General features: G+C 42.8%; 2 protein-coding genes and 2 long non-coding RNA genes across 6 annotated transcripts in view; 2 read left to right on the top strand and 2 right to left on the bottom strand.

The window, feature by feature from the left end:
• Nucleotides 1-9,386, bottom strand: part of LOC121029517 (uncharacterized) — a 34,793-nt gene extending 25,407 nt beyond the window's left edge. Inside the window, exon 1 of the long non-coding RNA XR_005789759.1 lies at nucleotides 7,994-9,386. This is a non-coding gene — a long non-coding RNA (uncharacterized LOC121029517). The remainder of the gene's footprint in view (nucleotides 1-7,993) is intronic.
• A 43-nt stretch (nucleotides 9,387-9,429) lies between these two features.
• RAB33B (RAB33B, member RAS oncogene family) lies at nucleotides 9,430-25,641 on the top strand. Of its 2 annotated transcripts, none has more exons than XM_040473642.1 (3): nucleotides 9,430-9,548; nucleotides 9,792-10,059; nucleotides 22,814-25,641. In XM_040473642.1, exons 2-3 carry the CDS (start codon nucleotides 9,811-9,813, stop codon nucleotides 23,252-23,254), a joined length of 690 nt encoding a protein of 229 aa, XP_040329576.1. In that variant the 5' UTR covers nucleotides 9,430-9,548; nucleotides 9,792-9,810; the 3' UTR covers nucleotides 23,255-25,641. The 2 variants fall into 2 exon arrangements, with proteins under 2 accessions (XP_040329576.1, XP_040329586.1); XM_040473652.1 differs by having other exon boundaries at nucleotides 9,432-9,596.
• A 31,111-nt stretch (nucleotides 25,642-56,752) lies between these two features.
• SETD7 (SET domain containing 7, histone lysine methyltransferase) lies at nucleotides 56,753-107,933 on the bottom strand. 2 transcript variants are annotated; one of them, XM_040473632.1, is made up of 9 exons: nucleotides 107,915-107,933; nucleotides 107,101-107,232; nucleotides 99,421-99,550; nucleotides 85,279-85,480; nucleotides 80,444-80,633; nucleotides 74,664-74,745; nucleotides 71,012-71,129; nucleotides 67,808-67,965; nucleotides 56,753-56,930 (listed from the first exon to the last, which is right to left on the bottom strand). In XM_040473632.1, the coding sequence occupies exons 2-9, from the start codon at nucleotides 107,138-107,140 to the stop codon at nucleotides 56,756-56,758; spliced, it is 1,095 nt and encodes a 364-aa protein (XP_040329566.1). In that variant the 5' UTR covers nucleotides 107,141-107,232; nucleotides 107,915-107,933; the 3' UTR covers nucleotides 56,753-56,755. The 2 variants fall into 2 exon arrangements, with proteins under 2 accessions (XP_040329566.1, XP_040329556.1); XM_040473622.1 differs by lacking the exon at nucleotides 56,753-56,930 and adding an exon at nucleotides 57,628-63,394 and having other exon boundaries at nucleotides 107,915-107,931.
• A 1,916-nt stretch (nucleotides 107,934-109,849) lies between these two features.
• Nucleotides 109,850-128,670, top strand: LOC121029494 (uncharacterized). The gene is made up of 2 exons (XR_005789751.1): nucleotides 109,850-110,785; nucleotides 127,188-128,670. It is a non-coding gene; the product is annotated as an uncharacterized LOC121029494 (long non-coding RNA).
• The last annotated feature ends 15,509 nt before the right edge of the window (nucleotides 128,671-144,179 follow it).

The following is a 144,179-nucleotide window of genomic DNA, read 5'->3' as shown; positions in this document are numbered from 1 at the left end:
TTGCATTCCTCGAACTTTGTTTTTGCCTCAGGGTCTTTGTGGTTCCCTTTGCCTGCAAAACCATTACCCCATATATACACATCACTTGCTACCTCACTTCATTTGTGTCTCTGCTTAGATACCAGTTTCTCAAAGTCTTCCCTTACCACCCATATAAGATAACTACCTCTCCCAGGCATTTTGTCACTTTTTATCTTGCTTTATTTTTCTTCTTTCATTTATCATTAACCAAAATTGCAATATATTCTTGTTAAAATGTTTCTCTCTTCCTCTAGCATACAGGTTTTCCATGAAGGCAATGGTTTGCCTCACTGTCTTCAGTATACTCAGTGCCTAGGCCAGTGTACTGGTTTTTCATTTGCTTAACCTATCAAAACTGAGAAGGTTGCATGGAAATTCGCCACCCTCTGTAGGTTTTTTTTTTTTTTCCTGTACGTATTCCAAGCCCATTTTTATTAGTTACAAACAGGTTTAGAATTATTTTATCTTAGGGTGCATGGGTGACTCAGTCGGTTAAGTGTCTGACTCTTGATTTCAGCTTGGGTCATGATCCTGGGGTCATGGGATCAAGCCTTGCATCGGGCTCCATGCTGAGTGTGGAGCCTGCTTGAGTTGGTTGAGATTCTCTCTCTCTCTCTCTCTCTCTCTCTCTGCCCCTCTCCCAGTTTCAGCGTACTCTCTCTCTCTCTAAAATAAAAAAATAGGGGTGCCTAGGTGGCTCAGTCAGTTGAGTGTTTGATTTCAGCTCAGGTCATGAGCTCATGTTCATGGGTTCGAGCCCTATGTTGGGCTCTGTGTTTACAGTTCAGAGCCTGGAGCCTGCTTTGGATTTTGTGACTCCCTCTCTCTCTGCCCTCCCTTGCTTGTGCTCTCTCTCAAAAAACGTTAAAAAAAATTTTTTTAACAAAATGAAAAAATAAAAAAATAAGGAATTATTTTATCTTCCCGGTGAATGAAACCTTTTTTTTTTTAAATTAATGATCCTTTCCATTTCTTTTTAAAAAAAATATTTTTCTTTTTTCTTTTTTTAAAGTTTATGTATTATTTTGAGAGAGAAGGGTAGGGAGTGAGGAGGGACAGAGAGGGAGAGAGAGAATCCCAAGCAGGCTCTGCACTGTCAGTGTGGAGGAGCCTCATGCAGGGCTTGAACCCAAGAACCGTGAGATCATGACCTGAGCAAAGTCAGTCACTTAACCAACTGAGCCACCCAGGCGCCCCTCATTGTTCTTTTTTCTTTTTTTTTTTTTTAGTTTATTTATTTTGAGAGAGACAGAGAGACAGTAAGAGAGACAGCATGCAAGAGCAGGAGAGGCAGAGAGAGAGAGACAAAGAGAGAGACTCTGCAATGTCAGTGTAGAGCCTGATGTGGGCCTTGAACTCACGAACCATGAGATCATAACCTGAGTTGAAAACCAAGAGTCAGATGCTTAACTGACTAAGCCATCCAGGCGCCCCTGTGATTTTAATTGCTGGGTTTTTTTGGCAAGTGGCTTTCTCTCTGGCTGCTTTTATTTTTGTGTGTGTGAGTTTTTCAATTTCTTTACAGTGTGTTATGTATTTCTTTTTATTTATCCTGTTTTGGTTATGTTGTGATTCTTGAACCCCTAGGTACATGTTTTTCATCATTATGGCAAAAGTCATGGTACTATTTCTTTAAATATTGCCTCATATAACAGTGGTTACCAGTGGGAGGTAGGGGACAGGGCTTGACTGACAAGGAACATGAGAGAACTTTCTGGGGTGATGGATATATTGTATTTTTTGATAGGAGTTTGTGTTACACCAGTATATGCACTTGTAAAAACTCAGTGAATGGTGCATTTAAGATTTGTACATTTTATTGTACATAAATTGTACCTGGGGAGGGGCGTCTGGGTGGCTCACTTGGCTGAGCATCTGAACCTTGATTTTGGCTCAGGTCATGATCCTAAGGTTGTGAGATCAAGCCCTGCATCCAGCTCTGCACTGAGTGCAGAGCCTGTTTGAGATTCTTTCTCTCTCTCCCTCTGCCCCTCTTCCCCTCTCTCTCAAATTAAAAACAAACAAACAAATAAATAAATTTTACCTAGGGGAAAAAACCTATAAAGCAATTTGAACACTAGTTGATGGTAAACATAGTGAAATCTTTAAGTATGACATCTGCCAACTTACCTAAAATGGATAAAAAAACATAATGCTTGGGGGGGCCTGGGTGGCTCAGTCAGTTTAGCCCCGGACTTTAGCTCAGGTCATGATCTCACGGTTCCTGGGTTCAAGTCCTGCATCAGGAGCTCAGAGCCTGGACCGTGCTTCAGATTCTGTGTCTCCCTCTCACTCTGCCTCTCCCCTGCTTGCACTCTCTTTCTCTCAAAAATAAACATATATATATATATATAATGCATTGATGGATGGGTAGGAGAATGGGTAAATGATGTCGTTTATGAGACAAAATGTTAATTGTAGAATGTAGATGCTGGATATAAATATTTGCTGTACAATTTCTCCACTTTTCTGTATGTTTGAAGTTTTACAGAATTTGGGGGGAAAATATTGTTTGTCTTTTATTCTATCCTCTTTAGATTCCAATTAGTTATGTGATAGACTCTCTCATCCAAGTTTCCGTTGTTTTAAATATCTCTTCCGTATTTTTAGTTCCTTGTCTCTCTATAGTATATTCTAGATTATTTCTTCAGGTATATCTTCTCATTTATTAATTCTCTCTTTATCTGTATCTAATTTGCTCTCTAATCTTTCTATTGAGTTTTGTCATTTTGACAACTGTATTTTTAATGTCTAGAAAGTCTCTCCTCTCCTACCTGCCTCCCAGCATACCTGTTCATTCTTAGTAGTCTCTTGCTCATCTTTGTGATTACATCTTCTACTTTTTGAAACATTTGGAACATAGATATTCTGTACTCTGTCAATTCCACCATCTATGGCCTTGGAGTTACATATCTACTGAATGTTATTCCTGCAGATACTCATAATAGTTTGGCTTCTTGGTGCTTGGAGTTCTTTGATTGTGAGCTTATTGCTTCACCTTAATTTTGAAAGTCTTCTTGACCTAAGTTGGGATGTTTTCTTCCAGAGAGGTTTTGTTTCTTTTTCTGCTCATAGCCAGAAAATTTGAAGCCAGACTTCAAATTAATTCAAAATGAGCACCTCCTATGTATGGCTTTTCCACTTGGTAGCTAGTTTAGGACTCTGTATCTGGATTCCAGTTGTTATAGACACATGTTCTCCTATCTGCTTGCTGATCAGCCTGGGCTAAGCGTTTGTGTGTATGTGATAGTAGTGGGAATTCCTTAGGATATCCTCAATCTCTTGGGGACCAGTAATGCCTCATAGAGCATTCTCATGCAGATTATAGCTGTTTGGCAGGAGGGTCCCTCAAAGAACCTTACTAGCCATACTTCTAGAAAATGTCTGATATTCTTTACTAGTATCCTTCAATTCTTAATTGACCAAAGATTTTTAAATTGGATATGGATGTTAAACTTTAGATCAGGTATCTTTTTGGCATCTGTAAAGACAATGACAGATTTTTCTTCTCTAAGCTGTTTATTAAGAATTGTTCTATCTCCTAGATTCATTGCTTGCTCTAAAACTGGAACTAAGCTCTTTAAACATTTTTCCTTTGCCAGCTGGCACGGTGTTAAGCTATGTCAGTAGAGGGTGCTGGTAAGAATTTTCCTTCCTTGTTCTTGCTTGCTTGCTTGGCTGGCACTTGCAATACACATAGCTTCTCTGGCACCCCCTATCCTTTGCCTGGCTCCTGCAGTATGGGCAATTTGTCCAGTACCCAGCAGCTTCCCCAGGCCCACCTTCAGACTGTTTTGTAGCAGAGTGGCTTCTGCAAGATACCTACCCATGAACAGCTTTCTCTGGCACCCTAGCAGGTGGACTTTCAGCAAGTTCCAAAGGGTGGATTACCAGCATGTTTCACTGGCACAGTACCATAGCAAATTCTCTAACAGTCATTAAGCCAGGGTCTTTTCCGCTATAACAAGGTCTAGATCTCAGCCTGGAGCTGGGATCAGCAGGTGTGTATGTGTTCTTTGGGGAGTCTATCTTAGCCCTAGGGGTAGTTAACTACTTCTTTATCTGATATCCCTACAATATTTAAGAGTTCTCTTTATCTTCTACTAGTTAAATCCCTTATCTCAAACCCACCACAGTTAATAATTATTGAACATTACATGGCCAAATTACTATGTAGTTTCTATTTTCTGACTGAACCCTAATACAATTTTCATCTATTTTTAAATTTATTGTGAATTAAAAGAAAAAAAATCTCCCAGTTTGTGGCCTACCTTGGTGAATGTTCCATGTGCATTTTGAAATAAATGTGTACTCTGCCATGGTTTGATGTAATTCTAAATATCAATTAGGTCAGATTGGTTGATAATATTGTTCAAGTCCTCTTTATCATTACTGATTTTCAAAATCTACCCATTTATCAAATACTGAGAAGGAAATGTTGAAATCCAGCTATAATTGTGGATTTGTCTATTTCTCTTTTCCGTCTTGTCAGTTTTTAGTTCATGTAATTTTAAGCTTTGTTGCTGTATCTTCTTGATGAATTAATTTATATTATGAAGTGTCCCTCTTTATCTCTTGTCCTGAAGATGGGCCAAATTCCTTTTCCTGAACTCAACTTTATCTGGTATTAGTGTAGATATTCCAGCTTTATTCTGTTTGTATATCTTTTTCCATCATTTTACTTTGAACTTATCTGTGTCTTTATGTTGATGATGCCTTTTTTCTTCTGTAGTCAGTAGTAAATAATTAGGCCTTGCTTTTGTATTTATTTTTAATCATAGTGTTTAGACCATTTACAATTAATTTAATTTTTGATATATTGTTTTCTATTTGTCCAATCTACATTTTGTTTATTTTTCTTTTTGTCTTCTTTTGGACTAATTTGTGGTATTCCATTTTTTAAAAAATTAAAAAAAAATTTTTTTTAACGTTTATTCATTTTTGAGAGACAAAGAAAGACAGAGCATGAGTGGGGAAGGGGCAGAGAGAGGGAGACACAGAACCTGAAGCAGGCTCCAGGCTCCTAGCTGTCAGCACAGAACCTGACATGGGGCTCAAACTCATGAACCATGAGATCATGATCTGAGCTGAAGTTGGACGCTCAACCAACTGAGCCACCCAGGCGCCCATGTGGTATTCCATTTTAATTTCTCTGCTGGCTACTTAGCTATGCTTATTTGTTTTATTATTTTAGCTTTTGTTCTAAGTTTTACCATATGAATCTTTAATTTATCACAATCTACCTCCAAGTACTATCATACTACAACACATATAATGTAAGATATACAGTGGAACCTTGAACAATGCAGGGTTAGAGGTGACAACCCCCTTCTTCTCTGGTACTCTGTTAAATAATTTCCACAAATTGGGTCTTTTTGTTAACCATAGTATCTTTTGCAACTCATATAGTACCTTTCTCTCATGTGGTAGGTGCTCAATAAAATATTTTTATGAGAACATGGAGTTATACATTTTATTCTTTTATATTTAAAATTCCCTTTGGGGACATCTGGCTGGCTCAGTCAGCAGAGCACGTGACTCTTGATCTCTGGGTTGTGAGTTCAAGCCCGATATTGGGAGTAGAGCTTACTTAAAATAAAATTCCCTTTGAATCTGAGTTTAATTCCTTTTTCCTCCCTAACATCTTCTCTCTGGTTTAAAAATCTTTGCTATTTTTATTTTGCCGTATTTATTTTATTGATCATTGCGAAGAACCAGCCCTTTCCTTTTTTGATCTGTTTTGTGTTTCTGGATTTAACTCTAAAACTCAGTAAGCTAACCTATAAAATTATAATGGCAATTTACTATTTAGGTACTAAAGTTAAATTCTGCTACTTATACTGTAATATCTTTTTTATGATATTACATAAATATCATGGTAATCTGGTGGAGGCCAATAAGACCAATGCTGTACTTCTCTGGGGAATTAGAGTTCTGTCTTTAAGAGAGTGATGACTCATACTATCAGTCAGGATGTACAGGTAATCAGAATTGTGAGAAGGGTCCTTATATAGGCCATGCTTTTCCATTAGTGGGAAGGGGGCACAATTTTGCCCCCCCAAGGGCTTTTGGTAATGTCTAGAGATTTAGGTTGTTACAACTAGGAATGGAATACTACTGGCATGTAGTTGGTACTAGCCAGAGATGCTGCTAAACATCCCACAATGCACAGGTCAGCTTCCCGTAACAAAGAATTACCTGGCTCAAAATGTCAACAGTGCCAAGACTGAATGCCCTTAACTAGGCAAGCAAGAAAACTATCCTTTGTCCTCTGTGCTCAGGCCTGAACTGAAGAGTGAACTGTCTAGGAGCTATTCCTTGGTTAAGATCAGTTTAAGAGTGGCCTCTGCCACAGGGAGGTGACATCTCTGTAGCAAAACAAAACAATGCTGAAGACTACCCTTATTTTATGTTTCTTCTTTTTCTTCGTCGTCCTTTTTTTTTTTTTTTTAATTAGGCCTTCACGCCCAGGATGGAGCCCAACATGGGACTTGAACTCACAATCTTGAGATCAAGACCTGAGCTCAGATCAAGAGTTGGACGCTTAACCCACTGAGCCACTCAGGTTCCCCTTATTTTATGTTTCTAATACTCATTCAGTTTTTTCTATTAGAAAAGTATTTTTAAATATATATCTAGGGGCGCCTGGGTGGCGCAGTCGGTTAAGCGTCCGACTTCAGCCAGGTCACGATCTTGCGGTCCGTGAGTTCGAGCCCCGCGTCGGGCTCTGGGCTGATGGCTCAGAGCCTGGGGCCTGTTTCCGATTCTGTGTCTCCCTCTCTCTCTGCCCCTCCCCCGTTCATGCTCTGTCTCTCTCTGTCCGAAAAATAAATAAACGTTGAAAAAAAAATTAAAAAAAATATATATATCTAAACAAATACCCTAAATAAGTTATAAATCTATAAATCAAAATAAATACCCTAAACCATTTATAATGTTCAAGATGAAGTTGGACTGCTAAAGATTCAAATTTAGTCTCTTCTCAGCTATGTAGCAAAGTATTAAGAAAAAGTTACATCCTTCTACTTTGAATTTTTTTTTTTTCAACGTTTATTTATTTTTGGGACAGAGAGAGACAGAGCATGAACGGGGGAGGGGCAGAGAGAGAGGGAGACACAGAATCGGAAACAGGCTCCAGACTCTGAGCCATCAGCCCAGAGCCCGACGCGGAGCTCGAACTCACGGACCGGACCGCGAGATCGTGACCTGGCTGAAGTCGGACGCTTAACCGACTGTGCCACCCAGGCGCCCCCATCCTTCTACTTTGAGGTCAGGTGGTCGTGATCAGCAAGGAGTGAAGAATTCCAAGGACAAAATGAATTCTCAGAAAATACGGCTGCAAATCCATCCACTCTTCCCAATAGTAGAATCTTCAAGTATCAAACCTGGAAGGTCTGGGATTATTCACTTAAGAGTGGTATATAATCAGTCACACAGAGTCTCTCAAACTGCAGGCTGAAAATGCAAAACTCCTGATAACAATGTCAAGTGTCTATAGTATTTTTTTCTGTTTAAGTAGTATTGAAGTGTGTATAATTGGTAAAGGGCTAAAATTGACAAACTTCACGCAAGAAATTTCTCACTTCACTAACTTATTCATCATTTGCTGAATAACAATGAGCTTTCCGTCAGTAGTCAAGAGCTGACAATCTGGCTGGTAGGACACAACACATAATTACAAAACTTAAACAGTGAAAATAAGTTTCAAAGACCAAATGAGCAATACCCCCCAAAGTGTACTAGTTTTAGAATAAAGCAAAGAACATTCTAAGCCAAAGGAATCAGGAAAACCTTCACAGAGAAAAAACTTTTGAAATATGAATAGGATTTGGAAAAACAAACAAGAAAAGGGATTTCTGATAGTTTAGTGAGAGCTAAACTGAAAAGGTCTGAATATAAAAGAGCAAGGGTCTTAGGGTGCAAAGATACGGCTTTTTTTTTTTTTTTTTTTTTACTCATCCTTTGAAATTACCTGATTATCCACAGCTTTGAATTCTTCAACTGCTTTTTGTTTTTGTCTTACATCTTCAGCTTCTCTCCTTTGAATGGGACAGGTAGAGTAAATGAGAGGAATATATTCCAAGGCCCTCTAATAGTTTGGGAAATGATTAATTTTCGTGATAACAACCTCACAAATAAACAATTCGAATCTGAAAATTTCTCTAGCAGGAAACTGAATAAATGTAATTGGCATACACATTCAAGCAGACGGGTAAACTTTTTTTCCTGGCTAACATAGCTTGGCATATTAGTGACTGGATAGTTTTTCTACTGCAACAGAAATTACTATATGTTAAGGCTTTTGCAAATTCCTGTTAATTCTGGGCACACTCAGGTTCTACCTCTAATTTCTTCTGAGTACATTTTCATGTAATCTAATAGAATAAGCAGTTTATCCCCTTTCCTAGAACTCTGGAGTGCTCTACCATTCCTCTCACTCTATTTAAATCCTGCCGTGTCCTCCTCTCCATAGCCCCTGACTTTACGAACGACATAACCATTTGCTCAAACAGAAAAAAATACAGTCTTGTTTTTGCAAAACACAACTTTTCACAAAAAGCAGAGTTCGTACATTTGGGCCTTTTGTGTTTGTTAATGTATGATAGGTTTCCTCTGAAGAATTCACAGTAATCCAGAGAAGATTCTTTAAGGTTGAGTGGTCCCGTCTAATAATGTTTTCCTTAAATAGTGTGCCGAAGACAACTACGTGCACTCAGTAATATTTACCGACATAACTAGGGCACAATGGGTTTTATTCTCGCTAGAGAGGGCGTCTGGTGAAGACTCCCCATTCAATACCCCTGAGTGGCCCGCATGGGATCTGCTCTACTTTCTGGACCTGGGGCATTAGCCAAACGAGCCCAGGGCACCAGAGTCCCGTGGATACCCTCACCTGGCCTAAGGGGTGTCCTCTGTGCCAAGGCGGCAGGCGGCCTCGAACTCCCACCTGCTCACTGCCAAACACGCGCCAGCCACGACGGAAGGCGGCAATACCCCAAGCGACCGGGAGCTCGTCCCCAAGCGCATCTCGCGACGGGCGGCCTCTCGGCGGCGCCTCACGCCCCACCCCCTCCAGTCCTTATCGCTGTCCCAACTCGCGGGGTCCAGAGAGTCCGGAGGAGGCAGGGGGTACAGCCGACACCACAACCTCCCAGCTGCAAGCCAAGAGAACTCGCTTCCACCTCCAAGTCCGGGGAATCCCCAACGACGTCGACTACAACGCCGAACTCGCCATCCCAGCCTTCCGAAGACTTCACAGCCCCTCACCAGGCACCCGTTGAAGGCGGCTCTTCGGCCCTCTCGCGAGAGAGTGCCTGGTGGTACCTCCTTCCTCAGCTGTCTTTCTCTCCCCGCCCCCAAAGTGTTGCGCGGCTTCCTCCGGAGGGCGGGAGCCTCGGACGTGGCGGGGCCGGGCCAGCCTGGCTGCCGGGCCTGGGGCGCTCTGCTTGGCCGCTCGGCTCACTTGGCCGCTTGGCTGGCCCTCCGCACCCGCCGTCCAGCCCCCGGCCGGTCCCCTGCCTTTCCAGGTAGACTGGCCCCGGCCCGAGTAACGGCGGGGTGGAGCCGCGGGCCAGGTGGGAGGAGCAGTGAGCCCGGGCTGGTGGGCGCCACACCTGCGCGGGGCCGGGGCGGGAAGGTGCGCACGCGCGTTGCCGGCCTGGAGGGCGGTGGCTCCTGCGACGCTGCGCAGCCGAGCCGGCAGGCTGGGCGCGCTCGCTCGCGGTGGCGTAATCTCTCAGCCTTTCTGCGTCTCCTTTCCTCCGCCTCAGTTTGGGGCGGGTCCGGAGAATGGCTTCGGAGATGGAGTCGTCTCTCGAGGCAAGCTTCACGTCCAGCGGTGCGGTGTCAGGGGCTTCAGTATTTCTGGCTCCGGCTCGCTCCCGTATCTTCAAGATAATCGTGATCGGTGACTCCAATGTGGGCAAGACGTGCCTGACCTACCGCTTCTGCGCCGGCCGCTTCCCGGACCGCACCGAGGCTACTATCGGGGTGGATTTCCGAGAACGAGCGGTGGAGATTGATGGGGAGCGCATCAAGGTGAGCGGATGGGGGGACTGTCATGAAGGAAGGACGCCCTGGGGTGACAGTTCCCAACCCCACTGTGGGTTAATCGCTGGCCGTGTGCGAGGTGTGCGCTCCGTTTTTTCTCAAGCCGATGTAGAGATTGGAGTTGGGGATTGGAAGGATTTATCTATAACAAACTTATAAGGCAGTGCTCCGCAAACTTTAGTGCCCCGCGATTTACCTGGGCAACTTGTGTTTTTTTAAAAATGCAGATTCTAATTCGGTACGGAATCAAGTGATGCAGATACAACTAGTCCATGAACCATACCTTGAGAAGCAAGAGTGTAGAAGGTATCCATTGGCAGTGTCTCCTGTGTTGGGAGTCAGTGAAGTAAGACCGAAGGAAAAAATGAAATTTCTCAAGCATGGAAAAGTCGTTTAATAAATATTACTTATTAAACAGGCATCTGAGCACTGCCCTAGACATTGTGGAAGTAAAACCTTGTTGCCCTTGAGGAAGTAGTTAGGTATTCTCTTGCATGCAGTTTTGCCACAGAAGTTTCTGTATGACATTGACTTGTTTAAAAGAATCTATTTTCCTGTAGAAACATTCTATACATGACAGTTCCTACTTGGTTTGCCAAAAACGCATTCTTGGTGCCACCCTCTCCCAGTTCTTAATTCAGACCCCAGGAAAAGCTCTGCCTTCCGTATACTGCATTTACTTATTTGCTTTAAATTAAGATGTTCATCTTTACCTCGGTCCCCCTGGGGGGGGGGGGGGGGATAGATTCATGTCTTCATTCTTTCCCTCACATCCTTGAGGCGAGAACAATTTATTTGTTCTCTAACCACTGCCCTTCCCCACCATCCTCAAAGGGGTTTAAATGCTAATGATGTAAAGGAGAAATTGGATTGAAAAGAAATCAGCCTTCTATAGGTCCTTTTGCCTTTTAGTTTTTACTTTAATTTTTTATCATCCCATTCAGGTTGCCAGTGGTGGTCCTTTGGGTATACTGTAATAGGGAGTTAAGAAAGACCTGTATGCATTACAGAGGAAAAGACCTGGTAAGAAGAGACTGAATATTTTTCATCAGAGTTAGGTTGGGCCCAGAAGCCTGGGGGTGTGGAAGATATTGGGGCTTCTGAAGTTTGAGAGAGAGGTTAGTTGGGGAAAAACAGAAGTCCTGGGAGAGAGTGCATGGGCTTTGGAGCCCAACTGGCTCGGCTCAGATCTGAACCTATGAAAGGGTAAGGATGGGCTATGTGTCCTCAGAAGGGTGACCATGTTTGCTCAAGACTGTCCCAGTTTTAAAATGAAGTCCCACATCCCAGGAACCCCCTCAGTCTCAGGCGAACTGGGGTGGTTGGTTACTGTAGTCCTTAGGTTGCTTAATCTTTCAGAGACCATTTTCTCTTCTGAAAAATTGGGATAATGCCATAAGAGATTAGATGAGAACACATAGGAAGCACCTGATTTACAACTGATAATCTTAAGATGATTCTTCTCTGGTGGCTTTACATCATTGTTCCTCTTTGGCACAGTCATTTTTGTGGCTGTGCATCCAGAGTGTGAAGCACAGATAAAGTAGGGCATATGCAAAAGGTGAGAGAAATTCCCCCAAAAGCATGATTTTAAAGAAATAAGTAGAGGGAATGGAGGCAGGAGAGGAGTTGGGAATTTCCTTCCTTACCTACTTTTGGGTTGCCATTTGTACTTTAACATCTCAGATGAATCAGGTGCAAATTTAAGCGTATTTATATTGAAAAAATACAAAACATGTCTAGTGTCTAAGTTGAATACTTAACTACTGGGGTAAGTGCTGGCAGTTATAAGTGAACCAGAACCATAAATGGATGAATCTGGGAGCAATAGTTTATTCTTCTGGTTAAGAGAAGTATGATAGGGTGCCTGGGTGGCTCAGTTGGTTGAGTGTCCAACTTCGGCTCACGGTTCTCATGGTTCTTGCTCATGGTTCGTGAGTTCACGCCCCACGTGGGGCTCACTGCTGTCAGCACAGAGCTGGTTTTGGATCCTCTGTCCCCCTCTGTCTCTGCCCCTTCCCTGCTCATGCTCTCTCTTTCAAGGGTAAATAAAATAAGCATATTAAAAAAAAAAAAGAGGGGCGCCTGGGTGGCGCAGTCGGTTAAGCGTCCGACTTCAGCCAGGTCACGATCTCACGGTCCGTGAGTTCGAGCCCCACGTCGGGCTCTGGGCTGATGGCTCAGAGCCTGGAGCCTGTTTCCGATTCTGTGTCTCCCTCTCTCTCTGCCCCTCCCTCGTTCATGCTCTGTCTCTCTCTGTCCCAAAAATAAATAAACGTTGAAAAAAAAAAAAGATATTAAAGGAAAAAAAAAGAGGAATAAGGAGAAAACATTTTTTTTTCTGGGATTATTCCTCCTGAGCTTCAGCTTAACCTGTTTGGTTGGTAGAGGCCTGGAAACTGAGTTCCTTTTTCTTCTTTCTAAAGCCTTAGCCATTGACCTGTACCTCCAACTTTTAAGACTTGAAAGATTTCTTTTGTGGTCGAAAAAGACACTTACAGAAATACTCTTTTTAAAAATGCTTTTGAAATGTTTATTTATTTTTGAGAGAGACAGAGACAGAACATGAGCAGGGGAAGTGCAGAGGGAGGAAGACACAGAATCTGAAGCAGGCTCCAGGCTCTGAGCTGTCAGCACAGAGCCCAATGTGGGGCTCGAACTCAACAGACCTTGAGATCATGATCTGAGCTGAAGTCGGACGCCCAACCAACTGAGCTACCCGGGTGCCCCCCTTACAGAAATATCCTGAGATTTCTGTAGTAGAAAAGGATAGGTCTATATTGGACATTTTTTTCCCAAAGCTTTAAGAAACACAGACATTGCAAAGCAGCCATATGTTATATATTGGACATTTTTTAAAAAACCGTTTTAGTGTCTTAAAAAAAACTGAAGTGAATGTAGAATTATGTCATGTGCTGCTCCTGCTTTTTCTTTGTTAATCTGCAATACATCTTAAGTGCTGCTGAAATCTTCATACGTATTTTCTCTTTGGAAAATTTTTAGCCTGATCTGAAATGACATGTCTTTTCATTTTTCATCTTCAATCGAAAGCTGGAAAGCTTTATGTTACTTTACTGATAAAATGATATTCTAGACATTTTTATTTGGTAAAAGTGAGATATTGTGTTGAATGTTCCTAATTCCAGACTAGAAATTTTTCAGAGAGTGTGTCTTATGGCAGTGCCCTTTCAGTTAAAATGTTTTGTGAAATGTAACAAAGTCTATATTTGTTAATCTGTTCCTAAGTACTATATATGTATGGTTGGAAGAGCAGAATCTTGTTTGCAGAATTTTTGAAGTTGAATAAAATTATAAACTGAATTCCTTAAATAAAAATACATTTGATTTTTAAATTAAGACTCAACCCTAATCCTATGCTCCATCCTTGTAATGTGTATCCCCATCATACCTAGCTGTATTCCTTTCATACAAGCATTTTACAGTGAGACACCAGCAGAATCATGAAAGCCTCATGTTGCATTTGGTCCATCTTCTCACTAGGGGGCAGCAGTTTCTATTTGAACATTGGGATGGCTTCCTTTACAGAGGTATGACATTTTGCCATGTTAAATACAAGATGTTAATATTAACTAAAGGAAAATCAGTACCTCTCCCCCATTGGTACAACAAACATTTAATGAGTGATTGCATGAAAGATGACATTTTTGTTAGTCACAAGAATTAAGATACACTGTAGGGGTTGGCAAATTATGCTTGAGGGCTAGATATGGTCTGCTGCCCATTTTTACGTGGCCTGCAAGCTAAGAATGATTTTTACTTTTTTATTTTATTATTTTTTAAGTTTTTAAATTTATGTTGAGAGCGGGGGAGGGGCAGAGAGGAGAGAGAGAATCCCAAGCAGACTCTGCATTGTTGGCACAGAACCCAGCAGCATGAATCCATGAACCATGAGATCATGACCTGAGCTGAAATCAAGAGTCGGACGCTAACCCCGATTTTTACTTTTTTAAATGGTTGGGGGGAAAAATCATAAGAATATGGTTTTATGACAGGTGAAAATTATGTGAAACTCTGATTTTAGAGTTTGTAAACAAAGTATTGCAACACAGCTATGCTCGTGTCTGCATTTTGGGCTTGCTTTTGTGCTCCAGTGGCAGAGAGGAGTAGTTGTGACAGGGATGTTAGCCCCACACAACCTAAGATACTCACTGTTTTGACCTTTTACAGAAAGAGTTTGCTGACCCTGATATAGTGCATAAATGAATTACTGTCCTAGATTAGGATAAGATTTATGTACCTAAAAAGGTGACCAGCAAAACCAGGTGAAGAATGAGTGCTGAGTTATTGTTTGGGTGTGGGTGGAGGAATTCTTTGTGCTTGGGGTGCTAGGTGTAGTCCCACTGGGGGGGGGTGGGTTTTCTGATAAGGACCATTAGCAGGATGCTCCCGTGGGATCAGAGGTTCTTGTGGAAAGGTGGCAAGTGAGAAGAATATGCAGGTATTGGTAGCAACGTTTGTGAAGAGTTTGAAAAAGAAAGCTGAAGAGTCAACTTCAGGTGCTCCTGGGTGGCTCAATCGGGTAAGCATCCAAGTTTGGCTCAGGTCATGATTTCAAAGTTTATGAGTTTGAGCCCCGCATCGGGCTCTGCTGTCAGCATGGAGCCTGCAGATAGATCCTCTGTCTCCCCACCGCCCCCCCCCCCCCACTGCCCCTAACCCAAACGCATGCGTGCACACAGACTCTCTCAAAAATTAATAAACATTAAAAAAATTATTTAAAAAAAGAGTCTAGACTTTATTTTGTATGCATGGCAAAAAGTCCAGGTGTTTTAGGAAGATAAATGTGGCAGCAATTGAGAGTGAATCTAGAATAAGATACAGTTTGCCCCCTGACCAGGTTTTCTTTTTTTTTTTTTTTTTTTAATTTTTTTTTCCAACGTTTATTTATTTTTGGGACAGAGAGAGACAGAGCATGAACGGGGGAGGGGCAGAGAGAGAGGGAGACACAGAATTGGAAACAGGCTCCAGGCTCTGAGCCATCAGCCCAGAGCCCGACGCGGGGCTCCAACTCACGGACCGCGAGATCGTGACCTGGCTGAAGTCGGACGCTTAACCGACTGCGCCACCCAGGCGCCCCAGTGACCTGGTTTTCTATCTACATTCTCTCTCTTGGTAGTCTCTCAGTGTCAGCTGTCACATCCGTGGAGATAACTTCCAAATCTTTGTCTATCCCACCTCTCTCCCTGTCTTACTGTGCATTTCCTACTGTCTTCTAGACATGGCTATTTGGATAATCTCTCCTTCGCCTAGAATGTCTGAAGTGAGTTCATCTTCCCTGGCAAATCTGTTTATCCTGTTTCTCCCCACATCACCTAGGTTGTCATGATGGCATCCCTCCTCATCTTCACAGCCTTGTCCCCTTTCTTTTGCTCCCTAAATCCAGCTGGGTCTCTACATGCATGATTCTGTAATCCATCCTTTCTTCAAAATCCTAGTTTTAAAAATCCCTCTGGTCTGTTGCAGCAGCTCAACTCATCTTCCATGGCCAGTCTTCAGTGAACCTGTTTTATACATTGTTGCCAAAATGCCAGATTAGTGTTGCACTCTAGGGAGATTAATGTTCTCTGCCTCAGATGCCCTGGGTAGTTCTCCACTATATTGTAAAATTCCAACTTTTAAAATTAACGTAGGACTTCCTTCCTTTTGCTTCAGACTGCCTTTCAAACTTTTTTTCCCATTAATTTCCTTCAAGTACCCTAAAGTCCAGCCTCTTGTTTGCTGATCCCTATGTTTTCCCCTTGCATGCCCCACTGCTTGCCTGGAACATTCCCTCTGCCCATATTTCACCACATGTAATTCTTCCCTATTCAACTCAGTGTGTCTGTCAAAAATATCACACCCCTCCTTCTCCATTCTATTTCTTCCTTCTATGAATTCCCTTTAGCAATTTACCTGAGACTTTAAATGATTTCTTTCCTCATTGTATTATGTAGGTGTTTCTTCCTCTTTTATTAAGTCTTACTCAGTCTTAGAGCAGGATCCATGTCTGGAAATGCCATAGACTTTTTCGAATGTCTAGCTCCGTTTCTAAACTATGGCGTACTCAGGGAATACATGTTGAATGTATGGAAACAAGGAGATCAGATGGTAAGCTACTCTGGAAATCTAGAATTGAGGTGATAAGGGAAACTAATGGAAATTTGGTAGCTGATCAAAGAAGGAAGATCATTTGGATTAATACTTTTATCATTTTCAGTCAGGCAAAAACAGTATTAAATCAGTTTAGACAGATCATCTTTCATTTTGGTGATAATACTACTAAAAAAACTTTCATCAACAATAAGAATCTACTGTTAGTTTTTTGCAAATAATAAGGTTGAAATTTTTGTTGGAACTTCTATTGGAATTTAAAGTAGAGATTTTTGAAATATTATTGAAATATGTTTCATGTTCATATAATGTTTAAAATGGGAGTAATATCTATGGGAGCATGCATTAGCCATTTTCCATAAAACATTAACTATTTTTTTAATGTTTATTTTTGAGAGAGAGAGACAGCATGAGTGGGGGAAGGGCTGAGAGAGAGAGAGAGAGAGAGAGTGAGTGAGTGAGTGAGTGAAGGAGACACAGAATCCAAAGTAGGCTCCAGGATCACAGCACAGAGCATGACATGGGGCTCGAACCCACAAACTTCAAGATCATGACCTGAGCCAAAACCGGATACTTAACCGACTGAGCCACCCACGTGCCCCTCAAATATTAACTATTAAATTGGGAAAAATTGCTCTGAAAATACTTCCTAATTAAACCAGACAAAAGCGTGTCACTTCTTTAGTTTCCTAAGTGTTATTCTCCTTTGTTAAACACTGTGAACCACTCTACTCAAAGCTTAACCTCAAGACTTTTCTAAGCTATCATGGGGTTTGTTCTCTACCAAGTCTCTCCCCGTTGGTTTCTCTCTCTTTAGGTCAAACTTTGTTTTGCCCTTCATGGCTGACAGTGTTTGTCATCTGTCCTGCCCTTTCTTTTCTGAGTCTCTGACTGCTCTTCCCGCAGACCCTTTGCCCTCGCCTCACGTTCCATGCAGGCTTGAAGGCTGCAGACCATGTGGCAGCGTGCCTTTGCCTGAGCTCTTGTGTCAGCAATTCTGTTAGGAAATTCCGAAGCTTCTTTTTAAATAATCCTTTGTAAGTGCCTCGTTAACTTAGTAATTACTTTTATGGCTTTCCAGTAAAGTGTGAAGAGTTATTATTTCAGACCCCTTGTTTCCTGGAAGTCTTGATATGGTAGAATGCACACTTTTGAACAAGATTGATGGGAAGCAGAGAACTGTTGAGGCAGGCCCATCCTAAAGCAAACAAATGGTTTTCTTAGGAATAAACATCCTCATCATCACGTTGAGGGCTTTTGCAGTTCTTTGAGGCAGGTCTAAATTCTGTGTAAGCACTACTTTTTTATGTTTAGTTTGTTTTTATAGAAGTGGTTGCTTGTTATGAAAAACAAAAGTAGAAATAAAGGGGGAAGTTGCCTTAAAGACAGCTATGTTTAATGTGTTGGTATATTTCCTTGTGTGCTTTTCATTTATTTACTTTAAACTTATAAATATTCTCTGCTTAAAACATTATAAGTCATTCTTCATTGATGAAATGGTTTTTGAATACCTGAGCTACAGGAAATGTTAAAAAAGAAAAGGTCAGCTGCAGTTTCTTTGGACAGCTTTTATATAGGTCATCAAATTATTCCCCAAATACCTTTCTAAATGTTAAAGATACAGTTTGGTGTGGGTTTTTTTTGGTGACTCTAAAAAACTGAAATATAATTCAGATACCATAAGATTTACCCTGTTAAAATAATACAGTTTATTGGCTTTTGATATATTCACGAGGTTGTGCAACCATTATCACTATCTGCTTCCAGAGCTCCAAAAAGAAACCCTGTACTCATTTTAACAGTCATTCCCCATTCTTACTCTACCCTCACCACCAGTCTACTTTCTGTCTCTGTGGATTTGCCTCTACTGGACATTTCATATAAAGAGAATCTTATAACATGTGGCCTGTGGTGTCTGGCTTCTTTCACTTAGGATAGTGTTTTCAAGGTTCATCCGTGTTGTAGCATGTATCAATACTTCATTCCTTTATTTTAATTTTTTAATGTGTATTTATTTTTGAGAGAGAGAGACAGAGCATGAGTAGGGGAGGAGCAGAGAGAAAGGGAGATGGAGAATCCAAAGCAGGCTGCAAGCTCTGAGCTGTCAGCACAGAGCCCAATGCGGGGCTCGAACCCAACGAGCCATGAGATCATGACCTGAGCCGAAGTTGGATGTTTACCTGCCTGAGCCACCCAGGTGTCTCAGTACTTTATTCCTTTTTATGGCTGAGTAATATTCCATCATATGGACATTTTGTTTATTCTTTCATCAGTTGATGGATATTTGGGTTGGTTCTACCTTTTAGCTATTACAAATACTGCTGCTATGAACATTTGTGTACAAGTTTTTATGTGAGCATATCTTTTCAGTTCTCTCATATACACCTGGGAGTGGAAGTGCTGGGTCATATGGCAACTCTCTCTTTTTTAAAATAATTTATTAAAGTGAAATTCAAGTAAAAAATTAACCATTTTAAAGTAAACAGTTCATTGACATTTAGTAGATTGGTAATGTTGCATAACCACACCTCTGTCTAGTTTCAAAATATTTCAATCACTCTGAAGTAAAACCCCTCACCCTGAACAGTTTCTCCCCATTTCCCAGCCCTGGCAACCACCAAGTCTGTGTTCCATCTCTATGGATTTTTCTATTTGGGAAATTTTGTATAAATGGAACCACAGAATATATGTCTGGCCTCTTTCACTTAGTGTATTCTGGAGGTTCACCTTTGTTGTAGCAAATATCAGTACTTTATTCCTTTTTATGGGTAAGTAATAGTCCAACTTTTTGAGGAATGGCCAAACTGTTTTCTAAAGTGGCTGTACTATTTTACATCCCCGCCAGCAATGTATGAAGGTTCCAGTTTTTCTACATCTCTGCCAACACTTGTTATTGGCCATTTTTTGTTGTTGTTGTTTTTTAATGGCCATCTTAATGTGAGTGTAAAATGGTGTTTCATTTGTTTTTGATTTGCATTTCCTTGATTGCTAATGATGTTGAACATCTTTTTATGTGCTTATTGGCCATTTGTATATTTTCTTTGGAGAAATGTCTGTGCAGATTCTTTGTCAATTTTTTAATTGGGTTACCTGTCCTTTTATTATTGAGTTGTAAAAGATTTTAAGTATTTTGAATAGTAGACCCCTATCACACATATTATTTGCAGGTATTTTCTCCCATTTTGTAAGTTGTCTTTTCACTTTCTTGATAATATTCTTTGAAACACAAACGTTTTTAATTTTGATGAAGTCCAATTTATTTTTTCTTTGATTGCTTGTGCTTTAAATATCATTGTCTAACCTGGTGGTCACAAATATTTATCCCTATGTTTTCTTCTAAGAATTTTACAGTTTCAGCTCTTACATTTAGGTTTTTTATCCATTTTGAATAAGTTTTTATATATGGTGTGAGGTTGGGGGTCCATCCTCATTTTTTGTATGTTGTCCCAGCACTATTTGTTAAAACAACTATTCTTTCCCCTGTTGAATTGTCTTGGCACTCTTGTTGAAAATCAATTGACCACAGATACATGGATTTATTTCTGGACTCTCAGTTTTGTTCTGTTGATCTGTATGTCTAGTCTTACTCTAGTAGCACAAAGTCTTTATTATTGTAGCTTTGTTTAATAAGTTTTGACAGCTATCGTTTGAAGCATTTTTAATTGTTTGTTGAGTGTTTTTATTCTTAACCTGTTAGTTGAGATAAAAAAGTTGTATGTCTTTTTTTAAAAGAAAAGTTGCGTTTTTAAAGAATTATACATTTACTTTATTAGCTCTTTGCATGCACAGTGTAGCTAGTCTATTAATACTTATTTTTTTAGGTCTGAAACTAAACTTTGCTTTCACCGTTGAAGAAGCCAAGGTCTAGGGGTAAAATAGTCACCTACTGGCACATAGTTGGCATTGAATAAATAATCGTTGATTTAAACAGTTTAGTTGTTAGTAGTTATTAATTTGCTTTGCTGACAATCGTTTGCTTCTATCTCTGACTTATATGATACTAAATCTTCATGGCCTATCTGCCAGTTATGTTGCTTACATCACGAAGGGGGTATTTTATAATAATTTATTTTGTGACATCTCTAGGAATGTATTGAGGCAAAACCTTGTGATTTGATGAGTAAATTACCCCTTGAGTGTAAGGGGTAAAGGTTTTAAAGAGTGTACATGGTAAGTAATTTTACGATGCCATTTAGCTACACATAAGAGAAGTTCAGCTATAATGATTTAACCGTGTAAGGTTTTATTTTTCTCATGGAATAAGGAGACCAGAGGCAGCAGTCTGTATGATGGTACTGTGTGATTCCAGGTCTGTGTAGACTTCCGCCATTCTTGTGTGTGGCTTTCTTCTCCACGGAGGCTCATACAATAGTTGCTGAACCTCCAGTCATTATATCCCATTCCAGGCAGAAAGGGTATGGTGAAAGAGGTGCAAAAGGCACGTGCCCAATGCTCCTATCTTTTTTTTTTTTTTAATTTTTTTTTTAACGTTTATTTATTTTTGAGACACAGAGAGACAGAGCATGAATAGGGGAGGGGCAGAGAGAGAGGGAGACACAGAATCAGAAGCAGGCTCCAGGCTCTGAGCCATCAGCCTAGAGCCCGACGCGGGGCTCGAACTCACGGACCGTGAAATCGTGACCTGAACTGAAGTCGGACACTCAACCGACTGAGCCACCCAGGTGCCCCAATCTTTTTTTTTTTTTAATCACACATCTGTAGTTTTCCTGGAAAATCCCAATGAAAGACTGTCTACAAATTATTGGCTAGAACTATGTGATTTGGCCTCCCTTAGTTCTAGAAGAGCCTGAGAAATCAAGTTTGTAGAGTACTTTATATTTCTGCCTGGAGCAAAATTTGGTTTATGTTAATTAGAAAGGGAGAATATTAAGGAAATGGAGAAATTTGGTCTCAAAAAGAACTGCTAGGGGCACCTGGGGAGCTCAGTCTGTTGAGTGTCTGACTTTGGCTCAGGTCATGATTTCTCAATTCGTGAGTTCGAGCCCCACATCAGACTGCTGCGGTCAGTCTGTCAGCACAGAGCCCGCTTTGTATCCTCTGTCCTCCTTTCTCTGCCTCTCCCCTGCTTGCACTCTCCCCAAAATAAACAAATACTTAAAAGAAAAATTAACTACCAAAAAAAAAAAAAAACCTGATAAAAATTAGGGTAGCATGGGAGTGCATGGCTGACTCAGAAGAGCACGCGACTCTTGATCTCAGGGTTGTGAGTTCAAGCCCCACATTGGGTGCAGAGATTACTTTAAAAAAAACAAAAACAACTTAAGAAAATTAAGATACCATGGAAGAGATTGGTGACCAATATTTTCATCCCTAATCACACTTTTAAGGTGTATTTATTCATTCATTACATCTTAATTGAGCACTTACTATATGTCACCATATCCTGAGCAATTTGTATCTTGTATTCTACTTACTTTTTGGGCCATCTGTAGAATCTCCTCATTTTCCTCTACTTTGGTGTTGCTTTGTGAGAAATCACCAGTTTAGGCTTCCAGTCCATACCGTGAACATTTATAAATAGTACAAGTCTGTCAATCAAAAGTCATCTAATAAGCAAGGGGTGCTTGGGTGGCTCAGTTGGTTAAGTGTCGATGTTGGCTCAGGTCATGATCTCTCGGTTCGTAAGTTTGGGCCCCGTGTCAGACTGTGCCTACAGCTCAGAGCCTGGAGCCTGCTTTGCATTCTGTGTCTCCCTCTTTCTCTGCCCCTTCCCCACTCATGCTCTGTCCCTCTCTCACTCTCAAAAATTAAAAAAAACATTAAAAAATTTAAAAAGAAAGTTATCTAAGCAAATTGACCTCTAGTCTTTTCCACTGAGATCAGTATCCTCATCATTTAACTTCTTTAGGCAGTAAACAAAGGTAAGGTAATTCAGTATTTTAAGATAATTATAACACATGACTTATATTTAGCTTTAGATATTATTTTCCTCAACTCCCCCATATTTGGACTGGGAGATATTGGAATAGTCTTGTTGGTTGATATGTTTAGGTTAAATAAGTGATTTTCTAGCCTTTTATAATTTTCAAGGAGGATTTTGTATTTATATTGCATATATATATACAATCTATATTATGTATAAATTGTATATATAATATATACATATATATGTGTGTGTGTGTGTGTGTGTATATATATATATATATATATATATATATATATATATATATATATATATATAGTGTGGGGACTAGACCTAATGACTCTTAGTATCTGTCCTAAGTCTATTTTAAAGTTAGTCTGGTGAAAGGTAGAGAAGGGCATATGGTAACCAAATTTACAGGGATTAGACAGTTAACGTGTTTGTTAAAACCTGATATATTTTTATTTAATATTTTAGAATCAGTTTTTGAGGTAAATTTCCTCCAGACAAATTTAACTTACTGAAATTTAAATGCTAAATTGAAATATTTGTTCTGATACTTGCATTAATTATGAGGTAATTAGTGTCATGAAATCTGGATCCCATAAATTACACTGAAAAGGCATTATGGAAGGGAACAAAGTAGTGTAAGTGAAGACGTACTAAAGACCATGCAGAGTTGATTAAAATTTTCAATATGTATGATTGGAATGAAATGTTCAGTTTTCTCTCCTTTTTCACTTTCAGATCCAGTTATGGGACACAGCAGGACAAGAACGATTTAGAAAGAGCATGGTACAGCACTACTACAGAAATGTACATGCTGTTGTCTTCGTGTATGATATGACCAACATGGCTAGTTTTCATAGCCTACCATCTTGGATAGAAGAATGCAAACAACATTTGCTAGCCAGTGACATACCACGGATTCTTGTTGGAAATAAATGTGACTTGAGAAGTGCCATTCAAGTACCTACAGACTTGGCACAGAAATTTGCTGACACACATAGTATGCCTTTGTTTGAAACCTCTGCGAAAAACCCCAATGATAATGACCATGTGGAGGCTATATTTATGACCTTGGCTCATAAACTTAAGAGCCACAAGCCATTAATGCTTAGTCAACCCCCCGATAACGGAATTACTCTGAAGCCTGAACCAAAGCCTGCAATGACATGCTGGTGCTAAGTAACAGTCTTTATTATACTATCTAATTTTGACAAAAGAAATACTTTTGAAGTATGACAGTGATAAGTCATAAGATTTAATCTCAAGTATAATGGATCATCCTGACACTTTACTATTTATCATTGTCATGCTGATTTTTTGTATTTTGTATCTACTTAATTAAGTTTGTCACTGTGACAACACAGGGAAAAAGTTGGTTTTCATGTGAGGTTGAAAATGAAGCAAAGGTAGAATGAATCAGAACATTTTTCCATTGAGAACCCAAAGAAGGAGGCTTCAGATGAGAGCATGATAGTATTTTAGGAGTAAGTGACTGTTCAATCCTGTATTCATGGGATTGAAAACAAAAAATTAAAGGTTTAGGACATACTTCCTAGGTATGTCCTTTGAATGGGAAGTGTTCTCAATAGGATAAACCTGGTATTTGCCTCTGCCTATAGTTCTTTCTTTGTATTATTGATGTATTTAATTGCATTATTATTGGTACATTTTAGAGCCAAGACTTTATGCCGTTCCAGTGGGAGGAGAAGGCATGGCATGTTTTCTGGTTCTCAGTGCATAAAGAGTGACTTTTCCAATGATTCCAGATGCTTGATATTTCTAATCAGTATCAATCATATCTACAGAAGTCATTGTTACTTTTAAAAGAATAATTTGTTTTCTTACTAATTTCTGTTAAAATACACAAAAATAAGTCTGACTTTAATGAAAATGAAGCAACATAATAAGGTGCTTTATATTTTATTTTGATATCTTTAGTGAAAAACCAATTGAAAACATTTGAGGAGTTGTAACTTGGGAGGAAAGTAGTTAAACGTGGTTCCTGGCTACCACAGGAGACCTATTCTTAGCTCTTCGTAATTTCAGGCTCTATATCCGGCATAGTATCTCTTGTTCTCTTCCACAGTCAGTTAATTTAATAACTAAAGGTTGAATTAACAACTCAGCTTCTATTTGGAGTGTAGCTCTGAGGGCATACCTCTAATTGCTATGAGCCTACATATATTTCTGTAATAGTATTGTGTTACAGTATATCAGTTTTTTAAATCTTTAAATTTTATGGTCACAACAAACTATTCCTCCTCAGTATGAAAAATAAATTAAATATTGAAAAATACCTTGTCTCTCTCCCTCAGTTGTGGAAAGAATAGTTCAATAAGTTTTTTTTTTTACCCTAAATACTTTTATTTTGAGTTTGAGACTTTGCACATTGAAAATAGTAAGCTTGCATATAAAGCTATTACATGAATGGAATGTAAGCCATGAACTTTGAAGGGTGCACATTCACTGATTCTGATAGATTGCCGTCCTTGATAATTCTAGAGGTAATTAAGCCAAAAGATGATTGTACTTAGAATATTTTCAGAACGTGGTAAATCAATGAACTATGTTATCTAGTGTAGTTTAGGATTTTTGTTTAATCATTACGGTGGTCCTAACTGGATAATCTAATTATAAAAACAAGATAATTCTATTAAATGAAATAACTGAAAGTAATAATTTTAGAAAATAATTACTCAATTTTAAATATTAGAGCTTAAGGAAAAACAGGTTGGCTTTATCTGTGTCTAGGGAGATTAATCCACTTTCTTATCTTGCTAGAATTAAAAATGGTTTGAATTTAAATTAATGTTGCTTTGTAACTATTTTTATAGTAAAACAATGACAACTGTGCTAATTGTGGTGGGTGTAGCAGTTTTTTAAAGAAGGGAATCTGTTTATTGCTTTTAAAACATTTTCTGAAGTGTGGGAAGAAAGTTTACAAACTTTCCACACACATTTCTGTTTTTAAGTGCTGTTAATAATGGTTAAAAAAAATTATTTAACTTTATTTCTTTTTTTAAGAACTTAGTAACAGGTATCCTTTACAGTTCTGTGAAAGGACTTAGTTTTTCACTTTAATATTTATTAATTTTGAAATATTTGTATCTCATTTGTAATGATTTACTGTTTTAATTTTTTCTACATATGTTTTTATTTTTTAAAAGAGCATACTTATCAGTTGGGGGATAAAGCTTTTAGATATTTTCCAAAATATTTATAAAACATTTCATTGTTGAGAAATCACTTCCAGAATGGTGGCTATCAAACAAATAATTACAAATTTTTAAAGCACAAGTCACACATTTTGTAACTCCTATGTGAATTTATTTTAACTGTGACCTTTAATTGAAAACATCAGATATGTTTTGGAAAAGTCTTAATTTGAGAACACTGAAGGAAGCTAATCCAGAATCTAATGTAGTTAGCTATTAATGATGATGCTTTATTGACAGTATATTGCTAATATGTTTCCTCACGAAATCTAAAGTTAAGTAATTTCATTGTGGAATAGTGTCACTGTAATGTTTCCCTTATGAAGTTCAATAAACCAGGTTTGCCATAAAGAAATTGTGTTTTATTCCCTTTGTTTGGTTGTTAGGATGATTGCAGAATAAAACAAAAAAATTTGTTTTGTTCCCCCTGGCCTCCAGGTAATTAGACATTAGTATAATACATTAGAAACAAAAACTAACCTATTGGAAATCTATTTGGAACTACATTTGGGGTTAAAGAACTTTTCAGAAAGGGGCACCAGGGTGGCTCATTCAGTTAAACATCCGACTTCGGCTCAGGTGATGATCTCATGACGCACGAGTTCAAGCCCCACGTCGGGCTCTGTGCTGATGGCTCAGAGCCTGGAGTCTGCTTTGGATTCTATGTCTCCCTCTCTCTCTGCCCCTCCCCCACTTGAGCTCTGTCTGACTCTCTCAAAAATAAATAAACGTTAATAAACAAATAAAAGACTTTTCAGTAAAAACCCTAAATATTAAAATTGGTTGATAGGGTAGGTTTCTACTTTGTATGGCTGAGTAATCAACTTATTTTAAGAACACTTCAGGGCAAACAGCAGATACTGTAAGAGTGATCAACATCTCTAGACCTTGAGGCAGAACAATTTAACAGAATGAATAATTATAAAATATATGAGAAAAAAGAGAAGGAAGTGCATTGTAGGTATAAGATTGCAATTTCTACATTCAAGTCACTGATTCAGGCCCTTTAGGAGAGTGTAGATGGGGACTTGGGATCTCTGAAGTTGATACTACTTTACCTGGTCAGTTTATTTCACACATAAGTTATTCTGTTGAAACAGAAAATTACGTTCTTCATGAAAGACTGCTTTCTTAATCAGATATTAAAACAGTAAGTTGGTCAAGTCTTTCGGGGGCAAATTTGCAGAGCCTATGTAGCAAGAACTAATTGATTTGAATAATCTGATTTATCAAACATTTGTTAAGTACTTGCCGTATGTTTTTCAGTTGTGTTGGGCATTGAGCTATGTAAACGAATAAGACTACGTCCTTGAACTTATAAAATAATATATAAATGAGCGGGAATTCTATATGATAATATGGTAAATGTAATCAAGGAGACAACTACTTAGGACAATGAGCACAGAGAATGGAGCCATGTTTTGACTTTGATGCAGGGGAGTGAGTGCTGTTAAATGAAGGGCTGGTGAGAACGGTGGGAAACAAGGCTGTCAAGACAGGTTGTGGTTGAGCCGCCATGTTGTCATGTACTGGGTAGGGGAGTAGATTAGGACTGACTTTGGTGCAGGTATCAGAAACTCTTTGAACTAGCCTCGTAGCGGAGATTTATTGAGAGGGGTTTGACTTGTCCCACTGGACTCCAGGACAGGGATGCAGCTGGACTCAAAGAAAAGCTGGGATTGAGCACTCAGTTTCCTAACTCTGGGCTCAAGCTTCTCTGCACATCCTCATTCTCTCTCTTTTATAACTGGATTTCTCCCCTTTCCTGGTTCAGTTGGCAGAAAATGTGGACACTGCTTCTGAACTTTTGTATGCTGCAGGCATTCAAAGAGAAATGAACTGATTGTCAGTCCTGAGTCGATATTTCTGGAATGGACTGTTTTTGGCCTGGCTAGTGTTAGATACCCAGTCCAGACCAATAGCCTAAAAGAAAAAAAAAAAAAAAATCAACTAGATTGTTTCCATATTTGGATATTTGGCGGGGGGGGGTGTGTGTGTGTGTGTGATTTTGGAGAAGGAAAGGAAAAAAGGATAGCCACATGAAAACATTTGAGCTTTACTATAAAGGCAATGGATAACTAAAGTGTTAAAGCAAAGTGGTGAGTGGGACCACCAGATTTATGCTAGAAATTCCAGTAGCAATGGGAAGGGTATGTAGGAATGGAGCCATGGTGGCCAGGTAATTTACCGTAAGAACCTAAAAAAGAGGTTTCACTGGGACATTGGCAAAAGAATATAGATTGGAGACGCTTCAGCGTTAAAATCCCCAGGAGTTGAAGACTAATTAAATATAAGTTGTTAAGGCTAAGGTAATAAATTTAATTTCACAAAGCTGTTAGTATGGTTCTTCTCTAGAGCTACACACTGCATTCATGTATGTAGCTAGATGTTTTTAAAATGAATGTTTTTAGCCTTATTTTTTGGATTATTGTATTGCTTTACTTTGCCTATATCAAAAGTTTGATTCCTGTGATCTGTCATTTCCGGATGTATTTTTCAAAATTTTGAGTCAGATGAAACTTCTCATTTAAAATTATTAACTTAATACCCTGATGCTATTAGTTGTTTATACTTTTTTAAAAAGTATTTATTTTTTTTAAGTTTATTTATTTGTTTTGAGAGAGAGAGAGGGAGCGGGAGGGAGAGAGAGAATCCCAAGCAGGCTTTGCACTGTCAATGTGGAGCCCTACTCCGGGCTCAAACTCATGAACGGCGAGATCATGACCTGAGCTGAAACCAAGAGTCGGACACTCAACTGACTGAGTCACCCCAACCACCCAGGCACTTTGAAATAATTTAACTTTAATTACAGCAGATTTTGTGTATTTTTCTTGGAGTCCTGGAGCATTCTTTAAGTACTAAAACAAACATTGAATTTTCATTTTGGTACTTATTCCATAGAATTAACAGAATGTACAAAAGCATTTCATTACTTCTCTTGGCTCCTCAATCCTTTGAGAGTTTTATTTATCTATAAAATATGGCAAGGGCTTCTTTTTGATTAGGTTTTCCACAGAAGGTACATTCACATGGTTCAGGATTCGGACCATGTACAAACGAGTAAACAGTGAAGTCTCCTTCCCAGTCCTCTCAGCCCCCTGGTTCATTCCATCACAAACAACCAGGATCATAAATTTGTTGTTGCTTTACATAACAACAAAATATCCTGAAGATGAGTTCATATTAAAATATATAGGCATCATTCTCACTTAGGCCTCATGGAATTCTTTTAGCCATAATTTATTTAGACAGCCCTCTCTATTGGTGGACATTTAGGTTGTGTCCAGTCTTTTGCTATTACAGACAACATTGAGATGAGTAATCTTTTACATAAATCACTTTGTATAAGTGTGAATATATCTGAAGGGCAAATTCCTAGAAGTGGCATTGCTAGATGAAAGGTCTATGCATTTGTGGGTGGGATTTCCTTTTTTTAAATTTTTTAATATTTATTCATTTTTGAGAGAGAGAGGGAGAGAGTGAGCCTGAGTGGGGGATGGGCAGAGAGAGGAGGACAGAGGATCCAAAGCAGGCTCTGTGCTGACAGCAGTGAGCTCGATGTGGGGCTCCAACTCACGAACCATGAGATCATGACCTGAGCTGAAGTCAGACGCTTGATCGACTGACCTACCCAGACACCCCACCGGTGGAATTTCTAATTGCCCTCCTCAGAGGTTGCACTGGCAATGGGAAGAGTCATTGTTTCCTTACACTCTCACCAATGCAGTCTGTTCTCAAAGTTTTTGGTCTTTGCAGATCGATAGTGAAAATTTGCATTTCTCTTACTGTGAATAGGGTTGAACATCTTTTTAATAGCCATTTATATTTCTTTTTCTGTTGAATTGTCTGTTCATATCCTTTGTCCTTTTTTTTTTTCTTTTTACTGATTTGTAGGAATACTTTATATATTGGGGAAATTAACTTTTTTGTGATAGGTGTTTTAAATCTTTTTTTCTCGTGTGCTCTTTGCCAATTGAATGTTTATAATGGTTTTGACATGAATATAATAATTTTAATTTGTCAAACCTAACAGTCTTTTTTATGATTTTAGTTTTGTGTCCCAATTGGAAAAACCTTCTGTGTTTCGGGATAAGAATTCTCACATGGTTTCTTGTAGTACTTTTATAGTTTTTTTTTTTTTCCACGTATAAATGTTTGATCCATTTGAAATTTATTTCAGTGAAACATAGGAGATGTGAATCCAACTTTTTCTTTTTAGATGACACCTACTTGGTCTAACACTGTGTTTTGAATAATCTATCCTCTCCCCTTGAACTTGAGGTGCCAACTTGGTTATTTCCTAAATTCTGTATGTATTTGGGCTTATTGCTGGATCTTCCCTGTTGTTCCATTCATCTACCTATTCATGTGCCATTTGTTTTAATAATTATAGGATATTATTTTAAAATCTGGTAGGATTAGTTCTGCTTTTATTATCTTTTTCCGAAGTTTTCATGGTTGTTGCTTATTTTTCCAACTCAGAATTAGTTTAAGATTGAAAGCCAAAACAACAAGAAAATCCTGCTAGTGTTTTTTATTAAATCTATGTTCAACTTTGAGGTTAAAGAGAATTGCTATCTTTATGCTTTGAGCCTTCCTGTTCAAGGTCATGTTGGGTCTTCCCATTTGTTCCACTGTTGTTTTGTATCCCTCTGGAGCAATTAGGGATTTTTTTTCATATTGCTATTCCTCATCTCTTGAGAGGTTTATTTTTTTTTAATCTTTAAAATTTATTTAGTTAGTTCGTTATTTTTTACTTTCTATAATTTATTTATTTTTTATAATTTACATCCAAGTTAGCACATGGGGCAATAATAATTTCAGGAGTAGATTCCTTAAGCCCCTTACCCATTTAGCCCATTCCCCTCCCACAACACCTCCAGCAACCCTCCGTTCCCCATATTTAAGAGTCTCTGCCACAACACCTGGGCATTTCTCTTGGCTGCTGTTTTTCCTGTCTTTGTAGTGTCATAAACCAGACAAGAGGCACTCTTTAAGCCTTTGCCCTTATTCCTCTGTTTTTGTTTTTTTTTTTCCTGGCTGAACAGTCTTTCCCTTTATGATCTCCTCTTCAGAAGGCACTTGCTTACCCAAACCCGCTTTGCAGGGCCTTGACTGCCCCTGAATTCCTTTAGAGGTACCAGTGACACACCCAATAAACATGGCCAAATCCAAACGCATACACCTCCTCCCACAAACTTATATTTTCTCCGTTGTTTCCTCCAAACTTCCAGGTTCTACCTGAGGCTCCCCTTTCCCTCATCTCCCACATCTAGTCTCCCACCCAGATCTGTTGTTTGCACTGCCTTTTACCCATGTGTTTTTTCTCTTCTTTCCGAGACACGTCGCAGGTAGACCCCGAGGTCCTACCACATGGGGATTGAATCCCAGATATTCTAATGGTGAAATCTGTCACTGCCTCCACGTCCCCTCATCTTTAAAAGGGGGCTGACAGGGCGCCTGGGTGGCGCAGTCGGTTAAGCGTCCGACTTCAGCCAGGTCACGATCTCGCGGTCCGTGAGTTCGAGCCCCGTGTCAGGCTCTGGGCTGATGGCTCAGAGCCTGGAGCCTGTTTCCCCTTCTGTGTCTCCCTCTCTCTCTGCCCCTCCCCCGTTCATGCTCTGTCTCTCTCTATCCCAAAAATAAATAAACGTTGAAAAAAAAAAATTTAAAAGGGGGCTGACAGGGGCCCCTGGGTGGCTCAGTCAGTTCAGCATCCAATTTCGGCTCAGGTGATGATCTCACGTTCGTTGGTTTGAGTACATCTAGCCTTGTTCTGGCAGTGAAAAGCCTGCTTGGGATTCTCTGTCTCTGCCCCTCCCCACCCCTCTCAAAAATAAATAAACATTAAAAAATGTTTTTCAAAAGGGGTATGACAATAACAAGATGGCCACTGTGAGAATGAAATGGGTTACTACTGTGTGATATCTATTGTTACATAACAATGTTGTCCAAGACTTAGTAGATAAAACCACAATCACTTGTGTCTCTCACTGTTGTGGTGGGTCAGGAATAGACAGTGGTCCAGCCAGGCAGTTCTGGCTTGGGTCTTTCTCAAGGCAGAGCAGGGGGGACCCTAGGCCCACACTTGGGAAGGCACAGCTGGTGCTCATCTGGCATCACTCTCTCTCTCTCTCTCTCTCTCTGGAATCTCTGCATGGTGGCCTCAAGGGAGCCAGGCTTCTTATACGGTGGCCAAGGACACCCAGACTAAGTGGCCCAAGACAAACCTGCCGAAGCCCTAGGGGGTTTCTAACTTAGCTCAGAAGTCCTGCCCTAGTCACAAAAACCTGCCTGGGCTTAAGGGGAGGGGATATAAACTCTGAGTGTGCATGGAGGCCTGTTAAGCTTATGGACTTAAAAAAAACAAAACAAAACATCATAGTGAGTGACCATAAAAATGTTTTATGCTATTTGGATGATTCAGTGGTTATCTCACGACACAGTAATTAAAAGACTTATCAAAGTGAAAGACGCACCACACATTTTTCTTTCACAAAGAGACGTGGTTCAAATTGTTGATCACTTCTATAGTACAAGCGTCTGAATGTATTTCATACCAAGAAATACATTTCCTACTTAATAGTTATTTTTAGGAACACCAACACCCTTAATCTCTCTTCCTAATTGCTGTTTGGAAATGTTTCCATCTGGTGTGCTTTTGTTTCTAAAGTCTTTGTCACCTGTAAAAATGCTATCTCAACATTTTGTTCCAACTGGTCTGGAGGGTTAAGCTTACACATTCCTTGCTTGCTGACCTAAACCCTGTAGTTTGTAGCAGAACTAATCTACTTCCCTTGAGATCCCACAGACGCTGGCCTTGAGGAACAAAGAGCCAGACTTTCTGGAGGTTAAGGTCTGACTGCACTTTAAAACAGCTGCCACTGGCCATGGTATCCTCAATAAAAGACACCTGGGAGCCTTGATTCTTGCATGGAAGTGGAGAGGGTGGGGAGTCTGGACTGCCTCGCCAGGAGGCTGTTTATTGGGCTGCAGAAGTATCCTTTACTGAAACACCTGGGAGCCTTGATTACTGGCAGAGCAGAGTAATCTGGAAGCCTTGTCAAGTACAAATGATTAACTATGGAGCACTAGTTTCTCTTGCAAGTAGCCCCCTCACCATTTCCTGTTACTTTCCCCTTAAAAGCCCCCTGCTTGGGGTGCCTGGGTGGCTCAGTTGGTTGAGCGTCTGACTTCAGGTTCAGTTCAAGAGTTTGAGCCCCACATCGGTTTCTGTGCTGACGGTTCAGAGCCCAGAACCTGCTTTGGATTCTGTGTCTCCCTCCCTCTCTGCCCCTCCCCTTCTTTCTCTCTCTCTCTCTCTCAAAAATAAATAAATGTATAAAAAAAATTAAAAGCCCTCTGCTTCACCTGGACTGAGAAGATGGTCTTTGGGATGTTAGTCTGTCATCTTCTTTAGTATTGGCTTTCAAGTGGCCAGCAGTCACTAAGTTTGGACCTGGTCCTCTGTCCAGTAACTTTTTTTATTCTATTCTATTTTAAGAGAGAGAGAGAGGGGGCACAAGTGAGCGAGGAGCAGAGAGAGAATGGGGAGGGGGGGCAGAGGGAGAGAGAGAGAGAGAGAGAGAGAGAGAAGAGCTCACTGGAAGCAGGGCTATTGTTCCAGAAGCGGGACTTGTGCTCACCGGATGCAGGGCTCATGCTCACCTCAAGAGAGGCTCCAGCTCACCCCAAGTGGGGCACAAGCTCACCCCAAGTGGGGTTTGATTTCACCCAATGTGGGGCCCAAACTAACAAACCATTAGATCAGGACCTGAGCCAAAGTCAGATGCTTCACGACTGAGCTGCCCAGGTGCCCTGCCCAGTAACAATTTTAAAAGCTAGAATTTCCCATTCTGTTTACGAATCCTCCAAACTAGGACTTACCCTGGGCTATGGATCCATTCGTTAAAAATATAAATGCAACATCCAGTTAGTTTGCAAGAACAAAATGGGGAGATGGAAATCTAGCAAATGAATTTCGGTAAAAACATTTGCATAGTTGACAGATGGAATTGAAAACTCGGCAGCAGGGTTTAATAAGCCTGGTCATGATGTCCTTCTATTTGGACCCAAGAATCTTTCTGAGGTTTTTTTTTTTTTCCTTTTTTCTTTTTGTCTCCGATAGTCATTGCAAGTATCAACATAAACTGGATTTAGAAATAGATCTTCGCCTTGCTTAATCAGGAAGTATTAGACAAAGATCTTCAAAATAATAAAGCATATTTATTATTAGCAAAATAGGCCTTTGTATGTGGGTGACAGAGAATAAAAAGGTTTTGTGTGGTTAAGTGAAATCAAATACTTCTTTTTTTTTTAAGATTTTTTTAAATGTTTATTTATTTTTGAGAGAGAGAGAGTGCAAGTGGGGGGAGGTGGACAGAGGATTCAGAGCAGGATCTGGGCTGACAGCAGAGAGCCAGACGTGGGGCTCCAGCTCACAAACTGGGAGATCATGACCTGAGCCGAAGTTGGCGGCTCAACCCACTGAGCCATCCAGGCACCCGTAAAATAATTCTTTAAAAACATTCTTTGTTTCACTTCATCCCTGAAGTTTCTGTTTGGTGTACGTTTCTTGCTATCAGTACAGTCTGTGATTATAATTTTAGGTGAACCAGTAAACGTGCATTGGAAGCGCTGGCTCACATGCTTTTCCTGATAAGGATGTAGGGTCTCAAGAGTTGGAAAACCACTGACGTGAACACTCTGCCAGCGGGTTGGAAAACGATCTGCCCAGAAGGCGCCGCACGGTGTCTCCAGCTTCTCGGCTTTGTGGCTACGAGCCTTTACTGCGTGGAAAGGGGCGGAGTCAGGAGGCCCTGCTTCAGGGTCCCTGGTGAGTGTGCTCTGTTCCGTCCCTCCCTCCTGGAAGGAGGAGGAACAAGTTTTTCATTAATTCTGCTTATAGCAACCTTGATTACGTATTGTCTCCACATCTTCACAGTATCTAGTATTTGACTGTCATTTGTTTCCTCCACAATCACCCTCGTTCCCAAAGTGTTCGCCATTTAGAAATCACTCATATTCTTAAGTGATTCCTCTTGATTCTATAATAATTTGGCTCCAAGGGCTTTCAAGAGGAAAAAATTTCCTGATGTGATGGTTGAGTCATGCTTGGTGAAAATGAGCAATTCATTCCCAGCACGCGCTGTAGTAACATTACATTAAGACTTTGCGGAGGACATGTGTCTTCTGGGAGTTTTGTTACATGGAAGTAAAAATGAAGTCACTCTGCTTTTAACTCCTTTGCTAAGCTTAACAAAACAAAGCAGCATTTCTTAATTTAAAGATGATAATGAACTCAAAGTAGAAGTCCTCATTTTCCTCTCTTGTATCCTGATGGCAAGGAAGTTCCAGTTCCAGCTGAATCTTGGCAAGACTCCTACAAGCCATGTTACACTGCTCGGACTCAGTTTCCCAATCTGCAAAACGGGATCAGTAAAACCTGCCCCCTTTATGCCTTAAAACAGTTATTATTAGATTGACTTATACTAATGAAATCTACTTAGCATCAGTGGGACTTCATTCTGCATCTGACAAAGCAGTTTCTAATCCAAACTTCTGTCTTGTCTCATGTCTCCCTTCATATCCAAATTTCCTACACCCAGAATCTTTTTTTGGCCTTATGAACTGAATTCAAATTAGATACCCTTGATTTCAGATATCCTCCAAGAAACAAAACACTCAAAAAACCGCTGAACTCTTCTAAACCATGGGCCCCCATCTGGAGTCTCTGAACAGAGTGCAGAAGCTTGCCCAGACTACCTCTGGGGAGCGTGGGTGGGTCAGTCTGTTGAGCATCAGATTTTGGCTCAGATCATGATCTCGTGGTTTGTGAGTTCGAGCCCCACATCGGGCTCTCAGTGTGAAGTCCGCTTCGGATCCTCTATACCCCTTTCGCTGCCCCTCCCCCTCTTGTGTTTTTTTTTCTCTCTCTCTGTCCCTCAAAAATAAAATAAACATTAAAAAAAGAAGAAGAAGCTTGCTCAGACTACCTCTTGTTATTTCTTAAAGGTTTTTTTCCCTCCGAGGAGACCCATTAACGCCGGGCTCCATAGGCAGGAAACCGATGTCTCTTAGAAGCAGCTTTTCTTTCTCACCCTTGCTTCCTCTCTGAGCCTCAGGACTTCTCACGTCAGTCCAGTTTTTGGAACTTGGACAACAGCAGCTGCCTCAGGGAGGAGGAGGTTCTGGGCTAAGTCTGTTTCTATCTTGGAGGCTGCCTGCTGAGTCACCCTCTCCTATCCTGCCCCCAGCAAGCTCTCTTTATCCATTGGGCAGCATTCCCACCATGCCGAGGACTAAGGAACTTCCCCAAAACCTACAAACATGACTGAGACCTTAAAAAAAAAAAAAAAAAAAAAAAGAGGATTGACCTCAAAACATAAAAATAAAATTAAGAAACATTTAATTAAATGTCTACAAACTAAAAATTATACTTATATTATTAATTGATAAATGTTAATATTCATAAAATAGTAAAATTATATTTGAAAACAATTAGGACATTAGATTATTTCCCTTTAAAAGGCCCATGTACCATGTTTGCTGAGAAACTGATGACACATTAAATTGTTTACTCGGAGCTAAATCATTTTTAAAAGTTTTCAGAAAAGCAGTACTAGGTGTACATTTTCACATTTTTGATATGATGTGTAATGAGACCTTCAAAAGACTGAATGCTTGGAAATTAGAATACAGACTATGTGCTAGGTGGTATTAGGCAAAGGTTGTTCATTTCCTTAGTTATATGAATGGTATTAAGGTTTAGTGGGAGAATCTTAGGAGACACTTATGGAAATATTTAGGGATGAAGTGTCCTGATGTCAGCAACTTGCTTTCAAAATGTTCTGCAAGATAGTGACAACTATATGGGGGAAAGGAGGAGGAACCTTATGAAGATTTGAAGGAAAAGTATTCCAGGCACAGGGGGAAAGCCGTATACACAAAGGCCCTGAGGCAGGACTTAATGGCACTGGGTCCCGTCCAGCTAAATTTTTGTTATTGTTAATCTGGTGAGAATGAAATAGACCCTCATGATTTGTATTAATCCGCTCATAAGAAGCAACTTTTCATGTATTTATTTTCTGTCGCTCCCTGGTGGTCTAGTGGTTAGGATTCGGCGCTCTCATGTATTTATTTTCTGTGTACTTCATTTTCTGTGAAAGTCTTGTCAAGCCGTTTGCCTAGTCTTCTCTTGGGTTCTTTGTCTTTTTCTTATTGATTTGTAGGAATTATTAATATATTCTGAATATGACTCCTTTGCCCATTATATGTGAGACAAATATGTTCTCTGTATTTATGGATTCTCTTTTCATTCTTTTTATGTGTCTTTCAAAGAACAGGTGTTCTTAGTTTTAATATAGCTGGTTTATCAGTCATTTTATTTACGGTGTGTTTTGGTGTCTTGGGTAAAAACATTTTTTCTTATCCTAAAGCAAAAAAAGAGATGTTCCATTTATGTTGTTCTAGATGTTTTATGGTTGTGTTTTGCATGTTGAAGTTTTTAATCCACCTAGAATTGAGTTTTATATAGTATGAGCTAAGGATCCAATTTTGCATTTTTTTTTCTTTCTGTATGAATATCTTATTGTTTGGGCACCATTTAGTTAAGTAGCCCACCCTTTTCCTTCTGATCTGTGGTGATGACTCTTTATCAATAAAGACACCATTTATGTGTCTGTTCCTGGGCTGATGCTACACATCCTTAGTTTCTAGAGGTTTTATGTCTTGATATTTAATAGGATCAGTCTTTCACCTTACTCTTCAGCCAGAGCCTCATTTATTCCTGGGCCTTTGTTTTTCTACCTAAGTTTTAGATTTAACTTGTCAAATTCTATGAAAAATCCTGTTGGAATCCTAACTGAGATGCTTTGAAGTTATCAATCAATATAGGGGAATTGCCATATTAACAATGTTGACTCTTCATGTCCAAGAATATGGTAAATCTTTCTGTTTGTTTAGGTATTCTTTAATGTCTTTGAATAAAGTTTTATAATTATCTTCTTAAAGGACTTGATTTGATTTATTTCTAGGAATTTCCTTTTGTTGCTTTTTAAAGATATCTTTAAATCTTCACTTTTTAATTTCTTGTTGCTAATGTATAGAAATACAATTGATTTTTTGCATGTTGGTTTTACCTAGGAACCAAGTGAAATCTTTATTAATTCTAATTATTTATTTGTAGATTCCTTTTGGTGTTCTACATAAGTAATCGATCACCTGCAAATAAGAACACTTTTTAAAAAAATTATTTCTAATTCCTATATAGTTTTTACCTTTATCTTGTTTTATTGCCCGGGTCAAGATGTTCAACACAACATTAAATAAGGGGGGTGAAGCTGACGTACATATCTTGTTCCTGGTCTTAAAGAATGCTTTTGACATTTTACTGCTAAAATGTTTACTCATACTGGTAAATATGAGGTCTGCTGTAGATTTTTTCACAGATATCTTTTCTGACATGTGTTTTCTTTTTTTTTTTTAATTTTTTTTTTAACGTTTTTATTTATTTTTGAGAGAGAGAGAGACAGAGCATGAACGGGGGAGGGTCAGAGAGAGGGAGACACAGAATCCGAAACAGGCTCCAGGCTCTGGGCCGTCAGCACAGAGCCCAACACGGGGCTCGAACTCACAGACCGCAAGATCATGACCTGAGCCAAAGTCGGACGCTTAACCAACTGAGCCACCCAGGCACCCCTCTGACATGTGTTTTCTAACACCAGCAAGAAGTTCTCTAATTCTCAGCAGATGCTGGCAGAGTGTCCCAGAAATTTTTTTTTTTAAGATCTTCTTTTATTTTTTTTTTAAGTCATCTCTACACCCAACGTGGGGCTTGAGCCCACAACCCTGAGATCAAGAGTCAACATGCCCCACCAGCTGAGCCAGCCAGTCGCCAAGGTGTCCCACAAATCGAACTCAATGCTGACACCACCTATCTAGAGATAGCATCAGATGCCACAGGTTTGGGGCTCAGTCCTGTCAGACTGCTCCCACTTCAGATGCTGAGCACAAGTCCGTGTTGTCACTGACTATAACTTGGAGTTCCCACCACATCTCCCTTGGGTTTAATTAATTTGCTAGAGCAGCTCACAGAACTCGGGAAAACCAGTTTACTCACCTGATTACGTAGGATATTAAAAGATACAAGTTTATTACATAGCATATTAAAGGATAGACTGAACAGCTGGATAAAGAGGTATACACAGAATGAGGTCCGGAAGGGTCCCGAACACAGGGGCTTCTGTCCCTGTGGAGTTTGGGGTGGGCCACCCTCTGGGCACGTGGATATTTTCACATTCTCAGTCACATGTGAGTGAGTCACACTCACATTCTCAGTCACCAACCTTGAATGAGAATACCGCATAGGTCAGGGATTTTTATGGAGGCTTTATTAAATTATCACACAATTGATTAAGTCATTGACCTTTGGTGCTGGAATGCAATCTCCAGCCCCTCTGTCCTCCCTAGACATCGGGCAATGGGATGGAAAGTTTCAACCGTCTAATCACCTGGTTGGTTCTGTGGGTGACAAGCTTCCATCCTCGGGTTACCTAGGCATTTTCCAAAAGTAGCCTCATTAGCCTCAGGAGGGGTGGTTGAAAGAGGCTGTTATTAATAACAAGACCCCCACTTCACCTTTACTGCTCTGAGCTAAGGGCAAAAGATCAGGTATTATTACACAAGATGCTCCTTTTGTTCCTATTACTTTGGAAATTCCAAGAGTTTGGGGAGCTTGAGCCAGGAACTGTGGCTGAAGACCAGATATATATTTCTTATTATAAACCACAATATCACACACACACACACACACACACACACACCCTTTCCTCATTAAATTCCCTCCAAGTTCACCCTCCTTGTTTTAAAGTTATAACTTTATTAATCTCTTCTATACTGGGCCGGTTGCCTTACATATGATCTCATTTACTCTTCACAATATCCCTTATGAAGTAGGTATTATTGATTCTCCCAGAGAAGTTAAGACACTTTTCTAAAGTAATACTGCTAGAAAGAGATGGAGCTGTTTTATTTATTTTTGAGAGAGAGAGAGAGAGAGACAGAACACGAGTAGGGGAGGGACAGAGAGAGGAGACACAGAATCTGAAGCAGGTTCCAATCTCTGAGCTGTCAATGCAGAGCCCGATGCGGGGCTTGAACTCACAAACGACGAGATCATGACCTGAGCCGAAGTCGGACGCTCAACCGACTGAGCCACCCAGGCGCCCCAAGGATAGTCTAACTTTGCGGGTTCTGCTTTCCCCAGAAATCTTTGCCGTCTAATCCTCGGGTTGAAAGCCATCCAGTATAGGGAACACTGTCGAGATGAATCAGAGCAGCTGATTTGAACAGAGGAGGCCTGTGAGGAGAGGAAGTAAAGAGAAATGGGAATTTAAATGGACAGTGAGAGCCGCCTCACCTGGCGTGAGATGCCGGATTTGCGGAAAGCAGGCATTTCCCCTTGATTGGCTGGGTCGCCCTCACACCCAAACATCTTCTCTCAAGATTCCCTCAAATGCCTACAGCCATGGTAATCCAGATAATTATGGGGTAACGGGGGCTGCTCTCAAACCAATCACAATTGCTCCCTTACTTCTGTTTTGTTTTTGCTACCAAGTTGGCCCCCCGATCACCCCTTCCTGGAAGCCATATCTCACCATCATATATGTCCTGTGTTAAGCCCTTGTCACTCCTGCTGCAAACTCTTGTTTAGCCTCGCATTTCCTTTGATGAAGAAGCAAAATATAGGAAATGGAGATCCACAGGGAAGACTCACTCATTTGTGTAGCAAATGTTGATGGAGGGCCTCCTATGTCTCAGGAACCATGCAAGAGGCTAACGGTATAGCCATAAACAAGAAAGACAGAGGCTGCACCCCAGTGAGGCTCATGGTTTAGTGATGGAATACAAACAATGAAAAAGCAAACAAATACACAACATAACTGTGAATTGGGCTAAGGGATAACAATGAAAAAAACTGGGCAATGAATTAGAGGATAAATGGGCAGGATTACCAAAACGGGAATGGTCAGGGAAAGCACCTTTAACACGAACTGTATGGCTTAAGAGCTGACTGTTGAAAGAGAGAGCAAGTCATACAAAGAGTGGGAGGAGGACACTGGGCAGAAGAAATCAGCAGGTGGAAAGCCCTGGTGCCAGGAAAATGCTTGGCAAGTTTGAGAAACAGAAGGTCTGGCTGGAGTACAGTGAAAGGGAGAATGGACTAAGTGACACTGAGAGGGAGGTGGGCCAGGCCATTGCAAATAGTTTGTGTTTATTCTAAGTACAGTGTAAAGTCATTGAGGGGTTTCAGCAGGGCAATGACATGATCTGCTTTACTATTTTAAAATAGCACTCTGGTCGCTGGGTGAAAGGCGGGTGGGGGAATAAGAGTTGAAGGCAACATGCCTGTGGAGTGTCTCTCTTTTACGTGGCTTTCCTGGAGGCTCCCCTCAGTGAGCCCCCACACTCCTCTAACATCTCATTGGCCAGAACCGGGTCAGGTGGTCAGTCTGCAAGAGATCCTTGAAAGGTGAATATTTTAGGCACAGGAAGGCAAAGGGAAAAATGGTTTGTGAATGGCTCTTGGGTAGCCAATCCAGTGTCTGTCACTGGGGTCATCTGCATTATACTTAAACCTGTGACGTAGTGGGGGCACTGGGCTCATTTATAAAGGGGAAACAGTGTTAAAGCATACAAAGCTCATAGGGCTTGAGTCCTGCTCTTTTGACATCAAATTCAATGCGCTTTTCTCACTACCTTTCCTCTTTCTGGGCTCTGCAAAAGGCTGACCCTGGTCATACATGTCCTGCTGTGTCTATGGATGAACCATTCTTCCAACTCTGTTCAACGGCCAGTGTACCTGAGCAATTCTCACGGCTGAATGGACAGCAATGGGGGGATGCCAGGTTATCAGATCAGACTTTGGAATGGAAAGAAGCTTTTAAAAATGGAAAGAAAACACGTAAAATAAAAAATAGTACCTTTGGTTATAGTAGGAAATGCTGTTCCACCAAACAGAAGGATGAGGTAGAAACATCCTGGGGGGTGTGGAAGACAATCCATTGGAGGGGGAGAAGGACCTTGAAACCTCGTGTTTGCATGGCTATAGATGATATAGACTTAGAGGTTTAGCATTGCTAGCATTTAATACATGGATTGACACTGGATGTCAGACAGGCACAGAAGCACCCTCAGAATCCATTCCCTTTCAGTGGATTGTGGCAATATGTGTTTACAAGTGCCTGCTTAAGGGGATTTACTAGCAATATTATCTTAAATGGTAAACTACAATTCTCTGTGATGAGATTGGGACTGTCAATGAAATTCTACTTAGAAAAACAATGGCTATTAATCACATATATAGATATATATCTTCACAAGGCATTATAGATGATATGAAATGAGTATCTAACATAGGTGCGTTTTTCCAGATTAATGAACAGTCTTTTTCGTGCATTCTTTTGTATTTTGTTTCCCTTTTAACCGGTTAGGATGGTAATCTTTCCCAAGTAGTAACGGAGCCCCATGTTTTCTATTGTGAAAACTAAGTGACATAACTAATGGATAACTAATTAGACAACTAACAGATAACCAGAATCTCAATTTAGTCACAAGTAATGAAGACTATGACTGTCACATCCATTCCAGCATGATCAGAGCATTTTCTCCCTGAAGGCAGATTGACAATCAGAAGATTGCTTTGGTGAGCAAGGAATGAGAACAAAGGGAGTTTTCCCTTATATACATGTAATGCTTAATGCTGTCTGATAGACCCACTCACAACAGGGATTATTTTGCCAGTGGGACCAGGAAATTCAAGGAAGGCAATTACTTGGACAGAATTAGGATGAGTAATGGTTGCCTCCGGGACACTTGTTTTTTGATATGCTTATAGTCAACTTTCCCTTTTGAAATTTTATTTTTTCCTTTCACTTTTTTATTGTGGAGATTTGGAAACATATAAAAATGCACAGTATTAGAGAATGACCTCCCTCCCCACCATGTACCCATCACCCACTTTAGTCATTATTCACACAAGGTCAGTCTGGCTTTATTTACAACCCCGTCTACTTTCTTCACCTCTTGTACTGGAATTTGAAGTAAATTCCCAAATCTGGATCGTTTCTTAAGATATTTTATCAAATCAAGTCCTGCTGGTTTGGCAGCCATTTTTTTTCTTTCTCTGGTGACTTTAGATATCTATGCTCTGATCTTAAAATGGCTCCCAAAGAGCTGTTTTTGAGTTCTTGGAGGAAGCCTATGTTTTGACAACAATTACCATCATCATTAGGCAGAGTACATTCCACTTACTTTTATCTTTCCTTAATCACGCAGGAGCCTCATTCTCAGATCCCTGACAAGACTACACTGTGAAGCAGAAATGCCAGGCTTTCTGTGTACTGCCCGGGGACCTGACCCACATACAGGATCTCTGGGATTGGGGCCCAAGAGTCTACACAATTAACAAATTCCCAGGTGACCCTGCTCGCTGAGTTGGAAAAGCAGTGGTTGAGTATTTTGTGACAGGTTGTTAAAGTACACAGGGTTGTTGTTGTTGTTTTTTTTTTTTTTTAGTTCATTTATTTATTTTGAGAGAGACAGAGACAGCGTGAGATGGGGAGGGGCAGAGAGACAGGGAGAGAGAGAATCCCAAGCAGGCTCCACGCTGTCAGCACAAAGCCGGAAGCAGGGCTTGAACTCATGAACCATGAGATCGTGACCTGAGCTGAAACCAAGAGTCTGACGCTTAACTGAGTGAGCCACCCAGGTGCCCCAGGACGTGGTTTTTTTAAGCCAAGGTACTGAAAAACTGTAAAAGAGACTTTTAGAAAACCAGCCACACTTTCTAATGCTTCTCTCTCCCCTCTCTCTTGATGCCTCCCACATCTCACTGGTCAGAGGCTCTGGGCTGGAATGGTGACGTTCCTCAGTGTCTGTGTCAGGGAAGTTCTACAGAACAAAGGGCATGAACTTTGAAATAGCTATTGGCTGCTCAGAAGTCACTTGCTTTCAGGTTTCTGGCTGTGTTCCACATGGCCATGGGGCTGTAAGTCTTACCTACATAAGTGGCATTCCAGTATACACCCACACCCACACCAATTGCTAAATTTTGAATAGCTCCACTGTGTAAAGAAATTTTGAGAAATTTCTCTAATATCCCCATCCTGTTGGGATAAATTATTTTCCTTTTGGGGATCAATTTTAGTAGGTATGGGATGAACACAATTACCCCCAGTGTATATCCCGCTCTCATAGCAAGCTTGAATATGACTCAGTTTTTTATTTAAGCTACTTAAGATTCTCTTGTTTTGGAGAAACTATATTCCTCTGCCTCAGCTAAGAGCTAGATTTTAGAGTCTAGAAGAAACTCAGGAAGCTGCTCATTGGTGAAGGTATCTTAAGCACTTTCATTCAGTTCTGCATAGTTTCTGCATATGGTTAACCAGAAGGTAATGTCCCCTGGTGATCCACGACTCTCACAACTCATGGCTAACTCATTAAAAAAAAAGAAGAGAAATATGATAGGTTAGGGAAGTACAAGATTAGATTAATTCAGGCCTAATGAATTTATAACCCATGTTTTGCAGAAAACTGTGTTCTACCCAGATAGAGATTTTAAAGAGCTATATGCCATAAAACACTTTTGTTTGTTTTAAAAAATAAACACATCCTGTTCAACTTAGTTTACTGCAGGTTTCAAAGGTGTTCTGAGCTCTTTTGAAATTTGGGCTGATTTAAAAAGAAAAAAAGCTCTGGAAGCGGTGTCTTCATTTGGTGAGTCTAAGTTCAACCTGATGATGGGAATGTACATCAGCACAAGGTTTGTCTTTGAAACGTGTTAAATCATCCTTTTGCTGAAGTTCTTTTTGCTTTCCATCTTCATGTCAGAAACAGTATCAAATCCTTACCACAAGAGGGAGCTGGACCATGAAGAATTAATGGGTTGCTTTGGAACTTAAAAACGGAGAGCGCATGTGATTTGGGGTGAGACCAGTATGAGTAATGGAGGCAGAAGTCATTCCACGAGTAATTACCCCATTCTTGCAGTTGCTTATATCAAAATTCAGAGTTAGCCTTGACTCCTAACTTCCCAAGGTATTAAGCATATCCTTTTATTCTGTTACTTTGACATCTGGGGCCTTGCTGACCCTGGGCTACCAAGTCCAAGAGACGGCAAACAAGTCATGCTTTTCACATGCCCAGACACCACTGCAGGGCCCACACCGCAACCAGCTTCTTTATACTTGGCTCTTACAGGCTCTCGCACGCTGGGCCGCTATCACCCCAGGGCCAGACTCCAGACAGCTGTTGAAATTATTCAAAGTAGTCAATCTAAACCTGCTTACCCTGCCTTACCTGTTCCTTTTTCCCAAATTATAATGGAGGTCCTTGCCCACCTTTTCCCCTGCTCCCTTCTCACTGGCATTGATGCTTCCCCGTGGCTTGCCCCTGGCCGGGGCTCCGTCCTGGTGTGCTCTCTACTTTTGGGAACTGTGAATAGCCAACTGTCTTTCACTGGCACTTGTCTCCTGGTGTGTTGGCCTCACCATACCTGACTAATAATAAAATATATCTTTGAAAATAACTAACCCCATATCTTGTCTCTGCAAATCCTATTGTCTCTGCCTTTACTGTATGTCTGAGATCTGACCCCTTATCCTTGTCCCTTTGCTCCCCTCCACCATCATCTTGTTCTTCCTGCAGTTACCTGGCCTCATGCTCACTCTAGTCTGTTCACCTGTTAACTGCCAGACAGAATGATCCTGCAACAGCTGGAAAGCAGCTCTTACCACTCTGTCATTCAGAATACTCCAATCGATGGGCTAATAGCAATTAAAATTTTAAAAGTGTTTTCAGGGGCACCTGGGTGGCTCAGTCGGTTAAGCATCTGATTCTTGATTTTGGCTCAGGGCATTATCTCATAGTTCGTGAGTTCAAGCCCCACATGGGGCTCTGCACTGACAGCACGGAGCCTGTTTGAGATTCTCTCTCTCTTCCTCTCTCTCTCTGTCCCTCCCTTGCTCACTTTCTCCCTCTCCCTCTCTGACAATAAATAAATAAACATTAAAACAAAGTGTTTTTGGAACCTACAGTAAACTAAGTTAGACAAAGCTGATTTGTTTTTAGAAACAGACAAAAGGAGTTTATATCATGGGTTGATTTCCCATTACACTCTGAATTAATAAACGAAGTCCTTAAAACGGCGTTGAAGCCCCCCAGAGATCTGGATTTCTGCTCTTCCTCTGAGCACTTGAGCACATCACCCAATCCTCTCCTTCCCAGCCACCCTGGCCCGGACACTCCACGCAAGTTCCCACCTCAGGGCTTGGCTCATTGCAGCCCTTCCCGCACCTGGAAACTCCCCAGACCCCCTGGTTTGTGCTCTCCCTTCCTCAGTGAGGGCTCCCGATCTTGCCCCTGCACGCCTCTTCCCACACTCCTTCCCCCTTCCCGGTCCCACAGCACTTTCCTGGCACCTACAGCCATTCTTTGGCTGATTTGTGACTAGTGGCCCCATGAATGTGTAAGCTCCACAGGGCAGGGACTTTGTTGTTCAGTGCTGAGTTGTTAATGTCCTAGAATAGTTGGCTGTTAGATAGTAAAGCTTAAAAAATACATGTTGAATGAATGAGCAAACTGAAAACATGATTTTTTAAAAATTTATTGTTGAGCTAGCTAACATACAGTATAGTTAGTCTTGGCTTCAGGAGTAGAGTCCAGTGATTCATCACTTACACACAACACCTAGTGCCTATCCCATCAAGTGCCCTCCCCAATGCCCTCAACCCCCCACCCCCATCAACCCTCAGTTTGTTCTCCGTATTTTAAGAGTCTCTTATGATTTGTCTCCCTTTCTGTTTACAACTTATTTTTCCTTCCCTTGCCCTATGGTCTTCTGTTAAGTTTTCAAATTCCACATATGAGTGAAATCATATGATGTCCTTCTTTCTCTGACTGCCTTATTTCACTTAGCATAATACCCTCCAGTTCCATCCACGTTGTTGCCAATGGCAAGATTTCATTCCTTTTCATCGTTGAGTGGTATTCCATCATATACAGGTATACCACATCTTCTTTATCCATTCATCAGTTGATGGACATTTGAGCTCTTTCCATAATTTGGCTATTGTTGAAAGTGCTGCTATAAACATCTGGTTACATGTGTCCCTGTGAATCAACCCTCCTGTATCCTTTGGATAAATTCCCAGTAGTGCTACTGCTGGGTCGTAGGGTAGTTCTATTTTTAATTTTTTGAGGAACCTCCACATTGTTTTCCAGAGTGGCTGGTTCAGTTTGCGTTCCCACCAACAGTGCAAGAGGGTTCCCCTTTCTTCATATGATTGCCAACATGTGTTGTTTCCTGGGTTGTTAATTTTAGCCACTCGGGCCAGTGTGAGGTGATTGTAGTTTTAATTTGTATTTCCTTGATGATGAGTGATGTTGAGCATCTTTTGATGTGTCAGTTAGCCATCCGGATATCTTCTTTGGAAAAGTGCCTATTTGTGTCTTCTGCCCATTTCTTCACTGGATTTTTTTTTTCAGGTGTCGAGTTTGGTAAGTTCTTTATAGATTTTTGATACAATCCTTTATCCAATATGTCATTTGCAAATAGCTTCTCCCATTCCATTGGTTGCCTTTTAGTTTTGTTGACTGTTTCCTTTGCTGTGCAGAAGCTTTTTATCTTGATGAGGTCCCAATAGTTCATGTCTGCTTTTATTCCCCTTGCCTTCGGAGACATGTCAAGTAAGAAGTTGCTGTGGCCGAGGTCAAAGAGAATGCTGCCTGCTTTGTCCTGTAGGATTTTGATGGTTTCCTGTCTCATATTTAGGTCTTTCATCCCTTTGGAATTTATTTTTGTGTATGGTGTAAGAAAGTGGTCCAGTTCCATTCTTCTGCATGTTGCTGTCCAGTTCTCCCAGCACCATTTGCTAAAGAGATTGTCTTTTTTCACTGGATACTCTTTCCTGCTTTGTCGAAGATTAGTTGGCCATATATTTGTGGGTCCATTTCTGGGCTCTCTGTTCTATTCCACTGGTCTATGTGTCTGTTTTTGTGCCAATATCATACTGTCTTGATGATTACAGCTTTGTAATACAGGCTAAAGTCTGGGATTGTGATGTCTCCAGCTTGGTTTTCTTTTTCAACATTATTTTGGCGATTCAGGGTCTTTTGTGGTTCCATACAAATTTTAGGATTGTTTGTTCTAGCTCTGAGAAGAATGCTGGTGCAATTTTAATTGGGATTGCATTGAATGTGTAGATTGCTTTGGGTAGTATCGACACTTTAACAATATTGTTTTGACAATCCATGAGCTTGGAATGTTTTTTAATTGTTTCACATCTTCTTCAATTTCTTTCATGAGCTTTCTATCGTTTTCAGCATATAGATCTTTCACCTCTTTGGTTAGGTTTATTCCTAGGTATTTTACGGTTCTTGGTGCAATTGTAAATGAGATCGATTCCTTGATATCTCTTTCTGTTGCTTCATTATTGGTGTATAGAAATGCAACTGATTTCTGTGCATTGATTTTATATCCTGTGACTTTGTTGAATTTATCTACCATTTCTAACAGTTTTTTGGTGGAGTCTTTCAGGTTTTCCATGTAGAGTATCATATCATCTGTGAAAAGTGAGAGTTTGACTTCTTCTTTGCCAATTTGGATACTTTTATTTCATTTTGTTGTCTGATTGCTGATGCTAGGACTTCCAACACTATGTCAAACAACAGCGGTGAGTGTGGACATCCCTGTTGCGTTCCTGATCTCAGGGGGAAAGCTCTCAGTTTTTCCCCATTGAGGACGATATTAGCAGTGGGTCTTTCATATATGGCTTTTATCATGTTCAGGTATGTTTCTTCTATCCTGACTTTCTTGAGAGTTTTTATTAAGAAACGATGCTGTTTTCTGTCAAATGCTTTTTCTGCATCTATTGACAGGATCATATGGTTCTTATCCTTTCTTCTATTAATGTGATGTGCCACGTTGATCTGCAAATATTGAACCAGGCCTGCAGCCCAGGAATGAATCCCACTTGATCATGGTGAATAATTCTTTTAAAATACTGTTGAATTTTATTTGCTAGTATCTTGTTGAGAATTTTTGCATCTATGTTCATCAGGGATATTGGTCTATAATTCTCCTATTTAGTAGGGTCTTTGTCTGGTTTGGGAATCAAGGTAATGCTGGTTTTATAGAATGAGTCTGGAAGCTTTCCTTCAATCTCTATTTTTTTTTGGAACAGCTTGAGAAGAATAGGTATTAACTCTGCTTTAAATGTCTGGTAGAATTCCACTGGGAAGCCATCTGGCCCAGGACTCTTATTTGTTGGGAGATTTTTGGTAACTGATTTAATTTCTTCGCTGGTTATGGGTCCGTTCAAATTTTCTATTTCTTCCCTTTTGATTTCTGGTAGTGTGTGAGTATCTAGGAATTTGTCCATTTCTTCCAGATTGTCCAGTTTGTTGGCATATAATTTTTCATAGTATTCTCTAATAATTGTTTGTATTTCTGTGGTATTGGTTGTGATCTCTCCTCTTTCATTAGTGATTTTATCTTAAAAATTTTTTAATGTTTATATATTTTTGAGAGAGAGAGAGACAGAGCACAAGTGGGGGAAGGACAGAGAGAGAGAGGGAGACACAGAATCCCAAGCAGGCTCCAGGTTCCGAGGTCCCAGCAAAGGGCCCCACACAGGGCTTAAACTCAGGAACCTGAGATCATGACGTGCGCTGAAGTCGGACGATTAAACAACTGAGCTACCCAGGCACTCCTTTCACTCATGATTTTATCTATTTGTGTCCTCTCTGTTTTCTTTTTGAGAAGTCTGGGTAGGGGTTTTTCAATTTTGTTTATTCTTCCAAAAAAACAGCTCTTAGATTCATTGATCTGTTCTGTTGGTTTTTTTGATTCGATATTGTTTATTTCTGCTCTAATCTCTATGATTTCTCTTCTTTTTCTGGCATTGGGCTTTCTTTGCTACTGTATTTCTAGTTCCTGTAGGTGTGAGGTTAGGTTCTGTATTTGGGACCTTTCTTGCTTCTTGAGATAGGCCTGGATTGCAATGTATTTTCTCTTAGGTCTAACTTTGGTGCATCCCAAAGGGTTTTGGACTGTCATGTTTTCATTTTCATTTGCTCCCATATATTTTTATTATTTTTTTTTATTAAAAAAAATTTTTTTTTCAACGTTTATTTATTTTGGGGACAGAGAGAGACAGAGCATGAACGGGCGAGGGGCAGAAAGAGAGGGAGACACAGAATCGGAAACAGGCTCCAGTCTCTGAGCCATCAGCCCAGAGCCTGATGCGGGGCTCGAACTCCCAGACCACGAGATCGTGACCTGGCTGAAGTCGGACGCTTAACCGACTGCGCCACCCAGGCGCCCCAGCTCCCATATATTTTTAAATTAATCCTTTAATTTCCTGGTTGACCCATTCATTCTTTAGTAGGATGTTCTTTAACCTCCATGTATTTGGGGGCTTTCCAAATTTTTTCTTGTGGTTGATTTCATGTTTCAGAGCGGTGTGATCTGAAAATATGCATGGTATGATCTCTATCTTTTTGTACTTGTTGAGGGCTGTTTTGTGACCCAGTATGTGATTTTGGAGAATGTTCCATGTGCACTTGAGAAGAATGTGTATTCTGCTGCTTTTGGATGAAAAGTTCTGAATATATCTGTTAAGTCCCTCTGGTCCAATGTGTCATTCAGAGCCATTGTTTCCTTGTTGATTTTCTGCCTAGATGGTCTGTTCATTGTTGTAAGTGGAGTACTAAAGTCACCTATAATTACAGTATTATTCTCAATAAGTTTCCTTATGTTTGTGATTAATTGATTTATATATTGCATGCTTCCACAGTGGGGGCATAAACATTTACAATTGTTAGCTCTTCTCGATGGTTAGCACGTGTAATTATGATATAATGCCCTTCTTCACCTCTTGTTACAGTCTTTGTTTTAAAACCTAGTTTGTCTGATAAAAGTATGGCTACTCCAGCTTTCTTTTGACATCCAGGTGCATGATAGATGGTTCTCCATCCCCTCACTTTCAATGTGAAGGTGTCCTCAGGTCAAAAATGAGTCTCTTGTAGGCAGCATATAGACAGATCTTATATTTTTATCCATTCTGATACCCTATGTATTTTGATTGGGCAGTTAGTCCATTTACACTCAGAGTGATTATTGAAAGACAGGGATTTAGTGTCATTGTACTTTCTGTAGGTTTCATGATTGTGGTGATGTCTCTGGTACTTTGTAGTCTTTGCTGCTTTCCACTCACAGAGTCCCCCTTAGGATCTCCTGCATGGCTGGTTTAGTGGTCATGAACTCCCTTAGTTTTTGTTTGGGAAAGCCTTTCTCTCCTTCTATTCTGAATGACAGCCTTGCCGGATAAAGGATTCTTGGCTGAATATTTCTCCTAGTCAGCACATTGAAGATTTCCTGCCACTCCCTTCTGGCTTGCCAAGTTTCAGTGGATTGGTCCGCTACTACCCTTATGTGTCTACCTGGTAGGTTAAGACCCATTTATTCCCAGATAAAGAGTTCTCTCTTTATCTTTGTATTTTTCCAGCTTTACTATGATATGTTGTGATGTTGACCTGTTTTTGTTGATGCTGAAGGGAGTTCTCTGTGCCTCCTGGACTTGGATGTTTGTTTCTTTCCCCAGATTAGGGAAGTTCTCAGCTCTAATTTGTTCAAATAAACCTTCTGCCCCCTTATGTCTCTCTTCTTCTTCTTCTGGAACTCCTATGATATGAATATTATTTCATTTCATTGAATCACTTAGGTCTCTAATTTGCCCCTCATGGTCTAGTAATTTCCTGTCCCTCGTTTTACCAGCTTCACCATTTTCCATAATTCTATCTTCTATTTCATCTATTCTCTCCTCTGCTTCTCCCATCCTTGCTGTCACTGTATCTAGTTTATTTTGCATCTCATTGACAACATTTCTTAATTCATGGTGACTATTTCTTAGGTCTTTGATCTCTGCAGCAATATCTTCTGTTGTCTTCTATGCTTTTTTCAAGTCTGGCTATTAGTCTTATGACTAGTTAGTATTATGACTAATAATTTTAGTCTTATGACTGTAATTCTAAATTCTTGTTCAGATATATTGTTTATATCTATTTTGAGCAATTCTCTGGCTGTCATTTCTTCCTGGAATTTCTTTTGAGGGGAATTCTTCCATTTCATCGTTTTGGCTAGGTTTCTGTCTTTTACATGTTTTAATAGTTTGTTATATGTGCAGTAAAGATGCCTGATTAAACAAACAAACAGAGCATAGAAAGGAAGAAAAAAGAAGGGAAAAGAGAAGGAAAGAAAAGAGAAAAAAAACCAGACTGACCTACAAAACCACAGGACAGCTGTCTGTTGGTGCCTGGGGGAGAAGCTGTCTGGTTTGGTCCGTGTCAGTCCCACTCTGGTAGATAAGCAGCTACTAGGCATGGAGGGGCAGGGTTTGGTCCTGCCTCCACCGGGGGGCCTCTGTCCTGTTCCCTGACGCCCCACCATGTTGGTGATGGGGAGAAAAATGGTGAAACTTCGATCTCTCCTCCCTGGATCAGGTGTCCCAAACCACGCTGTTCAGGCTGCCCCGACAGAGCAGTGCCGGCATCGGTGGGCGGCTTGCCCTGCTCCACCGTCTCCTGTGTGTCCCAGATGCTCAGCTGGGATTCAAACCCTGATCCTGCACCGTGTGAACCCAGTTCTGGGGTAGCACCACTCCGCCTAGCTGTTAAAGGCCTCTGGCTGGTGCCTGCAGGCTCTTTTTTTCTTGAGGGGAAGCAATACACCCCGTCCCCACAGTACTCAAGGGAGGGGACTGCTCTCTCCCAGAGTGCCCCCCGAGATCACTGCTGTGCCCTGGGGCTGGCTGCCCTCCCTGCTAGGTGAGCAGCAGCTTCGGTCTGGAGAAAGTCCTGCATCCCTGATAACTCTGATCTTCAGCTCTTAAGGCTGTTCTCAAAGTAGAAACTGTCTCTGTCCGTACTTTTCTTTCTCCTGTGGTCGAAAGGTTCCCCACGGTCCGGAGAGGTTTCTCTCTTGCCCACATACAATCCCACACTTCCCGATCTCTTGCTCTCTCCCTTTTGTCTCTCCACAGAAGGGGTCCCCTCCCCTCCGTGCCTATGCTGCCGGCTGCTTTCTCTCTCCCAATTCACACTCACCTCTGCCTCGCCAAGCTGTCTCCTAAATCCGTGATTTTTCTGTCACTCCGCGGACCGTGTTTCTGGGTGTTCTAAGTGTTCTGACCTCGATACAGCTGTGCTTGAGGGACGAGGGAAGTCCCGGTCCCCCTACTTCTCTGCCATCTTGGAGAGTCCCTCAGAACCTGATTTCTCAAGTAAACACATGCTGGCTTAGTTGTTCTCACATCAGATATTTGGAGACTGCTTCGTATGCACCTGCTAGGATACACTTGCTGGTCCCCCAAAGCCTGTCATATACATGAGAAGCCAGCTAGATGTTTCACTCATTGAACAGTTGAGGACACGCATTGCATACCCTGGTGTGGCCTGTCGGTGTCCACATGGTGCAGACTATGTGGGGGAATGGCGAGGGCAGGTCCTGAAGAATCAGGCCAGCTTCCCAGGACATGGTCTCTTCGTTGGGGACTTCTTGGAAGGAGGTAGTCTTTGGCTATGCCCGGAAAATGGCATTCTGAAGCAACAGGGCCACAGTTAGTGAGCTTGCGCCATGGGTCAAACGCAATCTTTTGTTTTGTTTCAGTTTTTTTCAGGCATCATTGTTTACGCAATTTTACACATAAGGAAACTGAGGCACAAAGAAGTCAGGTCACACAGTTAGGACATGGCAGAGCTAGTTTTTTCAACCTAAGATGATGATCAAAGTTCTCTTAACCATTCTCTCCCATTCCTTCGTTCAATTTATTGAATGTTTACTATGAGCCAGCTGTTAAAGATCTATCAGTGAAGGAAACAGACTAAAATACATGCCCACCTGGAGCTGACAGTCTACAGGGAGAAGACAATAGACAAGCATGATAGATACTAACTTACATAGCGAGTTAGGGGTGACACATGGTATGGAGACAAAGAAAGGAAGGTAAAATAGTTTGGGGATTCTAATTGCAATTTAAGTGGGTGGCCAAGGAAGCCCTTATTTCAGTGAAGAGCTGAAGAGAAAGTCCTGCAGCTAGCTATCTGGGAGGAAGACACCCACAGGTCCCAAGGGGGGAGCGAGCCTGGCATTTCGAAAGACAGGCAGGTGCCAGTGTCTGCACTGGAGGAAGGAGGAGGGAGGGGTAGCATGCATCATGCAATCTTTTCAATCCCCAAGCAACCCTGGGCAGCGGGTTTTATCCACATTTGCCAGAGTGCAACCTAGAGCCCAAAGTCACACAGACAGTGCCGAAGCTAACTAACACCAGGTTGACTCAAAAGCAAACAATCCATTAAAAATGGGCAGAGAACCTGAACAGACTTTTTTCCAAAGAAGACATACAGATAGCCAATCGACACATGAAAAGGTATCCAAGATCACTAAGCATCAGGGAAATGCAAACCAAAGCCACAATGAGATACCACCTCACACTTGTCAGGATGGCTAAAGTCAGACAGACAAGAAAAAACAAATGTTGGCAAGGATGTGGGGAAAAGGAATCCCTCATGCACTGTGGGAGTTGTCAACTGGTGCAGCCATTATGGAAAATAGTATAGAGATTCCTCAAACAATTAGAACTCGAACTACCAAATGACCCAGCAATCCCACTTCTGAGTATTTATCCAAAGAAAACCAAACGCTAATTCCAAAGACGTATGCACCCCTATGTTCACTCCAGCGTTATCTACGATAGCCAAGATATGGAAACAACCAAAATGCTCATTGATGTATGGATGAATGGATAAAGAAGACGTGGTATTTATACACAATGGAATACTGATCAGCCATTAAAAAGAATGAAATCCTGCCATCTGTGACAACATGGATGGACCTAGAAGGTATGATGCTAAGTGAAATAGGTCAGAGAAAGACAAAGACCATATGATTTCACTTTTGTGTGAAATCTGAAAAACAAAACACACACACACACACACACACACACAACACACATCGACACAAAACAAACAAAATAGAAACAGACACTCAATACAGAGAACACGCTGGTGGCTGCCAGGAGGGAGAGTGTAGGCTATGGGCAAAATAGGACAAAATAAAAATACAAATACAAACCAAAAAATCAGTCTCACTGTAGAGCCCAGCTCCTTCCCACCACCTGGCCCTCCCAGTGCCACCATCCTCAGGCAAGAACAGGGAAGTCTCGTCACTGAGGAAGCTTCACGTGGTGGACGTGAGGAGTGAAACATAAGATGGGACAGAGAGGCTATGGCAGAAATCCAGGTAGAGAGGTGTTGGAGCTCTGGACCGGGGCAGAAAGCAATGAGAATAAAAGCATGGAGGGGCACCTGGGTGGCGCCGTCGGTTAAGCGTCCGACTTCAGCTCAGGTCACGATCTCGCGGTGCGGGAGTTCGAGCCCCGCGTCAGGCTCTGGGCTGATGGCTCGGAGCCTGGAGCCTGTTTCCGATTCTGTGTCTCCCTCTCTCTCTGCCCCTCGCCCGTTCATGCTCTGTCTCTGTCCCAAAAAAATAAATAAATGTTAAAAAAAAAATAAAAATAAATAAAAAAAAAAAAGCATGGGAAGCTGGTCTGTGTATCCCATGGATTGGCCCAAGGAGGGACCACGGTCGGGGAGACCGGCTGATTGGCCGGCTAAGGAAATGATCGAGGAAAAGGAAGGCTCCGGTTATTCGCTGATGGTCTTAACATGTGAAGGGGCGGAGGAGAGAGGAGATCCCACAGTTGTGGTTAAGAGAACGGCCTGGGGCCCAGCCATCCGGCTTCATACTCTGCCTCTACCACTTCCATGACTATTACTTAACTGCAAGTTACTTAACATCTCTATGCCTCAGTTTTCCCTTCTGTAAAATGGAACAATAGCAGCAGCTATAGCACATGGCTGTTAAGAAATAATCTAAATATTTAAAACTGCCTTATACACTCTACCTAAGTGTATTGTTTAGAGCCTCTCTCATATGCACCACTTGAGAATTCTCTAAATTGATCTGAAGTAATTTAAAAATCCTTTCATTTATTTAAAGAGACTAACCTCCTTTCTTCTCTTAAGAAAATAAAGCAGATGAGGCAGATACTGTGGGTGGTCAGCCTGTCATCTCTCCTTTCTAACTTGCTGCCAAAACCCCAGCTTTGTTCAGGCCAACCACCCATCTCCACACAGCTATATGCTTCAGTCAGATAATCATAGCACCCCCATGGCCCTTGCTAAATGATTAGTTTAGGTTTCCTCAGTGGTAGAGGTCACAGAAGAGACTTTCCTTTTTACCCACTGGATGCTGCCAAATCCGGCTGTGAGGTCTGGAACTGCAGCAGCCATGTTGTGATTGTGAGGTGAGCTGGCCCCTGAGGGCAAATCTGAGAATTGCAGAGCAGAAAGATAGGACCTGGTTGAGCTGCTGAGTGATCAACTCTAGCGTCACTCAACAGTGTCTTGCTTTGTGAGGGTCTTACACGTGCGGTAATAAATCTTTATTTCTTAAGCCATATTGAGTTGGGTTTTCATGCTTCTTGTTTTTATGTTTCTTAAAGCTGGAAGCACTCTGACACTTTGAAGTAAAAATTGGGTAGCAATCTAGATAAATCCATTCATTTTTTTTTCTATGTACCCTATAAGAAGTGAAGCTCTAATTTCAAAATCATAGCTTTTGCTTTTCATAAACAAACAAAATTTTAAGAAAAACATATACCAATACATTGCAGCAGACAGAGTTTGCATTATCGTTTTATATAAAAGGCAACAGTTGCTTTCTAAAATATTTTTGGGGTAGAACTTTCTTATCGAACCATCCCAAATTAGTCAGATGCTGAGCTGAAATTAAACGTCCACCACAGCAGAAGTGCCTTCTGAATGGCTGCTATCTAATTCTGGATATGACCACTGAAATAATTTCAAGTCTAATATGAACTAGCAGGCTGAACAGTCTGGAACATTAAAACCTAAAGAAAGATATTTAGTGGAAGGTACATGTGGGGACGATTACTGAGACCAAAAGAATGTGGTCTCGATCTTCCTCACCTTACCTTATTCCACAACCTTTGACTCCACACCAATTTTAATGCCCCCAAAGTTGCCTGAGCCTTCACTTTTGAGATTTTAGCTTCTTAGACTTACCCCGTTAGCATTTAAATTTTATTTTATTTATTTAAAAAAAAATTTTTTTTTCAACGTTTATTTATTTTTGGGACAGAGAGAGACAGAGCATGAACGGGCGAGGGGCAGAGAGAGAGGGAGACACAGAATCGGAAACAGGCTCCAGGCTCTGAGCCCTCAGCCCAGAGCCCGACGCGGGGCTCGAACTCACGGACCGCGAGATCGTGACCTGGCTGAAGTCGGACGCTTAACCGACTGTGCCACCCAGGCGCCCCAGCATTTAAATTTTAATCTCATACCCGTCTCCTGCACAAGGAGGAAGAATACTAATATTGTGTGTTAGTGGGTGAAACTTCGCCTTAAAGATCCAGCATATGGAAGTGTCTCTATCCAAGTGATGAATCTGATCCAGCATCAGGTTGGATTTAATCACCTTACTTGCTTCGGTCTTCTTCCTAGGAGGTGTGATGAGATCAAAGACTGGGCAACTGAGGGAGATGAGATAAAACAGGAGGTCTTGCCGCCTGCTTCAGTTTAATGCCTAACTGCCCGTCACGTAGTACCACCCAGCTTACTCCAATCCATTGCTTTGGGTCCCTGGGCACAAGGCACAACTAATAGCAAAGTATTATTTTTACCTCCGGTGTCTTTGGCTTTTGTTCCTTGGGAATGTTGGAGGGGCAAGTTTGGGAATGTGAGCTGTGATCTGGGGAGGAGTCAGGGGTTGCCGGTTTCCTCAGCTCAGAGCTGTCCTAAGGTCTCCACAATCTACCGCAACATCTCACAAAATTCCCATTATCTTCTTTAAACCATGAGCCGAAGCTTCCCATCCTTCAGGTATTTCCCCTGATCATTTCATTTATATCCAATACCCTTAACCTTTATGTAATCAACTAGACCCTCTTGTGTGATGTTGATAATTCCTCTGGATTCATAGGTACACGTGGAGTTGTGCTAAATCCAAAGCTCCTAACCATTTTATACCCCTCCTCCCCTCTCCTCTAATGCTTTGAAAATGGCAAATGGCTAATCACATTTTAAAATAACTCAAAATGTAAAAGTTGGCTTAGTAATTTCGACATACAATAGACATGTCATAAGAACAATGTTACTGCCTTTCTGCCCTAAATGACAAAGAAAGACACTGACAGATGATTGTATATTTTGTTTAATACTTGCATTGTTTCTATAGCGCAATTATAGCAATCTTTAAATTTACTTTTCATTACAAATATGTGTCAAGTTTTGTTTCAGAAACATTTTTCCTACTCTCTTGCACATGCACCCAGACACACTACAAAAAAACTCATTCATAACACAGTAAGGGCAAACATTATTCATGTAAACATCTTTCATTAATTTCCCATAATTTAAAAAAATCATAGAATCATAGATCTTGAATAAGGCTCATAGATTTAGTTCAAATTCCACAAAAGACCAATCTTTTGTTAACTGCGACGGGGTTAACTTTTGGTTGCAATGAATGCTGAAAGCGTACCCCTAGGTTCCAATCCTTAAACATACCTCACAACCTAATAAATGCATTTCAGGATAAAAGGAGAACGTAGAAAACCCAAGAGGAAACCTTTTGAAAGAGGGAGCTCAGACCATGAACCTGATTTCTTCTATGGTAAGCAGACATCACACACCCCTGTGGTTTCCCAATGCAAGGATCGAAGTTAATTATAGGAACCCAAAATATAACCAAGTCACTATGTTAAGATACATTGGCGTGTGTGTACATATTGCTAGTATACACAGTGAAAATTTGTCATGTTTATCATTTCTTTATATCCAGGACCGAAGCAGAGGGAAAACAAACAAACAAACAACCCACTCAAGTTGAATGCCGTTACAAAGGAGTTGTTCTAGTAACGTAAGAGTCAGGAGAGTTGGGAGGTATGTCCCAGAGATGTGATTGGTCTTGATATTAAAACGACTTCTAACAACAGTGTGTAAAGTCACAGACAGAGGAAGCAAGGATTTGCATTATCCGAGGACGTCTCTCTCTGGTTGAAAGTTTGGTGCTTGCGTGCATAGTCTCCCAGAGCTGAGACGGGAAATGGACTGTGCTGAGAAATGGGCCCCTTGCCAGCGGCTCCCTCCTCCTTCCTCCCAGTGAGGCGGAGGCCAGGAGGCAGGGACTGCTGGCAAAACCGTGAAGTTCCACCCTGGGGTCTGAACCCCAACTCCACTGAGGGCAGCCTCCCTGACATGTGTGACTAGGCAGTAAGGGTGGCGGTTGATGGTGGCCAGAAAACCCAGTTCTAAGGTTCCCACGGCCACATCTGGCTTCTGATTCTGCTGCCCTGCAAAGAAATTGTGCTCCGGATAACTGCACCAGTGTCTCTAATGCCTCTAATTCACTCGCGGGCCCTCAAAAGGCCTGGAGTGATGTCACTTAAAGGTGGACACACCTCCATGAGCACCTAACTTACACCAGGAAGCGGCAGAGGCACTGGGGAAGCCTACAAGCTCTCTCCACGTCAGATGCAACAACGCAGGGCAGTTGCCATGAGTCAGAGTTATTTGTAGGCTTTTGAGTTTTAAAAATCAAAATTGACCTGCATTGTATCTCAATAGACTCAGGTAATTCTCACCAAAAATTTTGTAATTTGTTTAAATAGCACTGGAATAATTCAACTTCATTTAAATATATTCATTCTACCGTGAAAATATTTCATACAAACATCTATTTACATACAAACACATTAAAATTTGTGAAAAGGGTTTCCACCCCTGTGGTTGTATGGCTTGAAATAGTTTCATTGCTTTGAATATGTCTGCACACATTTGGCAAAATAAAACTATTAAAATTTAGTAGTTTTAAAATAAAAAAGTGACAACAAGGCTCCAAATTCCTGAAGGGAAAGATCAAAGAAAACACAATCTATCAAGGTACCTCAAGTAGATGTAAATTTAATATATTTTGTGAACCTTTGATCTGTGGCAAATAAACATTACAACTATCAGTCTTGCAACATAGTTTTGCTTGTTTTTCTAAAAAAAAAAAAGATGTCTGGATTCTAAATCACTACTCTTAAGACAGAAACTTGAGGCAACTGTTTTAAAACAAGGCAAAACAGAAAACTATACTTTCTTGGAAGATCTTAAATGCACTTTGTAGTGAGTGATTTAAAATTTTATATATTAAAGGAAAGTTTCTATAAAGTGCCACATACTGTCTCACTGAGAAGGCAACCCTTGAGTTCACTGTTTACAGTTACTGCCATTTTAATAGTTACAATTAAATGTTGTAAATGGTTACACTTTTGCTTCCACGTTGGCCTCTCCAGGTTGTTGGTGGTAAGGAAATAGTTTTTCAAGTGTGAAGAACCCGCGGAAGGCAAATACATTTAACTACAGCCCCGGACAGGTTCAAAGAGGTCTTGAAAAACAAACTTCCTTCTTTGTTTCTCAGGTAGACCAGGGACGAAGCAGGTTAAAATAAGAATAGGTACTACGAAACTCAAGCCCTCCCTGCCTGTTGCCTCTTAATGTCATCGTTCCTTTGTGTCGGAAACTCAGTCCTTACCGTTGTCTTGTTAGTCCGTTCAAATGTCCATGTGGGACATACTCCTACAGATTAGTTCCTATTCCTAACTCTAACACAAGATAATATTTTGTCCTAGAAAAGCTGCTAAGGAAAGATCTAGTCATGCAGGAGTTGGACCGAGACGGCTCTGAGTGAATCTCCTCCAGACGTACCCTCACGGGTGCCAGCGTGTTCTGGGAGAGCACAAAGTTATTTCTTTATTCCCCACCGCATGGAATCTTCCACAATTCTGCTGTGGTCATAATGCGACCAAAACTACCAGATTTGGCTGCTTCCTGACATGTTTCCTTCCACCGTGGATGTAAAGATTCAGTAGAGAAATACATCCCGAGGCTTTCCCTGTCACACTTCGGCTCGAATAAGGAACAAACACGTTCCTTTCTCACCCGTTAATTCCTTATGGCACCTCAAACCACCACGACTTCTTTACCTACCTACAGAACACAGTGAACCTCAACCCCCCTCTGATTCCAGTCCATGACAAAGCCTTCCATTTGGGAGTGGGGTTTGGTGGGGGGGGGGGGGGTCGTGGGAGAGCAGGAGCGACAAAGCCAGGCAGAGACGCAGAGTAAATGGCCAGAGGTACGCACGGAGGGCCTCGCAAGAAAGGAGAGACGCTCAGAACAGGGAGGGAGCGGACGGAAAAGAGCGAGAGATCAGCTGGACATGGACAGCAAAGCTTCCTACAGACAAGAGAGGAAGTGGAAAGAGATGGGACTGGAGACCAGCAGGAAGAGCCAGAAGGCACAAGGAGAGAGGGGGGCTCGGCTTGGGTGTACTTACTGTTTCCCCCGATTTGTCTGAAGGTCACAGACACACTGCTGGGTTTTAAACTGAGGGTTGTCATTACATATCTAATTTGAAAAATGGGTTAGCTGGTACTCCTTACAACTCTTCAATGCCTTATATCAAAGGAAAGAAAGGAAGAAAAAAAGATTCCATTTGAGTGGGGTAGTTCCAATAACCCATCAGGTCAGAGATTACACCCCCACTGCAGCCTCAGCAAGAATGACATTGTCCCCGGGAATGACGTCACTCGAGGCACAGCTGTGTTGGAAGTGTGACCGGCTCCATCCTGACCTCGCTCGCGGACCTGGCTCTACAGCTCAACTGGCCGAGGGCCAAGTAGAGCCATCTTTCTCCTGAAGACAGTCACTGACTTTGGGACGCATTTGAATGAAAGCACCCGTCAGAATACAAGTCCCGAGACTGTCCCTCTGTCGCTGTCTACAGAATGGTCTCTTTCTACAGAGAAGAAGCTATCCTATCCTGCTGCGTTTTCATCTAAAAACCCTATTGGTTCCTTTTGCGGGAGATCTTTCTGGCAGCCCTGACCACTTCTCACATGTGAACACTCAGCTCATCCTCCCTGAAACCACCGCCACCTGGATGCACGCCTTGCACTGGCCACGTGCCCTGGCACTGCAGGGGCGGGGGGGGGGGGGGGGCTCCAGGATGCTGGGCCCTGCAAAGGAGGGAGGGGCCCCTTCTGTCACTGTTTGAGGGCTGAATCCTGTGTCCAGGGGCCGCCTGAACTGAAAGTTGTGAACAGCGCTGGATGGAGCACTTTTGCTAACTTCTTCCTAAGAACAACGTGCCCCTGACAAGAAGGAGCAAATTCTGTCCTGTTTCTTTACTCCTCTCACTGCTACCAAGCAATCCGTGCTCAGCCAGAGCTCCCCCACTGGCTTGGAAGGCTGTCGCTCTCAAGACCAAACCGGCTCAGGTGACAGGTGCCACCACCAGCGGCTGCATTTCAGAACCACCGCTGCTCTCCAGAACGTTCCAGCTGCCTTGTGGAGGCATCTGAACAAGACATGGCTAGGGCACGTGGTGAGGGCGCTGGCAAAAGCCCAGAACTCTCAGAATTCATTCAGAGCGATCCCAGATACGTTACATACCTAACTAGCTAAACTAAAAAAACAGGGGTTTTCTCCTTATTTCTGCACTTGTGGTTACACATGGCTCGCAAAATCGCTGAAATGCTATTGATATCATTGCTTTTAAACTATACAGGTATTACTCTTAATTCACAATGCTTTGAAGCAGGTAAGTGCTTTGAAGTTACAATAATGAAGAGTTTTAGTATTAAGGTTTAGATTTGTACCTAGTGATCAGTATGTCTCTCTTAACAGTAGCAATTAAAAAAAAAAATCAACTTTTGAATTCTGTATTAGAATTCTAGTTTGTTATCTGACTTTTGAATTTAATGCACTGTGCCACAAGCCAGACTGCTCTATGTTATGTACATTTAAAGTGTACCCGAGGAGAAGAAATTACTAGTACTATTAAAGATATTGCAAAATTGCCACAGTTACTGCTTAGAAGTACTAATTTCCCTCTCTCCTTTCTTAAAGTATATATTACAACTCTTCCATAACTTAACGCAAACAACGTAAACTCATCTCTTCTCACATCTTAAAGCAAAGGTATCTTTGTTTACATGCGAGAATAATAATTCTATAATAATACCCTGGCCCTATGAGCCAGTTCTTTATATTAGGACATAATAATGAAACAATGATATAGAAAGAGCCAGAGAGACCTACGCACTGGCACGGACACGAAATCCATTTGGAAGTTTTCTCTTATAAAAGATATAGCTAAGATAGAGAATGAGACTGAGGGGTGAAATGACTCAAAAAGTGGGGTTCTGTTCGCTAGGAAAAAAAAAAACAAAGCCATTCTATTGCAAGATACAGATCAAAGGTTAAAAGGCAAATTATACTACATTTAGAGAATAAAAATGTAGTAATTCTCTATCCTCCATACGGCACATACACCAAGTGTGAAAACACACCTGGTGTTGGCCGTAGGAAAAAACATCATGGAAAAACCACTGGCTAAAAATGACTGAAAAGCCCCCTTTCCCTTTTTCAGTCTAATCATTTGGCATCTCTGAGTGTGGTACAGATTTAGACTTGAACCACCCAAGAACATCATGCTGTGTCAAGTGTTCGACAATACCTCTCAGTAGGACGTTGTTGCAAGGCTAGCTAATTTTAAATCTGGTATGAGTAATACAGTCAAGCCTAGTTAGTATGCGAGAAAGTCGTTGCTAACGCAGCGTGAGAGGATGTGATGTCACAGCATGAGCAGTCCCTGGTTGTCCCGTTGTCGGAAAACGTAGTGCATAGATCCAAGTTTCTATTCCAGGTCTCTGAAGCCCAGGGCTGAGCCTTTCACTTCTGCTGGGTGGCCTGGAAGGCCTTTAGCTCCACCTGGTACCACTCAGGGGCTTCAGGCCCACTCTTCCCCGGGGGACTGTGGTCATAGCCGTAGGCAACGGTGAGTTCCTCATCAGCCTCCACGGCTCGGAGTGTGCGGATGCATTTGATGGGCCCAAAGCGGGGGTGGACAAACCTAGACACCAAGATGCACACAGTCATTCCTGGGCCAGACCAGGAGGTTAGAAGCAAAGCCTGGGTGCGGGTGGGGGTGGGGGTAGGAATCCCCCACGAGCTCTTCCCCGGGTACCACTGGTAGGTCCTCAAGTGTGGCCCACGTATCGGCCAGCATCAGCTTCTCACCTGCGAGCAGCTAGACGTGGAGAATCTCAGCCCCGCCCAGACCTGATCTGGAATCTGCATTTTAACAACAGCTCCAGGTGATTCATGTGCACACTCAAGTTTAAAAATCTCTGTTCTATCTTCCTTTTTGAGCATATATGGCACTCTGTATTTATAAACCAACAATCATGGTCAACCACAAAAATCTGTCCTTAATGAGAAACTGGATCCAGAGCAGCATTTCGGCTCATGTGGCCCGTAGCAGGCGATGAGCCGGCTGTACCTTGTGGGCAAGGCTTTATCAGGGTGTTTTGGGAGCTGTAAGGAAGAGCCCTCCGGACTTTTAAAAGCAAAAAACTCTGTATTCCAACTATACAGACAGAGGAAGTGTTGTTTTCTAGCATAAAAGTAGATGAAGATTTCTTTCCAAGAGGGAAGGCTAGACCTCTCTGCCAACCTGCCTTTTAAATATTTCCCTGTGAAGCATCTTGTGAAGGGAGCAGCTGCGGGTGTCTCAGAACCTGAGGCAGAGCTAACACTATGGCTACGTTCCTCTACCAAAGGCTCCCAACCCGGTTCACTCCCATAACACCTGCGGGAGAATAGGAGATAAGTCAGTAACAGACTTAGCTCACCTAACGGCTTCCGAAACCCCAAATGGATATATACATATATGTAAGGCATGGCCAAAAAGAAATTTGCTTTATTTCTATATGTATTGGTCAAATACATCTCATTCGTTTATAGTCACATTGTGAGCAAAGGACATTGAGACACCAAAGGAGAAGTTTCCAGACCCTAAGTTAGATTGGCACATGCACCATGATAGGAAGTACTTGGCTAGTTCCCTCTATTGGTGGTGAGGAAAGGAGTGTGTCCGTGGTGTAGGGACATCTTTTACGTGGTGGACAGAGGAACAACCTCACCCTCACTCCCAGGGGTCTCTATGTTCACCCCACGTGGGTGTCATCTTTCCTGGAAAGCACTCTTGACTCAGGGTCAGAAGACTCTGGTATGAGTCCTGGTTTGACACGTTATTACTGCCCCCTCTCAGAGAGCTTACTTACTGAAGAGAGCTTACTCTCTGAATCTCACTTTCCTTACCTGCAAATTCATGGTAATACTAGTAATCCTAATCCTATAAGAGTTGTCACTGTGACAAAATAGGATCACATATATAAAACATCTCACACAATACTTGGCACAGAGGACTCAGCTACTCTAAGTGACTACATGTGCATTGTGTGTGAGCATGTGCACATGCACAGAATTCTCACACTGTGCCCCATCACAGACATCCATCCCTGCCCCAGGAACTCAGGAATTCCTTATGAAAATCACAACTCTTTGTCTCTAAATTAAAACATTTCATGAAAAAAATAATACCCCTGGGGTGCCTGGGTGGCTCAGTCGGTTAAGCGTCCGACTTTGGCTCAGGTCACGATCTCGGGGTTTGTGAGTTCGAGCCCCACGTCGGGCTCTGTGCTGACAGCTCAGAGCCTGGAGCCTGCTTCGGGTTCTGTGTCACCCTCTCTCTCTGACCCTCCCCCGTTCATGCTCTGTCTCTGTCTCAAAAATAAATAAAGGTTAAAAAATTAAAAAAATAATAATACCCCTGAAATGGAGCTCAAGCTAATCTTCTTGTGCACTGAAAAAGTCTGGGAGAAGCCTAAGACTTCTGTTACAACCCTCTTCTATTTTCATTTTCCTACGTGTTACTGTTATTTTCAAAGAGTAGAAAATGGACACCCTGAAAAAAAAAACTCAATTTCAGGTGCTGATTCTCCAAGGCAAGCACTAAGGCACAACAATTAAGGACACTTAGCCACTTGGACTAAGAGGTCCGAGTTTCCTGTCCATGAGTGAGGGGACAGTAACGGAAGTTGCCCCACAGAGGTACTGGGAGGACTAAATGAGGTAATTCAGGAGAAGCTGTTTGCACAGCACCAGCCTAAAGTCCTCAGAAAACGCCAGCAGCACAATTACTGGTCAAAGCAAACCTCTGCACCGAGTGGTTTGGCCCCTTGGTGACAAGTTACCTATATTTACAACTAGGAAAGTAGTCCATTTGGCATTTTGTATCAGACTACAGCTTATGGGATATTGTTTTGTTTATGTCAAAGTGTGCATAATAATACCAACGATTTTACAGACAAATGAATGCCATGAATTGGTATCTGAATTTCTTTTTTAGTGTTTATTTTTCAGAGACAGAGAGAGAGAGGGAGGGAGGGAGGGACAGAGAGAGAAACACAGAATCTGAAGCAGACTCCAGGCTCTGACTTGTCAGCACACAGCCCAACGCGGGGCTTGAACTCATGAAGGGTGAGATCGTGACCTGAGCTGAAGTCAGAAGCTTAACCAACTGAGCCACCCAGGTGCCCCATGTCTCTGAATTTTATATTATATTATTATTCAGGTAGTCTTCCCATTACCCCAAACAACTAGTATTTCACATTGGACTCAAAGAAAATAACCCTGAAGAGTACAGGGACTTGATTCTGCACAAATGGTTCCCTCCCTTGTCTCCTGTGCTCTCTTCCTTTTGGGGAGAAAAATCATGTCCTTGCAATGAAATCACAGAACTAATTTGTTTTGAAAGAGCAGTCTAAGTAGCATTTATTATCGCTAGTTACCACTGCTTTAAAAGATTGTTGGTAAGCTGTGTGCAGCTTGGAACGATGCTTTGGCCTAACTCACATTGGCCACGAAAGCCTTGGAGTTAATAACAGTGTCCGTTTCATTTTACATGACACATGTCCTTTGCCATTTCTACCTGCCCTTTAAACAGCAGTTGTAGCTTCGGTACTTGTTTCTGGGTGCCAAGGGGAGCAAGTCCCTGCCAGAACAATTTTCAAGCCATCTCAGGGATGCAAGGAGGGACATTCAAATCCTGGCAATTTTCCCACAGATTAAATGCACAGGATCTAATCCTGCTTCTGTTAACGAGCAATACACTGAGGGACTGCAGGCTCTAACTGAGCAGAAAAGGTTGCACGCAGCTGCCTGGCCCCCAGGAGGATCTGGCATTGTCCAACTGAGCTAAGGAGATCAATGATGACGGTACAAGGAATCCCAACTATACCCTCCAAGGAATAGTCAGACGCTTCACTTTGGAAGGAGGACATTCAAGGCGTATATGAAAACTTCTAAAATATTTGTAGGGCTGCTATGGGGAAGAGAGACTGGCATAGTGCACGAGAAAGGGAAATGATTAGGGCCAAGTGCTGGCTGTTCCAGGAAACCCACTTAGTATCCACGGAAACAACATTCTAATCATCAGAGCCCAAAAGCTAGTTTCATAAAATCTTCAGTTGGTCCAGATAGCTGCCCTCAAGGGCGGCTCCCCGTCGCTGGAGGTTTACGAGAAAAGGTTCTATGAGCAGGTGGAAGTGGAGGCTCAAACTCTGAGAGGTAGGATTATCTGGCTTTTTAAAATAAGAGCTTTGTTGAGATGCAATTTATATACCCCATAATTCACCCATTTGAGGTATACAGTTCAGTGGGTTTCAGTCGTGCAACCATCACCACTGTCTAATTTTAGTTCCTTGCACCACCCTCAAAAGAGACCCCATGCTCATGCGCCATTAACCTCATTTCCCTCCACTCCCCCCGGCCCTGGGCAACCACTGATCTATATTCTGTCTCCATGAATCCTGCTGTGGTGGACAATTCATACCAATGGAATCATACACTATGGGCCTTATGTGACTAGCTTCTTGCACTTAGCATGATGTTTTCAAGGCTCATCCATACTGTAGCATGTGACAGTATTTCTTTCCTCTGCATTGTCAAATAATGCGGACTCTGATTTCAGGGGTCTTTTCCAACACCCGAGACCTTGTGCCCTAAGCTTTAGCGTTTTATTTTCCTCCTTCCTTTCACACACCTAAAAGAGTTCACTAATCTCCACTGTGCAGAACAATTTTAATTTTTCTAGTATTCCAAGTATAACACCACCCTTACTTTTCCAGAATGAGACAACGGAAGAGCAAAAAAGCATCAACAAAACAGCGCACACAAAGTACAGTATTTCTGTAGCATTTCTACCCTTCCAAGCACTTTTCCATTTCTTGGCCTACTAAGGCCAGAGGAGGAGCTAGTTAGATTCTGAGTTTCAGGTCATAACTGTGAGGGTCCTGGGAGGGTAACTTGGAGGGAGCGGCCTTCCGTGGGGCGGGATGACACCTGTTACATGCCCTCCTCAGTCTCAGGGCCCTGGCAGATAGGACCTAGATCTGCCCTGGAAGCTCGGTGTCATACTCACATGTCATAGATGCAGTTTGGAGTGAAGGAGTGATTTGCCTTGTGTCCCAAGGAGGCACAGTACTTGGATACATGGTTGTAGGGCTCAGGCACATCAATGACCGTTTCTTCATCGAGGGAGAGGGTATTCCCATTAAGGGCCCAGTCCCTGCTGTCAACCTGTAGAAAACAAGAAAGCAAACATTAGAGATAGCCATTCTCCCTAAATCTCAAAGAACATCAGCAATATTAACTCATTTGTCCTTATGTTTCATGGTTTGAGTGTTATATACGTGAAAAGAACCTAAGGCATCTGTCTGCACACTGATGGTGCAAAAGCCATTTATGGGCAGCACCAGGCAGCTCAACTTACAATGTATTAATTTTTTTTATCTTCTATGAAAAAAAGGATTTGAAGTCCCTTAAAAGACACACAAAAATATAACCAGATGTCCCTAGGTTGTTTATTTCTTCACTGCAGGCTAAGACTTGTTACTTCAAAAGCCTTCCAGCACCAAACTCAAATTTTTACACATCTAATTTTTTTTTTTAAGTTTATTTATTTTTGAAAGAGAGAGAGACAGACAGAGCATGAGTGGGGGTGTGGGGCAGAGACAGAGGGAGAGACAGAATCTGAAGCAGGCTCCAGGCTCTGAGCTGGCAGCACAGAGCCTGATGCGGGGCTCGAACTCACAGACTGAGAGATCATGACCTGAGCCGAAGTCGGACACTCAACGGACTGAGGTACCCAGGAGCCCCATTACACATCCAATTGTTTTTTAAAGGGCCCAAACAAAGCAGAGTTTTAGCCATTCAGGGCCTGCTTTCCTGGGGACACCTGACCCCACATCTGCCATCAGTAGATTAGATAATTCCAGCACCATAAGGCCCCCAGACGGCCTGTGTCATTTGGAGGTCTCTGGCCCAGAGACCCCTCACCGTACCCCAGGTCACCTAGACACATAAGCCCCCTCTCTGCCCCTCTCTTTCCTGGGAGTTCCCTGCCTTCCTCCTGCTCTGTTTGTGGCCTTCGTGCACAAGCTTCTGGACCGTTTCATGCTGGGAGCACATCCTGTCTCTTGCCGCCCTGTCTAAGCACTGCCCAGTGACAAGAAAACCTGTGTGCTACTGCCTCCTGTGGTCTTATCTGTTTCTCTGATCAACCTCCAAATCCCTTGGACCCCTACTGTGAAGATGAGGCAAAAGTAAAACAAAAGTAAGAACATCAAGTGGAACCAGAACTTGAGAATGCAAAACTGTGTTTCAGGAGAGTCCTTCACCTTTGTTACAAGCGGGTGACCAATGTGACCAGCAGAGTCCCCAGCTACCAGTGTGCTTTCTTACCTACATTAGGGCTCATTCACTAATAGGCTTCCCTTCTCCAAGCCACTTCCCCACCCCAAGCCACAGCCCAGGATCTGGTGATGCCAGCCGAACAGTTTTTTGAGAGTAAATAGGATCATTTTTTTTTTTAAGTTTATTTATTTATTTTTGAGGTGGGGGGGAGGGGCAGAGAGAGGGAGAGAGAGAAAGAACCCCAAGCAGGCTCTGCACTGTCAGCATGGAGCCCAGTGCAGATCTTGATCTCATGAACCGTAGGATTATGACTGGAGCCGAAATCACAGTCGGATGCTTCCCCGACTGAGCCACACAGGTGCCCCTAGGATCACATTTTTATATAGAACTATTGACTCTCAGAGTTGTACTGTCTCTCCTGCCCCTAAATTACAACTGGGCTATTATTTGTACCTGATATTTATTCAACAACTATTTACTGAGTGCCTACCACATGCCAGGCACTGTCCTAGGTGCAGGGAATATAGCAGTGATGAACGTGAAAAAAATCTTCACGGGTCTTAATATTCCAGCCCTGTCACGTGATACTGAGATACCATCTACTTTAGGTTGCTGTCAGTTGTGTATTTTTCTTATCTCCCCAATAGAATCTAAATTTCAGGAAGGAGGGTGCCCATCCAATTATACAGTACAGCACAGTGAGTTTCGCCTGGAGCCAGATTCTGCTGTTTGAAATCCTGCTTGAACTCTGACGGTTACTGTATTTGTGACCTTGGGCAAATGGCTTACCCTCTCTGGGCTCCAGTTTTGTTGTCTGTTATCTAATGTTAGAATAAATAAGTAGCGTGTCAATATCCTGAGCCACCTTTCAGATGCTGAATTTCCTGGATCGTCAGACACAGAAGTCTGGCTATGACCAGGGGATACCGCGTGCCCGACCACGGCTCAGTTTGAGTGCAAAGCCATCCTTGTCGGTACGACGGCTTTGAAAGTGCAAACACTTGATGATTTCATGGCATTTCCCCCATAGCAGTCCACGGCAGGAAGTAAAAAAGTGAAGACACGAATGAGCAATAGAACCAGCAAGCCCAAGTCCTACACGCTTAATGCAAGTGAGACCAGATGAAGACGACAAGCCAGGCTAAAGCATCGACTTTCTGCCCTTAGGCAGACATGTAAGGAAGTTCATTGTGAAGCAAAGAAACAGAAGCAAAAACACACATGAATTCTGGAAAATATATCAAAGTTGTATTTTAAAGGCAAGAGGGGATTATTCTTTAACTTTTTGTTTTCATTTTTTTTTGTTTGTTTTTGTTTTCTTTTTGGGTTTTTTTTGGGTTTTTTTTTGGCAGTAGAACACTTCCTGGCTGGATGCAGGCTACTGTGTGACTTTCGCACAAACAGGAGGGGGCCTGCCTATACAGTGCCCTGTGCAAGATCATAATAATTACTAACAGAGTCCAGTTGGATCTCAATTTTTCAGATACTGGGTGTAGCACAGTGCAAAGCAATTGCTGTCTCATTCACGGCAATATCCCACTTTTGATTAAATAGCTGTGAAACTTAAAAGAGACCCCAGAGAGATCCCCTGTCCCTCCCGCCATGTGAGGCTGCGATGACAAGAGGGCCATTCATGAACCAGGAAGTGGACCAACCAGACACCAAATCTGTCAATACGTTGACCTTGGACTTCCAGCCTCCAGAACTGTGAGAAATAAATTTTTGTTGTTTATAGGCCATGCTGTGAATGGTATTTTTGCGACAGCAGTCCAAAGACTGCTATGAGACAGTATATCCCACCAGTTTTACCAAAAAAGAGTGTTCTTTCATATTTCTAGGGAATACTAAAGGGGCTAACAGGAAAACTAAGAGTGTTTGAAACAAAGCCCGTTAGCCAATCAAGTTGATTCTCCGCTTCTACCCCACTCACCTCTTGGTGTGTAATTCGAACTCCATTATAAAAAGACATAACAGTATTAGGTCCCACTGCTACCTTGGAAAACAGTCCTTCTCCAGCACTGGAAATGAGAGATTCAGCAACATAAACCCTAAATAGGAAAAAGAGTCAAACGATGGTTCTTTCAGTTTGATATGTTACTTTTTATATCAACCATCAACATAGTATGGCTACTGAACCCAAAACATCAGTTCATAGTAATCCAGTGAGGAAAGAAGGAAGGAAGGAAGAAAGGAAAGTTAAGCCCTAACATTTGGCATTAGAAATTGAGGAACTGCTACTTATGTACCTTTTAAGAGTGATGTCTAGGGGGCGCCTTGGTGGTTCAGTCAGTTAAGCATCTGACTCTTGGTTTCAGCTTATGTCATGATCTCACAGTTCGAGGGCTCAAGCCCCACATAGGGCTCTGTGCTGACAGTGTGGAGCCTGCTTGGGATTCTGTCTCTTTGCCCCTCCCTGCTCATGCACTCTCTCTCTCTCAAAATAAATAAATAAAACTTAAAAAAAAAAAGAGTGTTGTTTAAAATATGCTCTCAAATATGGGGAATATTATATATAGTTGACCCATGGGTGTAAACTATGCAGGTCCATTTATATGTGGAATTTTTTTTTAATGTTTTTATTTATTTTTGAGACAGAGAGAGAGACACAGCACGAACAGGGGAGGGGCAGAGTGAGAGGGAGACACAGAATCCGAAGCAGGCTCCAGGCTCTGAGATGTCAGCACAGGGCCTGATGCAGGGCTAGAACTCATGAACCGTGAGATAATGACCTGAGCCAAAGTCAGATGCTTAACTGACTGAGCCACCCAGGTGCCCCTATGTGTGAGATTTTTATAGTACAGTACCACAAATGTCTTTTCTCTTCCTCATGACTTTTTCTTTTCTTTTCTTTTTTTTAAGGTTTTATTTTTAAGTAATTTCTCCACCCAACATGGGGTTCAAACACAACCTTGAGATCAAGAGTTGCACGCTCTACCAACTGAGCCAGCCAGGAGCGCCCCTTTATGACTTTCTTAATAACATTTTCTTTCTTTCTTTCTTTCTTTCTTTCTTTCTTTCTTTCTTTCTGTATTTACTTTTGGGAGAGAGAGAGAGAGAGAGAGAGAGAGAGAGAGAGAGAGAGAGACAAAGACAGAGTATGAGCAGGGGAGGGGCAGAGAGAGGAGACACAGAATCTGAAGCAGGCTCCAGGCTCTGAGCTGTCAGCACAGAGCCTGATGCGGGGCTCGAACCATGAGCTGAGATCATGACCTGAGCTAAAGTTGGTCACGTAACTGACTGAGCCACCCAGGCACCCCCTTCATAACATTTTGTTTTCTCTAGCTTACTAGAGAAATACTAAGTAAGTAATAGTAAGTAAATAGTAAGAAATACTAATATTTATTAAGAATACAGTATATAATACATATAACATACAAAATATGTGTTAATCAACTGTTTATGTAATTGGTAAGGCTTCCTGTCAACAGTAGGCTATTAGTAGTGAAGTTTTTGGGGAATCAAAAATTATATGTGGATTTTCAGCTGTGTGCAGTGGGGGAGAGGGGAGGTGCCCCAACCCCTGTGTTGTTCAAGGCTTCACTGTATTCATAAAGCAACTCAACATTTGATAAGAGGTTTTTTTTTTTTTTAAAAGAAATCATGTTTTTAGTTAATGAGTGTTTTCACTGTCTTCCTGGACAAGTAAACATTTCCCAAGTAATTCAAGCTATGCCCATTTGTCAGGGCTAAAGAGGAAGGAAAGGCTGTTTTAATTAAGCTCCAAGATGAATCTTTCACTTGAAACACTGACAGTTAGTAAAACATATTCAATATGCACTTCCCAACAAAAGGGTTTATAACATGTCCACTAACTATGGCCCAAGGGTCAAATCTGGCAGCTGCCCACTCTTGGAAATACAGTTTTATGGAACGTGGCCACGCCTATTTGCTGTCTCTTGTTGCTTTAGCATTACAAAGGCAGAACTGAGTAGTTGCAGTAGGGACCTACAACATGGCTCTTTACAGAAAAAGTTTGCCAATCCCTGGTTTACAGGAAAACAGCACTCACTCATCATTATTGGACTGGATTGAATAAGAGAGTGCATGCCCCATGAACAACCAACATTCCAGTTCTTTGGGTGCTGTGATCTAATGACTCTGGTGGAAATGCTCATCTTTAATGTTTGTTCCATGGGTCTTACGCTTATTTTATGGACTAGAGGACTAAATTATTGCTTCCGACTTTACTCCTCCCCTGTGGTAGAATTATACATCCTGCTACTTTGCCATGTGACCTGGTGGTGCCTCCTTCGCGGTGGGTAGACCATGTGCCCCTGCCGGGACCATGCTGGGCTTGGCCGTATGCTCTACTTTGCTACTGGAACATGGGCAGGAGGACTGCATGCCAGGGCCCAGGTGTTAAGCGGATGACAAATATCTGTCAGTCTTCTGCGATTTCCGTTCATCTCCACCAGAAGATGCCTCAGGAGGCCATTGCTCCTTCAGCCTGAATCTTGGAATACAGACATGGGAAACCGACCTGAACCCAACTTGAAATCTGAAGTCCAGCCTCATCCAGCTGAGCCAAGTTGAGCCTGGTCAAAAGTGGCTGAACCTCAGCTAACCTACAGAATCATGAGTGTAACATAACACTTCTGCATTCGTAAACCACTGTTAGGTTTTGGGGGTATCATTATACAGCATCATCACAACGAAAGTAACGAAAAAGATGGATACATACGATTATCGCGCTTTTGTGTGTTTCCGGTAGGCAAGAGACAAGAGACCAAACCCTTCCCTTTGTAAATGGACCACAGCTTTGTATCAAGAAAGAGGCCTTTCATTCACTGTGACATGGTGGTGGGAGCCCTGTCTGTTAAACCAAGGAAGTGGCCCAGTTTTCAGATGGAACCAGAACAAAAAGTGAATGGGAGTTGTGCTTTGTAAGCCAGGCTAACAGAAGAGTGAGGCAAAGAGAAGGCCAACTGCAGATGGCACTCTTACTCAGGAGCAGGCCAGCTGCTAGGGGACAAGCATCTCGGGGAGAGTACCAGAGCAAGTCATACCAAGAACTGAGCACTGGAGTTTAGAGAAGATGAAATGGAATGGGACTTGACACTTGGGGAATGAGCTTATAGAATCGGAAGCTTGTCATTTATAAGCTGGAATGTCTTTATGCTTCTTATATTGTCTTTCTTTCATGCCTGTTCTCTCTTAGTGAATAAAGAAATTGTCTTGTGTTCCAGATCCTCTCAGCAATGCTAAGTAAAGGAGGCATTCTGGTTCCTGCCTTGGCTAGACAGAGCTTTAAAGAAGGTGAAATGCTCTAGAGGCCGGCATGTGGCTTTCATTGCACCAGGGCCCTCAAAAAGGGGACAACTGGGTAGGGCATAGCTGGCTGCCTAGCCCGACAGCTGTCTATATGTAGAAGTTTCATTCTGGGACTGACACATGGCTGTTCTGTGCTTTATGGGTGGAGAAACTCTCTCACAGGGACAGAGTCTATATGAGCATAAAAACACTCTTCATCACAATATATGAACTTTTTTTCATACAGCCACAAAGAAGGATTAGTTCCCACCATTAGGGCTATTTAACCTCCTATAAACAGGGCTATTAAAACCACAAGGAAAAAAAATTACCTCTCTGATTCATATGGATCTGGAAGAAGAGCATTGGTAGAAATGCAAGATGAAGTCGATTTATCAAAGTGGTACACCGAACCTGAAAAGCAAACGAAAATCTCAATCCAGGGATTACAGAGTTAGGGAAGAACTTTTACAGCATCTCTCTGTATTCATGGGACAGAATGAGTTAAATAATGAAAAGTGTTATTCAAGTTATAGCACCTGGTGGAGAGGATGTGGAGAAACGGGAACCCTCTTGCACTGTTGGTGGGAATGCAAACCGGTGCAGGCGCTCTGGAAAACAGTGTGGAGGTTCCTCAAAAAATTAAAAATAGATCTACCCTATGACCCAGCAATAGCATTGCTAGGAATTTATCCAAGGGATACAGGAGTGCTGATGCATAGGGGCACTTGTACCCCAATGTTTATAGCAGCACTCTCAACAATAGCCAAATTATGGAAAGAGCCTAAATGTCCACCAACTGACAAACAGATAAAGATGTGGTTTATATATACAATGGAATACTACTTGGCAATGAGAAAGAATGAAATCTGGCCATTTGTAGCAACATGGATGGAACTGGAGGGTATTATGCTAAGTGAGATAAGTCAGGCAGAGAAAGACAGATACCCTATGTTTTCACTCATATGTGGATCCTGAGAAACTTAACAGAAGACCGGGGGGAGGGGAAGGGGGGAAAAAGTTACAGAAAAGGAGGCAAACCGTAAGAGACTCTTAAATACTGAGAACAAACTGAGGGTTGATGGGGGATGGGGGAGAGGGGAAAGTGGGTGATGGGCACGGAGGAGGGCACTGGGTGTTGTATGGAAGCCAATTTGACGATAAATTATATACATATATATATACACACACACACATATATACATATATGTACATATACGTGTGTGTGTGTGTGTGTGTGTGTGTGTGTGTGTATGTGTATATAAAAGTCATAGTACCTGGAATAAATTCTTCAATATAATTTAAAAAATTTTTTTAAGTTTATTTATTTTGAGAGAGCAAGAGAGCGAGCAAGCAGGGGAGGGGCACAGAGAGAGGGAGAGACAGAATCCCAAGCAGGCTCCATACCGTCACCACAGAGCCCGACAGGGGGCTCAAACTCCCAAATTGTGAGATCATGACCTGAGCTGAAGTTGAATACTTAAGCAACTGAGTCACCCAGGTGCCCCCAAATTCTCCAATATAAATGAATGGCTTTTAGATTTGCTTTTGAGTTGCATTTTTAGGTCTTAATGAACAGCCATCGTATGTATTTCTTAAAATCCCATTTTTGCTTTTGAATTGTCTTTATTCAAATGGTTTAAAAAAACGCTTGTGCAATTAAAATTTTTAATCAAGAAAATGCTTTGTCATGAAATTCTGAGATCTCTCTGGGCAGATCAGGTTGAGTGATGGTTTTAAAATTTTCTCGTGGTTTTCTTCCCAGTAGACACAGTCTGTAGACTCCAACCACCCAGCCCTGGCAATTGTCTCCTTCACTAAAAATAAACATCCAGCCTCACCAGAATTAAGAACAGAACTGCTTTTGATAAAGCAAAAACACAGTCATCTTATTTCTATTAAGGTTGTTCAGAAGCAAGTCAGTAATTTATTCCAGAAACTAAGGTACACAACTGTCCTAGATTTAACACTGGTTCTCCGCAAAGGACCAGCCTCAGAGAGCCTTCCCAGAGCACACTGAAGACATCCGAGGCTCTACTGCACAGTAAGTAAAGAAGCACATTTCAGAACCGATGGGCTTAGTCCTGTAAAGTAAATTCTTTTAGGCACTAAGACATCACAGATAGTCCCAGTAAGCAATTCCTCGGTGGTTACCAGTGGTTACCAGGTCCTCTTTCAGTTTTGTTTTGTTTTGTACAATCACAAAATCCAAAATCAATGTCTCAAACTAAAAGTTAAAAAGCAATCAGGATCAGTCAAGGTCTAGCTAGGAAACAGACCATTTGAGTATTTCAAAGAGAGAATTTCACTCAGGGAATTGGTTATACAGAGCACGGAAGAACTGAGAAGCCAAACGGGCAGGTAAGGAGCCCAGAAACTGGCAAGAACTGGAAGCCATACAGCCCTAAGCCAGAGGGACAAAGGCGGAGAGGGTGTGCCTGGGGTTCTAGAGTTGGACTGATGCGGGACCTTCCTGTTGGGAGATGGAGTCAGGAGACAGGCCACTGCTGGAGACACTGCTGGACACAGAGAGATCTTCTCCCCGATTCCTTTCCTCTCCATGCCCTTGGCCAGTGCCTCCCGATGGCCAAACCCAGAGAGAAGCCAATGCACATGACCCTAGGAAACGTGGCCTGCCAGCGGCAGAAGCCTCCTGCAATGAAAGCAGGACATGTGGACAAGAATTGCATCTGGGAGCAAACTGGTAATGGACCAATGCACAATCCATTAAAGGAAGTTAGTTTAAAAAAGAAACAACCCACACAATTCACCCAAACTTTTCTGTGAAATACATGTTGTATTGCACAGAAAATCTATGAACCTCCACCTTCCTTCTTTAGACCAAACCTTTCATCCCAAACGTACTGAGTGCCAACTACATGTAAAGCACTGTGTTAGGGACCGTGCAGGTGCAAAGAGGAGAAACACCTCCAGCTGTTCTTCAAGGAGCCGATGCTGTCTTTTCCAGCTTAATGTCCCTTCCTGTTTTTCCTAGATCTGCTCCAGGCAAACGGAGCACAATCTTTAGTTTTACTCCTCTCCTCTATAGTTTGTACTATGCCCTTTGACCAGAATTCATTCATTCACTTGACAGTCACTAATTCTACGAGGTGAGCCAAGCCTTAAAGACAGAATGGGAATTAACAGAGAAAGGAGTTCCTTTGTCGAGAGGAGAAGAGACAAGGCAAGAAGAAAATCCCGCCTGAGGCATAACGAAGAAATCAGCGCATGGTAAGTGGAGAACTAGAAGCAATTTATGGGGAGCCCCTGGGTGGCTCAGTCAGTTGAGTGGCTGACTATTGATTTCAGCTCAGGTCATGATCCCAGGGTCGTGGAATTGAGCCCCGCTCTGGGCACCGGGCTTGCTTAAGATTCTCTCTCTCTCCCTCTGCCCCTCTCTGACATGTGCTCTAAGTAAATAAAGATAGAAGCAGTTTGTGGTTACAAAAGCATAAAGAGAAAGGGTGTGGTGGGAGAGGTCGGCGAGGGGCAGGTTGGGAGTACTCTGTGTGAGGTGTTTGCATTACGTTTTTCTCCTCCCCATGGTGGACCAGATGGCAGCATGGCCCTGTCAGACCTCATCTGTAGGTTAGTCCGCAGCTCCCTGACAGTAACGAGAGGGGCTGGGGGAGTGCGGTGGGGAGAGGTGCAGAACACTGAAGACCTGTGTCCTGTCAGTCGCCCAAAGCAGCCATGCTTCTTGACCTTTGTGAAACCCAAATTGCTCAATGTATCCTTAAATTAACAGGCTTGCCAGTTATGCCCCTCCCCCCGACCTTTACTGTGGCCTTATAATGAAAAGGGTGTTCATCATTTACAACCAGGAGTTCTAAAAAAAAAAAAAAAAAAAAATACCCTTTGAGAACTATTACCCTCACTTCCCAAAATCTGTTTCTTACTTATACTAAGAAGGAGGTAAAAATAACAATAACTTTCATTATGGTGTTTTTACAGTCGCTGCCAGCACCTGTCTTTTATAATGAAGAAACCGTTTCCGAAGGGATAAAGAACTTGCCCGAGACCACACTGTGGCAAATGCTGAAGCTGAAACTTCAATGAGGTGACTCCAAAGTTCAAGGCTCTTGCCACTAAAACACGCTGCCACTTGTGAAGTTTTAAAATTGGCATCACCATTTGGGGATCCTCCCCTGGCCCAGGTCCCTTCATTTCTAATGACTGAGGCACTGTCTCCTTTCAGAACACATGTGAAGAGCACAGATATGAGAATTTGAAGTGCAAAGATTACTGTTTCACTTAAAATGAAAACAACTTCATTTGGGGATGATTGCAAATTTATAGAAAAGTTGCAAAAATAGTACAGAGATTCCCCAATATCCCTCATGGTTTCTCCCAATGTTAACTTCTTCTACTTCTTCTTTTTTAATGTTTATGTATTTATTTTGAGAGAGAGAGAGAGAGAGAGAGAGAGAGGCAAAGAGAGGGGAGAAAAACAGAATTGCAAGCAGGCTCCACTCTATCAGAGCAGAGCCTGACTTGGGCTTGAACTCACGAACCGTGAGATCATGACCTGAGCCAAAATCAAGAGTCAGTCACTGAATCCACTGAGCCACCCAGGCGCCCATCTCATAATGTTAACTTCTTATGTCGCATGGTATGATTGTCAAAATGAAGAAACCAACATAGCTACATAACTATTAACTAAACTTCAGACTTTATTCAGATTTCACCAGTTTTTCCACTAATGCCCTCTTTCTCTTCCAGGATCCAACCCAGAATCCCACATCACATTTAAGCTGCCTCAATTTTTAACTTAAAAAAAATAAAAACGGAGACATTTAAAACAACTCAAGTTATAAATGCTAGATTTCCCATTTTTGGACATTCTCCTCTGGAGATTCTCCTTCAGATCACAAATAGCTAAATATTATTTAGGAATGTGAGTGCCTAGGTTTATTATCTTTTTTACTTTTTTCTTCTTAGAACCTAACTTAGATTGGAAATACACCCATATATTGTTTTCAAGGAATCAGACCAATATAAACAGCTTCTTTTTTTCTTTGTTTTTTTCCCCCAGACTTTCTACAATAAATAATTTTATACGCAGAAAAAAACATTTAGTATGCCGTATTGTACTTCTATATGGAAATGGGGGGAGGGCGCATGGGTGGCTCAGTCAGTTAAGCGCCTGACTCTTGATTCTGGCTCAGGTCATGATCTCACAGTTGCGAGATGGAACCCTGCCTATGGCTCTGCAATGGATGTGGAGCCTGCTTAGGATTCTCTGTCTCTCTCTCTCTGCCCCTCCCCTGCTCAAGCTCTCTCTCAAAAAAAAAAAAAAAAAAAAAAAAGCAAACAAATAAATTAAAAAAAAGAAAATAAAAATAAAATAAAAAAAACTAAAAGGAAATAGGATTTTTTCCTAATATGATTCCACTGGGCTCACTCCTGTGTCCAGTATGTGTCCTGTGAAGATGCCACTATGCATTTATCCTTTCCAATCAGAGCTCGGGCTGAATCAGCTTTACAATCTGTACAACCTGGAGATCTACCTAATTTGATTCTTTAATATCATTGAACTGTATTTCAGCTTTTTCTGAGATATACTAATCTTTTGAAATTCATGGAATTACTGCCGTCATTTCTTCAATTCTTCCCTGTATTATTATATAGCTATATTCTTGTCATGTGACTTTTAGTATCTGCTACTGAAATGCATATTTCCCCGTCTCATTGATGTTTGGCTTGACTATGTGATTTGCTTTGACCAATGAAAAGTGGGTGAAATTATGTCAATTCCAAGCCAAGCTTTCAGAGGCAGCATAGGTGTCTGCTCATGCTCTGACTTCTTGTGACCCACTTGGGAAAATCTTGACCCAGGCCACCAACATCCCTTCAGATGGCCCCAGAATTAAGACCGGTAAGACACAATACAATAAGAAGCCTCAAGTCCAGCCATGCCCAGCCCAGCCCACCCCAGACCAGCTGGAGTACAGCTTATCACCTGTATTTGAGATGTTAAGGTGTTTGTTATGCAGCAAAGCTGACTAATGCATGATTAAAGTGGACTAGACAAGGAAATTAACTTCTCTCAATTATGCCCTAACAACCTGCTTTGGAATTAGAGCACGCTTCTGAAGCAGATCCAACTTACTTCCAGGCACCAGTTCAAAGTGAGGCCTTCCTTCTTCAGTGGACATAAGGGTAGCCAGCTTTCCCTCTATCATCTCTCCATCGATGAATTTTCCATAAAGTGCGGTCCTCTCGTCAGGGTACACGTACGCTATCTTCTCGCCTGTCATCTCCCCGTCTTCATTTACTTCTCCCACAAGGCTGCCTCCATCCTGATGGGAGAAGCCAAAAGCCAGAAAATATTATATATAGTATTTATCCACACGGCACGACTTCAAGAAATTTTTCTTGTGCACTCCCTTCGTGGATAGCAGTAACGTAACAACTTAAGAACTCAGAGAAAAACCTGACGCATACTTACTTTCTCATCCAACCCCGTACAAATAAACGGCTAGAGGTTATATGCAGAGAAGCACAGAAAGCCTGATTTAGGGAGTCAGAGACCAAGCTGCACTTTGCAGTGGTCACAAGTTACACTCTCTCTTGGCTTGTTTTTGAAGAAGAACATACGTTGTATTTGTAATATTAGTTACAAACATTTAAAGGAAATGTAACAATAAGTGTTACTTTGGGCCGATACCAAATGTGATGAGGAACTGTGGCAAGATGGTTTTACTCACTATTCATACCATTTCACTTCTCTATGTGGCATTTTGGATTTCCGGTCCATTAAAAAAATCTTTAGTTCAGATGTATTTAAGAATTAATTTAGTGTACATGAGTAAAGAGAGTTGTCTGCAGTTTCTTTTTTTAAGTGTTTTCTTTTGAGAGGGAAAGAGAGAGAGCGTGAGTGGGGGAGGGGCAGAGAGCCATGGGGACAGAGGATCTGAAAAGCAGGCTCCAGGCTCTGTGCTGACTGACAGCAGGGAGCCTGACGTGGGGCTTGAACCCATGAACTGTGAGATCATGACCTGAAGTCAGATGCTTAACCGACCCACTGAGCCACCCAGGTGCCCCTGCATTTTCTAACAGATAAAAAAAGGACTTCTGGACACTGCCTTTCTAAGAATCCTACACCACCACTTTTTATGGCTTTAGAAGGAAAAATGAAAAAAAAATCAACTGAATTCTATTCCCTCCCCCATCACCACTTTCTTCCCACTTTTCTTTATTTACTGTTCCCTTCTGCCTCCTTCCAGGAGAGAAGCCAGCTGTGCTTCCTGTTTAACTGTCACTTGCTTTCATTCCTAAAGGTCATTAAATACTTCAAAGCAGAGGCTATCATACAATTCTGTAGCCTGGTAAATGCTAGGGACATAGTCGGTGATCCACAAATACTTTTTGAATTGAACTGGGATACCAAAAAATAATCTAATAACTAATCAAAAAATAACTGAATCTAGACTACAAGAAATGTTTCCTTCTTTACTGCCCATGCGGAAGGTCTTTATGGTATAACTTTGAAAATCTGGGACCTCTTTGGGTTTGATGTAACAAGAGTAGTGCCATGACATATTCTAAATGCTTGGTTACTTCTCCAACTCAAAGGTTCTAGAAACAGCTACTCAAAGACAGTAGTACAGGATGACTTCTGAGTGATCCCAACGGCTGCTTACAGAGAGACAGCAGGAATAAATAACATCAGGTACGTTATTTCTATAGTTCTCCGTAGTCTGATTGCTCTTTGGAGAAAAGAGTTTATAAATTTAAAAACGAATCACAGCACTTTCATAAAAAGAAAAATACTTGGCAGCATTTTTCACGGACAGAAAGCGCATTAGAGCTATATTATTGCTCTTTCTCCTCCCAGAGTTAATTCTTAATAACCCAGCATAAACGGGGATGATACTTCCTGCAAGATCCGCCTTCAGGCTTTCAGGGGTGATTACTGAGCAGAACGGTGTTAGGGCGTTTCTGCTTCTCATATGCTGTAACTAATGTAAGCCAACGTTACCAGTTATTTGTACAGAATTCTGTCTTTCTAGGGTCTCAGATTTTTCTCCCTTAATACTCTAAACTTCTGGTTTGGGGGTGGTGGTGGTGAATTTCTCTGTCTAGTATGATAAAGCAGAGGTTCTTTTATTTCCAACAGGACGTAAACACTTTTAACTGAAAATGACGTCACTGTTCCAAGGTCAAATTCTGAAAGAAATAAGCTGTCCTGAGAGTAAGCTTATAAATACTCTAAGGGGAGCCATTCTTTTTTCCTCCCCTTGTTTCTGCTTTGACCCCGTATCACAAAACAGGTGCCTGTCTGCTGTGTCAGGGAGTGCTGGGGAGGAAGCTGCTGCCTTCTCTCCTTTGCTAGGAGGCTCCCCTTCAGGGAGAAGGAATCACTCATTTGAGCAGTGAGAAGGCGGGGTCTGACAGCCACCGCCACCCATCTATTAGGTGGAGGTGACAGGGCAAAGCCTGCTGCCCCCAGAGGTCCTGTCCTGGAAGCTGTCCGTGCCCTCAGGCTGTACCTGCACCCCTCTCCATTCCTGCCCTTTCCTTGGGGAAGCTCCCCAGGGCAGGCCCTCCTTCCCTGGGGAGACCCGCGACTTCCCAGAGCGCTATCTGCAGCTGGTCCAACTGTTCCGTTCAGAGGGGGAAGGAATTGAAGTGCATTCTGACTTTGGGCCGACAGCACGTCTCCGACCCAACACGGTCATAATAAAACCGACCTTTTGATCTCTGACACCTAGGTCTATTTCTTAGTGGATTCTGAATTCAGAGAGAAGAGGGATGTCATTAGCCCTCTCCACTGCCAACAGATACTGTATATAAAGCAAGTGTTATCCCAGGTTAATTTTGAAAGCTTATAACTCCCCAGTGCTTCTTTCCTAAGGCAGAGTGTTCTCTGGGTATTTAATAAGATAATAATTAATACAGCAGGCTGATTCATACAAAAGGTGATCTCCTCTAGAGACTTTAATTGATCCTAGTCACAAGTAAGATGACAAGTAGTAGGAGGATCTGGTAATCCCTATTTTGCCTCTTCCCTATACCCAACTGCACGCACAGAGTTCCACTTTCCCTGACTCCATGATTTACTGTCGCATCGGCAGATCCCCAGCGCCAGGCGGCAAGATGCTCAATCGGCCTACTCCTGAAACAACAAAACTCTCTGTCTTCCTAAGCTGGTTAAGAACCTGCACCACTTCCCTCTTCCTGCTTGCCCTGTAGGCAGTGACTGAAAGGACTTTTGATCTATTGCAGAGCCTACTAAGAAGATATGTTAAATGTTTGGGCAATCATTTAAAAGATCTTTTCCGGTATTCTTTCCTTCTGCCCTGCTCCTAGAGTAGAACTTTTAAAAAAATATTTTACTTATTTATTTTTAAAGTTTATTTGTTGATTTTGAGAGAGAGACAGTGAGGGAGGGGCAGAGAGAGGGGGAGAGAGAGAATCCCAAGCAGGCTCCGTGCTGTCAGCACAGAGCCTGACGGGACTAAATGCCACAAACCGCAAGATCATGACCTGAACTGACATCAAGAGTCAGACGCTCAATCAACTGAGCCTCCCAGTCGCCCCTTTAAAATTTTATTTAAAAAAAATTGTTTTTAAATTTTTATTTAAGTTTTTGAGAGAGAGAGAGAGAGACACACACACACACACACAGAGACAGAGCATGAGCGGGGAGGGGCATAGAGAGAGAGGGAGACCTAGAATCCGAAGCAGGCTCCAGGCTCTGAGCTGTCAGCACAGAGCCCGGCACAGGGCTTGAACCCTCAAACTGTGAGATCATGACTTGAGCCGAAGTCGGCCACTTAACCGACCGAGCCACCCAGGCGCCCCAAGATTTTATTTTTAAGTAATCTCTATACCTAATGTGGGGCTCGAATTTACAACCCTGAGATCAAAAGTCATACACTCCACCAACTGAGCCAGCCAGGCACCCCGAGTATAACTTATTTTTAAAGAACAATAATGTGTAAGTAGATTTAGCTGGGGGCTATTTTTCTTGTTATACCTGTAATAGATCTTTTTTTTTTTTTTTAATCATAAGAAGATAGGTCTCAGAGTAAGAAAAATTGTATTTTGACTTAAGCTCTGGACAAAATTAAGTATTATTATTATTATTATTATTATTATTATTATTATTATGTTAAGTAAGCTCTTTGCCCAACATGGGGTTTGAACTCATGACCCCAAGATCAAGAGTCACATGCTGTACTCACTGAACCAGTCAGGTGCCCTGGACAAAATAAAATTTTAGATAAAATATTTTCTAAGGTCTATTTTCTGACACATTTTCTGGAAATTAACTAATAACAGATGGGATATTTGAAATGCAAACAACAATTAGAGCATTAATTCCCAACCCAATGAGTTTTGCCACATCTTTTTGCTCCAGTAAACCCTAGAAATATTGGGAAATATTACCACATACTCAAAGGCAAGTTAACTTTAATCACCTTAATTTAAACAACATAAGCCATAAATCACTTATAAAGTAGGGAGTAGGGTTGTACAATCAAGTAATAACAGTGCGGTAAGTCCCAAAAGATGGGAGATTGCTGGATCAGTCTCCTGTATGAGAACCAGAATGAAGTGCAACAATGAAATATTCCATCTCTTTCCATATATCAGAAGACTATTTTTAAAAAGCATGCATTTTTTTGGTCTTTATTAGTGGTACAATAAAGCCACTTTGTCCCGATTGATTTGTTTGAATCACGACTATTCTTTCCTTTCCAAAACACCACTGAAGAGGAATGAATAGTAGTTGCTAAGATCAACAATCTAAGTGGACAGTGAGTAACAGTGAGGGGCACACCTTGTAAGCTGGTGGCTTCAGCTCCTGTGAGTCTCAAATTTCACAGATTGATATTTTCTAACATAGAGAGTACATGTTACTCCTCATTGTGAGGAGTCAAAGCATCGGCTTGAAACATGTTACATTCCAGCAAAATGAACAGTCACCAGGCTTACTGGGTAGTATATCCAGCAGACTCCATGCCGAATGTTATCTTTGTATTGCCCCTTGAAGATCAGTCTCCCATCCGTGTCGTACTCCTGGGCGGGACCATTCAACTCTCCGTCTACATACGTGCCCTGGAGAACGCCTCCGTCCTCGTAAGTGTACACGCCCTGGCCCTGTAGGGCATCGTCCACATAATATCCCTCCAGGGTGCTGTGAGAGAAGGGAGAACAAAAGGGAATGGTCAGATCATGACTGTGCTCTCTGAAAAGAAAGGACCACATGAAAGGCACTGCATGCCCAGCTCTGGTTTGATGCTGACCTGTATTCAGCCCATCTCCTGAATTCCCTAGATCGCTGGGAAAAACACTCCCGAGATACAGGTAGCATTAGAGACAGAGAGATCTACTTCTTAACTTCCTGGTTCCTATTAATCCTTTTTCTCTGCTGGCAGAAATAGAGAAGAACAAGGGTACAGGTGGAAGCTGAGAACAATCCTCATCTGAATACGTTTTAAGGCTAAGATGCCGACCCATACCGGGCAATAGAAATGGTGGCATATCACACATAAACCATTGATGTTTAACTCCCTCAAGAGGGGTCCAGACCTCACTGGTAGTTCTCAAGCTCTTTTAGATTGCTTGTACATATAAGTATCTAATAATACGAAAGTGGTTTAGAATGTAAATGTCTACGTGTTTGTTTAAGTCATTAAATGTATTACTTATGGGTGACAATCATAATTGGTAGCCAATCAAAGAACCCCTTCCATTTCTTTGGGTGATATATGGGAATTTACTTAAGTAAATGCATGCATGTGTGCGTGTGCATGTGTGCGTGTGCATGTGTGTGTGCGCATGATCAGGGCAAATGGGGGCAAGTGAGGAAGACTGCAGGCTGAGCCTTGCTAATATCATTAGTAGCCCGACAGTGTCGAGACCCATACTTCTAGAACAGAAGCAAGCTCACGGGGGTGCTCATGGTGATATTACAATAACTTCTCCATCGCTCCTCATAAAACACTTTTGGAATTTCAGTATGTTTTCAGCCTCTCAAAGGTCATTATGCAAGGAAACTAACTTCACCAAAAACTCCCTTTATGTACAGCAATTTGGAATAAGGGAAAGACCAGCTCAAATAAGTTTTAAAATTTAAAATGTAAGATGTTTATTAGCAACAAAGACAGTTTGTTTTAGTACCTGCAGATAGTGTTCATTCATCAATTCAACCAACAACCATTTACAGGGTGCCTTCTAAGTAGCGAGCATTGTGGGAGGTTCTAGAGAGCATGATGAACAAAATAAACAAACAGGAGAGGCTGGTAGGCACACACTGTGTAGTGGGGACAGATGGGACGCAAAGGGGGCCGTGAGGACTAAGGTGGTCACACCTGACTGTGCCTGGTAAGGTCTTGTCTTGCTTACTGAATGACAGTGAGCTGTAATTATTAAATGAAAAGCACAGTCTAAACAACACAGTAGCCCCTGATCACACTGTAATTACACTATCAGTAGTCTCCCAAGGAGATAAATAGTTCTCTTTCAGTTTTGTTTGTACTACCAGTGATAAACAGGCAGAGTAAATTCATGAAGAGAATGAAGTGCACTTTAGCATAGCCCTTGCATAAGTAATCACAATTCTGTATCAGTGAGGTTGGAACTAATGAGATTCGGCCGTCATTAGACTCCCCCAACAGCCAAAAAATAGGTAAATAAATACAAACAAAAATAACAACAACCCTTTCGAAAGATAGCTAAATCAACGGACGCAATGATGCAGTAGATGGTGCGAAAAACAACTTCGTCATCTATCTTCACAGTTAGGATGGGAGGATAAAATACAGGATGCTCAGTTAGGTTTGAATTTCAGAAAGACAACAGATAGTTTTTGTAGTTTAAATATGTCCCTAATATTGAAGGGAACACAGTTATCCTAAAATATTTCTCGTTGCTTATCTGAAATGCTGTTTTAACTGGGTGCTGTGGATTGTTATTTGCTAAACCTGGGAACCCTATTGACTAGATTCTCAGGGAGCATTCAAAACGTTCCTGTGTGTGTTTGAGCAGAATTATCCCGACAGACGAGTCTGCCAGTATTTCTCAGGTTGAAGATCAAATCTACATGGCATGGATCTTGCAAATCCCTGAAACAATAAAATGGACTTGCACATACTTCCCCATAACCATCCCCAGGAGTTTGTCCTATCCTCTTACCGTGGAGCCTGTCCTCGTTAGTATCATAGCACCAAAACAAATAGCTATTTCCCTCTTAGCCCGACTGACAAAACTGCACAAATGCAAATTCTTTTTTAAAAAAGTTTTTTATGTTCATTTATATTTGAGAGACAGAGAGAGACAGAGTGCAAGTTGGGGAAGGGCAGAGAGAGAAGAGACACGGAATTTGAAGCAGTCTCTAGGTTCCGAACTGTCAGCACAGCGCCTGATACAGGGCTTGAACCCACGGACCTTGAGATCATGACCTGAGTCCAAGTCGGATGCTTAACCAACTAAGCCACCCAGGCGCCCCCACAAATGCAAATTCTTAAGGCACCGGAGAGCAAACTTACTGCGTTATTTTTCAGCACCTGCTTGAAAGAAACAGCTTAGCCCCCTTAGCAAATTTGTATGATAGCTTGGATGAAATCTGATGACAAAAGGGGCATGTTATCACATGAACTGGGTTCTCTAGGGCCATAAAAATGACAACGCTTTGAAATCCTCTGTCACCGAGGAAAGAAAATAAAAGCTTCTTAGTCTGGTGTGAAAGGTTCTGCCATTCTAACTTTTTCTTCCAGGGGATGCTGGCAAGACACGGTCTGCTGCCTGTTTGTGTAAATGCAGTTTTATTGCAACACAGCCTCGCACATTCCTTTCCGTGTCCTCTGTGGTTGTTTTCAGATTCTAACAGCAGAGTTGCAGAGTTGCACCAGAGACTGGATACGGTCCCCAAAGCCTAAAATATTTACCATCTCACCCTATACAGAAAACGTTTGCTGACTCCTGTTCTATAGTCGTCGCTCACACTGGTTTATTCGCTGAGCCCAAGCACACCTCTTTATATCTTAGCTTCCATACCATGAGATGCTTGCTTCTTCCTGTAAAATATATGTAACCAAACACTTTTTTGTTTTAATTTTTTTAATGTTTATTTACTTTTGAGAGAATGACAGAGAGACAGAGAGCGAGTGGGGGAGGGGCAGAGAGAAAGAGAGAGAAAGAGAGAGAGAGACAGAACCTGAAACAGGCTCCAGGCTCTGAGCTGTCAATACAGAGCCCGACACAGGGCTCGAACTCATGAACCCAGAGATCATGACCTGAGCCAAAGTTGGACGCTTAACCGACTAAGCCACCCAGGCACCCCTATAACCTAACGTTATAAATCCCGGAGGACACATCCAGGAAAAAAGTTGTGGGCCACATTTTCTGTTTTTCATTCAAAACAGAAATAACCTTGGGATAAAAATGAGCCTTCTCAAGCCTCTGGCATTTTTCTATTCAAAAAAGAAATAAACTGAAAAATGGCACTGTTTTGTGGCAGCTAAATTGTTGCTCTCTGAGAATACTTGAGAAGTAGCTTTCTAATCCTTCTTGCGGAAATTGGATTGAGAGTTGCATTTTGGAGGAAGTCTGCTAATCCTGGTTTACCCAGATCCTACCCACTCTCTGCATGGAGCCCTGCTTCCCCTAGTCTACCTTGACCTCTGCAGCCATGGTCCATCTTTCTCACTGGAGCCTCATCATGAACCATCACAGGACTGTCCAGGTCTTTAATGATGGCCAACTTACGTGTCATATTTCTCTAGATTGTAAAACCTTTTATAGGAACAAATTAGGCATTATCCATCCAAGCATCCCCGCCCTAACATATGGACACAGCCTGTCTTCAAGTGGTTATTTTCTAAATGAAAGAATGGAAATGGAAACTGGGCTAATTTTGCTTTAAGAAGATGGAGAGGGAACATAACAATAGTAACAGTGTTACTCAAGTGCAGGGAGTATTCTCTATATGCAGTATACAGGCATACAGTCTGCAAGTTAGGAAAGTTTCTGAAACTCTGTGCTTCATTTCTTCACTTGTCAACTGCAGCTACTATAAGAATTAAATGGGTTAATATCTATCAAGAGTTTAGAAGATCATATGGGACACAGGGACTGCTCAAATAAATAATAACAATTATTATTAAACATGCACACTCATGGGTTTGATGGTGAGCTTTCTACTGAGAAACCAGGCTTAAAACAGCATGGGGGAAATAGTTACGAGATACTAGAATAGTCAAAGAAATGTATAAAACTGCTTTAAATGTACTTTAAAAGCAAGCAAGAAAAGGGGTGCCTGGGTGGCTCAGCTGGTTAAGCATCTGACTTTGGCTCAGGTCATGATCTCACGGCTCGTGAGTTCGAGCCCCACATGGGGCTCTGTGCTGACAGCTCAGAGCCTGGAGCCTGCTTTGGATTCTGATTCTCCCTCTCTCTCTCTGCCCCTCCCCGGCTCATTCTTTGTCTCTCTCCCCTTCAAAATAAATAAACATTAAAAAAATTTTTTAAAAAACAAGCAAGAAAGATTCCTCTATCTGCAATAATTTATGAGTGATCCATTGCATGGCAGGATGGAATAAATGCTCCTTTAAGTGAAAAAAAGTAACGTGTATTCATCGCAAAACAAACAACAACAACAACCAAAAAACCCCAGCGCTACAAAGATGTACAAAGTAGAAATTCCCACTACTCTTTCTCAATTTGGCATGTACCACTTAAGATTTTTTTCCCCCTGTGTATATATCATGTACTTTCCCACCTTTGTTGTGGCTGTTTCAATAAAAATGGGAACATACCGAATACAATGTTCTTGACTTGTATTTTCTTAAAGTCTCTTTCAACACGTTGGCAGTTTCTTTGGTATGTTAAACTACAAAAATGGTCTTTTGATTTAGATTTTTCTGGCACCAGCAACTGAATCAAGTAACCAGAAATGTGGAGAAAATTGAAACATCAATTTTAATTAAATTTCTTTCCCTACATATACACACAGACCATTTTTACCTATTTTGTCAAAGCTCTCATACTTAAATTTCTGGTAATAAATTACAAAAACTAACTTAAAAGAAATGGGGAATTTTTATAATTATTTATCTAGAATGACACATCTGCATTTTATTTTTTAATATTTATTTATTTATTTTGGGGGGAGAAGCAGAGAGAGAGAGAGAGAGAGAGAGAGAGAGAGAGAGAGAATCTCAAGCAAGCTCCGTGCTGTCAGTACAGAGCCCCACAGGGGTCTCCCTCTCACGAACAGTGAGATCATGACCTGAGCTGAAATGAAGAGTTGGATACTTAACTGACTGAGCCACCCAGGTGCCCTGCACATCTGCATTTTATTCAAATATTACTGTATCATCATGTTAAAAATCTCTTTAACACTGAATACAAAAAGTGCTTTTAGGACTTGATTCTTGATTTCAGGGTCTTGAACTCAGGGTCGTTGAGTTCTAGCCTGGCATTGGGCTCAGTGCTGGGCATGAAGCCTACTTAAAAAAAAAAGGGCGGCGGAGGGGGGGAGCCTGGGTGGCTCAGTCGGTTGAGCGTCTGACTTCAGCTCAGGTCATGATCTCACACTCCACGAGTTTGAGCCCCGCGTCGTGCTCTGTGCTGACAGCTCAGAGCCTGGAGTCTCTTTCAGATTCTGCATCTCCCTCTCTCTCTGCCTGCTCATGCTCTCTGTGTCTCAAAAATAAATAAAAATATTTAAAAAAATTTTTAATAAAAATTGAAATTAAAAAAAAAAGAACCAAGAGAGAAGTTTTAAATGAATCATAATTCTACTTTAAATTCTCACTTCTAACCAAATTAAATTGTGACTCTTAGTATTAAAACATTGTTTCAGCAATCGTTTTATATGACAATATATATTATATATTTTTAGAAGTCTGATATAATTGACATCCAGCATTATATTACATATTATCTCTTAAAATGTTGAAAACTAAGTAAAGATAAGAAGAACATTGGGCCGCCTGGGTGGCGCAGTCGGTTAAGCGTCCGACTTCAGCCAGGTCAAGATCTCACGGTCCATGAGTTCGAGCCCCGCGTCGGGCTCTGGGCTGATGGCTCAGAGCCTGGAGCCTGTTTCCGATTCTGTGTCTCCCTCTCTCTCTGCCCCTCCCCCGTTCATGCTCTGTCTCTCTCTGTCCCAAAAATAAATAAACGTTGAAAAAAAAATTAAAAAAAAAAAAAAAAAAGAAGAAGAAGAACATCAACAACAAACCCAAGCCATCTACTAGGGCTGTATCTGTGAGAAACTTCAATTTCTTCTAAGGTGTGATATGCAAGCTGAATGGAACACTATCATGCTTCCAGGTAAGAGAATGTGTTGTTTGTCTTTGAAGTTTTTTTCTATCCTTTAATAGATCTGTGAGTCTGTCGTATCTGATTATTATAAAGGCTCAAGATGACAGTAACATTTTTTAACTTTATTTTTGTTTGTTTAGAGAAAGAGAGAGAGAGAGAGAGAGAGAGAGAGAGAGAGAGAGAACGAGTGGAGGAGGGGAAGAGAGAGAGGGAGACATAGAATCCGAAGCAGGCTCCAGGCCCTGAGCTGTCAGCACAGAGCCCGAGGTGGGGCTCAAACTCACAGACCGTGAGATCATGACCTGAACCGAAGTAGGATGCTTAACCGACTGAGCCACCCAGGCACCCCTGACAGTAACATTTCTGAAGAGCAATTAGCGAAATTTAGTTTTGCTCCCTAAAAATAAATCCTAAGGAAACTCTGCTAGCCACTGTTATCAACAAATAATAGTAACAGCAATAATAAAAGACAATAAAAATAGTAATCCATCCTTGATCTTGAGGGCATTATGCTAAGTGAAATGAGTCAGACAAAGACAAATGTTGTGTGTCCTCACTTACATGTGGAATCTCAAAGGGCCTCACTCATAAAGACAGACAACAGAGGGGCAGTTGCTCGGGGCTCAGGGAGGGGGAGATGAGGAGCTGTTGTTGGTCAGAGGAGACAAACTTCAAGCTGTAAGATGAATAAATTCTGAGGATCTAATGTACAGCATGATGACGATAATGAACAATACCATACTATATACTTGAAAGTTAAGACAGTAGATTTTAAACCGTATCACAATCGGGGTGCCTGGCTGGCTCTGTCAGTTGAGCATCTGACTTTGACTTCTCACAGTTCCTGAGTTCGAGCCCTGTGTCGGGCTCTGTGCTGACGGCTTGGAGCCTGGAGCCTGCTTCCGATTCTGTGTCTCCCTCTCTCTCTGACGCTCCTCAGCTCTCTCTCTCTCTCTCTCTCTCTCAAAAATAAATAAACATTAAAAATAAGTAAGTAAATAAATATTATCACAATAAAAACAAAGGTAATTATATGAGTGGATGGAAGTATTAACTAACCTGAATGTGGTAATCATTTTACAATACAAATGTGTCATATCATCATGTTGTACACTCACACTTACATATATCATATGTCCATAATATCTCCATAAAACTGGAAAAATGCAGATACAGAGTAAACAAAAAGAAATCCATGTTTTCTCATGCATTAGCTCATAGGGAGTCTCCACTCTGCAAGGTCTTTACGGGTTTTCTCCTTCAATCTTTACAACTTGGAGAAGTAGGTATCATTATCCCCACTTTATAAATGAGGAAACAAGTTCATTAGATCAGACCTCTCGTGGGTTGATTCTTCAAGTAAACTTTCCATCAATCTGCCAAGCTCCTACCAAGGCTATTCAAGCTCCTCTGAGAAAGTCAATACATTCGCCCCAGGACTCTGAACTTGTGACAATTACTGCTAATGAGTGACCTCAAGTAAACTTAACGCAAGAAAGAAAGGCAGTCAGGGTCAGAGCTATTTCCTTGCTTCTCGTTAGAAGAGACTGGTAGGTGTAGAGAGAAGCGGAAGGCTCTGGAGTCAACTCACCTTGGCCTGAATCTCAGCTGCAGCTCCTACTGACTAAGGTGGCCTTGGACAAGTTATTTAACCTCTCTGTGCCTTAGTTTCTTCACATGTAAATAGGATTATAAAGCCTACTTCACAGGTTGTTATGAAGGGAACGTGTCCAAAGTGGAACAAATGGTATCAAAGTTCTCCATGTCTTTTCCACTCCCTTGCTTCCTGTATGTCACAGGAATTGTTGCTTGCATCAGCACAGTTCATTACAATGCGGATGAATGTATTTGTTGAGCCCGGTTCCAGCAAAAGCTGGATGACTATCAGGAACATAGAAGGGACTTTTGCCTTGTGTGGGAGGCTGGAATACATGACTTCAGAAGTCCACTCCAGCTCCAGTTTCCCTGAAATGTGACCAAGTGCTTTCTAAAAACCAAACGCAAGACATCCTGCATGGGCCTGACACTTGGAAAATGGCAGCCTTTCTCAGCGGCTCACCAAATGGACACCTTTGCTTAGATTATCTGGCCAATGACAAGCTACAGAAAGCCCTCTTAGCTGGGCACATTAGTGTAGGGAATCAACACCAGGAGTAGTAAACAATACTTTGAAATCTAACTGGCACATCAAGGGGGAGCACCGATAATATAAAAAATGTAACTAAATGAATTCACTCAACTTTAACTCATCATCAGGCTAAAAACCGCACAATTCCCTAATATTCCACAGCCCAAAGCCAAATACCTCTTTCTTGTTACCATTCTAACATTTTAAAAAGTTCTGCAAAATGGCCTTTACATCCATAAATCTTGGTTGAAATGAGAACAATTAAGGAAAAAAATGCATTAAAATGCACTATTCGGGGCGCCTGGGTGGCTCAGTCGGTTGAGGGCCGACTTTGGCTCAGGTAATGATCTCGCGGTTCATGGATTAGAGCCCCATGTCAGGCTCTGTGCTGACAGCTCAGAGCCTGGAGCCTGCTTCCGATCCTGTGTCTCCCTCTCTCTCTCTCTCCGCTCCCCTCCTCCACTCACACTGCGTCTCTCTCAAAAACAAAATAAAAAACATTTAAAATTTTTAGAAAAATGAACATTCAGACCTGGGGACTAGTATAAAAATTAGAGATGTGTACATCAAAGTATTCTGCACAGTAAACGTTTTCATAATACTCCACCACAGTACTCCAGCGAATCCACTGGGCCAGAGAGACTGCAGGGCCTCATCAACAAAGACTCAAGATTCCTTTCTCCTCACTGCATAAATGCCTTCATCTCAGGACCAGAGCCGATGTTAAATACCAATTAACTAATCTTAGTCTTAGGACACTTTCTTCATTTCTCTACAGAGGGGGAGAAAATGGAAAACAAAGCTGCTTGAAAAGACAATTTAAAAACTAAGGTCCATTTTCATGGACCTAATTTGTGGGATAAATGATCTGGTAAAGAAGGACTGGTCTGAGTCTGGGTTCTGACTTAAGCCAGTTTTAATAAGTGTTTCTGTTCTACATTTTGCCATCTAAAAGAAAAGGCCAACTGTTGATTAAGATCTCAAAACTAGCGAACAGTCTGAGGCTGAGATCATAGTAAAAAGGCAAACCATGTACATTTTAGCTATTTAAATTGATTTAGAAGTAGATAGCTATTTCCTGATTTTACCTTGCATATATTTATTTTTTTTTAATTTTTTTTTTAACATTTATTTATTTTTGAGACAGAGAGAGACAGAGCATGAACGGGGGGAGGGCCAGAGAGAGAGGGAGACACAGAATGTGAAGCAGGCTCCAGGCTCTGAGCTGTGAGCATAGAGCCTGATGCGGGGCTCGAACTCACGGACCGTGAGATCATGACCTGAGTGAAGTCGGATGCTCCACCGACTGAGCCACCCAGGCGCCCCATACCTTGCATATATTTAATTAAGATGCTTCAATTCTCCACCAACAGTGGGCATCTCTGTGGCGTGGGAGTGGGGGTGAGAAAAAAGGGGGAAGAGTGTTCACTTCTTACACTGGTGTATTTCTTAAAGTTTGTTATTCTACCAAAAGTATTTACTATACCCACAAATTTAAAATTTTTTTTTTCAACGTTTATTTATTTTTGGGACAGAGAGAGACAGAGCATGAACGGGGGAGGGGCAGAGAGAGAGGGAGACTCAGAATCGGAAACAGGCTCCAGGTTCTGAGCCATCAGCCCAGAGCCTGACGCGGGGCTCGAACTCACGGACCGCGAGATCGTGACCTGGCTGAAGTCGGACGCTTAACCGACTGCGCCACCCAGGCGCCCTACCCGCAAATTTTAAAAAATAAAATATTCTGCTTCTATCTAGGAACTTGGTTGAAAACTTAACAGGGCCAATTTTCCTGGTGATCTCAATGTTTAAAATTCTTATTCAGGATTATCATATTGTATGTAAAGTAGAAAAGTGATTCTAGACTTTCCCTGATATGAATTTATATTTGCTTGAAACCCTCTCATAAATCACATGCCCAGCTTTTGGCAGAGGTTGTGGTCATGGCTTCACAAATATATACTTGACTCCAAATTCATCAAGTTGTATATATTAAATATGTACAGCTTATCGTAGGTGAATTACACCTCCATAAAGTGGGTTTTAAAAATGCCACACCTGGGGGCGCCTGGGTGGCGCAGTCGGTTGAGCGTCTGACTTCAGCCAGGTCACGATCTCGCGGTCCGTGAGTTCGAGCCCCGCGTCAGGCTCTGGGCTGATGGCTCAGAGCCTGGAGCCTGTTTCCGATTCTGTGTCTCCCTCTCTCTCTGCCCCTCCCCCATTCATGCTCTGTCTCTCTCTGTCCCAAAAATAAATAAACGTTGAAAAAAAAATTAAAAAAAAAAAATGCCACACCCAGTTTCAGGTTTCATAGAAGATTAGAATCACTGGGCCAAATCTTCTGTCGCTACCACTTTGCGATTTTCCAAACAGGTTCTGGCAATCGCAAACAAACCCTTTGGTGGAAACAGAAGCCAGCATTACAGGTGTGAACAGCTTGTAAAAACTCTAAAAGTTTTTACCTTTTGTTTCCTCAGCTGCTATTTCAAAACCTCGATTTCAGCCTTTTTGGGGGAAGTTTTTCAGACTAAAGCCTCCTGACTGGCAGTGAAAGCACAAGGTCCCCACTTTGTTTTACCCAATACATCAGACCCTGAAAATTGGGAGCAGTAGTAGGGAGAAAAATAAATAAGCACATGTAAATTAAGGTACTATTCTCTGGAAAAACTGCTGACTTCTCCATGACCACATCTCACATCCACCTTAAAAAGACTTAGAGATTCCACTGCCTTTTTTTTTTTTTTTCTTCAGTCATAAGATTATCTCACTAATGTTTATGGCAAATCTTTTAGCAGATGTCTCATAATATGATCAGTATTGGGCTTAAGAAAGAAGGTGACAGTGACCTTTTAAGAACTTAGACACCACTACATCACATGTCATAAAAGCAGTGATACTGACCTTCTCCCCTCAAAGTATTAGCCCCCATCTATCTGAAGAAGGCTAACAAAGATAACCTCTTAAGGTCCTTGCTAATACCATCATTCTTTGATTCTAGTATTTGACCTAAGTCTCTACAGGTGTTTGCGTGGTATGTATAAAAACTCATGAATTAGTGCTTCAAAAAGAAAAAAAAAAAGTCCATGAATTTATTTCTATTTCATAGGTAGTTACTGGCCTAGTGTTAACACCTGGCACAGTGCTTCACCTTTTTCATGTTGTGACACACGTACACTTGACCGCAGGGGTAAACGGATGAAACTACTCGCAGCCAGAAGTGACTAGCTTCCTAACCTCACAGAGGGAGGGAGGTGCTTGGGAAGTGTCAGGTCCCACCCAGCTACCCCCAGAGCCGACAGGATCAGTATCTTAGAGCCAACACAGCTCATTCTTAGCACACTGGTGCGGAAGATCAGTCTAGCCCTACAACACTGTGCGTCAGGTCTGGGAAGCAAGCAAGTAACCAACATGAAATTAAACCAAATCTGCTGGACTATTTTCCCCGAGTCAGTGGATGACAGGGTATGATCACCAAACTACCAGATTTAAAGCATGGCTGTGTGTGGGGGGTGGGTGAGTGGAGTGGGTGCTCTGGGTGAATTCTACAATCCTACTTTTTCTTTCAGCTCCCATACTCATTCAGCAAGACTTTTTTTTTGGTTAGTATGAAATTAAGGGAAAGTGCCATGATGTACTAGCAGATGAAACAGACACAGATTCTACCCTCAAGGAAACCTCTGTCTTATAGGGGAAATAAGACATTTACAGAGATATAAATAAATCTCTGTATATTATACATATACATATATGTGTATGTATAAATAAATAAAAGAATGAATAAATAAATGAATAAATAAAATGAATGAATGAATGAATAAATAAAAGAATAACTGCAGCATCAGGAGGTAAGAAGTGACACTTTCCAGAAAAGAGGTATAAATAAACTGCTATGAAAATGAGGCAGGAAAAGTTTCCCTCTGGACAGGTTAAAGGAACCGCGAGAGAAGAAAGCATTGATATCAAATCTTAAGAGTCCTCTATGGGACCCAGGTATCTGCCAGGTATCCACAGCAGGGCAAAATAAAGGAAATATCTGGCTATTTAAATGAACAGTTTGCAAGCAAACCTCAGCTAAAAGGAGATGTGGTGTGGGGTTGGGAACAACGGGAAAGAGAAGGTTGGAATTAATAATGAAAATACAATTTAACAAAAAGTCTATGATGGGTTTTTATTGCTTTCCTTACTTCCTTGTATCAGATAATGGGAGAGCCTGAGGGACTGTTAAAAACTTTAAACAAACCACTCCAGGGGTGCCTGGGTGGCTCAGTTGGTTAAGCACCTGACTTCGGCGCAGGTCATGATCTCATGGTTCGTGGGTTCGAGCCCCAAGTCAGTCTCTGTGCTGACAGCTCGGGGCCTGGAGCCTGTTTCACATTCTGTGTGTCTCTCTCTGCCCCTCTCCCGCTTATGTGTGCTCTCCTCTCTCTCTTTCTCTCCAATAAATAAATAAGCATTTAAAAAAAAAACAAAACCATTCCATCTATAGAAAAGGGATTCTGCATCACAAGCCAGTCTCTCAACCACCCTTGAACTGTCACCTTAGACATTCCCTTTTCCAAAGGAAATCCATGTTTTAGGAAGCTTCAGCTCATTACCAATGTCCAGAGCTTAGAAGCAGTTGCTCTGCCCTGTGCCCTGCAGAATCCTACAACCTGCTTTAGCTAAATCCATTTCCACATTACCCAACCAAGTGGTCAGAAAGAGAGCTGGTCCTCGCATGGCTCAGAATTCCTCCAAATGCTAGAGAAATTCACGTGGCTGCTCTTTGTTTCTGATGCTGACAAGGTTTAGAAGTAAGTCATGGTTCAAAGGCTGGGTGTGTGCAACTCCAACTCTTCTCGAAAGAGAAAGTCATTTCTACAGTCATTCCCACCTATCTCAAGAGGGGTAGGAGCTTCTGCTTCACAGCGTTGTCAGGTAGGAGGCGAAAGGACAGTAACAAGAACTCTGCTGGGAAACATGTTTTAAGCAGAACATACTAGTTAAGACAGCACTAAGGTCTCGCACATAATGAAGGTTATCCCAAAGAGCAGTATTTCAAACACCGTGGGTCTGGAGCTGTATGCCTCCTATGTTTACCTGTCACAGGTCTCACTGCACGACCCCTGATGATGTGGTTCTGAAGAGCTTTGCTAAATATTTTCTTGACTAATCTCATGAGGACAGAGTATGCTGAGGAAATCATGAACCCATGAGCTGGCCGCATCTTCCTTTGGGATGTGAAGAAACCTGACCGTGACGGGGAGAAAGGGCTGCATGCAGTGGACTGAGTGTGTTGTACTTGAGAACTGCCCAAACTGGCCCCTGACAAAAACAATCCCCATTTGTGGGACTTCATGGAGATCCATTCGCTGGAGGAGCAAGTGGAATCCATCAAAGAATTGGGACCCACGTAACCAACTGGTGTGCGACGGGAGCCCCCGATTCTGGCGTGACAGAGTGGCTGTGTCAAGCACACTGTAGGAGGCAGTGATGACGGACCCAAGCCTGAGGCTGGCCTCCCCACAGCAGCACAAGTGACTTTCTTGGTCCCCAAGGCAGTGCTTACATGTTGGGGTTGCTTTCGCCTTTTCTATTAGTTGTACTAAAACATCCACTGAAATTTCATTTGTACCATTCCTTCAAGTAAAGTAATTTGGTACCCCGCCCTAAACAAAACAAAACACAACTGTGAGTGGTACCTGCCATCAAAGAAGAAGAACTTTCCCCGTCCATTCTTCTCTCCGTGAACAAAGTTCCCCTCGAATCTGTCCGTGGAGGAGTAGGTGACTGTGCAGAACCCGTGTGGCAATCCATCATCATCCAGGTGCCCTGGAGAAAGGGAACCGCAAGGCAAACCTTAGCATCTTCAGCGCTCTCCCACCGAAATGTTCGTGCTCAGATCCTGCCAGCAAGTTCCCCGAGCAGCATCCCCTCCTTGCCTGAGGGGACAGTGAATGTCAAGGTCTCTGTGCCTACATCAGCAGGATCAACTTGACTGTTAGGTACGCTTTGCGAATGGATGGGGACCACAGCAGAGGGACTTACACACGTTTCAGAATATGAACCAAAAAAATAAGCTTGCATGTTACTGGGGACTAAAAGTTATTACCAATAATAACATCTGCATGTTTCAATTTACCAAGTACTTCCCTACGAAGCACCGCTTCTGTTTGGAATTAATGTCCCCAAACTATCATGCTTAATTGAAATGTGACTGAGCACCAGTTTATAGTCTATTATAAGGTACATTATCTTTGCAATAAGTTATCTAATTGTACAACTCAGTATACAGTATGATTTTATAGCTTATTATATAGTATGATGTGGAAAACTGCTAGCCAGGTGACTTTTGAAAACCTCACTGCTTGTTAGTTGTTACATTTGAACAACAAGGGACATAGCCATGTCTCAAACTGCCCTAACATTTATACACCTCATTGTACTAACACATGAACTCCTAGTCCTTCTAAGCCTGAACTTAAGCTTAACCTTGAACTAACTGCTTTATGTTGCAATTCATTTCAGCTTTGAATGTTTAGTAATAACCTTGTCATATACCCTCTACCACGATGTTCAGAGGGCTTGTGCTTTAAATGCAGCTAGAAGTATCTACATGGCCATTTAAGTAGTGATTTTGAACATCAGCAGCACTTATACTGTGATCCTTAAATTGCTGGTTCTTCCTGGATCACAGACTGGTGGTATATTCTAACATTTATGTATACAGTCAATATTTAGGTGGTTTTTTTTTTTATTATTCTCTACATATTTCCTAAAACCCAGGAGTCACCTCATTGATGTCTCCCCAATTTCTCTGGTGAGCTAATTTTACGGAGGTGGGTGAAAATGAAGGCAATAATTAATCTACTGGTTTTTCCTGGGTTAACAACCTGGGTCATGGATGAAAAAGGTATGAAAGCATTAAACACCGTGTGCAGTGCAAGGGACATTAAACACTTAAATGTGGCTTCCAGATGGCTCACAGACATAAAAGAAAACACAAACTATATCACCACAATGAATGCTTTTGTCTCCTAAAATGATTTCTTCTAACATGATAAAAAAAAAAAATCTCTTAGAAGAGAGGTTAAGTAATAAGCATTATTATGAAGAACAAAAAACCTCTTCACTTGTGTTATTGATTACATAAACATAAAATAACAATGAACAAATATACTGTTTTATTGCTACATCTGACTCTGTGTAGAATGAGTTACCTAGAATATTACAGCAAAACAGGGCTACTTAAATAAATCACAATCAATATGGTTCCTTTCCTCTTAACACAAATTTTTTCCTACAAGGAGCCAGGAAATTAGTGGTTAGAAAGCTACTAGGCCATAATTGCTTTCTCTCCCCCAGAAACTAACTATACATGACATATTCAATGATACTCGAGTCATGTGAAATAATTTGGACAATTATTTCCTAAACATGTACAGATAACATTTCTCTGATCGAAGTAAATTAAATATACTTTTTTTGTATTTTCATAGAAAAAAAAAACCACTCAGTGTATAGCTAAAAGCTTTCTTCTATGAAATGTTAGGATAACATTTCTATGAATTTAGCACTCTACTTATAATTTAGGTATAAATATCAGAATAATCATTTTAGCCTTATACTGAGGCAGTTACTAATTAGTTGAAACTGTTTTCCCCACAGAAAACAGTTCACGTATTTCAGACTTTAAAAAGTTAACATATGATGAAACTTGTTCTTCTACTTGACATCCAGAGTACTATTATGATACTCATGAGTACCAAGGGGGAAGAAGTCCAGCGTAAATTCATTTGCACCTTTCCTCATTCACAACAGTCCTGTCCTACTTCTGGATAATACATTGCAGGTGCATCCTCAGCAGTGGAAAATTAGAGAAAATTTAAAGTGTCATACAACATACTAAAAGCACTGTGAGGGCCAGTACTGATCCCCAGCGAGATGAAAGCAAAAACACCACTCCGTCCCATTCCATGAAGAAGGATGCTTATGTCGATGTGTCTTTCCACAGGCCAGGAAGAGATGTCCCATCATTTCTTGGGTGACACTGTGGACATGTGACATATGACACTTCCTTCTCCCTTTATCAGTCCCTCTATCAGCGGGACCCCTTGTTGGCTCGTTTGTTTTGTTTTCCTCTCATCTTTTCCAAAAGGAGGATGATGTTATCAATGGACAGGATCAGTTAAAAAGCTAGAAATTACAGGCTGTGATCGTTCAAGAATTCCACCCTGAATATTTAATAGCCCAGAGGGGTTCTCCTCGCAGTAGAGCTTTGTATCTAAACAACAGCCACAACCAAAACAATAACAAAGTTATTTCCAAAGAAAGAACTGTAGGGAAGAGAAGAAATTGGGGTGTGACACCCTCACGTCACCTTTCAACACAGAAGATCCTCTGGTACAACTCTTATGCAAGCACCCTTTGGATAATAACATCCTGTAATATTTGTTCGGTCAGTAATGGCCGTTTAACGGAGGGGGCTACTGCTATACAGAAAAGAAAAAAGTGTGCAAACCAATGGGCGATGTCCTTCCTTGTTATCTAAAGTAAACCTTACCACAACCCCCCACATTCCAAGCTTATTGCCTCATCTGAGGAAGCCAATGCTAAGCACCTAAGAAACACACTAACTACTCTGAACGTGCTAATGATATTGAAAGCCCCTTCCCAATTCCTTCAATCCTTTCTTTTCTCTCTAGAGAAGGGCACACTGGCAAACTGCCCTTTCTCCCTTGCTGCTGGCGGAAGAAGGTACTGCTAGGGGCAGGTATCCGCAGGACCCGGGAAGAGAAGCGGAAGCAGCCTTTGTAGTTAATAAGGTTCTCAAAAAAACCACCAGGATCTTCAACAGCATGTCCTGATTCCGAATTCCTATCCCTTCCAAGCGTTACCTAACTCAGAGAGAAACACCAGTCCCCCTTGCTCTCATTGAGGTCAATTTGTAAAATGCTCCAAGACAGCCAACAGCCTTCTGGGCCGGTTCCCACCAAACAGAGGCTGAACACCAGACCCAAACAACAAGGGGAATTCACTTGAATGACTGTTCTGTGTTGCTAATGCTGTCCTGGCTCGTGTGCCATATATCTGTCCGCAGCACGATTCTAAATATTTACAGAGGTTAGAGAAGGAAAAATTTACTTTTTCCACTCTGTTCTAAAGATCATTACCTACTGAACAGATAGAAAGTTAAAAATCTCCCCCTGGAGTTACCTCTGAGCTTTTTTCCTGTATCCTTGTAAGAACACAAGACCAGACCTGTATTTTGTGCAATGATGGGACACTTGGGCAAAGGAAATTCCCTCTGGATCAGACACTGGCTGCTTACTGCCTCAGGCTTACCCCACAGGAGATCTGAGAACAGGGTGTGTGTGTGTGTGTGTGTGTGTGTGTGTGTGTGTGTGTTTCCTTCAGAACAAGAGACCCTTACATGCACTGTTGGTTTTGTAGAACAGGGATGCTTTAAAAAAGTAATAATAATACAAGCATAATAATACAAGCACAATACATTCTGTTTTGTGCAAAGGACATGCCCTTGTGAGGATGCATTCACACTGGTTGTTAAAAACATACTTTGATTTTTGAGAGTAATTCTTTGTGAGAGGCTCAATTATTAGTTGTGAGGGTCCTAATTTTAATGCATGGCCCACAGGGAGAGGGTGCTCCCGGTGCACTGAGCATGCCTTTTTCCCAAGTACAGAACATGAGCCAACCTTATTAGAGACAGACAGCATCAGATATTAGGGGGCCTTAAAAATACTTTTAATATTTTGAGGAAGTTTGGGGGCAGTGGAACACTGAGATGCTTACTTTCTTTCTGGCTCCATAGTTCTGGAAATTCTGACATTTCCTCCTTTTGAGTGTTCTTCCTCAGTGTCTCCTCGATTTCTCCGAGCCTTTCCATTTTTTCTTGTCTGCTTAACCACCTATCTGGATTATTTCAAGGAACCTTCTAGGCAATCCCTTATCCTGCTCACCACTGCTGGTTCGTCTTCCCAGAGCAGAGCTCTGGGCCTGACATTCCCAGCTCTAAAAAGCCCATATAGCTTCCTATTGCTTTCAGCACACAATCCACCTCACCGGCCCATGACACAGCCTCTTCCCGTCTTAGCCTCCACTCTTCTCCTCGGCCCTCCTAGCAGAACTGAATGATTCGTCTCTGAATGTGCCTATGTCACAACAAGATGCCAAACCTGCGTGCACTCACGGAGCTCCTCTCTCCACCAGAACCAACTCTGGACCACCTCTTCCAGGAAAATCTTTCCCCATCCACTTCCCCAAGCTGGAAGTAAGTCTTACTTCTTCTCAGCCACCATAATTCATCTGTTTGGATATGATATGCTTATTTAAAATGATATTAAGGACCACCTTGTATTCATCTTTGTATCCACGGGTAGACAAAGAAAGAAATCTAGTAATAAACAGTTCTGTTCCCAAAGCTAAACATCACTTCCTGCTGAACCAATGAGCCTTGAAGAGTTTTTTCAAAAGCCACAGCAGGATCTCAGGTGGCATTGTCAGGCCCTCTGAGGCCAGGGGTTGCTACCTTCCCAAAGGCGCATAGCCAATAGGAGTACACCGATATTCCCTCCACCACCCACCTTTGCCCTTGGGACTCATCTGCTCAGAGCCTAGAACTTCACTTAGGCTACAGTTCCACCCTGACAGAGAACCAACATATAAACTCTGATCCTGCAAAGATCAATTTCTTCCCCAGAGTAAACTGCTAGGTTGGAAGAAAAAGAAGAAACAAGAAGTCTGTTGGAGGGGCTGTAAGCTAAATTCTCTTTCCCCTACATTTTTCTGAAGGTCACCGAACTCTGTCAGAACCAACCTCTGGAGTGATAAGAAGTGATACTGACAGAATACTTAACTGTTGCTTCCACACTCAGTTACCAAGTATTTCATATATTTGAATGACTCATTAAAATTTTTTTTTAAAAAAAGGAAAAATGTAGGGAGAAAGTCTGGTATGGGGGACAGAGGTTCTGGAGGTCCAAGCTTATCTCCTACCTCACTGAGTGTCCTTGGATTTGTGCCTCAGTTTCTTCCTCTGTAAAATTAGGATAATATTAGTGCCCACCTCAGAAGATGGAGTGGCTAATGTGTGTGTGGAACATTAGCACAGAGCATGAACACAATAAGAACTAAACAATCACAGCAATGATAATAATTGCGAAGACAATCAAACTGCTGAGAACAGAGGCTCTGTGCATGGAGAGAGGTAGGTGATTCTTGGACACCAAGATATTCAGACTAGCCTTTTACCAGTCTCCCATGCATGTGGTAGATGATAAGTAAAGACTATTACAGAGGCACTAAAAAGGCCAACAATGGCTGGAGAAAAGCCAACTGCTACAGTTCACTTCGTGTACACACACATGCTGCAGATACTGAGTTTGAGCTCTAGATGCTTCTAAGATTCTGCGCTGCTCTACCTGTTTACTGTCAGGTACAACTGAGTGACCGTGAGTCCTGGATTGCCCCAAACATTCAAAGCTTAAACTAGTTTTTTCCACCATGACCCCTCTCGCTCTCAAGCACATTCTGATTTGGGACAGTAATGTATATGGCCGTCCTATATAAGAGACTCTTTCTTGTTTGTATACAGAATCCCCCAAAACAACAGAAACATTTCTAAAGCTGCTTGTTCGCATTTTACAAGAAGCCCAGGGACTGTGGACAACTGGGCCTTGTGTTTCTAAAAAGCTTCAAAAAGAAAGGTGGTCTAACCTGGGGAGCACTGTCTGCGATCAAGGGCTTGCATTAAAATTTTACAAGTAAAAGTAAACTCTGTAGAGTAACAAGCCCTAACAATTGGAAGAGAGCATGTTTTTCATTTACCTTTCCTAACATGAAGGCACAAGATGTCAATAATTTAAATTTAACGAAGGCTTCCAATGAACCCTCTCAATCAATGTCTCTGGTGCCCCCTGAGCCCCCAACATTGGCTTTAATTATTAGACAAACAGTTCTGTGAGTTCACAACATTGTGAAATTAAAACAACAACAACCAGCCTTTGAAACTAGATAAAGGAGTAAGTTTTAACAGTCACACCAAGATGGATAATTCTGAGGAAATTCAGAATAATTAAGACCTCGAGGTCACTGCAAACAGAGTCAGTTATGTTTTATAAAAATCAGTGTATCCTTATGCATTTGTACAGTGTTGCTACTTTTTCTTTACCTTTTATGAGCACTTGTTTATACAAATTAGACAGAAACCAGACTCAACCAAAAGCTTAAAATCATTTACTTGGATGCTTGGTTTAAAATATTCTCGAATAATACCACACAACATTGCAAAACATCACGACGCACTGTCTGGGTTGGAATCAAATAAATAAACACGCTAAAGAGTATTTTCCAATATTCAGTGTTACCAAATCATAACATCTCCTGATACAAACAAGTAGATTGTATAACGTCCCCACCTCGCTCTTTAGAACTAGCAAAAAAAAAAAAAAAAAAAAGAGGTGGAGAAACTCAGCAAAACAAAGTGGCGAGAAAAGTCGGGGGAGGGGCGCTAGAAGAGAAGGGGCGGAGAAACACGACACCAAGGCGGTGATATCACCCACAGCCAACGGCATGGAATTCAGAAAGTTAAGTGTCACCCAGCAATTTCGGTCAGGGCTTGCGGCGCGCCTGTACAGCGTGGCGGCGGCGGCACCCGGGCTCGGAAGCAGGAAGGGGGAGGGGTGGTTTCACTGAGTTTGCTCGGGGGCATTAGAGGCAAGGGCCACCGCCTCCCGGTCGGCGTGCGTTCAAGCCCCGGGTCGGGAGCGGCGTTCACTGCCCTGCAATGATTTCATCTTTTCGGAAAAGCGGCCGCCCCGGCCGCGGCTGCCACGTGCCTGGTTCGGCCCCGTGCGCTGCGCCGGGGGACGGACCCGGACGCGGCCGCGGTCACCGCAGGTCGCAGCGGCGAGCGGAAGGAAAGGGCTGGCAGCCGGAGAGGGGCTTGCGGTTGCCAAAAACGGGCCGGGGAGTCGTTCCGCCGAGACCGCCGGTCTCGGGGGGCCTGTCCTCTTGCGCACCCCCCGGCTTCCATCCCCCAAAGGGGGAAGGCCAGAGTGCGGGGCAGGTTCGCAACTCCGAGGGCGGATGCAGGCGGTGGCCGGCGGGCTGGAGCGGCCGTACCCTCCCGGGGACCCCGGCCCCGCGGAGCCCAGTTCCTGGCCTGCGCCCCACCGCGCAGTGCGCGCTCCCGGCGGCGTGGCCGTGGCTGCCCGGCCCGTGCCCGAGCCGGGCAGCGGGCCACCCGCGTAGGGGACAGTGGCGGCCGCGGGGCCCGGCGCCGCGCGGGTCGCAGCCCGCCACTCCTTCCGCGTTCCAAGCCCTCGGCGCCTCCTCCCCCAACCCCAGAGAAAAGCTTGTACCTTCCACCGCCTCCTCCACCATCTCGTCGTCGCTATCCATGGCGGCTGGGGACGGTGCCCAGCTCTGGGCCGCGCAGCTGCCTCCGTCCGTCCGGGTGCTCCCGGCGGCTGAGCGAGCGCTGGGGCTGAACCCTGCGAGTTTGGAGGAGGAGGAGGAAGAGGAGGGGCAGTCGGGGCTGGCTCGCACTGCCTCCCCCTACAGCCCTTTCAATTCCTTGGTCTTAAGCTGCTGCGGCAGCACTCGTCCTCCCCCCCCTCCTTTTGCCCGCTGGCCCCTAGCCGCCGAGGCTTCGGGGTGCCGCCGTGGCCGCCGCCGCCGCTGCAACTTTCTCCTGTAATACCCCCTCTTTGTTATCGAGCAGATGATCCGCTGACATCACCCAGCGCCGGTGCGCTCCCTCCCTCGCTGATTGACAGTTCCCTGTCCCTTCCCAGAAGTAAGGCTCCTTAAAACGAAAGGCGCTCCTAGTCCGCGCTGACTCTGCGCCCCAGCCAACCAGCCCCCGAACCCATCAGGGCTTATCTTTTGCTTCTGCTCGGCTGGGTGCGCTCCGAGAGCGCCACGCGGTCCTGCGCACCGGGCTTCCTGCGGGTACTTGGGACCGCCCGGTTACCGTCCTCCGGGGTGGGGGGGGGTGGGGGGGGAGGGGCTCAGAACTCTCGCCCTCCAGCTGTGCTGGGGCAACTTGGAAAATCCCCCGTGCCCAGCCCTCCAGCCCCGCCTCGGGACAGCCTCCAAAGAGCAAGGGAAGCCAAGGCAGCGTTTCTGACGCTCCAGCACCTCAACTTCCTCTCGCCCTCGCCCCCACTTTACCCCGTTTGCCACCCGGAGCTGCACGAGTGAGGCACGCAGGGGAGCGCAGGTGTCCCTGCGTCGCCGCATCACATCCGTGAGCAGGTTTCCCAGACTCAAGGGGGTGACATCCAGCCCCGATTCCTCTCCGGGCTGGGGCTTCCACCCCAGTGCTCCGCGTCCCCACCCTCCTCGGGACTGTCAGGCGTTTCGAGCGATTCGGGAATTCAGCAAATCCAAATGGCAGCGGGCTCGTTATCAGGCAGGGGACTAGCCGCAGGGAAGGCCCGGCAGGTTCCTCCTCGCGGTTGTGGTGGTGGAAAAGAAGCCACCGAGTGGAGCTAACGAGGAACGACCCTCCGTCTGGCGCGCCTCCTTCTCGCGCCTTCCGCCCTGTACGTGTGATGCCCCAGCTGTCTCCCTGTTTCTCCAAGTGCCAAACACTCCATAGATTCGGGCTCTTCAAGTGGAGAAAATCATGGGGCACCCAGTTCCCGGCCCAGCCACTTACTGTCATTGTGGCATTGCCTCTTACAGGTGGCGGTAAAGGGCGGCTGTAAATAGCTGGTTAAATGGATATGCAAATGTACACAATGTACCGTGGAATTACAGGGTGCTGCTCTGGGCATCTGCCAAGAACAGCTACTGCACGGGAGGAGGGGACAGGAGCGAGCAAAGAAAGTTGTTCCATTTTGTTTTCAGAACAACGAATGAGACTTTGGGGATTTCAGAGTACTTCCAGCACCCGGAGACCACGCCTTGTTTTCGGCTTTGTGCTTAAATGCTAGATATTTTTATCGAGTATTGTGTTTCTTCTTAAATTCAGTTTTTCTTTGTGAAACAAAAACAACAACAACAACAACAACAACAACAACAACAACAACAACAACGTTAGGGACGCTTGTCCCATTCACTGCCAGGAATTTCAATCTCTTTTGACTGGTTTCAGAAACAGAGGGAAGGGCCCTGGACCAGGAGTTAGGATACTCGGGTCCTGGGGCTGCTGACCTGCAGAGGGGCCTTGGGATCTTTAGAACAGAGTGAAAATTCCTCCTGCCGGGGAGAAGAGGCTTAGGCTGCTCTAGTGTGAGACTGCTCAGGCATATACTATACTACTCTGAGATCCCCTGACTCAGGCTAGACCACTCAGAGGTCTCCTGGCTTAGGCTAGACCACTTTGAGTTCTTCCTGCTTAGGCTATGCTGGTATAAGTTCCCTCCAGCTTGGTCTAGGTCACTCAAAGGACTGCCAGCCTAGGCTTGACCACCCTGAGGTTCCCCCACTACCACCAGCTGGGGTTAGACTACTTTGGGGTCCCCTGGCTTAGACTAAACCTCTCTGAAGTCTTCTGGCTTAAGTGCAACCTCCCTAAAGTCCTCCAGTAAAATACATGGGCTCCAAAGCTGTGCAGAGCAGGTGTCCCTGAAGTGGAAGATGAAAGAGTTACTTCAGGTTACATCATCTTCAAACATGAACCACAGAAATAGGGTTTTTTTCCCCTGATTTTTTAAAAAGCTGTCAGGTACCGAACTTGGTCTCTCATTGGTTTCGAGTTATGTGATATTTTTCTTATTTCCTTTTTAAACATATCATCTCCTCCCTTACATGTTACATGATGCACAAAAACACACCAGTTCTTCTTCCCCAGTTTCCAGTTTATCAAGAGGCAGAAAACATGCCGAAAGCTTCAAGGAAGCAAAAAGAATTTATTCCTTTACTCTGAGGGAGCTGAGGCAGGGAGAAGGTGGCTTGGAAGAAATCGGCCCTCCCAACACACGGGTGTAACTACAGACTCTGGGTTTATGGTGGGTAGGTATGTGGGGGCGTGGGGATGAGTGACGTCACAAGTGTCCTGCCCCTAACTGTAGGTTCAGAGGAGGATGTCCAGCTGTTTCCTGGTGCTGTGAGATCGCCTGTACTGAGCACCCAAACCGTCACGTGCTCACGTTCCACCTGCTCCTTTGAAAGCACCTGCAACACTGCACACAGCCCCTATCGCAGAAGCAGGCCCCCTCTGGACTGTAAGGGTAGGGGTGCGAAGCACCAGGGCCTTCCTGCCAGACTGGGCAGTAGGGAGCGAAAGCTCCCCCAAGAACCTTCTTCAGATCTGCACACGAGGCAGTAAGCAGCCTGGACACAGCCCCAGGCCCCTTCCCCTACCATTCATCCCTGCTGGCTCTGGGCCCAAAGTTTAGGTAAAATTGTTTTTATGGTTCCCTTAAGATGCATTTACCTTCTTACAAATCTACCTGTGTATGTTTTCAATCGCCTTCTCTCTCTAGACTGACTGATTCTTACGTGCGGCTGTAGAACCCAACACAGTGCCTGGTCCGGAATGAAGGTTAAGCATTGTCCGTGATGATTTTGCAGAGGAATATTTAGTTTTATAGAAACAGCGCCGAGGCTCACAGACTAGATCCTCTTCCTGTGTTTTGGCAAAGTGCTTTGTTTTAGCTGAAGTCTGAAGAGTGATTTTGAGTTGTTCTACTTTCCCACATCTACTGGCCCCAAATCTGCTTCCATCGCATTCTTTCCCACAGCTTCCTTCATTGAGAGCTCATTTCATAAACCCACTTTGCACTTGGCTCCCCGCCATTCTCCTCTGTCGTACTCGGTCCCCACCAATGTGGTCACGGGCTAGAAAATCAATAAAGCCCTTAATCACCATGTGCAGCAGCAACAGCAGCACTGCCCAGCTCCTAACTCAGCAGATCCAGGAGCACCGCAGCGAGCTCTGGCAGGCGGAGGGGGCTGCACAGGACCTCTGACAGCCAGAGCTGGGGGTGGGATTGCTTCCGTGCTCACACCGAGGCGTGACTTTTCTAAGCTGCTCGGTCTTGCTTCCTTTGCATCCAAGGAGATACCCTTCTCTTCACATTCAGCTTGGGAAACGTAAGTCCCTCTCCCACTGCAGCAAGCAGTCACAATACTGAGTTATCTTACTCATTTTACTGCCCATGTCTTTCCCCAGAGAAGGCTGGTGCTTCCTTAGAAGACTCCTAGAACTCTTGCAGTAAATATATTTTTAGAGGCATCTTGTATCTTATGCACCCTCCTACAATTAGGGGCAACAATTCTGTCCATTCATCGCTATGCGCTAAGTGAATTGTGAAAAATCTAGTGGATGTGGAGCTTGTGTGAGATTCACTAGTGCTGGCTGGTGACCCCTAGCTAGTGACTCCAGGATCATTGATCCCTCATCCTGCCCTGCTCGGTGGTCTTCCGAGTCTCCATGATCTAGGAAAGCAGGAACACCTCAGGGGTCCTGTTGGATCTGTGGCTGATATCCTGGCTCTACTTTGATTATTTGCTTACACTGCCCGCAAGGAGACCAGAACAGGATGGGTGAAGGAACTCTTAAATAATCATCAAGTCTCATTTTGGCATTGCTCACCCCTTAACAAGGTTGCCCCCCCCCCCCCCGCCACCACGTTCACCAATGTGATTGAATTCTCACCCCATTTATTTTGTATCCTTCAAGAACTAGCCATGCAACTGGGCAGTTAAGCATTCTGGATCTTAGTGTTTCCAACTGTAAGTGGGCTCTAAAAATTATTTTCCTGGGGAAAAGTTAAATAGAACATGAAGAGCCCCACGGACACGCACAGGAAAAGGAAAGGGGAAGAAGCCAGGACAACTCTAACTAACTGAATATTCAAGACCCAAGTCAACTCAGCTTAATGGCACTGAGATCTGGGGGCGTGAGAGAGAGACCTTTATCTTACTCTAGGAAGAGAGGCATGGGACTTTCAGGAGAACCAAGGTGCTTGGATTCTGAATTACTGAGTCACTAATCAAGGTCTGTGTTGGTGACAACTGCAGAAGCTGGAGGGAGGGGCAGGGAGAGGAGCAGCGAGGATAAGGGTGTGGGGGAGGAGATGTGCATGAAAGGGAAGCATTTACAGCATGTGGTGCACAGCAAAGAGCAACCAGGAACATCAAGGGCACCAAATAAAGGTCCGGGAGCAAAGGAAGAGATGGAGAAAATTCATTCTGCTGGAAATAGACATGACTGCAGTCATGAAGAGGACTCCCAAATTCAGGGTGACCTGATTCGGTTACGGCAACAGGAAGTGCAGGAGAGGGCAGAATAACCTGGCCTGAGGAAGTGAATTAAATAATAGAGAAGACATCATAGTTGCCATGGCATTAAAATACCTCGCACCACATTAAGCTTCTTTTTTTCTCTTTTGCTTGATTCTTGTTCCTGCAACATGTTAATGTCATTGCAGTATAGCCGGTAAACTAAATTTAGATCTTCTGGGGCATGGGGGAAGGGAAGATGCAGCCCAGATCTCCCTATCTGGGTCCACTCTGGGCAAATATTCTCCCCCCCCCCCCCCCCAGTGTGCCTGGTGCTTTTGGTCCTCGCGTTGTAGGATATGAAAATCCTTGTCGGGCTTGGGTCTGGTGAAGCTGCTGAGTGACATAATTTGGGGGAAAAAAAGACAAATGGGAAGCAATTTTCAAAGAGGCACTTGCTTTAGAAATTACTTCAGAAAAATCAATAAGATGCCGAAATTTGAAAAATACAAGTACCATCAAAACCAAATGTGTTTGGGGCACCTGGGTAGCTCATTCTGTTAAGTGTCTGACTTCTGGTTTCGGCTCGGGTCATGATCTCAGGGTTGTGAGACTGAGGTCCTTGTTGGGCTTTGTGCCGGGGGTGGGGCCTGCTTAAGATTCTCTCTCCCTCTACCGGTCGCGCTTGCTCTCTCTCTGTCTCTACAACCCCCCCTCTCCCCCGCCAAACCAAAAACAACTTTTCCTAAGTATTACTTTATTTTATTGCTTTAAAAAATATTTTAGTTTATTCAGCAAAAAGATTTTTTAGGTCCTGCCATCATTCACATGCAAATGCTACCATGGCAGAGGGTGGGTATATAGTATTTTTGATATTACTCTACACTGAGTGAATAGAAGGGTATTTCCAGCTGACTGACTTACCACAAACATTACTACATTCATCGAGGCCCAGATCCTGCCCTTCCTCAAGTGGATTCACAATCATCAGACCTCAGGAGACTGATGTATATAACTGAATTATAACCTATAGACCAGAATACTTACGCTGTCTTGGCAAGCACAGTCTCCCTTTGTAGATAAGCATACTTGAGAAGATAAATTCCATCTTAGTTATGTGGTCCCCAAGAGAAATACTCCTGATATAATGTCCTGAATGTGGCCACCCGCACCCACTCATCCCTGCTCAGATGGCCCTGCCTGCCTCTGAGACTTTGGGCTTATTTTCTGTCTGCTCCAGTCTCCTCAAACCGGTTTTTCCACACAGCATTCTCTACAGCCAACTAGGCAGATTCACACTTTTAAAGTCATAATCACATTCTATTTCTACCTTCCTGATATCACAGTCCAGTCACTTTGATGGGGATTTGGAGCATCTCCAAATTCTTCAGTCACAAATGTAGTCGCTGTGTTGGTTTACTCCTTCTGAATTCTCATCAAATCCATTGTGGATGCAGATTTGGCTAGTCTAACTTTCTGAGGGCAACCTGGTTCCCGAGTTCTTAGAGAAGCACTACATTTTTGCTCCGTGGGCCACCACCAGCAGCCTAACCTTCCTGAGGTTACCATGCACTTTGGACAAAGAGATCAGGCTTATTAAGACCCATATATTCTGGGCTGTGATAGATTTGTCCATGTTTTGTTGGGTATCCAGCAAAAGGATATTTTGTCTCCTCTGTGCAGGAATGGAGAGGTCGGCCTTTTGCTATGATGATTTAGACTGTGAAATTTCACCTGGAGGGGTACAGGTGCCATCCGCTAGAAAATAGATGGACAGCAAAATGTGTTACTCATTGTCCAAACAGGACTCTGATTTTGAACTCATTATCCAGAAATGAATATATTCACATGGCCCTGTTAACAGGTCACAACAAGTCACAAACAGGGACAAGTTGACGAAGTGTTTGGTATCCCAGGCATTGAAATGACACTTTAACCCATGAGCAGCCCATCCCCAGAGGGACTTGATGCTAAGCCATCCCTTTTCTGAATGTACTTTGCTGGGGACATGCTTTGCAGTCTTTTTGAATGTAGAGTGTCCTTTCAGGTCATTTAAGGTCCTATTGATCCTCCTTGCTAAGTCCATAGATCAATTCCCAGGAAAAGATGCTGTGGCTAATCTTTTGGAATATCTTTCAGCCACATTTAAAGAGCCCAGCTCTTAAAAGCCCCTGTGCTCAAGGTAGAGGGAGACGCAGAAGAGCCCTGTGGCAGGCCTTGCACTGTCTCCACAGGGGACAATGCAGCTCGGTAGGTCTCGTGGAGATGTGTATTCTGTAAACCCTAAGCACCTCTTCCCAATCTGGCCTCTGAGCAATGCCTCAGGCCTGGGCTGAGCGTGGGTTCCCCAGCAGAGCGGGAAGCCTGGTTACTGCTTAGCAGGGAAGGTGGGCACGTCTTCCACGTAGCCTGTGCTCTCCCTCTCTGAACTGGCCTCCCCTGTGATTCTCTACCCATTGGGGTGAGGCCAGAGGTAGTGCATTAAAGCAAGCTAGGTTCATTCTCAGTTGTGCGTAAGTCAATTTTCTTTTCTCTTCTACCAGTCTTGGGTAAGATTTGAGTATTTGGCAATTAACTTTCCCCTTTCAAACTAGTCCCGCTGAAAATGCTTGTGGAACGTTTTTGGATTATACAGTGGATTTATCATATTTAAAGGTTCATGTTCATCCAAGGGCTGTTTCTCTTATTCTCTCCTAGGTTTTGAGGAGCTTTATCTTGGATAAAAAGTGATTTGGTATCTGCGATCTCATTTGTGTCTGATAGTAATCCCCAAGACCGTGAGGGTTTAGAGGCTTGCCCAGGATCCCACAGCAAAAGCATGACTGGTTGGGGCTCATATCAAGGCCCATTTGGGCCTTCCACCAATACCACACAGCTTAATGCGGAGTAAGAGATCCTTTTAAGGGTGAGCATGGGAGGGCAGGAGAGAAGCAAGGAGATAACAGCATGTAGGGATGGTCTATTGTCTCCCAGGTGCTTGTTCCTTATGATTTCATTTAATCCTGAAAATGATCTTACCAAATATTAATAATCTCCATTTATCGATTAGGAAACCCAAGACTCAGGGTTTAAATAACTTGTCTGAGGTTCACGTAAACTAGTGGCCGTGGGATTGGAGCCATGACTGTCCAAACAATGGCAACATGTACAGAGAGGAAAGGGAAGTAACAGGAGAGTGGTGGAGAAACTATTTGGAAGAAGGCAGAGTAGAGGAAAAGTTTGTGGAGAAGCTTCACATGAGATTTCCTGGTGCCATCAAGTCCCCTGGTGTGGGGACTCGGACGGCAGAGGAATTTGTCTCTGGAAGTACACTTTGATGGAGGTGTCTCACGCGATACCTTGAGGCGTCCTTGAGATATTTGAGATGACCTTTACTTTTTTGAGATGACATACTCCTCGGGCCCAAGTTGTTCAGTGTGTTTTTCTGGCCCTAGCGGCTGACGTGGAGGGCAGAGGTTATGTCTGCTGCTGCAACACTGGGCGTCCTGATGCTAGGCACGGTGCTGGCTGGCTGTGTGGGACATGTGTTCAGGCTTATTGCCACAAAGCGTGCTCTGCCACTGACTGACCCAAACAAGCCCACCAGGGATGCTTGCTGAGTATGGCCATCTTGGGAGCAATTCCTGTCTGACAGATGATTTTCGATCTGTCATCACAGAAAAGGACAGAAAAATGCTTTTTGGAGAACTTCATTACATTTAAAAAGTCCAGTCTTACGCTATAATTTTAAACCACCATTTACTATGCATTAAAATTCAACATTTTTTTTTCATACTTTCATTCAAAATGGATTGTGGACTGTATTTCTAAATTATAAAAAGAATGTAAAAAAACCTGTGATCTAAGAATTATGTGACATACAGAAGTAAGGAGTCATATGCTTCTGAGAATAGTAGATAATATATTTCCATAGCACAACGTCTATGAATATATAAACCAAAATGTTAACAGTAGTTATCTCAGAGTGATATGGTCTCAAGTGATTTAATTTTTTCTTTTTGCTCATTTAAGATGGTTTTTTAATAATAACTATTATTTACTTATGTAATTATAAAAGGAGGACTTAATATTTTTAAATTTTTTATGTTTATTTATTTTTGAGAAAGAAAGACAGATCGTGAATGGGGAGGGGCCTAGAGAGAGGAAGGCACAGAATCCAAAGCAGGCTCCAGGCTCTGAGCTGTCAGCACAGAGCCCAATGTGGGGCTGGAACCCACGAACCGCGAGATCATGACCTGAGCCAAAGTCGGACACTTAACCGACTGAGCCACCCAGGTGCTTTTTTGTAATGCCACCAGCCAAAGAGAAGTTTCTTTACTTTTTTTTTTATTTTCTGTATGTGTAATTTGGAAATTTTAATAATTTCCACTGTATAGAGTGGTTGTGAGGACTAATCAGTGTATTGCATGTAAAGTACTTTAATTTTTTTAAGTTTTTATTCATTCATTTCAAGAGAAACAGAGAGCGAGCAGGGTAAGGGCAGAAAGAGAGGGAGAGAGAATCCCAAACAGGTTCTGCACACTCAGCACAAAGCCCGATGCAGGGCTCGAACCCACCAACTGTAAGATCATGACCTGAGCTGAAACCAAGCGTGTGACGCTCAACCTACTGAGCCACCCAGGCGCCCCAGTAGGTAAAAACACTTTCAAGAGTTCCAGGCACAGGGTAAGTGCACAGTAGCTGATGGTCACCACCATCTGACTGTCTTTGTATTAGTTAAAACTTCTGCCTCTCCTCTGGCCTTCTCATGGAGTAGGAGAGTGGCCTTTCAAGTCAGATGACGTAAGCCATTGCCCTGTTTAAAGCCTTCCAAATGTTGCCCTTGCACTTAGGATCAGATCTAACCATCTCACTCTGGCCCCAAGGCCCTGCAGGATCTGGTTTCTTACCACCTCTGCACCAGCTCTCACATTACCCTCCCTTCTTCTCATTTGCTGCGCTCCAGCCACACTGACCCTTTTGTTCATGGAATAAAATCAAGTTCTGTCCAACCTCAGGGCCTTTGCATTCCCTGTTCCCTTTGCCTGGCATTCTCTTCTCTGTATCTCTCTGTTCATAGCTGGGTTTTGATCTTGGTATAAAAGTTCCTCCTTAGGGAAGCCTTCCCTGGCCATCCAACCCAAAGTAGCTCCCTAGGCTCACTTCTCCTGTTTAATACTTGCCCTGCTTGATTTTCGAAAAAGCATTTGTTGCTACTTTACATGTTCTTGTTTATTTATTCTGTTACTCAGTGTCAGTCTCCTCACAGACCTTGTGTGTTTTGTCAGTTTTCACAGGAACACCTAGAATAGTGTCCAGCACATCATGGGTGTTGGATGATTTAATTAATTAAATGGATGATGGCTGCCAACTGAATGAACAATTTAACCACCTCCCACCACCTTCCCCTTAGAAGGCTGGCATTTTCCTAAAGAGGAAGAAGGCAGTCATATCACTTTATTTCTATATCCCCCCTCCTAGTGAGGAAGAGGATGATAAAATCAAACTGGTCTGTTCCTCAGCGTCCCCCACATGTGGCCAGATTCATAGATTTCTATCCCAGATTGAGATTAAAAAAAAGAAAAAAGGGCTGCCAGATTTGAAAAGAGAATGCTTGTATGCTTTAACTCTGATACATGAGGCTGGACAGGCAGTCCCTACTCTACAAAGAGGTCGTGTTCCCAACGTTTCTTTGTGTATGTTGTTTGTTTCTAACACAGAATGCATTTTTTCACTGGAAACAATGTTCCCAGACTAGCCTACAAAAGCCTATTTAACCCACAATGCTCAGTATCAAAAATATGTTGAAATTCTAGGAAACAAAATGGGGGAAATGAGTGCAAAGTACAATTTAAATGTTTATCTTGAATGCAGGTGCTTGAGAGGAAGCAGGTTCCCACAAAGGAGGGTGAGGCTGGGGCCAAGGGTGTGGAAGTTTCGGGGAGCAGAGTGGAAGGGCAGCGGCGGGGGCCACCTAAACCTGATGGGCTGAGGCTGTGCACAAAAGCTAGGCCGCCTGTCAGGGCAGCCCGGTCACAGGCAGGTCTGAGCCTGTCCCAAAGAACATTCCTCCAGGTCTACATGCAACAGAGGACAGGCAGGGGCTGACACCAACACTTCCACCTGGAGAATTCCAGAGGCTAGACTCAACATGTGAGAATTCGTCCATAAAACCAAGACCTGAGTATGTAATAATCACGGACTCATGAGCCTTCTCGGGGAATTTCTGCTTGAGTTATCTAAGTACAAACATGATAATGCAACTTAAAAAAATCATAGGTTCAGTTTGGTTTCATCGTTGAAAACCACTGAAATCACCACTAGGTAACGTCAGGCATTTCCCCCCCTGTGTCTGATCTTTAGGCCACTACCTTGTGGCCAAAGCTTTTAGCACCTAAAAGTTAGACCTCACAAAGCAGGGGGCAGGGAGGTCTCCTTCTCAGGGTGTTCTCTAATTTCTCATGTTATTTTGAATAAGAAAGTGTTGTTTGGGAAAGACTCATTAACCCGGAACAACTCCAATCCTCCCTAATTTTGGAAGCTTGTAGAGAGGATCTCCTGGTAGAGTTGACAGAGAAGGAGGCAAAGAAATTTAACACATGGGCGCTCAGCTATTACTCTTCCTCCAAAGAGGTCCTCGTGATTGTTGTGCAGTGCTGTGTAGCATTGTAGATGAATTCTTAAAGATCATTTAAGAGCAATAGTGGTGGGGTGCCTGGGTGGCTCAGTCGGTTGAGCGTCCGACTTTAGCTCAGGTCATGATCTCACAGTTTGTGGGATCGAGCCCCGCATCAGGCTTTGTGCTGACTGCTTGCCCAGAGCCTGAAGCCTGCTTCAGATTCTGTGTCTCCTTCTCTCTCTGCGCCTCCCCCACGCATGCTTTGTCTCACTCTGTTTCTCAAAAATAAATAAATGTAAAAAAAAAAAAAAAGAGAGCAATACTGGTAAACAGTTACACTTGTAGAGATGAGGAATCTAAATTTAGAGGGCGAATACAAGAGGAGGTAACACTTCCAACCAGTGTTCTATATGGAATTTTAAGTGCTCAGGCGGGAGCAGAATGTGCTCTTGAAAACCGTGTTAGGTGATTCCTCAAAGGGCTCTCGTGACAATGAAACCATGAGAGCTGAAGATGTTTGTGAAGTGTTTGAATAACATGGTTTCGTGAAATGTGAGATCGAAAATAGCAATATTTCTGATGTAATGGGTGATTTAGATATATGCGCAACCCAAGTAATATCTTAAATATTATAGTCATGTGACTCTTTCACCTCCAGCCCCAATAGTTTATATATTCAACTGGGCAAATTCCGGTGAAAATAATCTCGGTGGACAAACCAGGAAGGATCACATTATATGTGTTATCTCGTTATAATTAGCTGTATGTGGAATGTCTCACATATGTGTTTGCTTCTAAAGGAGGCAGAGCCTACTGGACTGAGAGGGAGAGGTTTACACTCTCCAGGCTCCGGTGAACCTTGTCCTCTCCGCCGGTTACTTCTCGCCCTGAAGGGCTCAGTTTCATTGGCTGAGAAATGGAAACGGTCGTACTTCTCACATCACTGGGTTTTTTTGTTTGTTTGTTTTGTTTTGAATTTTTTTTAATGTTTATTTATTTTTGAGACAGAGAGAGACAGAGCATGAATGGGGGAGGGTCAGAGAGAGGGAGACACAGAATCTGAAACAGGCTCCAGGCTCTGAGCTGGCAGCACAGAGCCCGACGCAGGGCTCGAACTCACGGACCGCGAGATCATGACCTGAGCCGAAGTCGGCCGCTTAACCGACTGAGCCACCCAGGCGCCCCTTACATCACTGTTTTTAATCATCTTTATAAATATGCAGACTCAATCATTGATTAATTTATACTAAGAATTAGAAGCAGGGTCTGGCCAATCTCAGATGACTTACTTTAAAACGATTTTACTTAGTAGTGTGTCTTGGTATTTGCCTTTTCTATCTTATCTTCTGATCTGCAATTTTACTTTAAGCAAAATAATGAGATGAGGCCATAAATATCAGCCTCAGCGGTTTTCTAGGAACAGCTTAGTTCCCCTCTCCCCCCAGTGTGGTTCTTCCGTGTAATCTTCTCTACACTATCGGCAGCAATATAATATGGAGTGGGGTGGCCCTAGACGAACTCCAAGTCCCACCCCTTTTTAGCTGTCTGGTATTTAGCAAATTTCTTATGTCTGTCTGTCTGTCTGTATTTATTTATTTATTTGAGAGAGAGATCACACCTGTGCATGTGCAGGGGAGAGGCAGACAGACACAGAATCTCAAGCAGACTCCATGCTGAGTGCAGAGCCCACTGGGGTACTTGATCCCATGAACCATGAGATCACGAGCTGAGCCAAAATCAAGAGGTGGACACTTGACTGAGCCACCCAGGAGTCCCTCAAATTTCTTAATCTTACTTAGTCACGCCTGCCTCTTTTCTAAAGTGGGGATGTCAGTAAAATGAAAGCAGGGATGATAAATCCAGCTCATTGGGTTGTGGATGGGATTAAATGAGATCACGCAGGTAAAATCCTGTGACCAATGATAGCTGTTGTTGTTGTTATTTTAAATGTTTATTTTTGAGAGACAGCAAGCATGAGTGGGGGAAGGGCAGAAAGAGAGGGGACAGAGGATCCGAAGTGGGCACCGCGCTGACAGCAGCAAGACTGATGTGAGGCTCGAACTCACAAACTGAGGGATCATGACCTGAGCGGAAGTCAGATGCTCAGCCCACTGAGCCACCCAGGCGCCTTGTTGTTGTGATTTTAAAATCTAGGCTTAGTATCCGTGTCCTGGGGTTGTGGTAACAGAGCACCACAAACTGAGTGGCTTAAAATGACAGAAATGTATTGTCTCACAGCTCTACAGGCTGGAAGTCCAAAATCAAGGTGTGAGCAGGGCCCATGCTCCCTCTGCAACATGTAGCGGAGTCCTTCCTTGCCTCTTCTGAGCGTATGGTGTTTGTTGGCAGTCTTCGGTGTTCCTTGGCTTGTAGACGTATCACACCAGTCCTATGGCATCTTTTCTTTTCTTTTTTTTTTTAATTAAAAAATGTTTATTACTTATTTTTGAGAGAGAGAGAGAGACAGAGTACAAATAGGGAAGGGCCAGAGAGAAAGGGAGACACAGAATCTGAAGCAGGCTGAGCTGTCAGCACAGAGCTCGATGCAGGGCTCAAACTCACGAATTGTGAAATCATGACCTGAGCTGAAGTTGGACGCTTAACTGACTGCGTCACCCAGGTTCCCCGTATGGCACCTTTTCCACGTGTATCTTCATATGGTCTTCTTGGTGTGTGTGTCTGTCTCTGTGTCTAAATTTCCCCTTTTTTATAAAAACCTAGTCATATTGGATTAGGGCCCACACTAGTGACCTCATTTTAACTTGATTACCTCTGCAAAGATCTTATTTCCAAATGAGGTCACATTCTGAGGCACTGGAATTCGGACTTTACATATCTTTTTTTTTAAGGGGGACACAATGCAACTCATATAACAGCAATAGTTCCTAAGAAAATTCTCCCAAAATAGCTAGTGTCTTAGATTTTGCTCTCTAAAATCCCTTCCCCTGCAAGATGTTATCATCACAGGGACTTTGCTCATCAAGCATGCTTAGACATAAAATTCTGAAGTTGGTTCTGTTTGTCAGTAAACTCGAAAAAAGTAAGGAATCTGCTCTGTTTACAGAGGGAAGCTTTCTTTCCAGCAGGTCTCTCTCTGTCAAGAGCATGTTACGAATTGTCACTGTTTCCAGTGAACTACTCACCGCCTTCTATCAGCCGGGCAAGAGCCAAACCCCATTCTCTCTTGGGTGGCAGCCAAGCCCCTCGCTGGGTCTTGATTTCAAAAGGTCATCAAAATTCATCCTTGCAGGGGCGCCTGGGTGGCTCAGTCAGTTAAACCTCTGACTCTTGATTTCAGCTCAGGTCATGATCTCATGGTTTGTGAGATGTGCTGATCTTGTGCTGACAGCTTGGGATTCTCTCTCTCTCTCTCTCTCTCTCTCTCTCTCTCTCAATAAATAAATAAATAAATAAATAAATAAATAAATAAATAAACATTAAAAAAAATTCATCCTTGTGGCACCTGGGTGGCTCAATCAGTTGAGCATCTGACTTTGGCTCAGGTCATGATCTCGTGGTCTGTGAGTTCGAGCCCTGCACTGGGCTCTGTGCTGACAGCTCAGAGCCTGGAGCCTGCTTTGGATTTTGTCTCCCTCTCTCTCTGCCCCTCCCCCGCTCACTCTTTGTCTCTCTCTCTCTGTCTCTCAAAAATGAATAAACATTAAAAACAAAAATTAAAAAAAATTCATCCTTGCAGTTTCTGGTCTGCAATAGAGACCGGTGTCCCTTTTGACCTGACGTTTGGGATGCACTTGGCAATGCCTGCACCGTGGGGGTGCTATCAGACCACCCTTAGTGGACTAGGGGGACATTTCCTAAGTTCTCAGTTAGTTGTAAGCTCTCTTAGATATCATCTAGTCCAGTGGTTCCCAAGTCTGGCTGTAGGTAGGGATCACCCAGAGAACTTCCAAAACACACCGATTCTGCGGCTTCATCTGAGACATGTTCAGTAAGAGTTGTGGAGGGGAGCTGAATTTTTAAAAGCCTCTCTAGGTGATTCGGTTACAGTCGACCTGGCACCAGCATCTGGAAGTCACTGGCAGGCGGGCTGCTGAGGCCCAGAGAGGCTGACGGATTACCAAGGTTGGTCAGTTGCTAAGTAGCTCACCGATGCCTAGTGACGGGCCGGTTCTGCTGCTCCAAATGTTTCCTTGTATGGTGCCAGGGCCTTCATCCTGGTGATGTCTGCAGGGAGAGCACGAGGAACCCCGCACTGTGTGCAGTGGTTCCACAGAGGCTTTCGAGGTGTGAAATAGCTTTGCCATGGGCTGTACAGGTCTGGTACATCTCCTTCTAAGGGTTCTGTCTTTATTGTTCTTTGTTCCGACATAATTTTCTACTTCACTGGACCATGCTTCTGCGTTTTAAACTATAAACTTTTTTTTTTCCATTTTTAAAAAAAGAACTAAAAGGATAGTTATAAAGAACCATCAACACCTTTCCATCAGAAACCACCCATGAAAGGTAGAGGGATTAAAGGAAGTATGGGCAGGGCAGGGAGAAAAGTGACAGGAAGTCAGCTCCCCGCAGAGGCGAGAATTGGGGATACAGAAGAGGAGGAAGAGGCCCCACTGGAGCATCATCCAGCTCCCTACGTTAAGATACTGCCTGCTATCAGTGCTGCTTGGGACGAATCAGCCTCCTCAGAGGTAGGCTGACTGAGGAGGAATGTATGAGTTAAGAGCATGGGTGTTGAAATCCAGCAGACCGGGGTTCTGATTCAAGCTCTATCACCAGTGCGCCAGTTACGAATGGCTCCGAGCCTCAGTTTTCGCATCTGTAACATGGGGATACTAATATGTCAGAAGGCATAGTGACGTTTGGAGTTCCTGATTTCTGGTAGACGGTGTACAAATCGTCGTACTCTTATCATGGAAGAATTATGTTTTGGGGACTTATGGGGACATTTTTCTGTCATTTGCTTGAGGCCTTCGGCACATACCTTCCTGAGGGAGAACAGTGGACCTGTACCCCACTTTAGTGGAGTAAGTGGTACGATGTGAATGTGGCCTCACTTTGCTATCAGAGGAGGGGGCACTGTTTCTGGCCATCTGGCCCCCTTTCCAGTCGGCCATTGGTGGATCTGGAATAGAAACCCTTTTCTTTGCACAAATGAGATCAATGCAGGAGAGGCAAGTTGTGTTTGGGAGGGGTGATCAAGCGGGAGATGTCGGGTAGAAAAGGGTAGTTGGCTGTCATGAGGACCCAATGCCAGGCCAGAGAGGGCAACCCCAGACACAGGTTTGGGGGCAGGCATGCAGCTCAGGAGACCGCCTCTGCAGAGCAAGCAGGGCAGGCCGGAGCAGAGAAGGGGACACAGCAAAGACGGGACAACCTTGTGTATCTTTGGATTCTGTCCAGACCCACCCTGCTGGTGGACTTAATTATGAACTTTGGATTCCTTCCCACCTAGGCAGGGTGCTCCTCTCCAAGCCCCAGCTTTTTCCTCTCTAAGATGGACAAAACCCAAGGCCTCCCTCACAAGTTGATTAGAACAAGTAAGCCGTAGATCAAGAATGTAACCCTGGGAAGGGCTCAGGCGGGTCTATAGCACCCAAGCCACATCATCCCTATTGTCAAAAGCTTTCTCTCTTGCTCTCTGTGATTGTGGCTGAATTAGTTGGAGTTGTAGTAACACAGGGGCAAGTGTGTGAGTGTGCTCTTCACTTCTCAAAGACAATGTCCAGATGTTGTTTAAATCCCAAATCCAGGCTTTGCTTCTGAAGTTTTCTAAGTACTTTGATACAGTGATTGTCGTCCAATCACTTAACATATTAACAATGAAGTTTCTAGAGAAGCATTGTGGGCGAGTTTCTAGATGAAGCAGAGACCCAGATCATTTCTTCTCTCTGAGCCTCCTTTTACTGCATAGAAGAAGGTTGTCTGAGCAACAACCAGGGCTCATTGTGATAAAATCCTCTGTGCAAAGAGGCAGTGGCCCAGGGCAGTCCACCGTGGGGGTAACGCAAGCAACCCGTTGTCAGTGCAGCCAGCAGGTCAAAGTGGGTAAAATATGTGTCAGGTACTCTCTCGAAGGGGAAGAACGAGTCCATTCACTTTTCTTTTATCTTTCATTCAACAAACATGTATGGAGCACCTAGAACATGCAAAGGAATAGCGAAGATACGACACAGTTCTTCCAATGGAAGGAAAGGTGGGCAGACTACAGACCTCTCGGGAGGGAGACACTGTCCAGGAGTGACAGGGAATGCAAACTATGACTTTTGATTTAAAAAAGCCAGCCTCATTTCTCCGTAGGTACCTTCCATTTGCTAGGCATGTATCCCTCTACTGGGCTCAAAACGTTTGGTCAGGCTGGGCATGGGATAAGAGAGAATCATGAAAAAGCACCCTCCACCCCTCCCCCATCATCCTCAAAGTCAGAGGGACAAGCCAAGGCCCGAAGGGGCCCAGTTAGCCTTGACAGTGGTGAGGGTTCTAGGTCAGCAGCTCAGGCTCTCTCAGGCTGTGCGTGTGGATGAGCTGGAGGGGTCTTTAAAAATACCATCCCTTCCCTGAAGCAAAAATAATATAAAAACGGGGAGGGGGACAAAACAGAAGAGACTCATAAATATGGAGAACTATGTAGAACAAACTGAGGGTTACTGGAAAGGTTGTGGGAGAGGGGATGGGCTAAATGGGTAAGGGGCACTAAGGAATCTAGTCCTGAAATCACTGTTGCACCATATGCTAACTAACTTTGATGTCAATTAAAAAAATAAAATTAGAATTAGAAAAATACCGCCCCTTCCCCAATATCTCCCTAAGTTCTAGAGAGGTGGGTCGAGACTGGGCTGGGGTGTCCTAGGGCCAGCTCTGCCTGTAGCTCTTTTCTTTTCAAACTTCTTTTCTGGATCACATAATGAATCCACTCACCCTTTTGTGAGGAAGGAAGGAGGGGCTATTATTACTCATATTTCACGCACAGGAATACAAATGAAAAGAATTAAAGGCTTAAGTCCCGTTCCCAAGGTCATATGGTGAATTGGTACCAGAAACAGGGAAAGGGTTCAGGTTCCTGATCCTTCCCGTTTTGTTGCCTCAGCATCAGACCTTGCTGTTTCCTTTAAAGCCCACATTTAGTTCGGATGAGGGGCGGAGATGTAGCTGTGAATTATTTCCGCCTTAACTTTCCTCATTAAAAGAAGAAAAAGTGGGGCAACTCTTGCTTTCCTATTCTTCCCACTGCAGCACTGCTTTATGGCTTTATGGAGCACGGCCCATAAGATGGTTGCATTTCCCCCTCAGCACGTATGAATGCCCTTGTTCTTTCCGCTATTGGTATTCTGCAGCAGCTGTCTTATGGAGCCTGGAGAGCTCCAACGAGGATGGGCCAGAGCTCCAGCTGCTGGTGAGCAAGTGTTCACTGTTTATAGCAAGAGGGGGGCTGCAAAGCAATGGAATTTTTTCCTTCTGAGTAGTTTTGATGCAACCAACAGGAAGTGGGCTGTGACAGATGCTCAATTCTATGACATGAATGAAGGCTATTATAATACTTTGCAAACTTGGTTGTGCATCAGAAACACCTGGAGGGGCTCGTCAGACCATGGATAGCGGGGGCCCCACCTCCAGAGTTTCTGCTTCAGGAGTGGCGTTGCTGACAAGTTTTCAGGCAGCGCTGGTGCAGCTGGGCGGAGAACCGCTGTTCTGTTATGATGGTGACAGTGAGGTGGGGGTGAAGTGTACAGGGAAGGGCCGCCCTCCATGGCAGTGGATTCGACCAAAGGAATGCATTGGCAGGCACCGGAAGACTCCTTTTGGTGATCCTGCTGTCCTTGGCAAATCAATTTCCGGAGCAAAAGTGTTATTTTATACGTAAAGAAAACTGCATTGAAGTTAAGCGATAGGCTTCATAAGAAATGTGTATGCATGCTACTTAATAAAAAAAAATCTGTCCTCTCCTCTTTCTAGTGAAAAGATGTGATTTACTTGGTCATTTTCATCACATCATAATGTTTGCAGTCAAGGCTGGCAGATTTGACCTCCACCTTCAAGTTCAAGCAGATCCTTGGTCAAGGGCCAGGGAGAAGCCAGCCGGCAGGCACTAGAAGAATGTGGCGTATCTGCAGAGCAGACCCAGACCTTGGCTTCGGCCTTTGATTGCTTCCATGACATGGGTCTGTTTAGGTTTTCTGCTTCTTTTGGCATGAATCTTGATGTCTTATGTTTTCCTCAAAAGGTATCCATTTAACTCGGATTTTCAAGATATTAGCGCATATTTGTACAAATGATTCTTTTGTAAGAATTGTAGTTTCCAAAGACAAATATTGAATCATTATATTGTACACCTGAAACCAGTATGATGTCAATTATATCTCAAATTGACAAATACAAATTAAAAAAAAAAGAATTACAGTTTCTTTTCTCGTTTTTTAAAGTTTATTTTGAGAGAGAGAGAGAGAGAGAGAGAGAGACAGAGAGAGTGTGGGGGAAGGGCACTTGATGCAGGGCTCAAACTCGCCAACTGCCATGAAAGATCATGACCTGAGCTGAAGTCAGACTCTCAAGCGACTGAGCCACCCAGACGCCCCTAGAATTGTAGTTTCTTATATACGTGTGCTAATTCACTTTCTAATTCCTAAATTTATTTGTATTTTCCCCTTTTTTCTTGATCAAGCTAATTGAATGGATTATTTATTATTGTTGCTATTTTTGTCTTTTTCAATGAATCAGCTCTGGATTCCTGCAAAGCTGGAAATGAAGACCTGCAAAGGGTCTGAGATCTTATTCTGTTTGGAAGCTAACTGGTTAGGCTGCTGAGAACACGCAAGCCTTCCGGGCCTGGGAGAGCCAACATGTGGGCATTCGTGCCATTTGCCACAAGTCGACGCCGTGAACGCCCCGCGGTGCCTGCTCACGTAGCGCCTTGTGTTCCAGGAGGAGGAATCTGAATCCCAAGCTGAGGGAATTTGAATCTTTTACAACGGATGGTAAGAATGCTGCCCTTGGTTCTGGGCAGAGGTACTCTTATTTTTCAAAGCTGTTGGCTACACAAACCTCCTTGAAAAGATGGTCTGCAACAAAGTAGCTGGTGCGTCTGCTCCCGAGCTGTGCAGAGAGGCCGCAAGAGCCACGTGCAGCATTTTCTCCTGGCGGTCAGTTCCACTGATTTTGTTTTCAACTTCATGACATTCTGCTTTTACTTTTAATTCCTTCCTTCTACTTAGATGTTTGACATTGTGCTTTGTCTTCAGTTTATCTTCCCGAATAATCGCTTCCTTAGCATGCATTCTTCTTAAGCTAAAAAGGTTTTAAGATTATAATTTTTCCTCTGAACAAACCTTTGTCTACCTGTCCTCCTGATCATTATTTGCTAAATTATATAGCTTTTCTTGTTTACAGAAGTCAAAGGCTTTGAACAGAATTGGTCATCCCTGCGTCTCTTCGCTCTCTGGGTTCACTCTGGAAGCTACTGTCTTTTCTTCAGCCCCTTGTATTTAATAGGATGTCTGTGACTGATGTGCTAAACAAGGTTAAATTGCACTTCATCGCAATTTAAGAGGAAATGGAATTTGGAAGATGAGGACTGAGTCCTGACAGCCACTTTTTACTGATAACCAAATAAACCATGCGCTTTGAGTCTCCTTTTTATCCACAAATGTAGGATTGAATTACGTGATCTCTCATGTGTCCTTTTCAATGTAGGGCTCTAAGACATTTGGACTTAGTTTCAATTACAGTGGCTTGATGATTTCTAGGCTGACTTGTTAGTTGAGGCAGAAACCGGAAAAGCTCAGTTCAACCCTTGCCATGTTTTCTTGTGTGACACATTCAGAGAGAAAGTCAACGTGGCCCTGGAGGCTCATTTCCTTCTCTTTTGTAGTAAGAAATCTACAAAAGATTTGTAGATTTGATCAGAGTCAGATAAGAGAGGATGAGGCCGATGCCAAAGGTGGAGACTCTTTCTAACAAGGCTGGTTCACGGCTCAGGAAGCTCCATCACCACAGAGTTATCCAGATGTTCCTGTTCTTTCTCCAAATGTGTGTGGAGCACTGAAGGCACGGGTCCCTTTCCTGGGATCTTCCCAAGTGTAGCTGTCCTCCCGAGCCAAGTGCGACACACCACCCTGGGGAATCGTGGGACCTCAGAGCCTCATCAACTCTCATGACTTCTGTGCCTTTAAGTGTTTCCCCAATAAATCTGATTTTTACTTTACACCACGTGTGCTGTTAATGTGCTCCCATCCTTTTTGCACGACGTGTACTATTTGAGGAAGGTACCCCTAAGTGCTTTGCATACATTGTCTCATTTCACCTCTACAACAAGTTTGATACTTTGGTAGATTATTCCCCTGTTACAAATGGAGAAAACCTAGTGCTGAGAAAAGTGAAGCAATTTGTCCAAGGTCACACTGTTGGAAGAGGCAGAGTTAGATTGGAATCCAGACTGTCCTGTTTTAGGGCCTGTGCTTTTAACTCTAAGAGGGCACAGTTCACATTATAAACATCATGGACGGTTTTCCTGCAGGTGGCACTAACGGGTCTCATTCAAACAAAATCAGTATATTATGACAATTTTTTCCTAGAGAAAAGTAAGGTGGAAGGGACATCTTTTCTAATTTGTCCCAAAGCACCACACGGACAGGCAGCAGCTCTGATGTCATAGGACTATGTCATAGGAGGCGATTAATACGTGGTGATGAAAGTGTATTTTTTTAAAATGAAATGGTTAATTCAAGAGAAAGCAAAGCCAAGTGTTAGAGGGAAGGAGGGAGGGAGGGGCAGGGCCGGAGGTGGGGTGAGAGGTTCATCGAGCCCAGTGCATTGACCTCAGAGGTCCTAAGGCCCGAACCGTCAAGATAGTGCAGCTTCTAACTCCTTCATCACCGCTCAGCTGCACTCACTTCTCAGATCTTCCAGGAAAATTATTGGGGACCAGGGTGCCTGTTCCACAGCACTGCTGCTCAAAGGAGAAACCTACTGTCATTAGGGAAGGCTCTGACTAGAAACATCGGTTTTATAAAGGCAGATGGGGGAAAATCTTCATTTTAAGGAAATTAACTTCAGTATGTTTCATGAGCTAGAAATGACCCTTTGGACCCATAGTGCTTCAGGCCCACATGGACTGTAGAGATCCCCTACTTCCTGAATGGCATTTTGTTACAAAGTATCCTTTAATTCTTTTCCATAAGGCTCAAATGTCCTACTTCCATATGCTATTTTCAGTTTTTGTGAGCAAAATACTCTTCTGAGATCTGCCAGCATTCACATTAACTCATTCCCTGCTTTTCTCCATGGCTCAGCAAAGGACAGATTCGCCCGGCCTTCTAGACTCCCTTGACTCAACTTTCATCTGGTTTAAACAGATTGTCACTTCTGGGCAGCCAGCAGTGCTCCTGAAGGATTTGTATAGTAAATATATGTATACACTTTCTTTTTTGTTTCTAAAAGTTTATTTATTTTGAGAGAGAGGGAGAGAGAGGGAGAAAGAGAGAGAGAGAGAGAGAGAGAGAGAGACAGCATGCACACAAGCAGGGGAGGGGCAGAGAGAAAGAGAGAGAGACAATCCCAAGCAGGCTCTGTGTTGTTAGCTTCGAGCCTGACATGGGGCTCAAACTCACAAACCGTGAGATCATGACCTGAGCCAAAACTAAGAGTCAGACGCGTAACTGAGTGAGCCACCCAGGTGCCCCATAAATATTATGTATACACTTTCAACACCCAGATATGCACATGTATGTATCCACAGATGGGTGATGTGCCTGAACACTGAGGTAAATGTTCACATGGGGCTAGTGAAGTAAAGCACAAGACTTTGCTGTCATACCATAAATCCATGCACCTGAATGCAGATGTATGAAGAGCCCCACAGAAGCACATGCACGTATCCATATGGAAATAGATATATTACCCAGAGAGAGCATATGGCTGTGTGGAGGTCATCCTGTAAGAGGCATACAAAAGCCGTCCTAGACTGCTGATTTAAAAGGATCTCAGGAACTAGGAAGACAGTAAAGTTGGCACAATCTCAGGATGATAACTGCCTTGATGACAATAGGTTCACAGACAGCCAAAGGCAAAATAATACGGCCCTGAAATTTCACATTAGTTCCCAGCTTGGAGTCCAGGAAAAGGAATAATTGCAATAATGTGATGTGCTCTCATTCCTCAGTATGACCAAGTTGTGGGGGGCAGGGGGGAGGGAGCTTTGATCTGCACAGGAACGCCCCTAGTAGGAAAGTAGTTTTATGTAAGTTGTATGAATGACTTCTATGAATGTTCTTTTATCTTTTAATTTTTTGATGTTTTATTTTAATTTTTGAGAGAAAGAGAGAGACAGAGTGTGAGCAGAGGAGGGGCAGAGAGAAAGGGAGACACAGAATCCGAAGCAGGCTCCAGGCTCCTAGCTGTCGGCACAGAGCCTGAAACGGGGTTCAAACCCATGAACACGAGATCATGACCTGAGCCGAAGTCAGACACTAAACCGACTGAGCCACCCAGGCGCCACTGAATGTCCTTTAAGTCAAGGTAGTGTCCACTTTACTGATTCCAAGTTCTTCTCTGTTAGCCTTCGGATAATTAATTTGGCTCCCAGAACACATAAATACTGCTCAACTCAACAGAATTTCAGTAACACCAAAGATAGTTCCCCTTGGAATTTTTTTTGGGTGCTTCCTAGGGAAATATGAAATCAGGTATATCTCCTAGTGCAAAAATAATAAGTGTATCCTGGTGTGTGAATTAGTCTCCTGAGAGTCTGGTTAATATAAATTCATTCCGTAGAATTTGAGCTAAGAAAATGGAGCTTCTTATCTTTAACATCAGCCAAAATAACACTTCCTCAGGGAATTCACCCTACCTCCTCAGAAGTCATCTCATAGCTCTTATTCATTCAACAAATACTTATTTTGCACCTAATACGTGCCAGGCTGCCTTCTAGGTAGGGAACAAAGCACACAAAACTCTTGTGGAGTTTATATTCTCATGGAGATAGCACCTTGAACTCTTCTTTTCGTGGAGCTTCACATAGGGTGTGGTTACTTGTTTGTGATTTTTAGATTGCCAGTTTTTTCCTCTTGTGTGAGGTCTGTGAGGACTGGGCCAGTTTTGCTAAGCACTATACATCTGGCACTAATACAGTTGTAGAAAGCACTCAGTAAATATTTAAGGAATGAGTAAATTAGTAAATTCTCAAAGCTTCATAACTGGGCTCTGGGCCTCCAGGAAATGATCCTAAACTCTTAGAACCTTGAACAAGTGTGCAAGCTTGGAAATTATTTGTGAACATTGTTCTCCTGGTACACGATCTCTGGCCCATCCAGTCTTTGGCATAGCCACAGAGAAGTAGAGCAGTCTGATCAGGAAAAGAGGGGCCCTGAGCTTAGCTTTCCTGAGCTGCCCTCAGCTTTCACATGGTGCGTAAGTTGAATTGAGAGTTGGTGGTCTTACCATGGGGCCCTTTTTGAGCACTAGATGAGTGGCCCCCAGAGCAGGGCTTGGGGTAGACCAGCTGGCCATATGGACTGATGGGAAGCCTAGGACTTTGCAGCAAGAACTGAGATGATGCTGAGTTGAGAAGGAAAGGGGCCCCTGTTCCATCCCTGCCATGTTCCTGCATTGCCTGCCCTAGAATTGCTGAACCAGCAGTTGCCAGTTTCAGCATTTGGGGCCAGTAGCACCAGGAGAAAGAGGAAGATTGTCTAGAGACCAGCAGATTGCAGTCGGCAAGTATCCAGACACACATACCAAGCCAGGGTCACACCCTCCACCCAGGACCCTGGGGACAGTCAAACACATGTGCTAATCAAGCACATCTGAAAATACCAAACAAATCTTTGAGCTGTCTGGTCATCCTGCTGTGGTGCAGGTGGAAATGTTTGTCAGAAAGGGAATGAATGACAACAAAGAACGAACTCTGGACCACAGCTACTTTGGGACAATCCAGGACAGTCCCAGATTTTGCTACTTAGGTTTCACCAAGCTAGAAACCCCTACATTTCTCCTCTTGGAAGACAAAGGCAGATCCCACCCATTTCCTTGTCTTACCATATCCTATATTCCTCTTCTACTGCAGAACTGACTAGACTCTGTCCCAGGACAAGCCAGGGACACAAAATTCTCTTTCCTCATATACCCCAGAGCCATTATAGCAAAGAAGCAAGGGGAGGGAAAGGCAATCTGAAAGAGTGAGGTTTTAAAAGTTTTATAATTAACTTTACGGAGATATTATTTACACACAATAAAGCCACAGATATTAAGTACATAGTTTGAATTTTGACAAAGGTACTCACAAAACCAATACATGCCCCAGTGAAGGTACAGAATACTTCTATCACCACAGACGTTCACTTAGTCCTGAGGAGTGAGCATTTTTATCTAAAAATATTGTATCCTAAAAACACATAAATGATCAGATCAAAACAAACTTAATTTTTTTTTTCTGGCACATCCACAGTGTCAGAGCTAGGGAAGAAAACCAAACTAATTATAGACAAAACAAAGTAGCTACATTTTATCTGTGTATCTCAATTTTAGTGGGAGCTAGCTTTGTGTCCTTGCTATGCTTGAGAAATTGAAGAGTTTGATGTTGGAAATTAAGGGAATTACAGATGGACTAGAACTGGGGAGAAGAGACTATTTAGATGAAGAGGTAGGCATAAAAAGGCTGGTATACCCATATCCATTGCAGCATTATTCAATAGCTAAAAAGTCTGGGGCGCCTGGGTGGCTCAGTTGGTTGAGCGTCCGACTTCAGCTCAGGTCTGTGGGTTCGAGCCCCGCATTGGGCTTTGCACTAATAGCTTGGAACCTGAGCCTGCTTCGGATCCTGTGTCTCCCTCTTTCTCTGCCCTTCCCCCGCTCACACTCTGTCTCTTTCTCTCTCAAAATAAATAAACATAATAATAACAACAACAACAAAAGGATAAAAAGTGGATGAAACCCTAGCATCCATCAATGGGTAAATCAATCAAATAAATACACACACACACACACACACACACACATACACACACACACACATAAAATGGAATATATATATTCCATACATATGTATATACATATATATTTCATATAATATACATATATACAAAATAGAATATTGCAATAGAAATATTGGAATACTGGAATAATTCAGTATTTTTCAGCTTTAAAAAGGAAGGAAATTCTGACACATGCTATAACATGGGTGAATGAATATTACTCTAAAGGAAACAAGCCCATCACAAGAAGAAATACTGTATGACTCTGCTTGTGTAAGGTACCTAGAGTGGTCAGATTCGTAGAGACAGAAAATAGAATGCTGCCTGCCTGGGGGAAGTGGGAACGGGGCATTGTGTGATGGGCATAGAGTTTTTGCAAGATGGAAAGGGTGCTGGAGATGGATGGAGGTGATGGTTGCACAACACTGTGAGCGTATTTCATGCCATGAAACCGTACACTTAAAAATGGTTAAGACGATAAGTTTTATGTTATGTCTACCACAGTTAAAAAAAAAAAATAAAAGGTGGTTGATGAGAGAGAAGTAACATCTGACTCCAAAGCCAGTGCTTTACCACGACATATACACCCTTCACTAGGCCACAGGGTACCAATCCATTTCATCTCCTTTCAATCAGGAGCATAATTGTGGGCCTCAAGGCCTCCCTCCCATGATCCCCCGCCCCCAGAGAGGTGTGTCTGTGGCATGCACGCACAGGACCGTGCACTCACGTGGAGCACATATCTCTAGCATTCTCCTTAGTGCAACTCAAGGGGGTAACTAGCATGTGGACTTGTGGCAATGAGCGAATCAATAAGCATGGACTCAGCACTCTTTGTGATGGCACCGAATTAAGCTCAGTGGAAATGTCCATAAATTAGCATTCTTCATAGATTTGCTAGATGACTTCCATGTTTAGGTGCTGGGTTAGGAGGTGTGTGTGTGTGTGCGTGTGTGTGTATGTTGGGGGACTGAGGAGGAAGACCTACCTGATGCCCTTAAGGAGATTATGCTACTCCTGATGCCCTAAGAAGTTATGCTACCCCTACTACTAGAGGTTAGGGGAGGTTAGTTTGTATGCAAATAACTAAAGAACAAAGTTCAAAGTTGTAAGTGGCGCAGTAGAGGCATAGATAGTTAGGAGGAGGGCAACTGGAGAAGGAAATATATCTACACTGATCTTAGCCTCATGGTTGGCAGTTTTGCAGAAATAATTTCGTGTGGTTCTCCAAGCAATTTTGAGATGGATATCATTGAAGTTTAGAGACAGCCCTCCCCAGATCACATAGGCAGGAAGTGACAGGGCCAGGATGCAAATCCAGTCTTTCTGACTAAAAAGTCAATGTTTTATTTGCTGTACCAGTAGATGAAGGAACCTGACCCAGAGGCATTCCGAGATATTTCAAGGGTATATGGGTGAAGAGGGTTTTAAGGGTATGATCAATTTTGTTTTCCAAAAATAGCTTAAATGATATTTCCCACCCACACTCTGTTCTGGAATCCTGCATACCCAAACAGGAAGAAGAAGGAGTCTGTGTCTTGCCCCTTGAACCCCATGGGGTAGGCTTTGTGAACATCTCAACTAATAGAGTTGGCAGAAGTGAAGCTGCATGACTTCTGAGGCTAGGTCCACCTGCTCTCTCACTCAGGATACTTGATTTTGGAATCCAACCACCATGCTGTGAGAAATCTCAGACCTCAAGGAGAGACCCACATACAAAGGAACTGTGCTGGGGACGCCAAGACCACCCACCCCCGGGTTTGATGATTCAACTATGAGGTCTCACAGGACTCATCATATGGTTGTACTCATGGCCCAGATTTATTATAGTAGAAGGATACATTGTAAAACCAGCAAAAGGAAAAGGTACATAGGGCAAAGTCAGGAGAAAACATGGTGCAAACCTTCAAAGTAGAGAGAGTCACACGGGACATGCTTAATTCTTTCAGCAATGAACAGTGATGATCATGTGAAATGTCTCCAGTGCCCAGGGTTTTTATTGGGGGTTCATCATGTAGGTATTCTCTGCCTAGCAGGTACCAAGATTTTAGACCCCCAGAAGGAAAGCAGGGGTTCAGTTTAAACCACGTTGTCTGTACAGGTTAAGTACCAGAAGATACCCTTGCCAGTTAGGGTGATGAGACCCCTCCCCAAATCCAAATTTTCAAATACCGGTCAGAGCCAGCCGTATAAGTAGACCCGCTTAAGGAGAGCAGTCAGGCCTGCTGTGTCGCCTCTTTTCTGCACAGGTCCTAAAAGTCTCTGACCATCACCCTGACAGAGGTCCCAGTTGACAACCATCAACACTTGACAGCCATGTAAGGAAGTCATTTTGGAAACACATTCCCCACCCCTTGGTCAAGCCATTCCTGCTGAAGCCACAGGGAACAGAGATGGGCTTCTCTTCTGAGCCCTACCCAAGTTACATATTTGTGAGCAAAGTACATGATTGTTGTTTTAAGGTACTGAGTTTTAGGTGGTCTGTTATGCAGCAATAGATGTGGGACTCATCTTCCAGATTCTAATCTTCCACATGTATCTCTTCTAGAATTGATCATCCTGAGATGATCAGAAAGGCCATTCTTTCACTTTACAAATAAAGTTGTATGTGCACCCTCCATTCTTACCAGGCTGCTTTGTCCTAGATCAGTTGGAAGACTTTACTTGATAAGAGCGCAATAGTAAATATTTCAGAATTTGTGGGCCACACTATCCCTTTGTATATTCTTGTGTGTGTGTGTGTGTGTGTGCGTGTGTTTTACAATCCTTTAAAAAATGTAAAATCCATTATTAACTTGAGGGCTGTTCAAAAGCAGGCTAGACAGGATTTGGCTGCCCTTAGTTTGCCAGCCTCTGTCCTAGTAATTAAAAAAGCAACCCCTCCCTCCAAAAAAAACCCCAAACAAACAAACAAACAAACACACATCCCAACCCAGCAAACAAGTGAAACAAAACCTCCAGTGCAGCAAAGAAAGGTGCAATTAGAAATAATGGTGTCAGTACTGAAAATATTTGGCTAACAAAGCATTTTGCAAACCACATGTTTTTCTAATTCATTGCTTTCAACTGTATTGAAGAAGGACCTAATGAGATTTTTAGCTGGTAGATCATTAAGAATAATTTTAGATGTTATTCACTCTATCATTGTTGGTCTATAACCTGGAAGGCATTCAGAGAATTAAGTAAAATTGAAGTTACAAAATTCATTCCATTTTTCGCCTACTTCTTCATGTCAACAATATTCTTTGGTGCATATATCTTTAAAAAATAGAAATAGGAATAGAATTCATATAGAAGCTTGTATCATTCTGCAATAACGAATGTTAATGAAAAAATACAAGAACTAATTGAAAAAAAGACAGCCCATCTAATTAAGAGATACATGTCCAATACATTTCATCTTTAAGAAATATACATACATTCAGCTGTATACTAATAATTGTGATACTAACTAATCCAAAGTAAACATTTCAAACACTCAGACTACTAGTTACAGGAAAATGAAATAAATTTCAATTTCAACTTCTATACATATATTTATGGCAGGGATATATGAAAAAATAATCTATAAAATAATCTTAAGAGTAAATATTAGCATAGCATATTTTTTAAGAATAAATATTAGCGTTAGCATAAAATTCAATGGAGGAGTTAGAAAAATGGATGATGGTGGCTCTCAATTGCTGTGGTATTTAGATTTCACTGGATGCATTTAAAAGAGCAAGAGGACAGTTTTATTTTTAAATGTCAATAGTCACAATACACCAGGACAGCAGTTCTCACAGTGTGGTTTCTGAGCCAGCAGCATTGGGATCACCTGTGAACTTTACAGATTCTCAGGTGGCCCCAGACCCACCAAATCAGAGACTCTGAGAACGGGCCCAGCAAGCTGTGTTTTAACTTGCCCTCCCGGTGATTCTGATGCATGCACAAATTTGAGAACCACTGCATCAGAAATGACTGTCTTTGCAGTTACTTAAGCTTATAATGAATATCTTTTTATGTCCATTTAAAATGTGTGAGGGGACACATGGTCTTACAAAAACTTATTGAGGTCTTCAGGCAAAAATGTTTGTGGACCCTCACACCGGACCACGCACCTCTTTCTATCTTTAAGCTAAAGAAGAGTTTTCTTCTGAGGAGGGAATGGCAGATCAGGACAAGCACTGGTGATGGTTTCACGTGTAAATGGGGGAGGGTTGGGACGTGAGCAGGGCGAAGAGCATGGTGGGCAGAAAGGACAGTATGGAAAAGGCTCAGAGGTGGGGTTGCACAGGTGTGGGCTGGGCTGGAGCCCGGACTGTGGGCAGAGAGTAGTTTGAGGTAAATCTGGAAGGACAAGATTTCAGTGATGCCAGGACTTTATTTTGAGCAGAAGATGTTGTCAGAGATACAATTTGTTGGAACAAGTCTGGCATAGATCAAGGGGGAGAGACTGGAGGTGGTGAGGCTGGATGTAGGGCAACACCCTGGAGAACCACCCCAGGGGGTTGCCATCCTCTCTTATCTGGACCAGTCCCTGCCCACCATCCCTGAAAAGTGCTGGTGATGCCCATCCAGGGTAGGGTAGGAGATATATTTGGTCTTTGTCCCTGGTTCCTGACACAGAGCTCCTTGAACCTTTGGAATTCCCTGAGTGATAGGAGGGTCTTTTGGTATTCATAAGGGGTCCCTTTAGAGCACACTTGAGTTTATGCTAATGCAGTGACTTACATAGCTTCAGGATGCATCTGGTCGCTAGAAAGACCCAACTGATCAGAAGGTTGGAATTTTCAGCCCCACAAGCCAACCTCAGGGGGCTGCCGATTAAGTTCTACAAAAACCCTTGAGCAAGAAGATTTGATGAGCTTCTGGGTTGGTGCATGCTTTCAAGTGCTGGGAAGGTGGTACACCCCAGTTCCATGGGGATAGAAACTGTGTGAAAACCCTGCTGGACTTTGCCCTATGTTCCTCCTCATCTGTATCCCTTACAATATCCTTTATGATGGACTGGCAGAGGTAAGTAAGTGTATCTCTGAGTTCTAGGAAGTGCTGTAGGAAATTAATCAAACCTGAGGAGGGGGTCATGGGAACCTTTGACTTATAGCCAGCTGCTCAGAGCACAACCATTTGGACTTGTAATTGGTGTCTGAAATGGGGACTGTGGGACTTTAGCCCTTAACCTGTGTGATCTGAGGCTATGTGCAGTAGTGTCATAACTGAGTTAAATTTGTAGGACACCCACTCAGTGTCCACTGAGAAATAGAGAATTGCTTGGTGGTGTTGGAAAACATTCCAGACCATCCAACCCAGGGCAAACCCTAGGAACAGAGAGAGTCATGTTGCTGCTCTGAGGAGGCTATGGTCCATCTGTCGCTTTGGGCTCTGGCTTGGTCCTACGTTTGAAATCCTTGCCTTTTCTTAAGCAGAGATCATGCCCACCTCCTGAGATCAATGAGATGTCTGCAAAATGCCAGGAGTTGTTCAGGCAGAAGGAATTCACAAACTCCTGGAGCACATTATCATTATCTTTGTTTTCATTTAACCAAGGACTCACCAGGGAGAAAAGGCATTACATCATCAAAGCAATCTCTCATTGGCTGCCCATTCCCCAAGGGGAGGGTTTTCTTTCCAGTGGCTTGGTTCTCGTAAGTATTACTTGCAGCATAGAGGCCTGTCCTGTCACTTCCGTTTCCAGATTCAATGCCTCTGATATCATTAGATTACGGCGGCAAGAGAGCGAGATGACACAATGATGGTACATTTTAGTTGATAGAACCACGCACCTTGGCGTAAGTGGCTCTGAGCCTCATGCTGTCCCCTTTAAGGTTGCTTCAGATTTTGCATCACTACATTAATTCATCATGCAATATGCATGAGTGATAGGGATAATGAAATGGTGACACCCGCTCTTCTGTTTAGTGTCCTATAAAATGGGATGCAAATGAATTGGTTCTGTCGGTGCATTTCATCGAAAAGCTTCGATTTACAGTTCCTGCAAGGATGGCTGTCCCGGTGCTTATGACATTCTGAGGCCATCTCGGTTTTCGTTATCTGTCTCATTTCTTGAAGGTTAATAATTTAACTGATTTTTAAAAATAAGCCTTATACAATTATGTTGAAAAAAAAGGAGGAAATTGTCACAATTTCTTTTCTCCAGACTTGAATTTGATGTTTCTTTTGGATGAGAAGAAAAGTTAAAATGAATACCTCACTTTTTGGGGCATTTTTTTTTTTTTTTATGTTATAAAGCAACATAATTCTAAAGTGAAATTTCACTTAACCCATCAAACAGTTCCAATCATTTGATGAAAAAAATGTAAAGAATAAGATTTCAAAGGGATGTTATTTAAAAACAGCCACTGTGGGGGAACACAGCCACTGGGCATGTACTATAATAAAACGTTACAAGAAAAACGTTTATTTATTTATTTATTTATTTATTTATTTAGAGAGCGAGCATGAGTGAGTGTGCATGAGCAGGGGAGGGGTAGAGAAAGAGGGAGAGAGAGCATCCCAAGCAGGCTGCATGTTGTCAGCACAGAGCCCCACTTGGGGCTTGATCTCATGAACTGTGAGATCATGACCTGAGCTGAAATCAAGAGACAGGTGCTCAACTGATTGAGCTACCCAGGCATCCCTGTAATAAAACTTTTAATGACCATTTTTATTTTTCATATCTGAGTTCATCTTTAGTGAAGTTACTTGGCGATGAACAAAACCAGAGCGATGACCTAGGAGACAAAACTCCTTGGTTTCTGAAATAAAGGTAGCATCCTCTGGTGATTTAGGATCTTGCTCGGGAACTCGCTGCTTCCTCTAAGTGGCTTCACCCACACCTCCCCCCATCCCCTGCTTCCTACACATGCCTCTCCCAGAGTTGCATTTCCAGCAATTCATGGGTCCAGACCTGGGACACAGGGAGGCTTCTCAGCATCACAGCACCCAGGAGGACCTGACCCAGCCTGTGTTTTCTTCCCTGCAAGTACACAAGTCTTTCTGGGACACAGACCAAATTTACTGCAATGACGTCCAAAGGAACCCATTAATAAAATTGTGTTTTGTGAAGGGCTTTTATGTTTTCAGAGAAGGTTTGGGGTGATATTTTTACATCTGAAGTTCAGCACTAACATGGCATTGTAGCTCAAAGCTCAGGCTTTGGAATTACACTGGCTTGGGTTCCCGGATTCAGCACTTACTGGCTGTGTGGCCTTGTTAATAAAAACTTCCTGAGCCTCAATTTGCTTTTCTGTAAAATTGGGATACTAAATCTATGTCAAAAGCTTTGTGTATGGATTAAGTAAGAAAAAAAGGGGAGCACCTGGTGGCTCAGCCAGTTGAGCGTCTGACTCTTTTTTTTTTTTTTTTTTTAATTTTTTTTTCAACGTTTATTTATTTTTGGGACAGAGAGAGACAGAGCATGAACGGGGGAGGGGCAGAGAGAGAGGGAGACACAGAATCGGAAACAGGCTCCAGGCTCCGAGCCGTCAGCCCAGAGCCCGACGCGGGGCTCGAACTCACGGACCGCGAGATCGTGACCTGGCTGAAGTCGGACGCTTAACCGACTGCGCCACCCAGGCGCCCCTGACTCTTGATTTCAGCTCAGGTCATGATCGTAGGGTCATGGGATTAAGCCCCATGTAGGGCTCCGTGCTAGGCACGTTGCCTGCTTAAGATTCTCTCTCTCTCTCCTGCCTCTGTCCCTCTCCCCTGCTTGTGCTCTCTCTCTCTCTCTCTCTCTCTAAAAAGAAAAAAAAAAAAAAAAACATGGGTGCCTGGGTGGCTCAGTTGGTTAAGGGTCCAACTTCGACTCAGGTCATGATCTCGTGGTTTGTGGGTTCGAGCCCTGTGTCAGGCTCTGTGCTGACAGATCAAAGTCTGGAGCCTGCTTCGGATTCTGTGTCTTCCTCTCTCTGCCCTTCCCCTGCTCACATTCTGTCTGTCTGTCTCTCTCTCTTAAAAATAAAAATAAAAAAATTTAAATATATATATATATATAAGAAATGAGTATATGTATTCTTATATATAAATATATATTTTCATATAAGTAAGAATATATATATATATATATATATATATATATAATGTGTAACACAGTGGCTAACACATAATAAAAATCAAAGACATTAAAAATCTTCTTATGAACACTGCTATTATAAATTTGATTCATTGTTGAAAGTTCCAGATTACTGAATCCTTTTCTATAAGATAACCCAAGAGTGAATCTGAGAGAACCGGGGAAGAGGAAAAAAATATTTTAGTCTCCACTTCAGGAGTCCCTCTTTACTTGGGTTGTGGGAGGGTAGGTCAAGGCTGAAATAGTTACACTGGTTTCCAGCTCCACCACGGGCAAGCTGAGGGTTTCTGTCAGGTATGAGCGTCTGGAGGCTTGCATGGGAGGGGTGGAACCCTCTTCCAAAGGGTTCTAACCACCGCTCTTATTTTCCCTGTGGTTTGTGTCTTTTGTTGGAATTGGAAACAGTCTACTGGCCTATCATTTTAGAAGACAGATCATTTCCAATTAAAAAAAAAAAATCTCTCTAGGGAAGTGTCTCAGTTGGAGATAGAGTGGAGATTCAGATGGTTCTGGAAAGTAAAATTAGGTGACAGCCTCTTCTTCAATCGATTTATTCATGACTATAATCTCCCTCCCTTACCTGCAGGGAAAACTTTCCAAGGCCACCAGTGGATGACTGAAACCACACTGGTACTGAGCCCTATATACGCTATGATTTTCCCTATGCATATGAAAGGGTTCAGGACAAGCACCCCTGCTCCCCGAATGTGCCACTTCGGCATGTGGATTATTTCAAAGACAAAGCTTATTTCTCAGACAAAAGAATAAGTGAGTGAAAGTCCCTGAGGTAGAAGCATGAGTGGTATGGACAAAGAAGAGTGAAGGGTCCATAGTGGCCGGATCAGAGGCAGTAAAGGGGAAATAGCTTAAGATGAGGTTAGAGACACAAGAGGCCAGCCAATGTCATGAAGGCCATGGCAACCCATTTTTAGTAACACTTTGGCTTTTATTCTGAGACGGTAGCTAGAGGAAAGACGTTCTGATTTCTGTGTTGAAAGGATAACCGAGGGGGGTCAAAGGCAGAGCCAGGGAGACTGGTGAGATTGCAGTCTTCCAGGTAAGACATGCTGAGACCTCAAGCCAAGTAGATAGCAATGGAGGGAGTAAGAAGTTGTCAGATTCTGGGCGCACTTTGAAAATAGGATGTTTTCCGTGTCAGTCTACCAATAACCAATGTGGTGGTTGGAGCAGTCCTTGCGGTTCCTATTATTATTGCAAGACATCCTTCAGCAATAACCATGAGGAAACTGAAAAAATTCAGGTTAATTTATTACTTACAGGACCTGATAATTGCACAGCACACCTGAGGCCACACAGCAAGGTCACTGGTGAAAAGGCATAGGCCTGGGGTTCTGGTTTTACTGGGGTTGAGGCTGGGGACCTAGGGTTTTATCACATTCATGTTTCATGGGTAAATTTAAAAGTTAAGAGCAGGAATTTAAAATGTGGGAAGAGAAAAAACAAGTGGTCCAAATGGTCAGATATTGAAATCAACCAAGACCTCCAAAAAAAGGATCCTCAAGGTGGGACGGTGGCCAGGCTCTTTATCTGGTCCTGTGGCTGGGAATGTGTTTTTTGTGGTTTTTGAGATACCTATCTTTGAAGTGATGTCTTTTTGAAGTGGATGCCTCAGTAATCAAAGCTTTAAGTCCGGCACTCGTGTGAAGAAGGAGGAGGAGGACGAGGAGGAGGAAAAGGAGAAAAAGAAAAAAAAGTCCACTGTCAGCGTTTAAGAGATCTGCTCCCAGACTGGCCATGAGAGAGAAAGGTTAAAGATGACTGTATTAGTTTCCTGTAGCTGCTGTAACACAGCATCACAAATTTGGAGGCTTAAAATGACAGAAATTTCTTCTCTCACAGTTCTGGAAGCCAGAAGGTCTGAAACAAAGGAGCTGGCAGGGCTTCCTTATCTCCAGGAGCTCCAGGGCATATTCTGTTCCTCACCTCTTCAGCTTCTGGGGGAGGGTGGGTTCCAGGCACCCCTTGGCTTGTGACTGCAAGACTTGTGTCTCTTCTTCCTTCCTCACACGGTCTTCACCTCTGTGTCTATGTCATCTCTTCTTTCATCTCAGGACACTTGTCATTGGATTTAGGACCCACCCAGATATTCAATGTACATCTACAACTTAAGTACATCTGCAAAGATCCTCAACTTAAGTACATCTGCAAAGACCTTCTTCCCAAACAAGGTCACATTCACAGGTACTGGGGGTTAGGACGTGGACACATCTTTTTGGGAGCCACCATTCAACTCACTGCAACAACTCTTAAGTTATTTCAGCCTGAGCAACTGCAAGGATGAACTCGCCATCAACTGAGATGGGGAAGAATGTGGGCTGAACAGATTCGGGAGAGGAATCCAGGACCTCAGGGTCAGACGCGTCAGATGGCTGTTTCACATTCAGTGGAGATGTTGAGCAGGCTGGGTGAATGAGCCCAGAGCTCAGGGCAATGTATGGGCTGAGTTATAAATACAGAAGTACCAGGATGTGGATAGCATTGAAAGCCATGAGACCCATGACATCAACCAGGGGAGGAGTGCAGATAGACAGTGAAGCATGGGAGTATCCAGAGGACCCGAGGGACTGAGAGGAGCAGCCAAGGAGGGGGAGGAGAAACAGGAAAGGGTGAGGTCCTAGAAGCCAAATGAAGAAATAATCAGATCCTTACACTGACTGTGGCATCACA

The sequence above is a fragment of the Herpailurus yagouaroundi genome, unplaced genomic scaffold (genome assembly GCF_014898765.1).
Source record: "Herpailurus yagouaroundi ecotype Mexico unplaced genomic scaffold, PumYag 28, whole genome shotgun sequence".
Classification (NCBI taxonomy): domain Eukaryota; kingdom Metazoa; phylum Chordata; class Mammalia; order Carnivora; family Felidae; genus Herpailurus; species Herpailurus yagouaroundi.
The sequence above is the reverse complement of the archived record's forward strand: the minus strand, read 5'-3'. Positions and strand labels throughout refer to the sequence as shown.

Coding starts and splice junctions, on each gene's coding strand:
- RAB33B (XM_040473642.1), top strand. CDS start 9,811: ATGGCTTCGGAGATGGAGTCGTCTCTCGAGGCAAGCTTCACGTCCAGC. Junction 10,060..22,813: donor TTGATGGGGAGCGCATCAAG/GTGAGCGGATGG, acceptor TTTCACTTTCAG/ATCCAGTTATGGGACACAGC.
- SETD7 (XM_040473622.1), bottom strand. CDS start 107,140: ATGGATAGCGACGACGAGATGGTGGAGGAGGCGGTGGAAG. Junction 74,746..80,443: donor CTTTGAACTGGTGCCTGGAA/GTAAGTTGGATC, acceptor TTTGCTTTTCAG/GTTCGGTGTACCACTTTGAT. Junction 63,395..67,807: donor CCAAACTGCATCTATGACAT/GTGAGTATGACA, acceptor CTTGGTGTCTAG/GTTTGTCCACCCCCGCTTTG.